Below are 144,179 nucleotides of genomic sequence, written 5' to 3' on the forward strand. Positions count from 1 at the left end.
AGTACTTTCGGATGAGCGGAATATTCAATATCTGGCTCGTACTCGAATGCGAGACGAAGGAACGAAGCGGATGTAAATGTTCGATGTACTTGTTGGCATTGTCGGTCATTTGCTCTGCGTGTGTTAACTACGAACCGGCGCGCTTGGCTCCGTTCCAATTGTCGTTGTTGATTTCGTTCAGCTCGTGCCTCTTGTGATTGGGATGCACGCAATTGCGACATGCTTACACGCACGTTTTTGTTATCCTGTTGGATTTGTTCGTCTGTTTTTTCTGCTCTACTATTTTGCATGTTTGTTGCTTTATTCGTTAGACGGCTCAAATGGCCCCCCTTGCGTCTTGATGGCATTGTGCACTGTAAGACACGCACATAAAAATTGATAAATTAAATTAAATCCTACAAAATTTTGCACGCACTGCGTTGTGATATGCCGAATGAAATGTCAAAATGACGCGACGCTTCTCTTGAATTCTTCTCGGACGTAGCGCCATCTGTCATTCAACAACATAAATAATGTCGTTCTGTTTGAAATACGAACGACGGTTAAATTTGTTCATACAAAAATAATAAAATCGCGATTAAAAAGTGGGAGGGTAAGGGTAGGAGGGTGAAAATTTGAGGTTATACGTATTTTTTAATGTAAAATAATAAAAAAAATACAAAAAGAAATTTTCAAAAAAATAAAAGAAAAAATTTTCTGGATAGAGATACCCTAATCACCTAGCGGTATGAAATATACTTGTTGACCTATTCTCATATCTAAAAAATATACATAAAAAAAATCATAAAAATCGGTCGAGCCATTTCGGAGGAGTTCGACCACAAACATCGTGACACGAGATTTTTATATATATAGAGATATTTTCTCTCGTGCGTTACATATGATTCAAGACAAATATATATAAGGTAATACCCTTTTTCATATTAGCAGGTGATTAGAACTTACGATTTTTGAAATAAATGGCTTGTGTTCTAGTGGGTACATAGAATATTAGATTAGATTATACCACCCAAATATAACAATCTAGAATTCTAGAATATATCGCTTTTATACAAAATTATGTTTTCTAATCATAATCCATTATGTCAGACCATAGGCATACTGTAATGAAGTGCTATCCATAAATTAGCATGAGGATAAACAGTCTAAAAGGGCAGTCTGTAAATATTTACCAGCATGTATGTAAACCTACAGCTTTTTGGAGGAGCGGCGTACTAGGGTTGGGTACTGGGTGGGGTCATACATAGGTTCATTTATTCTTCTCCATTCAAATGTAATTAATAACCTACTCTATATTAAAATTAAAATATGCAAAATACGCAATGGTTTTCTGTTCAGCTGTGCTAATGCGGTGATAACACATTGTGTAAAAATTTGGGGGTGGTCCGTTACAAAAAAATGATTTTTCTATTAATCATTGTACTTGTAGAGGTTTACTCAACCCTACAACAGAATAGTTATTATCTATGCTCATTTATATAGAACAGATAATAATACGAACAGGAAATGACAGTAAATTAAATCAGTTGCATTTTCGGTTTCAACGATGTAGTCACATTATGCGTGCAGCTCCGCAAAACGTTTCAACATCAAATTCAAATCAATATGTAAACCTTTAAGCTTTAACTTAAAAACAAATGCAATACTTAGTAGTGTATCAGTGCCGTGTATATCCAAACTTGTTATATATAATATAAAACCAATAATATCAACACTGTGTATTATTTGACTGTGTCCCGAACAAATCATGTCACACCAATGAGATTAAAAGATTATTAATATGGATTAATTAATATGACGAAGCATCTGGAAAAAAAATGACACTCACTTTTTTGTCGGGTCTGCCGAATGGCATAATCTGTTCTCACGCCATTTACAATACAGGTGATATTGCTATAAATTTCCGGTGCTTTTTGCCGGTCTGCCGAATAGTTCGGTTCGAACGGGTTCACTCAAATGAAAATTGCCACTAGAAACACTGTTCTAACGCCATTACAATAAAGGTGATATTGCTATAAATTCCCGATGCGTGATATCTCATAATTGAAATTGCGTGACGTCTACTTATACATGCGCGAATGTCGCTATGCGCGAATTTACTTGCTAGCTACTGTACTGAGTGCGTTGTCTATTAATAATGTCATTTTATCTCACACACACACAACGCAACCTTCTGGAACATATAACAATAATATCGGGGCTACCTCAGCGTCTTACGTTCACTAATAGATTCTTCACCAATGGTTCATTCCAGTTACAAATGTAAAAAAATATTGGTGTCGTTGATATACTTTCCGAGATAATAGAAGTAAATTTTTCATTAGTCTATATCGTTGTTTTGCAAGTGTAGCAAAGAAAGTTCTGGCTTTAATATCGTAATGACAGAGTTTTTAAAGAGAAAATATTATTTTAATCGAATGGGTGACATATCTTTGGTTAATATTTGAAAATGAGTTGAATGTGTTAAATTAAACATTATCCATCCAATATGACGATTCTTGCTAGAATTAGTATTAGCTCTACATATTATCGACCGGCGTTAAAAAAAATCACGCCTGACAGCTCATATCCCGGGATAACTAACTGTTGAAATACGGCCAGTTATAAATATCACTTTTTTTATTGATTTTGGAATTAAGTGATATGTTAGCGTCGAAATAGATAAGATATGCCGAAAACAAGTATAAAATATCGTATATAAGACACTGGATACGAAGTACAAATATTAATATAAATTTAATATGTTCAGAAGTTTCATTTTCACATGTTGAAAACAGACGTGGACGACAGTGGACGCCAATTTTCAACATTATAATATGGGCACGATAGAAAATGAATGGCCAATATTTTCATTAGCATTGTGCATACATCGTAATGTGACATTATGCAAACAAAATAACCGCGTGTCACGAGGACCTTCACCGCAATGAGGGACATGCAAAAAGAGCACAGTGAAAATTATCTTCTTCGTAATGTCATATTTAGTATACAATAATAATTAAGAGGGAAATTATTAACAAATTTAAATAGTTTACAAATCAAATTATTTAAGACAAATTGGCTTATAAAAAATATAGATACGACTTTGAGAGGCGTATATTATAATATATAAATATTTTAATTTTTTTTACAGGACTTGAATTTGAATTTTGTTCATTTTCAGTATTGTAATGAACAAAAAATTACATATTTTTATCTTTTTATAAGAGATATTTCATGAAAAAAACTTAACAGGCACTAAAATAGAATGATATAAAAGTAATGCCCAACCACGATTCAAACCCGGGTATTTCAGCGTTTTGTCGGAGGTTTTGCCGTCCAGCGCGAATAAAATATTGAATAATATAATACACAAAAATACACCACTGTAAAATGTCAGGCTCTTATACCCATAGCCTCAGGTTTTAACCGTGTGTGAGTTTTCTTTAACAATACTTGTGTAATCGTTTGTATGTATTCTATGTGTGAAATGTATCATATTAGTTGAAGCCTTTGTTAGATTGTGTTATGACTCATTACGTACCAGTGGAATTGCTACGTTCTGTCTGATCGACAAAGTCGACAATCAATTAATTCATAATAAATACCTACACATAGATGTCGTTGGCAAATTATATTTTTTGTGATATATAAAATAATGTAGCTTACGCATTAAGACGATTAAAAATATATTAGGAAGATAAGCTTTAAATATACTCCTAGTACGGAGTCTCGCCACTGATAAATATCTTTTATACATATATTTTATTATAGCTTTAAAACAAGCCAAGGGGCCCAATGACAGTAGTATAGTGAAACAGTATTGTCTTTAGTAATAGAAGTGAAGCAATCACAAACTCCCAGGCTTTGAGAAAATCACATACATATAATATTGTTACCTCACCGGTAATCGAAGCCGGAGCCCACGAGGGCCACTTATATGTATGTATTAGCATTTCAATTTTCATAATATATATACATATACTATATTATATTATATATATATAATTATCCACAACGTTTCATATCCAAATTGAAATCCAATGGAATTATTTTTAAAGAATTTTCTTTGAATGCTCTCTAAATTACCCAGTGGAATAACTTACTTAAAAAATTTCTGTCAGAACTGTTTCTCAATAACAGTTCGTCACAGTATTTTGTTGTTGTTGTTGTTGTTGTTAAAACCTGATGGCGCTAAGCTGTCTAACGGCGTCGTTATCCTTTATTCGCTATTCGTTATTCGCTTCTCTACAGTCAGCTTGCGGTTGTGTCTAAGATAAATAAGCAAGTCGAATTCGGGTAGGAGGGAGTGTTTGTAATAACGTGGGAAAATACAAAAATGCTTTCAAGTGCCTTATAAAATCTACCCACATATTATGAATATACGTCATGAAAAACTGTGGAGTTTTCGTAATGTATAGAAAGGTCACGTATAAGAAAATATACTAGGCGTAAAATAGATATTTTAAAACAAATAAAATAATAATTTAATTAAATATTTAGGTAGTTTCATGTAACGTACATAATCTTTTGAGAGTTTTGCAGTACTTATGTGTTGTCGTGTTTTTTTTTTGGTTTTACTGTCCATTATTTGCTTTTTCCTTTTTGTTATTCGACAATATTAAATTTATAGGTACTAAAAAGTGGAATTGAGTATAGGGGTTGCGTTCTGCTTATGGCAAACCAGACGACCGCCCAACGTACCAAGATTTAGGGATACATATTATTTTAGTTAGAAAAATAATGTATTCATGTATTTAGATTAATTGAACTGGATTTTAACATTTTAACAGAATAAAGAACAACATAATATTATATTTATGATATGTACATTATTCTACAGTTAAAGATTACTTACCGGTAGAATAACATGTAATTAAAAGCTGGACGCAATATTACATAAAAGTGTCACATCTGACACATTTGAGTTGTGAGATTATAATATTTAATGTGGCATTAGATTTTCCAGTTATCGAATTTGTTAAAAATAACGATGTTAGCTTAGGTTAGTTTTAGACGATCGGTGACTGTTGGGTCGACAATAACCATACGTTCCCGGTAATTATTGTCGTCTTAAATGTCGGCAAAATATTGAGAGCGTCGACAGCTTCAAATACCTGGGAGTACACATCACGGGAGATGGCATTTTGCAGAGAGAGCTCGCTATCCGAATGGGAATAGCTGGAGCAACATTCAACTCAATACGGAGTGTCTGGGACTCACGATTGTACTCGGTCAAAACTAAATGCCGCCTATTCGACGCTTGCATTCTGACGGTGCTGCTTTACGGTAGCGAATCATTGCATCTTTGGAAGGCTCAGACCAACCGTACTTATACTGAGCTTTGAAAATAGCTGATGTTTGAGACGGATACTGTATGATTTTAGGAGCAACGAGGAGATAAGAGAGCGCACCAAGCAGCTTCTCACCACGCCGAGGGTGAAGAGGCGACATTGGACCTGGCTCGGCTACGTGCTGCGGATGCGAGAAGAAAATTTCAACTTGGCTTGCCTGATCTTCAAGCTAACCGAATTCTGGCGTCCTGGAAGGCCGCTAAATACTATATATATCAGGGATTGCGAACCTTTTTATGTACGCGTGCCAAATATTATTTTTTGATTGTCTGACGTGTCGAGCAGTTTTTCGAGTAGTTCGAGCGGGAAAAAAAATGAAAAAGTGGTTATAAGAATTCTATTAAAAAAGTTCAAAAATTATAAGCAATCGAGTTCTTGAGTATTACTATAATACTTACTTAGTTTGGTTCTTTACGTAAAAATTGACATTAAAATTTCTCGAACCAGATGAGGCATCATCTCGCTACAGTGTTCTCAAGCATTGTATAATGATTGTAAATCGATCAAAATCCGAGGTTCGCGATACAACTTACCCTGCCGCCTGATGAGGTCAGTGCCATAATATTATCATGTGTGACGCATAAAACCTAAGGACCTATATATGCAATTGAATTTAATTATATTGCTTATTCTTGAAGAGTATCAGCTGCCTGTTATTTTTTATACAATGCGATATGTCATTTATGCATGAATTTCGTCGTTTCAGTTTGTGCATCGATTGATAAATATTACATTTTGGTAAAAATATTATTAAAAACCGAAGAAAATACGCATTTTTAATATTATTTAATAATATTTAGGTATTTGTAAAACTTTTTGTAAAAAAAATATCTTTTAAATTTTATATATATATCTATTTTTTTTCTTTTCAACACAAAACATTCGCGAGCCATAGGTTCGCTATCCCTGAACTATATAGTGTATACGGCGGAGCCACGGGATGCTGGTTTGAGCTGGAACGATGCAAGAAGACTGGCGAGCGACAGGGATTCTTGGAGGTGTCTCGTGGTTTCCATATGCTCCATCTAAGGGGCGGATATGGCCGAAGAAGAAGAAATGTCACCGATCATCGACTGAATCGTGCGTGAATATGCTGTCGTTTTTGTAGACTGGTTTTACATACAGCGTATTTAAAAAAATGATTATTGCTCTTTAAGCACAATCGCTTCTTTGATTGAATGATTCTTATATAACAGTGTTTTAGATATTCTTTCATATTTCTGCTGGTACCGCAATACACGTACCTACGGTACTCGATATGGCGACCATTTTAGTTTTAAAATTATTTTCAAAATCTTTATAAGGAAACGCCCTTAGCCTTTTTTCTATGTTCCATTGTAATCGAATACATCTATGCGTCTAGAACGCGAAAGAGTCACGGGCCAGCCCTATGAAACAAAGGGTAGTTTTCGCAAACTTTTGTTGAACGAAACCATTGAATATACTAGAATCCCGACACTATTAATATAAGCGATGTACCGTTTTAAGAACGCCATGAGTTGCGGCTATTTAAAATAATGTGTTGATTATTTAAATAATCTCTATTAGGTACCTACCCCAGCTAGAGAGACTGAAACCGTATATATAATTAGAGAGACGCACTTTCTTTTGTGATTCACTATGAATTCAACGTATTATGTTCTCAATAACAAAACGCAAAAATACAAAGTTTCATTTGCCATTCATCTACACCAGAGGTAGTCAACCTTTTTATACCTACCACCCACTTTTGTATCTCTGTTAGTAGTAAAATTTTCTAACTACCCACCGGCTCCACAGTAATGGTGATTTATAAAGTAAGGAAGTAACTTTACTTTGTATAATTTATAAAGCATATAATAATAATTACTTACCAAATACTTTATGTCAGACTTTCGCTAAGTTTGTCAGAATAAATCTTTATAAAACAACTTACTGTAGTTAAATCTATCTTTGTATTTATACTTTGCATACTTACATATTATATGCATGAAGTCTGATAAAATCACATTTAATCAATTAAATTATTAAGAAGATCCCTGAGGCTGATGCTGCGAAACTAAATACTGAATATCTGGCTCAATTTTTGAACATTTTGAAAACATATTTCTATATTTCATACTTCTTATTTCCGCATCACATCCGCCCTTTCCACTGATGGTTGATCCCAGAAATACAAACTCATCCACTGTTTCTAAGTTTTTTAGTGTACTTGCTGTTGGTAGAAGGTTAGACCGATCGACAGCCATTAACTTGGTATTTTTCCTATTAATAAGGAAGCCGTATTTGCGACTCTCTTTCTCTACCCGGTGTAGCAGCCATGTAAGTTCTCTTTCATCAGCAGGGAGTAGTGTGGTATCATCTGGGAATCTTAAGTTGTTTATTTTCTGGCCAACAATTGTTATTCCGCCCTGCCAATGATCTAGGGCTCTCCGCATTATTATTCTCTCCATTTATACTCTATCCGTCGCAATGTCAACCATCGATCCCGGAGACAGTCAAATGGAGACAATCGAAGTGTGTATTCAATATTTTGATAGATTAATAATTTTTGATGTTTTACCCATAAACTTTACAGCACTGGTTAACCAGATCAATGTCCAAAAACCAGTACTGCACTGGCAAAATCACTACGTATGCTCACAGTACATAAGAGTATCACTTTCCCTACAATTTATTCTATAAAATGTTATTTATTACAGTTAGTAGGTATCTAGTGAAAGTGGAATACAAATTTTATTGATTTACCAATTCAAAACTATCATTGTTTATTCAACACGTCTTAGTTTCTTGGCCATTTAAAATTTAATATTACGGTTGGTTAGTCTCACCGAATGCCACAGTTAGACAATATAATTACCATATTATTATATTGTATACCTAGATAGTAATCGTAGAGATTTAACGCACTCTATCCCTCCAAGGCTGACCTAGAATTTAACTCGAGTTACGAATATATTATGAGTTCCTTGTTAATAATTATTTACTTGAATGCTTCACGCATATCAATTTCGTGGATGAATGCACACTATTTGAATATACTGCTTCATGTATTAGCTATTAATGGTTCAAATGAGAAATTAATTTAAAATTAAATTACTATTTAACTAATTATAATATTATACATAATATACAATTTAAGTACGTGGTTTTTTTCTGAAGAAGTGGGTATAATAATAATAGTGCAGTTTTCCTAGCCATCTTATATAGGGATTGCAATACCGAATAAAAATGTCAATATCGGTTTTTCGGTATTTTTTTATTGAATACCGGTATTAATACCGGTATTTCTTAAATATTAAAAAAACAGAAGTAGGTGCTTATCAATAAAAATATAGCTATTAAAATCTTTAAAGAATATTATTTTATAGCAAAAACCTACATACCTACCTACATTTAAAATATGTATTGATCAAAATTATTGTAGAACTATTGATTTTTTACAAATATATTGATAATTTTTACAAAACTCCTCAAAAGTTCATCAAGTGCAAATAAGTCCGGCTGCAGTAAAAGCTTCTTAAATTCAAAGCTTGTGCAGTCATCAATAATTATTATAGAATAATTTAACATTTTTGTCACGGATGTTTTCTATTTCGAAATAATATTATGATAATTCATCGCGACAATTACTTATATAAATATATTTGATGAAATTTGTTTTATTATTTTTTCACCTCTGTTGAATTCACTCAATATATTTGAATTTTAGCAGCACATAACTTGTAATTCATTTTCAAAAATGTAAATGAGTGTGCTTTCTTAATACCGAAAATTCCGGTATTTTGGATTTTTAAAAGCGGTATTACGGTATTGATAAATACTGAAATACCAGTTTTGAAATACCGGTATTGCAATCCCTAATCTTATATAATCTGAATCATCAGAAAACTGGAGGCTTTCATTAAATGGACGTAATCGGTGTATGATGAGGATTTCCTGAGCTGATCATATTATCTACACATAGCTACCATGGAATGCGGAGAAGCTGCCAATGCGTCAATTTTTTTCCGCAATAGTGACTATGGTTTACTTCAGGTTATAATGTAGGGAAAGCTAGAGAACAGCAAAGACGTTGGCTTAATGAGATTCTTTTGACTAGGTACGCAAGGCATTAGTGGCCAGATACGATTGATATAAAATAGGAAGATGTACTTTAATAATTTGATCACCAACCTTGGATAAAAGATGACACTAAGAGAAGAAGAAGATTGCTATTAAGATACTATTAAAGTTAGATGTTTGCGATAATAATTTTCTTCGAATAGTCTTAATAATAATATGTGAGACGTGATTTCAAATACGAGTATAAGCCGAAAATATATAACTCTATCAGAAACTTATCGTCCGAGATTCAAAGCCATTTATTGTAATATTATGTCACAATGAAATACACAACTTCAATAAATAATAACGGACATCTTTCGGTAGAATGACGTAAGGGTGAAAGACTTGAAACAAGAAGTAATGATGTAAGTATAGATATTAAAATTTTCATAAAGCAGTTATTTTATTCACATTCGTCACGAATGTTGATGTAAAAATACTTTGAGTACAACAATTTAACGTGAATGGAAATGTCTACTTGAGACAAGTTTGCAATTTGAGAGAATTGATTGATTGAGATTTTATAGTGTTTTAATTACATAATACATAATTTATCTAAAACAATAAAAAGATAATTATTTTTTTAAATGAAAAATATACTTACTTATAATTTTAAAAGTTATAGTGTAAATTCATTTTTTTTGTAAAGGACCCCATCTTCTTATTGCATATTATATTAGTATGCATGTATGTATATTTATTATTAAAATTTAGTTTCACGGAAAATATTTTTGAATAATTCTCAGTTTAAATATTGTGTTTTATATTAGTTTAATTATAATTTTCTAAAAAAATTAAATGGGTATAATTTGAATTCATTTTTATTTATATCTAATCTAATTTCGGTGTGGTCACATTATTGAAGTTTGATTTGAAGCTTCACTTAGGGGTTGGGAATGGTACATATAATTATGCCCACGATGGCCGAGCAGCTTAAGTGTCGGCTTATAACGTCGTGGGTACCATGTTATAATATTGAGTCTAGCAAATGCAGGTATTGTTTTTCAATTTATGTTTTTGTCAGAGTATGGACCTAATAAGTTGAGCAAGTGGCCAACATCCATTTCTCGTAAAAAACAAAAATCTGTTAATACAAACCTACACTCTGTGGAGGCCCATATAATCTTACTAGGATCGGACATAGTAAAAATATATATACCTATATTATAACAATAATATAGTGATTAAACATATTCTATGAATGAACCACTAAGTAAACGGTCTAAAAGTATTCTGACCAAGGCCTGAACAAAAACGATGCATAAGTGCGAGTGAGAAAGTATTCGGCACCATTATAATACCTGCGACACGCTAGAGTAAGATAAAAGGTTTACAGATGTGTAGAAGATTTTGTTGTTGGCGTAGCCTTAAGCGTCGATAATATGCGAGAGCGTATTGCTAAAATTGATATTTTTTGTATTAAACATAAAGTCAGTGGTAAATATTTTTAGTTAATTAAGTAGAAAAGATAGTTCTGTGTGTTATATTAAAATGTGATAGCCGTACTGATAAGCAAGAAGATGGTATTACGTTTCATAGGTAAGTTGATACATGCTCGTGATAATTTATTTGTACTTATATGTATTATTATATATTTTAATATCAAGTGACCATGTTTTTTTTTAAATAACTTGGATATTTTTACCTAATGGGTGCATTTTGACCGCTTAAAAATACTATATACCGTAAACAAATAGAAAATTATATTTTAATTCAGAGCGTCTAGTGCGAGCACTATAGGAATGCAATGAATTAGCAATGCAATGGGTGGCGTCTAGTTGTATCTATAGTCTAAGATTCTGGCTATAATTCGAGGGAGACATAGAAATTTGAGGGAGTTGCGTGAACATTACGTTAGTTGAATTTGTAGACATAGAAATAATATACGTTTGTTCTTATAAAATTGAATTCCAATTGATATTAGAGGATTATTATGGGAAAACGAAACAATTGTTACTATGCTGAAATGTTTTATTAATTATTACAACATAATTTGTTTTTTTTACACACACACTAACACGAATTAAACTTAAATAAATACTTTTTTTATAATTTAGGTAGGTAACTACAATAATAAAGTAGAATTTGTTGGTAACAGAATAATATAATAATATTATAAATAACTGTATTATTATTTTTATAGTTAGGTCACACGAATAACTGTGCGAAGACAAAATGAATTTCTGAAAGAAATAATTAAGGCATTATTAACATAAACAATAATGTCAGTAGCCCAAAGAAAATATAGATAAGTCAAAAATATTAAGTTGAGATATATGTAAACCTACGTTATAGAAATGTCTATCTATTGAGTTGAAACACACCTTTAGAACGTTAATTAAACTCCTATATTCGTACATATTTCCGTTAAATATATTATGAATAAATGAATGCGGTAAATTATCTGGTGACCCTTCCCTTCAATGTCTAGTGTGTAATACTGTGGGGTCTCCGGGTTTGTACCCGGTGAGGTCACAACACATTTAAAGTAGGTATGTGATTTTCTCCAAACCTGGATATTTAAATGTCATCGTTTCACTTTCTATATCGTTTAATATATTCGTTTTATTACCTATTTATGATCCATCTGACAAATTGAAGCTAAACCAGACTACTAGGTCTAAAAATAAAGAAATTAATGCGGCCGTTGAGTGGCGAGCGCATCAGTTTGATTTTTCCAGTAATTTTCTGGTTTATTTCACAGAATCTATTGTTCCCCACGTATATTAATAATAGTTTGAATTATTATTAAGAATGTAATATTAAAATAGGTACTACAAAATACTATTAAATATAATATTATAAAATAATTAGGATACATATTTTCCATTGTTTTGACTTATCTCCTTTATCCTTGGTACTAAAGATATTGTTCTGCACAATTTAACGTACCTACTATTTGAGGTAATATGTTTTATTGCTTATTATATTCATAATATTTATTTAGTTAAGTAGGAAGGTAAATGATATATATACAAAATATTTGTATAAATAAATTGCTTAATTTAAACAAATTATCTATGTAGGTTATAATAACAAAACTAAATATAAAATAAATAATTAATTAATTATTGCACGTGGCTTTTAATTTTTTTATAGTACTGGCTTTTATAAAAAGTCAATTATTATTTAAAAAAAAAAAAAAAAAACATTAAAAATACTGAAATGAATTAACCGTTTTCAATTATTTTATTGGTACTGTGTATTTTACAATTTTGGAAAATAAAGTATCAGTCGATCATGTAGAAGACCGACGGATAATCTCGAGTCAGATTAAATTGTTCTATCTAATACAGTAACTACAGAGTGCAATACATTATAATACTACATGCACGTATATCATTAATATGAGAATCGATAAATTATTAACATGGAATACTGCAAGATTTGTTTTTGAATATTCGAGGAAGGAAGACTTTAATAGAATGATTCATTTGTAAAAGACTGACTGAATTCGTAGCGAATAATTTAATGATTTTAGGTAGATACTGGGTATTTTTAAACTCATAATATCGTAGTTATATCCTGTAAACCTCATAAATTCCAAAATAACTTTTTTCGGTAGACAATAAAATCGTTTAAGATTCGTTTTCGAGCCTAATTTATTATGTTCGAAATTTAAAAGAAAAAACTCTACACAAAACGAAAAACACGATTTACTAAATATTTGTGGATTGATTTTTAAATTGATCACACGTACCTACCTATTGGATATGTAAGAATTTTATACAGATAATACGTGTTCAAAAAAAAATCTATTTTTGTCCAAATAGGATTTATGATTTTTACAAGAAAGACTGACGATATTCTTTTCTTCGTTCTCCCCTTTTTTATCATTTAGTAGAAATAAAATAATAGCTAATAAATAAGGTTCACGATTAACCTACAATGTAATGTCCCATTGTGGGGTTCACTGGAGGGGCAACAAAATGAATTTAAGTTTTAACAACGAAATGCTCACTCACTTAAATCTATTACAAATTATGACACAACTATCGCAGAATAGGTTCTTCACATTAGTAGCATGGTTTGGTTCCAATCATTGATGATTCAGGTCTTGGTGGTTTTGAGCTTGACCATAAATGTCATCGTCGCAGGCTTTAAGGCCAGGTCCTATACACGCGGCAAAGGCCATTAAATGAGGGATGACGTTCTGTTCGTAGATCCCAGTAAAGAGGTGAGACCAGGGTCCTGTTGCGAAGACTTCCACATCTTCACCGCCGTGGGTTTCTGAATCCATTGGAACTGGTGCTGGGAAAGTATAGTTTACGTTGTCTAAAAGAAAAAGAAAATAATATATTATTATAAGCATTTTTTCTCATCGTCATATTAATATATGTAAGTATATATGTGTTTAAATTGTGGTTATAAGTATACATTTCAAAATCAGCCAAGTCCACCTTTACGTATTTTTGAGTTTTTTTGTAAATTTCTGAAGAACTACTGCTTTCTAACATTTCTGCATTATCAAAATGTGGAATTTATTAATTTTAAATATTCTATACTCGGAATAATAATAACTTTCACCCTTGTGACTGTGTATTTGAGAAAACAAAAAGTTGTTTTCCTCCTATTCATCTATTATGGACTTGGCTGATTTTGAAATCTAGCGACACATATATATATAATATTACGGTGATAACAAGTAACAAAATAAATGCCTAAACGTTCCAATCCTTTAATCGACTGACTTAGGAAGAAAAATATGATATATAATTCGTGTGTAGTTAGTAACCTTTAAATACGAGTAAATTAAACGAAACGATCGTTGTATGTCAGACCGGGATGCACAACGAAACAAAGTGAGAAAGTAAAATGAAACGGTGAGAAAAAGTATCGCTGTTTTAATTCGGCTAGGCTGAAGGATAGAGAGTGGATAGTCGGTAAGCATCCTTTGAAACCGCCTAACCTAACTCACCGCCTTTTTTTCGCGCCAAAATTTTGTTAAGTATTTAAATCTGTATCCATGTCTTATGTTTCATGTGAAAGGGCAAATATACGTAATAATTAATTTGCTCGAATCCGCGGTATTAATTAAAGTGTAACAAGCATCATACTACGTACTGTAGTCTGCTTCCTTTATTGGCTTTTAATATTTAATAAGATAAAGGGCCATCAATACCAATAACAGTAGGTAGTATTGTAGTAGCAGTGTAAAACAATAACATATTATTATATAACAAGAAAATCATATTGATATACTGTGATCTACGGAGAATTGAACATGGAGTCCTGGACTACACTACTCGTGCGGGATGCATTATATTATGAGGGTTGCCTTATTTATATTAGAATTAGTTAATGGCAGTGACTTACGAAGATCATCCATCGTCAAATTATGCCTAGTTCCATTGATTTGAGGGGCATAGCTCGGTCCATTGGCATATGCCAGCGTGGTATAAGGAAGTCCGTCCGATCCCTGACCTCCCATCCCCATGATATCTGATCCTCTGCGTGCGTACCCTGCGTAGGATATGGTGTGAGCGTGGTCAGCTGTTATCACCAGGAGTGAGTCGTCGTCCAGCATGGAAACTGCTTTGCTGACTGCTTTGGAGAGTTCCACTGTTTCGTCTAAGGCTTTCTGGGCCAGATTGTTATGATGGCCGTGATCAATGCGTCCCCCTTAAAGAAAAATTAAATCAAATTTATACACTTTATATTTAAATTAAATAAAATTGAATTTTAATATTATGGTCCACACATGAAGATACAAATGTGTGAACAAATTAAAGTTACGTAAAAACTGTAATCAAACATTTGTACAAAACGATTATCTTATGCAAATGTAATTACAAACATTATAATACAATTATTGTAATACTTTGGTAGGTTTATATTATAGTAGCGTTAGAATGTTTACAGGTGTGTGTATGCGTTGATTTCAAACAAACGTTTGCGAAACACGATAAACATTCCAAAAAAATAAGTGTATTTTTTACAAACACTTGTTTCGGGACAGTTATTTACGGACATATTGTGGATAATTTGTTTATGCACGAATATATTATTATATAGTTCTGAACCCAAAAAAAGAGTGTATGTTTGGTAAAATAATGAACAAAAATAAATAAATATATGCACCCATTTATACAAAGTAATGGATGAGAAATTCATCGGGCGGCGTCCGAATCAATATTATACTCATTCAGTAATACCCAAGTGGCTACGAAAATGGAATTACAGTAAGTCCTCGACTTACACGAATTCGACTTGCGTGAATTCGTACTTACGCGATTTTTTAAAGCATGCTTTTTTGCTGCAGTTTGGTTCTCTGCGCTTAGAGTATTATGTTATATATGGTTCATGTAAAAAAAAGTAGTAATGCAATCTACGATAATTACCAAGAAAAGAGGAATGTTAGATGAAATGGAAATACTGATTATATGGATGGAGGATATACAGCAACACCAAATTCCAATAAGCCTTATACAAGATAAAGCCTTGAATCGTTTTGAAGACATAAAGTATAAACATGATGATAGTGTTGATACTAATTTATTCAATGCAAGCCATGGACGGTTTCAAAAATTAAGTAAATTAATTTTTTAAAAAAGTCGTAATAAACTACACAACATCAAAGCAATAGGTGAGGCTGCCGAGTTATGCAGATACAGAGGAAGTTATGAATTTTATCAAGAGTCTGATAGAAATCATGAAAATGAGGATTAACTGTCACAAATTTTTTTTAATGTGGACGAAACTGGGATTATTGGAAAAAAATGCTAGATCAGTATTATTAGTAATATTGTAATATTCCAACTAGAAAAATCTATGCCAAGTTTTAAGGTGTCTAAAGATAGGTTAACCCTTTTACCTGGTAGAAATGCTGCTGGGATTGCGAAATCAAACCACTTCATCAATCAATAATGTTTTCTTAAATGTATCTAAGTAGGTGACACAAACAAAAACGCCGACCTTCAGTTAGTGTTTATGGCAGAGTATGGTTTAACGACATAACTATACAAATCTAGCCTTGTAGTCAATTCTACTTCTCAAATAGCCGTGCGACAACCTCACGACGAGGTACAAACAGAATATATAAGTCCCATGGTCCTAAACTATGGAAGAAGCAGAGAAGAAATGGTCGAAAAAGACCATGAACAGGTAACCAGTAGCGTAATCGTTTAGTATTAGGAAGTAAAATGTATGTTGTTAACCTTTTCTTTGTAAAATGTAATAAAATTTTACGTAAAAAATTTCGCCTCGAAGAATCGAGACTGTTCAAGTGTAATTGGAACGCTGTGACCGCAGACCTCGAAATGACACGCCATGAAATTTCAAATCGATCTATTTCGGAAATAATTTCCGGGAAATCTCCATTAAACTTAGAAAATAAGTTATGGGAGAGATTGTTTACGTAAAATTAAGCAAGTACATGCTTCAATAACTTTTATAGCTATAATGGAAGTGTATGAAAATTGGAAAAGAAAATTGAATATTTATAAATTTATATACTGTATAATTGTAAATAAAGAATTTTAATACTAATTTGATCAATACAAGATAGGAGTTAACTACCGTTATAAAAATATTGTAAACGCGTATCTATATCTATAGACGCGTAATTATAATTATAGATTTTGTTAATGCTATAACTTGCTGACTATAATGAATATTGTAAAAGTAACAATTGGAAAAACTTGAGATTCTGGTATAGATGGGTTTCTACCCATAAACAATAATAAATCTTAATTGCCTCCTAAGTAATAAAAGAATCAAATACTGCGACTAAAAACACAAACTGGCGCGTGACCTTGAACCTTAACTGAATTCTGTTCGACTAGAATTTACGGCCCGGCTGTGTTGAGTTGCCGGATAAAAATAGATTCAAGGTTACGTTTAGATTACTATGGAAAAGCCACTATTAAGGACGAAATAAATTTGTAGTCGCTTGTAAATAACATCTTGTTAGGATTAAGCATTTATATATTTAAGTTGAAATGTTAAGTATAATATTATAGTGTTTTCACGTAATAATGTTCGTCCGAAAGGTAAATATCGAATGAAACGTTTTCTGCGGCTCCAAATAGTTTTATTAAAACTTAGTAAAATTCTATTGGCCTAAAAAGGCCAAGAGTGGTGGAAAGGACTAGTACGTGGGTGTCAACCTTTCGTTTTGACATTTTAAGTTTAAAAACTGCCATTCCCTTATTTAGTACCCGAATACTTATTCCGATACCTCGATGGAAAGCTAGAAACTTTCCCCTTCGTTCGAACACGAAAAATCATATAAAATCAACTATTTTGCTTACGTCACCGCTACGGCGTATTTAAGGGACATGTTCTAGAGGGTGCTTAAAACACCCCTATTAAGTCTTAATTTTGCGGAAATAAAGTAGAGTAAATTTAACCCGATTTAATTAGAAGATATCTCTATTAGAAAGTTACCAGGAACGGGAGATATACGTAAATTTATCCCGTGAGAGAAAGATATACATCTGCTATCCCTTACGGACTGTTTCCTGTTAAACCTCCATCCCGAGGGTATAAAAGGTGACATCCTTTTTCCGTAAAATCATTAGTTTCTACACTTCTCACCAGCGATCTCCTACTAAGCAGCAGTCCTTCCGCGGATACGAGATACGGTTCTCAGTAACATTCGTGAAATTTACCTACAATAAGTCCCCATCGACGGGCAAAAAGTAACGCGAATATCTCGTATCTGCCGGTCGCGACGTGTGCCGCAAAACGTAGCGCGAATAACACGTATCTGTCGGTAGTGACGTCGACCGCTAAAACGTAGCTCGAATACCACGTATCTGTCGATAGTAACGCGCTCGCGGAGTAATTTCATTTTTCATTACTCATCATACGAGGTGACGTAATCGGGATAAATTACGTGATCGGATTTGTTTTATAAAAACAAATTAATAAACTCAGTTTGTAATAATAAATTTTACAAATCTTTTTTTCGGAATTATAAAATAAATTTTTGAAACTTTATTAAGTAAACATAATTATAAAATAAACTTTTGTAAACAAATTCATAAACATAAAAACAAATTTTAGTAAATAAATTTGTAAACATTAAGCAAACCTTTTGTAAACAAGTCTGTAAACACAAATAAATATTTGTAAATACACTGTGAACATAAATAAACTTTATAAACAACAATAAAATAATTCTATTCTTTTATAAACCTAATACTGTGTGACCAAAGAATAATTTATATTTTCTTTCTTATGGGAAAATATTTCATGAATTAAAAATATCCAAAGAATATCTGCGTATACATTCTCTGAATTAGGTGTGACTTTTCGGGAATTTGTGAAAGATTTCACAGAGATCCTATAGTGAACAAATAAATAGTTTGCTGATACTTTAATGAGATTTAATTACGGGAACAATGACAGTTAATCTTATTGTGTGACCGTGAACTCTAGTACCTGAATAAATTCGGCACCACACCAGCTGAGAGTTTTATTCGGGAATTCAAAAGTTGTGATACTACAAAGGAGATCCACCTCTCCTAATTCATCACTAGTCTCCTCAGTGACGGCCCGGTAGCATTATTGAGCTAGCCGTGAGCCGGGTCATGTCATTATGGCGCCCAAATGCGTGCGGCATCTTCAGGTTGCGAAAACCTGAACGATCCTACAACTAAGATCTACTAAAAGATTTTAAAAACAATATATTGTGAAGTGTATCAATGAATTGTGGTTACCTGAGAGGTTTTAAGAACCTTATACCGGAGCTACAAGAGCGATCTACCTCAACTTTATAAATGTGAGTACAATGAAATAAAGTGTAACTCGCATTAACGAGGAACCAGTGATGAATACTTTTGAAAAATATAATTTGGAGAAGAATATATACGTAAAGGCAACTATATATAGAATACTTTTCTTGATTTACTTGGAAAAGGAAAGAATAAATAAAATAAATACTTTTGGTAATTTATTAGAGTCAGATACCGACATTAAGCAAAAGTATGTCGATGAGACTATCCAAAGGATCTCTCTGACCCTTTTAAGCCATAAAGAAAGTATAAAAATAAATTGTGTTACTCACCGTAACAGAAATAATAGAATTAAGAATAAAATGCACAATAAAAATTTCGTGTGAATTTTTAAGCTTTTTTCTAATATAAAGTTGAGTACCATACAAGTATAGGTACAAGAACCCAGACAAAGAAAAAAAATTTTGAAAAAAATAAATTTATACTACTTTGTATATTAAAATCTCGATAATTATCATAATTACCGTGACGTCATGGGTATAGGTACATGAAGGCCTGTACCTATTACAATATAAGATTTTAAACGGAGAAGATTGGACGCTTGTAACAGGAGTTGCAAGCCTTCAGGGTTATCAGCGACAAGCAGCGCATGCCCTCAACATACTTTAAACGTCGATTGCGGACGAACGGGTGGTCGTAGGAAGCTGAAAACCGGCGCAATCGATAGCTGAATTTTTATATGAATTTACGGTCGAAGGTCCGCTTCTTCCAACTCCAGGGGACGGAGGAATTCGAAGAAATTATGCCGAACCCTGTTCCGGGTCCGAGTGTAGAAGAAGACTTCATATTGGAAGAAGGCTTGCAAAACGCGCAAGTATTCCCCGAAGAGGATTCATTTTTGCAAGTAAGCACGTCGGATCCCAAACAAAAAATGGCACCACCAGAACCAGCCGTATGTACCCCGTGCCATGTTAAGCCGGAACTCCATTCCACCTATGAGGGTAGCCCAAAGCAGAGCGTTGAACTTTTTCTCCGACGCTGCAGAGAATATTGCGAAGCTGTGAAGTACCCAGCTGAGAATTGGACAGAGTTGGCTATGCGTCAGCTCAGAGGAGAGGCCAAGACTTGGGCCAAGAATATTGACACATCGGACAGTTGGCGGTCGTTTAGTAACGACCTGAAAGAGCACTTCGAATCGCCTTCAAGACGTCGTGCTCAACGAACGGAGCTCGAACATAAAGAGCAAGGACCTCAAGAGGGAGCTTATGGTTTCCTCCTGAAGAAGATGGAGTTAGCCGAGGTACTCCTTCCAGAGATGAAGTCGGAAACCCTGGCTTCGACCTTTTATGACCTACTCACTGTGAGCGATCAGATAAGGGTTAATCAAGAGAAATGGAAGACGATGGACGAGCTGCTTGAAGTAGCTCATACACTTCGACCATTGAAATCGGCATTGGCTTCCGTGCCATCTCCAGCAAATGCCGTCAAGGCGAATAATGAAAAGAGGCCCGCTCAGCAAAATACTTGGCGCGAGAAGCCGCGTTCGGTACAAGAGACTAACGCGAAATCTGATAAGACCACGGAGGCTGTTGATAAAAGGCCTCCACGGCAATCAGACCAGCAAAACGATTCAGAAAGACCTGCGTACCGCCCACGTCCTCGCGTTGAAGAGCGAGGCAGTGCCAGACAAAGGCGTTGTCAACATTGTCCTGGCTTCCATGAAAACAAGGATTGCCCAGACAGGCAAGCAGCTCAGCAGACCAGAAAGGAGCCATGAAGACGGCTCGCGGACCGGGTTGATCGTCGATGGCTCCAAGACGACGAACACTGGCGGACCGCCGAAGAGAAGACTCAAGAAGGTGACACGAACGTTCCTCGAACGCCGTTCAGCCGAGTTCTAGCTAGTGACATAGACGCTCTTCTGGCGAATAGGGTTAACTGTGAAAGTGAACTGAAGGACACCCTTCCGGTGAAATCATTTAACCCTAAGGTTCACTGTGAGGTCGAAGCTGGCCCCAGTAACCAAGTTAATCTTTGTACAGGTCCTCTTGTAAAGGATAGCAGCGTAAGACCGGAGAATTATCGCAAACGCGATATTAATAATTCTGCTAGTAAAATAGTAGAAAATCTTAATAAAAAGAATAGCGGTAAGACGTTGTCCAATGTTGAGACTTCGCGAGCTAATAATTCTTTTACCGGCGGCGAAATAGAATTTAAAAAGTTTTTAGATAAATTAGAATTAGGAAGTTATGAAATAAATGTTGGCAACAAGGAAGAAGGTTATCAAGATAAGCAGTTAAAGACAGCTAGCAGTGGATGCGGCGAAGGCGTAAGCAGTGGCGCTCTTGGTGTGCTGAGAACATCGGCAAACGTAAGTAACTGTAGTCTCGTCGATACTGACGACAGGTCTCTTGTAACAAATAATTTAACGAATTATTGTGCTTCCGCTAACCATTTGTGTAAAAATATTAATAGTACTAATTATACTAAAGCCGAAGCTGGCAGTTTACTTGAAATTAATAGCGATGTATGTAGTTTAGATAGTCGATCGTCGTCGCAATCGAGCAGCGAAACTTTAGGAAGGGACTCACCTTTTAAATTAGCGAACAGACCCCACGAGGCTGACGTTAAGAATATTATTAGGAAGAGTCGAACTAATCGTCGACTACAAAACATTAATACCTTCGGTAAATTAAGGCGAAATAAACTTAATGAAGAAGAGCTCATAGCATTAGATGACTATAATCGTTATCTTAAGCAAAAATCAAGTAAATGTAAGTCCTTTAGTATTAAGATTATTAAAAATAAGTTACGTAAGCTTAATAAAATTAATTTTGATAGCGTTAAGTTTGAACTAAGAAACATGAACTTAATGTATATAGATAAAGCTAGATATAGTGACGAAAGAGTTGTTGTGTATGATCATCGTCTCAAAGGCGGTGATATACTCAATAACGGAGAACAAGAGTTATGGGACTCAGCTACGGCGGCCCATGACCAACAAAGCAAAATATCTACGGATTTTCTCGGTTCTGTAAATATTTTAGATCCTAGGGACAGGTGTAGTCGGGGACAGAATTTTGCGGCGTGTCAAAAGACACTACCATCTGTAACGACTGCAGACCGTCCAAATAGCGTAGTCAGAAGTACGTGGACAATTGTAGGTAGTACGTTGGATGCGCCGGGTGAAGAGAAATTGCCAACTACTGCAATTGCACGTAATAAAAATAGTTTACCTCATAAAGATTTAAATATTATACTTGATAAAAATGTTAGTGTTAAAAGTGTTTTAAATACTAGTGTTAAATTGATATATATGAGTATGATAAGCGTGATATACATATCAGTGCTAAGTGTAATATATTTTAAATTAATAGCGGAAAGAGTGTTGCTAGTTAAGGCATGGGGAAGCGCATGGCTTCCACGCTAAGTCCTTTACTAGTATTCGGAGCTGCGGTGCGAAATAGTTTGAGAAGAATCTGGCTAATGAAAGAGCAGACGACCCGGTGGTATCACCTACGCCGCTTTCCAAAGCTACCAGCGACAGAGACGAGGGAGTGCACGCCCTGTCAGAACGTCGTATGGATGCGCAGGAATGTGCGCGGGAAGAACTACTGGCGAGTTCAGGAACAGATTCCGAACTTAGCGGTGGAGGAGCTGAAGTAGAAAGAATTGTTGACTCGACAATATCTAATGAAGAGATGACCCTTGGCGAGAGGCTGGATGCGTTGGACGCAGTCCTACGGGACGCCCCCATCAAGATAGCGCCCCCCAAGAGAGAATCTAGGAGGATGGGACGATTGGGAGGGCGGCGCCCTGCGAGGACCGACTTCCCAACGCCCTGGAGCAGAGATCAAGGTACTACCTTTGGCGAGTGGCGGGATGCGTTGGACGCTGTCTTACGAGACGCCCCCATCCGGAATGCGCCCCCCAAACGTCAGTATCAGCGTATAGGCCGATCAGGTAAGCGTCGCTCAAAGCGATCGCTACCGCCATCGCCTGTAAGCTAAGTCTCTAACTAAACCGAGCTATAAGTCTTCGAGAGGAGCGATAAAGAAATAAGTCTATTATCGAAGCGAGCGATAAGACTTCGAGAGGAGCGATAAAGAAATAAGTCTCTGATCGAAGCGAAAAACAAGTCTTTTCTCGAAGCGAAAGAGAAATAAGTCTTCGGGGAGAGCGAAACGAAGAACGTGTTGCTAATTAAGGCGTGGGGAAGTCCGTGACTTTCACGCTAAGTCCTTATTAGTATTCGGAGCTGCGAAACAAACAAGTCTTCGAGAGGAGCGATAAAGAAATAAGTCTATTATCGGAGCAAACCACAAGTCTTCGAGAGGAGCGATAAAGAAATAAGTCTATTATCGAAGCAAACCACAAGTCTTCGAGAGGAGCGATAAAGAAATAAGTCTATTATCGAAGCAAACAACAAGTCTTCGAGAGGAGCGATAAAGAAATAAGTCTATTATCGGAGCAAACCACAAGTCTTCGAGAGGAGCGATAAAGAAATAAGTCTATTATCGGAGCAAACAACAAGTCTTCGAGAGGAGCGATAAAGAAATAAGTCTATTATCGAAGCAAACGAGTCTTTTCTCGAAGCGAGAAAGAAATAAGTCTTCGGGGAGAGCAAAACGAAGAAAGTGTTGCTAATTAGGGCATGGGGAAGTCCTTGACTTCCACGCTAAGCCCCTAATAGTATTCGGAGCTGCGAAATGAAGACGTGTTGCTAATCTAGGCGTGGGGAAGTTCGTAACTTTCACGCTAAGTCCTTATTAGTATTCGGAGCTGCGAAATGAAGAGAGCGTTGCTAATTTAGGCGTGGGGAAGTTCGTAACTTTCACGCTAAGTCCTTATTAGTATTCGGAGCTGCGAAAAATAGTTCTCTTGATTGGGATTGATTTCAAATTCTTGTAGAATGTAATATATAGCTAGGAGTATTGAGCGTTAGATTGAATAGGTTTAAATGACCCTATGTAATTTAATGTTAAAGGTATTGTCAGGGGAGTCTCCCTGGCATATCATGGTACTATGCCGTATTTTCTAGTAAGCGGGAACGTGATTCGCGACGGGAAGTCGAACTCTACTTCTGTCCATGGGTCGTAAAGGGAGCGTCTCCGTGAGTCCTCTTCCTTGCGGTTGTCCCTCGGCAGGAAAAGCAGTAGTCGTCCCATACAGCACTCACCGTCCTCAAAATAAAATTTTTAACTTCAGAATTATTGAATTATATAATTTTCTTTTATTAATTAGAATTTTAAGACCTGAATCTGGGCGAATATTAATTATAAAAAGTAAAAGAAAAACTTTGTGTGCATGCGCAGATTTTGTATATTTTATTTTGAATATGCTTTACTGTTGCTTTATCGCTTTGCATATTACTGAGTCCTGAGGTGTGGCAATGGTGAATTGAGACTAGACATATACAGTTATGTCTTTATTAAGGGTGGGCATTTGACACAAACAAAAACGCCGACCTTCAGTTAGTGTTTATGGCAGAGTATGGTTTAACGACATAACTATACAAATCTAGCCTTGTAGTCAATTCTACTTCTCAAATAGCCGTGCGACAACCTCACGACGAGGTACAAACAGAATATATAAGTCCCATGGTCCTAAACTATGGAAGAAGCAGAGAAGAAATGGTCGAAAAAGACCATGAACAGGTAACCAGTAGCGTAATCGTTTAGTATTAGGAAGTAAAATGTATGTTGTTAACCTTTTCTTTGTAAAATGTAATAAAATTTTACGTAAAAAATTTCGCCTCGAAGAATCGAGACTGTTCAAGTGTAATTGGAACGCTGTGACCGCAGACCTCGAAATGACACGCCATGAAATTTCAAATCGATCTATTTCGGAAATAATTTCCGGGAAATCTCCATTAAACTTAGAAAATAAGTTATGGGAGAGATTGTTTACGTAAAATTAAGCAAGTACATGCTTCAATAACTTTTATAGCTATAATGGAAGTGTATGAAAATTGGAAAAGAAAATTGAATATTTATAAATTTATATACTGTATAATTGTAAATAAAGAATTTTAATACTAATTTGATCAATACAAGATAGGAGTTAACTACCGTTATAAAAATATTGTAAACGCGTATCTATATCTATAGACGCGTAATTATAATTATAGATTTTGTTAATGCTATAACTTGCTGACTATAATGAATATTGTAAAAGTAACAATTGGAAAAACTTGAGATTCTGGTATAGATGGGTTTCTACCCATAAACAATAATAAATCTTAATTGCCTCCTAAGTAATAAAAGAATCAAATACTGCGACTAAAAACACAAACTGGCGCGTGACCTTGAACCTTAACTGAATTCTGTTCGACTAGAATTTACGGCCCGGCTGTGTTGAGTTGCCGGATAAAAATAGATTCAAGGTTACGTTTAGATTACTATGGAAAAGCCACTATTAAGGACGAAATAAATTTGTAGTCGCTTGTAAATAACATCTTGTTAGGATTAAGCATTTATATATTTAAGTTGAAATGTTAAGTATAATATTATAGTGTTTTCACGTAATAATGTTCGTCCGAAAGGTAAATATCGAATGAAACGTTTTCTGCGGCTCCAAATAGTTTTATTAAAACTTAGTAAAATTCTATTGGCCTAAAAAGGCCAAGAGTGGTGGAAAGGACTAGTACGTGGGTGTCAACCTTTCGTTTTGACATTTTAAGTTTAAAAACTGCCATTCCCTTATTTAGTACCCGAATACTTATTCCGATACCTCGATGGAAAGCTAGAAACTTTCCCCTTCGTTCGAACACGAAAAATCATATAAAATCAACTATTTTGCTTACGTCACCGCTACGGCGTATTTAAGGGACATGTTCTAGAGGGTGCTTAAAACACCCCTATTAAGTCTTAATTTTGCGGAAATAAAGTAGAGTAAATTTAACCCGATTTAATTAGAAGATATCTCTATTAGAAAGTTACCAGGAACGGGAGATATACGTAAATTTATCCCGTGAGAGAAAGATATACATCTGCTATCCCTTACGGACTGTTTCCTGTTAAACCTCCATCCCGAGGGTATAAAAGGTGACATCCTTTTTCCGTAAAATCATTAGTTTCTACACTTCTCACCAGCGATCTCCTACTAAGCAGCAGTCCTTCCGCGGATACGAGATACGGTTCTCAGTAACATTCGTGAAATTTACCTACAATAAGTCCCCATCGACGGGCAAAAAGTAACGCGAATATCTCGTATCTGCCGGTCGCGACGTGTGCCGCAAAACGTAGCGCGAATAACACGTATCTGTCGGTAGTGACGTCGACCGCTAAAACGTAGCTCGAATACCACGTATCTGTCGATAGTAACGCGCTCGCGGAGTAATTTCATTTTTCATTACTCATCATACGAGGTGACGTAATCGGGATAAATTACGTGATCGGATTTGTTTTATAAAAACAAATTAATAAACTCAGTTTGTAATAATAAATTTTACAAATCTTTTTTTCGGAATTATAAAATAAATTTTTGAAACTTTATTAAGTAAACATAATTATAAAATAAACTTTTGTAAACAAATTCATAAACATAAAAACAAATTTTAGTAAATAAATTTGTAAACATTAAGCAAACCTTTTGTAAACAAGTCTGTAAACACAAATAAATATTTGTAAATACACTGTGAACATAAATAAACTTTATAAACAACAATAAAATAATTCTATTCTTTTATAAACCTAATACTGTGTGACCAAAGAATAATTTATATTTTCTTTCTTATGGGAAAATATTTCATGAATTAAAAATATCCAAAGAATATCTGCGTATACATTCTCTGAATTAGGTGTGACTTTTCGGGAATTTGTGAAAGATTTCACAGAGATCCTATAGTGAACAAATAAATAGTTTGCTGATACTTTAATGAGATTTAATTACGGGAACAATGACAGTTAATCTTATTGTGTGACCGTGAACTCTAGTACCTGAATAAATTCGGCACCACACCAGCTGAGAGTTTTATTCGGGAATTCAAAAGTTGTGATACTACAAAGGAGATCCACCTCTCCTAATTCATCACTAGTCTCCTCAGTGACGGCCCGGTAGCATTATTGAGCTAGCCGTGAGCCGGGTCATGTCATAGGTCCATTTTATTTTCACTTATCCTTTGAAACGTAAAGCTATTATTTTAAAAAATTGCATGATTTAATCGACTTACGCGATTTTTCTACTTACACGAAAACTTTCAAAGTCGAGGACTTACTGTAACAACATTGATAAATCTCCCGGTTTTAGCAAGGTTAATAATAATGTTTGTGTACCATGGCGCAATATAAGTGAATAAATGAATGAAATTATAATAAATGTTTTACCTTCAACAAAAAGAAAGAATCCATTATTTTCTTTTGACAATATCTTGATTGCAGACGCTGTCATTTCAGCCAGGGTAGGCTCAGTTTTCGGATCGGCATCCAGATGGTATTGCATATGATCAGCGTCAAAAAGTCCCAGTAAGAAGTCAGTCTTCGAAGAAGTAGCTGCAAGAAGGGCATCTCGGTCAGTCACGTATGCCGCGTTGTATCCGTTGATCAGTTTGCTTTGTTTCCATGCTGCCACCAGATCGACTCCATCCGCGCGAACACCTGGAGAGCCTTCTTCGTCAATTGTCGAATTAGGGAAGAAGTTCTTGCGACCACCTCCGAGGATAACCTGAATAAAAAGAATTACTTGTGTATTAAATAACCACTTCACATATTTCGGCTCAGTTGTCACAGATAGCAAAGATGTGGCAACAGAAACTAGAAACAGAAATAATACAGACATTTAATACATACTTTAGAACTCACCAACCTCTAAAATTCTGATATATAAAATACCCCTGAGGTCAGTCCTCATAAGTATTTATATGGATCAACCCTAGGGGATTTTAAAAGTTCGTAGTGAGCTTTTCATGGCAATACGGTTGTGAGTTAACCTCAGGAAGTTTAATCTCTCAAATCAGCTTTTAGAAGGAGATATAACCACGATTTTGTTTATAACATGTACGGATTATATTATTATTGTTGAAATGAAATAGCTATAAACCTTTTCATACCTACTAGGAAGATACATTAGGAATTATTTATTGAACGTTTATCGTTTGACGAATGTTTTATTATTTGAATTGTGAGGTAAACATTTACCCTTATTTTTTTTATACTTGAAATCCAAGACCCATGTATCATAATAAATATATTTGAGGTAAAATAGGTTTTCGTGTAATGCCATTTGGAAAATTTACATATCAAAACTTTGAGGTTGTGACGCTATAGCGATATAAATTATTATAATATATATTATAAATATAATATATATTATAGTATTATACATGTTTAAATGTTATCAAACCATCACGAATTGTCAAGTAAACTCTGAATCTTTTGAATATAAAACCACACGTTGCGTAATGTCAATGCTACGATATCATATAATTATTTGACGGATTTAACCATCTAAAAATAGCGCGTTCTAGCGAAAGATTTTTTCTAACCATCATTCATTATTTTTTTGATTCATGCATGCGCACAAAAAATATCAAAGTGCAAATATCTATGTAGGTTTGTGATTTGCAGAGGGAACAAACCTTGTATTGGGCGGAAATAATTATGGATTTGCAAAACGCCAGTTTCTCGGGTGCTTTTTTGTGCAACCCGTTTCAGAAAGGTCACGTTATAATTGCATTATCTTGCTTATTTTTTGTGATATAATAAAATCAAATACATTCAATTCAAAGCTGTCTTTAAGTTGCCAAAAGATCCATTATTCTCCACTAACAAAATTTTACAATAATTATTCATCCATGATACGAGGGTGGGTCAATAATTCCTTAGAAAAAAGCATTAAAACAGTTTTTATTTTTGTATTTTTTTTATTTCTCAACATAATCTCCTTGGAGCTCAATACACTTGGTTAGACGTTTCTCAATTTTTTTTAAACCGTCAGAAAAATAAGTTTTCGGAAGGTCCTCAAAATAAGCATTTGTCCGATCGATGACTTCTTCATTTGAAAAAAAACGTTGTCCACTTAGCCATTTTTTTAAGTTTGGGAAAAGGAAAAAGTCACTGGGGGCTAAATCTGGCGAATACGGTGGGTGGTCGACCAATTCGAACTTCAATTCTTCAATTTTAGCCATTGATCGTAAACATGTGTGAACACGGGCATTGCCCTGATGAAAGAGGATTTTTTTCCTGTTTAAATGAGGCCGTTTTTCTTCAATTTTGTTTTTTAGCTGGTCCAATAAAGATGCATAATAATCCCCTGTTATTGTTTTTCCTTTTTCCAAATAGTCAACGAAAATAATTTCACGTGCATCCCAAAATACAGTAGCCATAACCTTACCAGCTGATTTTACGGTTTTCGCCTTCTTTGGACATGGTTTGCCTTCGCAATCCACTGCTTTGACTGTTCTTTCGTCTCGGGAGTATAGTGGTGTATCCATGTTTCATCTACAGTCACAAAGCGACGAAAAAATTCATCCGGATTGCGTTGCATGAGCGACAACAGGGCTTTAGAGGCCACCACCCTATTGCGTTTATTGTCGACTGTGAGCAAACGCGGCACCCATCTTGCAGAAATATTTTTCATGCCCAATTTGTCATGTAAAATAGAAATGACGCTACCTTTTGAGATCCCTGTAACCTCAATTATCTCACTCAACTTTAATCTTCGGTCACTTAACACCATATCGTGGATTTTATTGATCATTTCTGGTGTAGTTACCTCTACAGGACGTCCTGAGCGTGGTTCATCCTTTGTTGATGTACGACCACGTTTAAATTCATTTAACCAGTTATAAATAGTTGCAAGTGAAGGAGCAGATATGCCGTGAACTAAATCCAACTCATTTTTTATTTCCTTTGCTGTTAGCCCTTTTATATTAAAATGTTTAATAACAGCTCTAAACTCAATTTTCTCCATTTTCCATTTTTCCATTTTCCACAAGCAATTTTTTTTTTAAATGTACGAGAAACACACAACAACCCGACCAATCTGATTGAAACTTCGCAGCATACTGAATCGGTAGTGCCGCTGCATGAAAACAAACCGCTTACAGTACTAGTCGCGCCACCTGTCGGCTTTTCTAAGGACTTATTGACCCACCCTCGTATATAATAATATTAGGTATATTAAATTCTTTTTAACATAACAACAGGCCACGAGGCCCAATGATAATAGTGTAGTAAAAGAGTATTGTATTTAGTAATATAAAACAAACAATCAATAACACCGAGGATTCAATAAAATTGCATAAATATATTGTGACCTCACCAAGATCAAACTCAGTCCACCTGGGTGAAAAGCCAGCACCTTACGCACTAGGTTACAATAAATGATGTCAGCAAGGTTATATTCACATGGCGTGTCAAATAATGAATTTTGGTATAAACACTAAATCTAAACAAATCAATCGTCCTTATCGATATGTTTATGCTAGAAATTGATTGGAATATTTAATATTTCGAGTGCACACATACTGTCTTTTAGTCATGCTTTTAAAGAGAGTATCTATAAGAAGTATTATTTAAATCTATGTTTTATCCCTTTCAAATTCTTAGATTACTCATATTATGTATAAATTTCAATAATAATTCTTAATACACATATAATAAATAATATATTTTTTAAAATAATTACTTTTTTGTCTATATTATTATTCAATATTCTTTCTCATTTTTCTTATATTGTGATTTTTTTTATATTTTATGTTCTTCTTACTTTCTTATTTTCTACCTTGTCAGACATAACTATGTTATAATTTATATATGGAAACTTTGCTGGTTGCAATATTTTTCTTTAATCTATCTTTATACTTATATTTGTAATCAATGTAACTATTTGTTTTCGTCAATAAATAAAAAAAAAATATTCTTTATTGCGCCGCGAGAATGTTATAATAATTGAAATAATGTGCCGTGTCGCGAGAAATGTTGGGAAGCACTGTATTAACGTACATTGTAGAGTGTATTTAATACAATCATCTCTAGAATCAGAATAAATTAGCGAAGCGATTACTTAACACATCGCCAACAACAATGTTAGATTAAAATCGAAATAATACACACTTAATTCAATTATTTTTGTCATTAGAATAGATAAATAAAAACATAATTGGAAAACACTTCCGCCGTTTAAGCCTTAATGTGTTGAATGTTAAGGTCGGTGTACTCGAAGGTCGAATACCGAATATATACAGCTGTTTGATTGCTACGGTGTCTTGAGAAATGTTTCGAATGCCAATTAAACTACTATTGGTTTGGGTTTACGGCGAACACTGAAGTGCGGCCAAAATAATTTAACATTGTGACGCTATCGTCCGAAACTATTAGATCTTGGTTGCTATCTACATAATACGTCAGTTTATATATAGCAGGGGTGTCAATAAGATCGATAATGAAATGAATTTTGGTCGATCGCCAATGGGATTTTATTTATTACTTATACATATTTCTATTATCTAATTTTTTAATTTTCTAATTCTATCAATAGTCATTCCGATGAAAATGAAAAACACGAGGTTAAGGTGTAAAACAGTTTTAAAAACTTCAATAAGACTGCTCAAAAGTTGGAGACACCTTACAATGTAGGATAAGTAATTCAAACTCTGTAGCATCAGGAAGTTCAACATAAAATAACTACGGTTATGTAAATAAAAATTTTCTATGTAGGTAGGTACCTACCACCCTTTATTTAATTATCTTAGTAACATTCTATTTTGGTTTAAAAATATATATATATTATATACTATACTTATATAATATTTTATATTATAATATTATATAAGTATAAGTGGAATAACGCCATTAAAAATATGCTTTTGGATTATATAGGGAATCTACTTTGGGAAATGTTTTGAATATTCGAATATACATAGTATAAAATATGAATGTATCAACGGTTCCGTTTATTTGTCCTATTTCCAGTGTATATCAACTGGGCTCTTCTAAATAGTTAGCAACGTAACACGTTTTCGTTATTTTTATTGCTCCAAAATAACACGGATATCACACGGAGCAATTCCATAAATAAGGCGGGTATCTACAATAATCGTTACACAGTTACACGTCTTCCTTGATTCTAAATGTATCTCAAAAGTGTAATTGGTGATTCTAATGCAATGTATTTGGAATCAAGTAAGACGTGGTAACTGTGTTACATAATGGTTGTGTTAAAAATATCTCGCCTGACAGTTTACTTCTTAGTAGTTATAGCCAAAAGGTCGGCCGCTTGCTTAATTTGATAAAATCGCGTTACTTATGAGTACGACTGCTCTGTAATATATGTTTCTAATAATGTACTTATCAGATTCTACATAATATATTTAGCGTTTTGAATTGAAAACTATAACTAGAAAATAAGATCATTAGCACCATGATTACGTACTTTGTAACTTCAATGTTTATAAAAATCAATAAGTAGTTTTTTTGATCTCTAAATAAATTAAGTAATTAGTGTTATACACAGAAATGTTACAGTCGTGAAATTTAAGCTAATTGAAAAAGTTGTAAACACTGAAAATGTCAAAAAACGTCACGGTGATATCTTTTTATTATGGATGATTAATCATACTACTCTGCATTTATTATTATGTACTGCCAGTGCCATTCATATCCTCTGTCTCTCTGCGTAGTTTTCGACATTATCTGCTCAAGAAGCCGGCTCAAGGACTGATTTTATACTGAGGTTCCTTTATAAACCATATTATGAAAATCGGTAAATCTAGCTCTCAAGACGAAAAAACTCGAACTTCTATCCTGATATCTCTGTAGGAGAGTAGCGAGGGGAGCAAGCGAAAAAACCGAAACGGCCGCATATTATTTCCTGTCACAATACATGAACATACTATATCTATTTTATTAAATAATAATCTATACTCTATAGCCTTGGCATTGAATATGAATAACTATAGAAATGAAAATGTAAAAAGATTTACGGAATGCAAGCTTCAATATATAGGTATGCTATCCATTTTCTACTTTGCTAATCTTGGCCAGTATCCCCAAGCCGTTACGCTTATATACAATATAGATATGCCTCTTGAAAAAAGCCATGCTACTATATTTGTCTCTATTGTTTCAAAAGTTTGTCAAACTCCGACTTAAGGTACCTACCTATATTTAAAAAGCTTTACTATATAAGTTGGCGTTGCCATGAAAACGTGACGCAATATGGCTAAAATATTGTCCAGTTTTATGACTACAAAATCAATAATAGGAGTAGATACCAAATCTGTGAAATTCTTTCCATATAAATACGAAATATGGCCTTCATATTTTATAATGCATGAAGATATCGTAGATATAAAAAGCACACGGTAAGCTTTCTTCTTAGAAGGAAAGCTCCGGAACACATAAAAATATTAACTATTTCTTTTATTCAAACGAATAATTCACAAGATTTAAGAATATATCATTCTGATTATTGAACATTATATAATTTAGAAAAACACTTTCTGAGAGAGTATATTAAGAACAAAGATCGATTGCCAAAGTAGCTTGATTTCGAAGAGCGCTGATGAGTAGGTATTAAAATGACCAAAAATTTGTCGCTATTAGTATGACACACCGTAGCATATTGGATAAATGCGACGATTGGGGCGTTTACCCGTAGAGATGCAGGTGTCGATTCCCGGCCGGGTGGCTTACTTTTTTCAAAAAAGATTTTTTCTATTGTTGGTAATATACTCTCTCAGAAAGTGTTTTTCTAAATTATATAATGTACATAAAAATATATTTGTTATTTTATTTGAAAAGCTTGTTGAAAACACTATTTTACTGTTAACTCAAAAGGTGTCTTAACAGATTTTTACGATAAATTTATTTTGGCTAGGTACTTGCTCAACCTATCGGGTTCAAACACACATTAAAAAACAAAATATTAATTTAACAGATCAGAGATTCGAACTCAAAACTAACTAGGTACTTTATTAACAGGATCTTTTTTATTATGCAGTACCAATCGAATGTTCTATTCTTATTCAATTCAATCAGATACAATAATTAACAATTATTATGCTTTAGAAAATAAATAATTACTTTAATTAAACATGGTTTGAATACGACACAGTATCACATATAATCTACTCCTAGTAATATAGCTCTCATGCTCATACTAGGTATGGTTTATGTTTATAGAATATGGGTCCAAAGTGTGCGTTTAACTAATTTTTAATGACTCACTAAACCAAGAGTTTCCAAACTTTATGATCCCAGGGCCATATTGCTCAGATTGTCAATTTTTGGTAGGCGGTCAGACCAAAACTTTACTTTCAGTATGTTTAATAAAAAAGTTTTCCTAAGTTTATATACGTAGGACTATTTAATTTCACATTCCTTTGAACCAAACATAATATAATTTCAAAAATTGTTCGAATTTAAGTTATAGTAAAGGGTTACGTATCAAAAAAAAAAGAAGCTCATTTTTGGTTAAGACGTTACTTCAGTGAAACGGCAAATAATTTTCAACTATAGGTGCGACGAAATTTTGGACTAGCTGGCAATCGGAGAGCGAACTTCGAGCTGTGGACACGTCAATTTGTTTCGTGATGGCGACGGGGGTATTAATTCTTAAATCGTGTAAAGATGACTAAAAAACGTTACCCATTTACTTGAAAAAGAAAAAATCTCAATGAATATATTATTATTATTATTACTAATAGAACAATAGACAGAACATTAAATGGACGCGTGTTGGATTTATATGACAAATTATATTTCGTTCGGCACGCGCTATTTGCACAATCCGCGCATCGCCTAGCCACAATCTTTTTAGACCATGCCTCAACTGAGGTATAGCCTTAAATGGCTTCGCAAATGCGCACAATTACAGTTGTAAATATAAATTAAATTAATTCCGCTTACTTTGAAATTCTTTCCCGGTTCACTGTTGATTAGTTGCGTTGCGATGTCAGGGCAGATCTTGGGATCCACATTTGACGCAATGACGTCAGAGTCTGCCTCCCAATCTCTCTCTGCAGTGTGAGCATAGGTGCCTGACGGTGATGCATGCGTCACTCTAGTCGTCGTCACAATTCCTGTAAGACACACCAAGAAACGAATGGTAACTTTCACTATGTATATAATATGTATGGAGTTTTAATGGTAAAGCCCACTAAGTAACATTTAACACTTTCGAATATAATTGATGTTAAAGGGGAGTGTAGAGCTATGATTAAGGGGGAGAGGCATGCCAGTAGAGAACCTAGCGGAAAAATACGAAGCTTGCAATTTGAGATTTTTATTGATAATTTACAATTTCAACTGTATTAATTAATAAATATGTATCTGAGAACATTAAATAGATTTTTTTTTTTTTTTTAATTTAAAGATAAACTTACAATTGTAAAAAATGTGAATTCGTTGCAGGGGTCACATCTTATTATTACATTTTATTTTATGCTCATATTTATTATTATAATTTAGATTATTAAGTTTTCAATTTTCTGTCGTTTAGATTTTTGACTAATTCATCGTTTTAATATTTTTTATAATTAATTTAAAAAACATCGATTTTTATAAAAATATTAATGAGTATAACTTGAAATCCTTTATATTATAACAATATGTGTACTTGCCAGACCTAGGATTCGAACCTGGGAACCACGGCATGATAGTCTAACGCTTAAGCAGCGCGGCCACCGTGGGCGTACTTACATTAAAAATAAATCATAATTATTAATTCCCCAATTGTTATTTTGCTTGTAGATATACGAAAAACCATTTTTCTTGGGAAACAATGGATTTAGTATATATTTAGATAAATGTCATGTGTCCTATTTTTAAATTAGTTGATAAGACGGAATAATTACGTACTAATGGTTAAAAGTTTTTATTTTAATTCTAAGGTAAACTTTTAAGTATATAAGATTTACTTGTTTTATTTAGCTATTTCTACCAAGTCTTAGTCTTGATAACTGTATTACAACCGAAATAGCTATCGACTAATAAAAAAGCGGTTAGAATTTAATATAATTAATATGTAGTTAAAAATTATATGTAAGTATAATCAGATTTTGGAATAATTTATAGTTTTTATGTTTTCATTTCTTGTTTTTACTGAAAAATAAAAAAAAATGTAATTACCGTGAAATATTTTTTATTTACTCATTTAGTGCTAACACCGCGACTGGCGCGCTTGGAGTACTTGGCCATTAGGTATAATTAATGTGTTATTTAAATGTGGTAATTAAAAGTTCAGCAGTGATTGTGAAAATCAAGTTTCAGTATTCTATTCGTATTTGTATGGTAACCTGAGTCTTGCTCTCGAGACATTGCCAAGCCTACGAACTTTAACCGATACACCCAGTTAAACTGGGTATAGTACAGAGTTGGTACCTATTATCAATTTAATAAAAGGTATTAATCAACAATTTTATAATATTATTATTAACATAATTATGATCTACTTTCTTGTATTCGTTCAGTGTTTGATTCGTGGCTTGTAATTAGATGACCCTAAATGTATTATGCATGGTCTTGTACCTGTAGCCATGCCAGCCTGCTGAGCCCACACCGCTATCGACGACACGTGATTAGCAGAATCAGCAGACGCTGCGCACTCCTTACGTGGAACTGCTGCTGTAACTCCTAATGTACCGTAGTTCGCCTTCACACCTGTCAGATAAGCTGTCGCAGAACATGCTGAGTCAGCCACTTGCTTATCTACGCAGTATGTCTGAAATTAATAAATACATATTATATTGAAAATAGGGTATGATTACTAAGGGTGGCATAAAACATTGTTAAATATATCTAGCAGAAAAGGCTAATAAGTATTTGTCTTCATCCATGTCACCAATTTAGTTAGAACATATGGACACCACGCTTCGGTCGTCTTGCGTCTCTCGAGTTATATCAGCATCATATTTTCACTAAAAGAAATTCAACTGAGTCACCTATCAAATCTACCAAGTATACCTCGAGGTATGCGTATCACAGTTTGGAAGACACTACTCTAATGCAGTCCTCGTAGTATAGTACATAAGACGTAGGGCTTTCATCCGGGGATTCCGGGTACGTTTCCCGGTGTGGTCACTATATATGTACGTGATTTTCTCAAAGCCTGGCTGTTTGTTATTGTTTCACCTATATTAACTACACTGCTGTAATTTGGCCTCATCGTGTGTTGTAGCTTTAATATATTATTATATATTATTACTATAACAAAAATTATATATACCTTTGATAGTCCGGTGTATGGGAACTCTTCAAAACTCAGCTTATATTCTTCTCCGGACTGACCGAGCCGTTGTCCATGCAACACCCTCGCTGCACTAACTGTAGCCACACTCATTCCATCTCCAAGAAACAGGATGACATTCTTGGCCTTTCTGGTATCAGGGATCTTTGCCAGGTGCTCTCTTAATGAGGCCTGTGCGCTAGCGTGCCATGGGGATGCGCCCAGTTCTGCGTCTGCCCCTGGTAAGGCACGACTGGATCTTACTCCAGCTGTAAATAAAAAAAAATAACAAACGCACTATTATATTCGGTCGATTAAATAAAATTGTATTATGTACCCATAATTGCCTAATCATTTTTTTCAAAGTGAAACCCAAAAATGTAAGTCCAATTTTATAACTATTATTATCTAATGAATTACTTTGAAATCATGATACATGAGTTGTTGCTATCTTTACCAAAAAATAAACATGGTGAATGTGGTGAAATATCCCAGTCATGCTAAGGCATAAAGCCCACCAAGAAAGCGCTCGATGCGCTCACTACTGAGTAGGCCCCCTCCCACCCGCGCATTACCCTTAACCTATGTAATAAGGGGCTCAAGCAGCACAAAATAATTATTATTATCAGCGTCTCTCATAACAAAGCAATAAAAATATTATTAAATTTCTCGGGGCTTGTAATTAAAATCGGACACGCAATAACTAAACAAAGAGTTCACTGTTCTTAAATAATGGCTTCTCGCCCGTCGCATCGACGACGCTTCGAGGAGCGTGATTTTGCTCGCCGTTTTCAATGAATGGACTACGTTGTATTTTCGTTAATTCGTATCGCTGAGAAGCCAAAAAACGATGAATCATAGGGCAGGCGGGCACAATGCGTCGTCAAATCCAGTGTGCGCTGGCGTATTTGATAACGTTGTATTTTTGATGATTTACGTGCCACTTGTGAAATTTTGCGCGAGAGCCCCACTCCCTGCGTTAAGTGGGTTTTACGGTTTACGCCTTAGAGTCATCAATTGTCCCAGTATACCCAGGATCGTTTCGTAATAAAATTAAAGACCTTGTCTATTGTCTTGTATTGTATTTGTCTTGTTACTATTATTTTTATGTTTAGGTTTAGACTTTAGAACAATAATGCCATAATCTTGTTTACAGTATCTGAAGTTAAAATAATTCATAAAAATTGCAAAATATTAAGAGCGTACTTCAATAAAACGGCAAATAATTTTCAACAGTAGGTGCGACGAAATTTCTCACTAGTCGCTAATCGGAGACCGACCGTCGAGGTGTCTGCACATCGATTTGTTTTGTCATGGCGTCAGATGAAAATATTCTTAAATCGTGTAAAGATGACTAAAAAACTTTACGTATGTACTTAAAAAAGAAAACATGTCAATGAATGTACTATTATTATTAGTAATATAATAATAAACTTCACATTAAATGGACGCATGTTGAATTTTTATGACAAATTACATTTCGTTCGGCACGCGTCATTTTCACAATCCGCGCATCGCCTACCCACGATCTTTTTAGACCATGCCTCAACTGAAGTATAGCCTTAATGAAATCTCAATTTAATTTAGCTATAAAAAAACTGTTGATGAGTGATGTGATGACTTATATAGGTACCCCTATGTTATAATTGATATAACGAATTGACAATAGTAAAATCATATGCCGTAAAGAAGTATTTTACCATAAGTATACTCACGATAATAAAATTACCATTGATAAATGGTTTTAATGTTGATTTAGATGAAATCACGATAAGTTTGAAAACTGACACTTGACTTCCTATCTTTGTTACCCATTAAATCAATTAAGTGTATTTTTAGATAAGAATAACATAATATTATGCTAAAGGTTGTGCAAAATGATGAATAGGTACTACATTATGGAGCTTACTTCGCATAATATGTAGTTAATATATTTTCAAATGAACAAATCAAAAGTAGTTATAATCTTAGTACCTAGTGCTTTTCCTTGACCTGTAGGAGGCGCTGGTTTTGCGTTTCGGTCTAGGGCAGTGGTCTCCAACCTTTATGTTACTACGCCTCCCTTTAAAAAAAATCTAATCTTGGCGCCTCCCCCCCTTTATTTCATTAAATAATACAGACACTTTTTTAACACACAAGTTTTTACTACTTACTTATATCAAATTCATTTTTTAATTAATTTTTTTTTCATGCGACGAATGAGCTTGTTTATTACCACAATCAATTTTAAAAGAAGTCAACCAAATTCATCATCGTTCATTGACAAAAATTAATGGATTCTATCATGAGCTCCACATAGTGAATAGGGCCCACAGGCCAGGATCTTTCACCCATATATTAAGAATATTTAATAGCCCTGAAACAAAGCAGCGCCGCAGGCGACTTTTTTTACTATTAATAAAATTATATGAAAAATGCATTAGCAAACTAACCAAGAACTCAGGAAATAGATTTTTGTTTGCTTCAATATATCTGGCGTAGAAATCATTTAAAAGTGGAGACATGTATTATTGTTATATTATATTAAAGAAATCACGTCAAAAACAATTAAAAAAAAAAATATCACACCCTGCCTACACGCTTCAGTTGACACTTTAGCTACGAGTGACATTTAAATTTGAGGTTATTGTTTTCATGCAACCAGCGGTCGTTTTGTGCATTACCGAAACAGAGCGTTTGCAAAAGCGCCATTTTTAAATTTCTCCGCTCCAAATATTTTTTTAATAGTATGTATTATATATTAAAATAAACATTCATGCACTGAATTTTCACTGTTACGTTAAGATATGAACTTTTATTTATTTGTAGATATTATGGTATAAAAAATAATTTATTCAAAAATTTTGGCGCCTCCCCTGGCAATAGATCGCGCCTCCCAGGTTGGAAACCGCTGGTCTAGGGCATTGTTTTACAATCAGAGATTTATAAGTTTAAAAAAAATCATTGCAGTACTTTTATTGCTTGATGATTACCTCAACCCAAAAAAAACTGAATGGTTTCTATATATGACTGGAGCAAGCACATTCAGGTCGGTACATTCAGTTACAATATAATATGATTCTATTGAAATTTTGAAAGGAAAGCATTAACCATTTATATAAATATATTTTTCAAATCAACTATGATGAAACAGCGGGTTGCATCACTAACGGCCTGCCGCAGGAGTGAGAGAAAGAGAATATATGAATCCCCGCGCTTTAAACTGTAGCGTAGTTTTCCCTTTCCCATCGCGCAGTACGATCTTAGAAGTATAAGAATAGTTTGACGATGAGTGTGATGTGTGACGAAAAGAATAACAAAACTTTTCACTTTCTGAACGAATAGAAAATTGAGAATTTTTTTAGTGATGATGAAGACAAGTATTTTTGTTTAAATTGTAACGCCATTTATTATTGTATTCTTCCAGATACAATACGTTTGTTCAAGTTACATCATGACAATCGTAGTGTGTGATAATTCACTGCCAGTTGTGATACTAGATAATTATCTTCCTTAAAGTTGAATCGAACCTCCGCAACTAAACTGCCGCAATCCAAAAATCACCGGACAAAGAAAATCAGCTTTAAAATTTTTACCTGTATTTTCAAAGTTTATTTTTAGATACGTCTTATTAAACGATTTTTTTTACTTGCATTTGATGACTTAAAGATATGAAATGTTCGCTACGTGACGTAGGTACTATGAAAGCACGTAATTTTGGACTTGTGGCGGTTTATTTGCGGGGGTGCGAAATATGCCTGTACTATGGTATTATTATCATATTGAACACATTTCTATAATTTCGGTTCAGTCAATTGATTTTCCGATTCAGCCTTTCTGTCATTCAGTCATAATTTAATTTTTCATTGAGAAGAAATCTAAAAAAATTATAAAAAAATCTTTTACACGATATTATGAAAAAAAAAGTTAGATTTAATGCCACATGCACTTTTTTTTTCTTCAGATGACTAGTGAAAATGCTAGATCTGGCAACTAGAACGATTGGTTTGCAACGCCGTTAGTGGTCGTGGTTAGAGTTGGGTATTTCCCGAGAAAATCTCAATCTCGAGATTCGGGATTTCCAGAAAAGAATTCTCGGGAATTCTCGAGATATCAGGAAATTTAAAAAAAAACTGTAAAAATCTTTTGTGAAAACAGATAAATTCCAAAAAAATATATTATTTTTTATTTATGTAAGAAGAAAAACAAAATAGAAGTAGGAAAACAAAAATAATTAAAAACATTACTTATTAAAATGGAATTTCAAAAAACACAGACTGTCAATCGCTGCGTTTGCAAAAGTTGCGCTCATTTTGAGTTAACGTTGGCTTAATTGTGTTAAATGCCCCGATCACTATTTCAACGTTTTGTATTTTTTGTCCACTTTTTTCATATAGAAAATCGTTTTTTCAATTAATATTTGATAATAAAGAAATCCCAAATCCCGAGAAAAAATTCTCGAGATCCAGGATTTCTTGAAATGTTAAAAATTTCAATTCTCGAGATTCGGGATGAAAAATCTCGAAAATTTCTCGAGAATTCCCGTCGGAAAATTCCCGAAACCTAACTCTAGTCGTGGTATAATAAAACAAAACATTTATATAACTGTCAGTTATAGTCGCAGTAGATATACATTAATTCCACGAATATGTCAGATAAATAAATGGTGCATTATTAAGTTGACATCCATTGTCATACTTGATGAAATGCGAACGAAATCGCAATTAGGATTATATTAAATACAGTGTTCAAGGTGTCGAGCGCTTAAAATGTATCTTTTTCTGTTACCGATTCGCTCAAAGAATTTGTCACGTTTCGTATGAATAATTACGTCAACTTTGTACAATAATTTTACACTGACAGATTTTTTAATGAATTTAATACATCAGAAAGTTGTATTGACAGCACTTGTAAGAAACAAAGTATTCGGAATGACCACATAATCATAATAAATCAGCATGTCGCTAATTTAAAACTGTCTTTTTCAATGTATATTAATTATTTCCACAAAAAACATTTGGTTACGTAATTAATAAGAAAGACAGCGATCGTATCTAAACTGGTATTCTTCTACGCGGACCTCACCTCACCACTCCACCGCTTCTATTCGATCGTACTTAGTGCGTTATTTTTAAGAAGTTTTTATCTTACACGTCGAAAACTTCTACTTAATCTACTTAATTGGTATGAATAATGTAATTTGTAGTTTTCTGCAACCAAAAATCTTTCGATAGTTTTGGATTTGTTTATGGTAGCTTCAAATTTTCATAGATCAATTAATTTAGTCAAGCATGCAAATATAATACTTTTATTCTTTATGAATTAATTTAAGTGTCTGTTTTCAGGTGAAAATGTACTAATCAATAAAAACAGCATAATATATTACTATTAAAAAAATAAAATGTACTGACAGTAGGTAAAATATAAAGTAGGTATTTAGTTATACACAATTCAATATTTTACTTTGACACTGAGCCAAGTTCAATATAAGTTTCGTCCATGTATAGAATAATGATTATTTTGTGTTTGAATTTCCTTGGAACAAAAATGCACGTAAAACAATCGTTACGGTCAATCGACGATGTTCTACACTGGACATTGTTTACAACGACCGCGTTCCTGCGTTGCAGGCGGCCTTAACCGTTAAAATAATGGTGACCTTTGATTATTTTATGCTATCTGATTTACAGTTATATTATATTATTGATAATGTAACGATGCGGGAATTTATCTAATATATTTAAATGCTCATTGAAAAATATGATACTATGTTCATATTATGACATTGACTTATTAATGATTAATGGATACATAATGTGAAGAATACATCAACTCCCTTGAAATATTTTGGCCACTTTAATAACACAATCACTGCGTAAATTTTAATTACCACATTTAAATAACATGCTAATTGCATCTAATGGCCATTTAACGGGGACACGGCTTCCGCGTCGAACGAGTTTTAAATATCGAAGTATCGTAACTAACCCTATCACCAGTCGTCAGTTATCAGTATCACTCTAGTGTATAATAGCAGGCCTGGGAAAACTTTTTGGATGAAGGTTCACAGTTATGAATATAAAATGAACAGTGGGCCGCAAGTAAAATACCATTTTTAGGCATACATTATTTTATTACTTATCATGAAAACGAAATTTCAATATAAAATAATAAATGATTCTCTAAACGCCAACAATTTAATGAAAAGAATATACTTAAGTACATTTTTCAATATTTTTTTTAAATTTCAGGTGTTAATTTTGGAAATTCTTAAGACAGTACTTTAGTGAAACGGAAAATAATTTTCAACTATAGATGCGACGAAATTCCGGACTGGCTGGCAATCGGAGAGCGTGTGAACACGTCAATTGGTTTCGTGATGGCAACGGGGGAATTAATTCTTAAATCATGTAAAGATGACTAAAAAACGTTACCCATTTACTTGAAAAAGAAAACATGTCAATGAATATTATTATTATTATTAGTAATAGAACAATAAACATAGCATTAAATGGACGCATGTTGACTTTTTATGACAAATTATGTTTTGTTCTGCATGCGACATTTACATAATCTGCGTGTCGCGTAGTCACGATCGTTTTAGACCGTGCCCCAGATGAAGTATAGCCCAAAAACTGCATGTAAATGTTCATCGGTGATGCTTGATCGTAAAGAATTTTTATTGATATTCATAATTGAAAATGTTTGTTCACATAATAATATTATGTAGATTGATAACCAACATTTTTTGAACAGAATCTGTAAGTAGTTTGAATTTGTCCGAATTAAGAGTGTTGTAAAATTTGCAGATTTCTTCTCGACGGTGCAATTCATATACATATACATATCTATATTCAAATTTTATTTTTAAAAAGGCGTTAAAATGTAGTAAAAAGGTAAACTTTTTTAGAAATACGATTAAAACTCGCGGGTCCTACAGAAATACTTAGCAGGCCGTAGTTATCCCAGGCCTGGTGTATAGTGTAATGGTTGATAAAGAGATAGGTTACATACGTAATTTGAAACACCTCAGATATAAGTACCTTGATTATTTTTTTTAAACAGACTGACGAGATTTTAACCTGTAACTACATGATTTTCGCTAATATGCTTTACCAATAATTAATCTACGGCTTGGGAATCGGTTTTTGTGTATTAGATCAAGATATCAATTAACTGCTCTAATTTAGGTATAAATTTTAAAATTATGTATGTCCAGTCAAGTATATAGAATTTTTCTCAAATTTTGTTAAATTGTTGTTGTGTCTTAAATTTATAATTTCTAAATTTCAATATTTATATAAAAAAGTATTTTTTTTAATTTGAAGGAGATATGGGAGGCCTTCATTCAGTACTGAATATACCCCGGCTGATGATGTAATATATATTATTTAATCAATCCATGTTTCTGTACTAAACTTCATCTGTATTCAACCTAGTAAAATGATTTTCTTTTAATTTTTTTTTTTTTTTTTGAATTTACACAAATATTTTGATAATCTTCCATATAATATAATATGAGTATTATTATCTTTATCTAAACTAGATACACATTGAATTAATTACTTGAAATCTGTCTACAATGTAACTCGCGACAGATAATACTAACAAAAAAAATATATGAATATTGTTAAAAGATTAAAAGACATCATCGTACTGTTTATTTATTATCTTTATCATAGATTACTGACAAGACAATAGATAAATAAAGTTATTGTCTTGAGACATAATTATTATGACCTGAGACTACTATTAAAACAAATTGCCACCCGTCAATACGACATACGATAACGTGAATATTAAATGCAATGTAGTGATAACAGCATGAGTTGATGTTTCAGTAAGGTTACATGACCGATTTGTGCTGAAAATATTAAAAGTATTTTTTGAGATTTTATTTTATACCTTACTATACAATTCAGTGGACCTTTTCGTGTCTGTATGCAGTTCGCTGTATCACTCTTTACCGTAAAATGCTGTATTCGAAATATATGGCTGTATATTAAAGACCGACCAATCTCTTTGGATCGTATTGTATTGACATAAAATTCATTCTAAATAAAACACGGTTTTTGTCGGTTTGCAATGCAAGCCCGTTGCTTTATTCTTGAATAAGGCAAAATATCTGCCGAGTGCGTGAATTCGGCAGTAATTTTTCTGCCTAGTTCATGCATTGGGCAAATTAGATAGTAGCACTAGCTAGTAGCAGTAGTGGTGTTTTTTGCAACTAACTAAAACAAATGTGTCAAATGCTCATGCATTGGTCAAAATATAGGGTCGCGCTACGGTGGTGTTTTTTGCTACTAATCAATCTAACCAAATGTGTCAAACGTCATTGATGATATAAAAATATACCAATCAATAACTACAATGTCGCTCATATCCATTTACTATGCCCAAAAAAGATCTAGAACTATAATATTATGATAACGGAAGTATTTTATTAAAAGGTATTTTCGCGATTTGATTCGTGCTTGGGTCTCAGGCAATGGCCGATTGTTTGTTTGTGATAGTATGATTTGATAGTTTGTTGACACTTGTTAGCTAACCTCAAAATGAATATTCAGTTGAATTCAGAATTAAAAAACCTAACCTAACATAACAATAACAATATTATATTATGTCCAATTATAACTAATAAAACCATCCGTATTAAATTTACTTTTTCTACTGTCATGTTGACAGTTTAAGAATTCCATACCCTGCCAAATTCACGCACTCGGCAGATAAATTGCCTAATTCATGAATAATGCAATCCCGTTGTCATATTCATGAATTAGTCAAAATATTGCCGATTTCGTGTAATACGCAATTTCACACATTCGGTGTATCATATACATAGAAGTTTCACATAACGCCCAGACACTCATCATCGTGATAATACCAACTAACACCTGGCTTATGGTTGAAAGTACTTATTAGTCTGATCAAATAATAACAATTCGCTATTTCTGCATGGTTTAAAAATAATTAAAAAATGTATACCATGCACCCTTTCTGTGACAGTGATCTTGTTATTGTGTTTATATACACGCAGTTAGTTCACTGGGGTGTAACAATGCCGTGCCATTAGAATGCTTCTTTATAGGAAGTAAAACAGTCATTTAGGTTACCGAAGATCGTCATAACTGTCATTAGATCATCCTTCATTGCATTTTATGGTTTTATGTGTCGGATTTATTGAAAGTCATATTATAATGAAATGTATCACTTTGTGTGATGTCACGTGATGTGTTTTAGTATTATTATACTTGTGTTATTATTGTCAATAGCTTATATATAGAAATTCATTTACTAAAATATCAGAGTAGATACGAAGCAGTGGCGTGCGGTATATAGATATTGTAGGTCAGTGGCGAAGGGTGGATGTATATCCTTCGTAAATAATGCACACTAAACTATGGCAGTCATACACGTTTGTTTTCATTGAACTAAGACTACTTTTTTCACCCTGTTACGACCCAGCATTGAGGCATAGGGCAAGCACAAGTTCGCGCTACTTCCCTCGATCCAAAGCCAACTTTTGCGCCTATCGCCATTCCATACCTGCAGCGGGTAGATCGCTTTTGAAGCACCGCTGCAAGGTGAGGGAGGGCAGGGCACGACGATGGAGCCCTTGAGGCTGTGCCACAAGGGTACAAAGTGTCGCACTCTTTGGCGGCTAAAAATATACTAAATACTATACTAAAACCGCTAGCCAACATTATAATGCAATTCGATAACCATTTCATTTAACAACTACTAGTTTAAATAGTCGTAATTTAGTAAGATGCTCGTAGCTTAGTTGGAATAGAATACTGGCGCGAATCCAGCAGATAGAGGTTCAATTCCCGTCAGGTTTCATACTTTTATTCTACAAAGTGATTTTTTATAGTTTGTGTATGCATGAGATGTTTTCAAATTTTGTATATTCAATATATAGAATGTTACATTCTAAAATCTTTGAATAAAAAAAAAAAGTTTATTTAAAAAAATATTCGTTTATCAATAAAATATCTAAAAATTTGCTACTAAACAATACATAATTTTAGATATTATATTATAATACATTTTTTAAAGAGATTATGGTTTGGAGTAGACAGGGTTTATTGAATTTAAAAAAAGTATGTGCAGTTATGTGGTTACCAGTCAATCTTTGGCAGTCAATATAAATATCTAGGTTTACGAAAATTTCCAAGTGGCAAAGGTGCCACGTGAATCCGTTACTCAGATAAAGTAGTATTTTATTGACAAAATAACCTAAATCATTATGATTAAGGTGTACCACGCAAACGCATGTTCAATTATATAATTAATACGATATTTTATACACATTTTTACTGAAGGTAATACATCGATGTCTAACATTGACACCTCGTATTTGACATTCAATATTTTTCACAGGGCGTGTTAAAATAATAAATAAAATCAAGTAATCAAATTAAATAAATACAGTTATAAAATTGAACTACCTATATTATTTTTGCACTAACCGATTTTTTTCAAATTTATATCATTTAATAGTGTTTGTATAATATTTTAACTACCCCCTGTCAAAAATATTGAATGTCAGATACGAGGTATCAATGCTAGAACATCGACATAACTAAATAATATTTATACGGAAATAATAATAAAACAAAAAAGCACAACTCTAAACAGATACGATAACATTTAAATTTACAGTACAGAACTGTTTGTGATTTAATTCTAGCATTTAAGAGCATTCGAATACGGAAATATAATTGATTTTATAAAATGCGTAAGTACACCAAATAATTTATTGTGAACACAAATATTATCTTCCCTACTATTAATTACTCTCAATGGAAAATGAATGATTAATTTATGTATTTTAAAGTCAGTGAAGCTTGAACTATCTATCGTAAATAATAACTATGCTGGAGATCATTGATATCAATATAAATATTACTATCACTCATAATTGGAGCAATCCTGTAGAATTGTTTTGGAAACATTATAGTATAATAAATAATATTATAGTATCTACTTATTTATTTTCTGAATTATCAAACTACATGACACGTGCTATAGAATAAACTATAATAATAATACTTCATATGAGAGTATAGGTAAATCGTTTAACAGTGGCACCATTGGTACGGCAAATACGGCTTGCTGTTGTAGTGGTATTGTTTGCTAGCATTGAAACAGGCATTGTCGCAAGCAATTCAATACACCCGCGAATCGCCTATGGTGCCACTGTAGAACGATTTACCTATAACGCCCGCGATGGCCGAGTGGTAACGTACCCGCTTGGTAAGCCGAGGGTTTCGGGGTCAAATTCTGGGTCTGGCAAAATTCACATATTGTTTTTCAATGTATGTTTGATTCCAGAGCATGGACATAATAGGTTGAGCAAGTGGTTAGCATCCATTTCTCGTAAAAAAATGTTACGAAACCTCTTCGTGAAATGGCCAAGATCCACATCGAATTATAGAACCATTAATAATAATAATAATAATGTGAGTAAATGTGGCATGGTGTGGGAATTGCCATTTGATAGTAAAAAAAATGGTATAGTGGACATATTTAATATTTGTTTTGGTAATACATGGAATATATGACTGTTATTTGTCAAATTATAAATAAATCAATAACGTTTACCTTGCCCACTCCACAGGCAAGCTTGTATATAATTGAATAATCATTTTTAGATCTATACTGGGGAAAAACAATGATCAGAGAAAATATGTTTTAAAAAATCTATGGGCGCTTAAATTGTTCCTATAGGTTTTAAGATTCGTAGTAATAAATAAACAAAAATACTTATTAAAAATGACACTTTCTGAAATTAGAGAATAAATTGTCAGATAAACGTAATTCGTATGGAAGTGACAGAAAATGGGATAGGTAGGTAATCTTCTATAAAAATAATTACAAGATAAATAGAATTTTTTATATACTTACTACGTTTTTAAATTTTCTGTTGAATCATATAACTTGACAATTCAATGTATTATTAAATACTTTTTTTGTACTTGATAGAAATACTGAATAAATATAGAATAGTGAAATGTCATTTTGACATTTCATATTGATTTCCATAGTAACGCACGTATATATTAATAATTTAGTTGCTAGGAGTGGACACACAAGAAAAAGTGTGTACTGGAAAAACAAGAATGCAAGCTAATAAAAACGTGGTAATATTATGTAAGTGAAAAGTATACAAGTGACAGTATTTGCGACCTTCGTTTGTTTTTATTAAATCTCTATATATATATAAAAATCTCGTGTCACGATGTTTGTGGTCGAACTCCTCCGAAATGGCTCGATCGATTTTTATGATTTTTTTTATTTATATTTGCTAGGTATGAGAATAGGTCAACAAGTATATTTCATACCGCTAGGTGATTAGGGTATCTCTATCCAGAAATTTTTTTCTTTTAATTTTTTGAAAATTTCTTTTTGTATTTTTTTTATTATTTTGCATCAAAAAATACTTATAACCCCAAATTTTCACCCTCCTACCCTCACCCTCCCATTTTTTAATCGCGATTTTATTATTTTTGTATGAACAAATTTAACCGTCGTTCGTATTTCAAACAGAACGAAATTATTTATGTTGTTGAATGACAGATGGCGCTACGTCCGAGAAGAATTCAAGAGAAGCGTCGCGTCATTTTGACATTTCATTCGGCATATCAAAACGCAGTGCGTGCAAAATTTTGTACGATTTATTTTAATTTATCTATTTTTATGTGCGTATATTACAGTGCACAATGCCATCAAGACGCAAGGGGGGCCATTTGGGCCGTCGAACGAATAAAGCAACAAACATGCAAAATAGTAGAGCAGAAAGAACAGACGAACAAATCCAACAAGATAACAAAAACGTGCGTGTAAGCATGTCGCAATTGCGTGCATCCCAATCACAAGAGGCACGAGCTGAACGAAATCAACAACGACAATTGGAACGGAGCCAAGCGCGCCGGTTCGTAGTTAACACACGCAGAGCAAATGACCGACAACGCCAACAAGTACATCGAACATTTACATCCGCTTCGTTCCTTCGTCTCGCATTCGAGTACGAGCCAGATATTGAATATTCCGCTCATCCGGAAGTACTGATTGGTGCTATGGACAAAGAATGTCCCCATTGTCATGCGCTCAAATTCCAACATGAGTCAGCCGGGATGTGTTGCGCATCAGGAAAAGTGCAACTACCAGAAATTGAGATACCACCAGAACCATTGAACGGCTTGCTCATCGGCACGGTTCAAATTCAGATTCAAACCTGTTCCTGAAGTCCATTGGCACATTCAATTCATGCTTCCAAAAGACTTTGTTCGGAGCAACAGAAATAGTTCACAATACTGCGGCAAATGGTCAACAATTCCATTCTACGTTCAAAATCAAAGGCCAAGTATACCACAAAGTAGGCTCATTGCTGCCAATGCCAAACGAACCACATAAATTTTTACAAATCTACTTCATGGGCGGTGAGGACATCAATCATGTGGATGCACGTTGCGGCTACAATAGCCTCAATTCGCCTAATGCCAGGCGCATCGTTGGCGAACTGGACGCCCTGTTGAATGAGCACAATGAATTATTGAAATTCTTCAAAGCACACATGCACGAATTGCAAAGTGACAATCACACTATTGTCATCAATCCTGATAAAACACCAGCTGGAGAGCACGTGCTTCGATTCAATGCGCCTGTTGTTGACGACATTGCTGGAATCATGGTTGACGACCGCACATCGTCGCGAGAAATCGTGATTCGAAGAAGAAACAATAATCTGGAGTTCATCGCTGACACACACCGTTCATACGACGCTCTCCAATAGCCGCTAATTTTCTGGAAGGGACAAGACGGATATTGCATAAACATTAAACAACGAGATCCTGTCACAGGTAATTCATTCATTATGAACATCATTACTCATTTTGAATTGAAATAATGAATGGTTAATGTTTTTTGTTTTTATCGGCGGTCATCGTCTACAGCGCTCTATTCCTGTTTCTGTCATATATCCCATCCCCACACACTTACGATACATTCGTTATTTTTTATTTAACAACCAAAATATTCACTAGAAATAATTTATATGGCAGAACAACGTTTGCCGGGTCAGCTAGTCTTGTATAAAAAATGAGTGGATATCAAAATATGCGTTTTGAATTTGGAATAGTTGGTTTGCACACATCGACACTTTCAGGTTTATTACCACGTTTTTATTAGCTAATATACTTGTGTGTCCAGTACATTTTTTTTCTTGTTTGTCCAAGATTTGTATTGGACGATTGAAGATTTTTAACTAACTTCCAGACTAGCTAGACATTTGAAACTTTTAGAATATATCAGAACACGACAACAATGCATTATTTTAATAGCTTTAGCCATTATTAAGCAGAATTGAATTCATTTTCAGTTAATTCTGTTTTGTATGGAAAGTTATTATTGTCGGTTGCTAAGGGGGTCCTAGCAACTAAATTACCAATAATATATACGTGCGTTACTATGGAAATCAATATGAAATGTCAAAATGACATTTCGATATTTTATAATATTTATTCAGTATTTCTATCAAGTATAATAAAAAGTTTTTATTAAGACATAGAATTGTCAAGTTTATATGATTCAACAGGAAATTTAAAAACGTGGTATATAAAAAGTTCTTTTTATCTTGTAATTATTTTAGCAGTACCTACAGTATTATGACCCAAAAATAAAATTGTATTAAATACAGTAAGAAATATTATGTAGCTGGTCTAAATACAAATTTCCAATAAACTGACCAATATACTTACATATTATATATATTTTTTTAATCAATCCTTAAGCCTTAAAGTAAACAGTAACTGAGTAACTAACTACACACGACAATTCGGTTACGAATTTGCTAGAGCGCTGTTAGAAGTTAGAACCATCAGTTTGGTTCCGGATTCGGGTTCTTTGAAAAAGTTGAATAGTGTTCGGTTCCATCAAATAAAAACCCGAATCCCGTTGGTTAAGGGATTCAGTTCTAAATCTTTAAAAATTGACATAATTCCTACGCAATATAAAAACTCAAAATATAATTGTGTTTATTTTATTTTTACAAAACATATTGCATACGTAGAGTATTATAATTATTTATTATAAAGACGTAGGCATTTTCAGTGACGTGCTATGTATTTTGTATTCGAAATTTTATTTTTCTGAATCAAAATGTACTTATGTTTTATTGTTATTATTATTAATATTATAATTATTATTATTATACAAACTCTCTTCTTCTGTCTTATGGGGGTAATATTTGTTATAATGTACATCTAATGTTGTGAACGTCTTGAATTTAGATTTGTTAGGTCCACAATGTGTTTTTTTTCTTAAATAAATAAATAATATTGACACCACATTTTGTAGTTACTCAAACAAAATTTTGTAAAACATAATGCCAGAATGTATTTGGAATAACTGACTCCAGGATGATAATTTGATGACTATTATCAATGACATTATTAATGGACGACGCACTCAGCACAGTAGCTAGCAAGTAAATTCAAACGTAACATTCGCACGTGCATAGGTAGACGTCACGCAATATCCATTATGCGATGTCACGCATCGGGAATTTATAGCAATATCACCTTTATTGTAATGGCGTTAGAACAGTGTTTCTAGTATCAATGTTCGTTTGAGCGAACCATTCGGCAGACCCGACATGAGGCATCGAGAATTTATAGCAATATCACCTTTATTGTAATGGCGTTAGAACAATGTTTCTAGTGGCAATGTTAATTTGAGCGAAATCCGTTTGAACCGAACTATTTGGCAGACCCGACAAAAAGCATCGGGAATTTATAGCAATATCACCTTTATTGTAATGGCGTTAGAACAGATTATGCCATTCGGCAGACCCGACAAAAAAGTGAGTGTCATTTTTTTTCCAGATGCTTCGTCCATATTAATGTCATTGACTATTATAGATAGTTGAACAATAGAACCCGTTAAATTTTAAAAGGTATCAATTCGTGATTCTTAAAGTTTTGAATCGTGGGTTTTGATTCTAAATTAATTAAGGGAATCTCAGTGTTCCATGGTTTGGTACTGTTTCCATTTACGACTTTTTTAAAAAGTTTTTACGTGCATGCGTACGTGAAAAATGTTTTTCCGGATTTCTGAACGATTACGTGTGTACAAAATGTTATTAATAAAACTATTAAGGTATGTAATATTAATATAAATATATATATTATACTAGTGGATACTGATTAAATACATTCAAGTCAGAGGTTAAAAAGTATGAGATTACATTCCAACAAATATTATGTTTAGGTTTGCGTAGGTACACATTTACTGCATATGTTATCATATTATTATTTTAGTAGTCCGGGGCCGAAGACGTCACGCTTGATAAATTTAGATAAAATAATGTTATTTTTAGGCCCAGTTATTATTGATAATATTAATTATTATTGAAAAGTGGTTCGAGGAACGCTGTATCATTGTTGATATAACATTGTAACCACGTGATCAACACGCCCATGTAAAGGATCGACGAACTGTGTGATAGCCAAGTGATCGTTGTAATTAACGCACGTTCAAAGTTCACCGTTCGTCCAACAATAATTATTTCACATGTTTTATTGATCATTAATAATTATTATCTGCGTTTTGTCCGGCGTCGAAGAAATTTTCTCCTTTGTTGACCGAATTTTTGACATATTCAATATAACGCAGTGATTCCTAAGCTTAATTTTTTTTGGCAGAACCCCTGACGCATTTTGTAAAATTCCAGGGAATCCCTACATCCTGTCTCACACATAACATATTAAGATCCTGAAGTGTTAATGACAAAATGTATCCTTAATAAAGTAGGAATGGCATCTCAGAGTGGCATTTATTACACAATGCATTATATTATATCTCGTCGCTATTCAATAGACCACCATTATCCTTTTCAATCTTTTCAATTTCAGTTCAATATTTGAGAATGTAGCATTCCAAATATTGAACATACATAACTTGAAAACACCTCAGATATATACCTACTAGAAGAAATCACATTTGAATAAAAAACGTCATTAATATCGCAATTTGATAAGCATTTCATGTAGGACCTACTAGTTTAAATTATCGTAATTAGGTAGGAGGCCCGTAGCTTAATCGGTTAAAGCATATATGCACGAAACCAGTGTATATATGGGTTCAAATCCCGTCGGGCGTCGTATTTTTTTCAAATGTGATTTTTTCTAATAGGATCCGAGTGTTTTCAAGTGTACCTATAATAAAAAATATCAATTTTTATTAAAAATAAAAATGTGTATTACTCGAAAATAGCACGATATTTTTCATGAAAGATCCTTAATGGTGCAAGCAAATACTGAAATAATGTAAAAGATAAACAATAGGGAGCATCATAATAGAATAATACAATACAATTTTGGGTGAAAGCTGTTTCCTCATTTCAGGCTCGCCAGGCACCAGTAGCTGTGCGGCTGGTCAATGCACTCCCCAGAGATGTAGACAACTTAAGCGAGGCATTATGTATTCTGTTTTTTAAATTCTATTTTATTGTTTAATTTCTAATTTTTAAATAATTATTTATTGTTGTTTTTTTTATTTTTTTTTCTATAAAATTATTTTTTGCTGTTTTTTTTCTCTACCTTGTTTTTTCTCGAGTTGATTTACTTGTGCTTTTTATTCTAAATGTCATGTTTTACACGTCTTGAATTTATTTGTTATGTGCTCATTGTGTATTTTTTAAATTTGCTCTTGAAAGTGGCGCGAGAATAAAACAGCAAACTCTAATCAATCGCCAGTATTATTAATAATTTTAAAAGTCGAGTCACCGGAGTACGGTGTCTTATATTTGTTTTGTAAGCGAAATTGAGTAGCTGTATATACTACGTTATTATCGGTAAGTGAGTTTATGCATGTTTATTAAGTTTTTTTTTATGATAAGAAACTGATAAAAAGTATTAATTGAGCGGGAACTTGTGGATAATAAATCTACATAATTATCGTAGACAATAATTATTAATAGTGCTCACGTACCAAAGCAATAATTATTTATATGTGATTACTGATTATTATTCAGTAATCAGTTACCTTTTGCGACATTTCTCAGTCGGTATTCATCTATATTTAGATTGTCATTATGTTTAATGAAGAAAATTCAACGTAGCACATACATACACAGTCGTTGGTAATATTGCCAACTCTCTCCGACAAAAATATGCTAGAAGAACTATGAAAAAAAACTATTCTACAGGAAAAAAATAATGTTAGATTTTCTAAAACAGAAAAAAATTGCAGCCATCATTTTTATCGTAGGTACTTGTTGGAAAAATCTGAGGATGATGGATGACACCTTTTTAAGCTCGGACGATGAAAATTGTCAAAAAGATTACATACACACGTTTTTTTCTTAAAAGAAAATTCTGCCAGTTTTTTTTCATGCAGTAAACCTTCTAGACTTGTTTCTTCCTGAAACTTATTTTTAGTCTATCGACAAACACGTTACTAATCGTTCATTTTATAATTAATAATATATACTTTTAAGATTAAGTTTTTGATTTTTTTACGTCACAATATGTTATTTACGTCACAATTTGTAGAATGTAGATAACTAGTGAAAAATACTGCGAAGAAAAACAATTAAGTTGGCAACGCTCGCGTGGGATTTTGAAAAAAAATTGAGAGTTAACTCCTTTATCTTTTTTTTTAAGTCGATGTTATATTTTGTTAATAAAATATAACTGTTCAAAAAATCCACTGTAAAATATTTACATAATATTTTGTAGTTTTGTACATAATATATTGTTATAATATTGTCTGTTATATTAAATATTATGACGTAGACATGCTTTAGTTACGTAGTGTATTTTTTATTGCAGCGACCGCATGTGCAACTTGAATGATTGTATATTATAAAGTGCATATTATTATATTGAAATGTATGTTTAAAGATAATATTTAAAAAAATCTATACTTATCATAATCATATTATTATTGTAGTCAGGTAAGAATACACTCTAAATGCATTATTATTACCTTATATATAGTTTATCTTGGATTATCTATGACGTATGAGAGAAAATATTTGAAAATAGAATAAACTGTTTTCTTATTCAACGAATATTTCACAAGATTTAATAATGTAGGTAACATTTTTTACTGAACATACATAATTTGAAAACACATGTGAGAAATATATAATCACTAGAAAAAATCTTAAGATAGATCACATAGCCCGGGCGCCGGTTCAAATTTCGCTGGGTGTCGCATTTTTATCAATTTTTTTTCTAGTGGTTATACATTAAAATTAAACTGCTGTTTTTAAATTATGTGTAAGAGAAACAGCGAGACAGGAGACAACGTAGTAAACATACACGTTTAAACGAAAATTCTAAATCTTCATTTTAATCGAGCGGTAAAATCAAAAACTCCCATAATAGTTTGATAGATGATTGCAGCGCGGATTAGCGTCTTATCCAAGTGATTTATTCCGACCATATCCGATCCTAATAGGATCATATGGGCCTCCACAGATTAGAGGTTTGTCGAGAAATGGATGTTTGCCACTTGCTCAACCTATTAGGTCCCATACCCTGACTCACACACAAATTGAAAATCAATATGTGTACTTGCCAGACCCAGGATTCGAACCTGAGACCCACGGTGTGATAGTCTAACGCTTGAGCCGCCCGGCCACCATGGGTGTAGATTTTTTAATTATCATTTTTTTTAGAGTATTTAATGATTGTGACTGCATTTGAACAAATGCTATTGAATGAAATTGATCCATCGAAAATGTTGCGAGTCGCATACCAATATAGTAAATAAAACAAAGGAGTTTTTCTTTAATTTAATTAAAGGGTAATTATAATAAGGATATGGTGCTGTAATCTTTTGTAACCTTAGGCAACATACACAATCAATCATAAAAAATAAACATTATAGATGAGGAATAATCATCAGATAAGCATCGCCATTTGACAAATGAGCGGGATCAGCGATGCCGTACTCGGAAACGTCAGGAGACTACATTGCTGAACAAAGACAGTAAGACAGAACATACACCTAAAGTATAAAGTAGAGGGAGACAGGGAGAAGACGAATAATAATATTGACAGGTGGTTCTGCCAGCGGGTAATATTTGCTAGTTATATAATATTGTGAAGCAATATATTTACTGACAAAAAACAATGATAGTATACAGAAAGAAGGTAAAACAATATGGACATTCAAAACTACGAGTACCTCCGTGAAGAAATCTTCACGTCTGCACAGGAACACGGAACAGGTTAATAAAATGCGAATGCCAGTTGCCATTGCCCAAGACTTTATAGCTAATTGCAGTGTATTACTTAACCCAATGCTTACGGGCCCTTTTAATTAACGTGTTAATTTGCATTTGAAAAGCAATTAGCAAAAACACAATTTTGTGCGGCCCATAAATCAATTGAGTAATGACAGTTTATTAGTTAAAACACATCCCGCCAATGGATATTGAATATAATATCATATTTTCCACACTAAAAAAATATTTATGTATTTTAAAACCGGTATCCTAATATTTTTCGAAATACCTACCGGTTTTAAAAATCAGACGGTACTGTTCGGTTATACCGGAGGCAGCGGAAAACGCATTTTGAAAATAGCCGATAAACTGGATTATTTGTTAGGTTAACCTAACCAAACCTAACCTAACCTAACCCAACCTAACCGAACCTAAACTAACCCAAACTAACAAATAATCCAGTTTATCGACTATTTTCAAAATGGGTTTTCCGCTGCCTCCGGTATAACCGAACAGTACCAATCAGACAATACCGATATATTCAGTATTGGAAATGGAAACAAAATGTATTAATTAGCCGAAAATTTTTAATAGGGCTACATTTTTTGTCAGATTACACGATGTCTGGTTTGCTTCCTTTTAATTTCTTTTATTTTGTTAACTGTCAATTCATGGTGGAATTGCATTGTATTGTTGTTTTAATTTAATAAAACGCATTTTTTTTGTAGTACTTATTCCATTTTTAATCAATAGATTAGGACCGGCTACGTCCGCCACAGAGGGACATTTTCAACTAAAAGTTGAAAGTAAAAGGACGAAACCGGTCCTAATCTATTGATTAAAAGTGGAATAAGTACTGCAAAAAAAATGCGTTTTATTAATTTAAAACAACAATACAATGGTTGACTTCCGTTGCCCTTCGACGTTCTTGGTGACCAGCAATGACACGTGAAATTTTTCAAAATACATTATTGTAGGTACTTCCCTAAATTTAAATATATATAGTTGTTTTCGCCAGTCGCTTGCGTGTTTTAGAAGTTGTCAGGCGTATTTTTAGATGTATTAGAAATTTATGTATGTATGTATGTATATATATATATATATATATATATATATATATATATATATATATAATATTTATTGGTAGATGCTTTTGTTTGTTTACCGGAATACCGTTATCGGTATTTTAATTCGGTATTGCAATCCCTAGCCATTATTTTATCTGAATTTTTCATAACGAAATAGCAGCGTTTAGAAAAATATTTTATGGAAATCTATTAACATGTTTAACTTATCTATAATAATGAAAAAAAATAAAATAAATAGTGCTTTACAACACGACTTGTTTTATTTTCTACATATTTATAACTATTATAATTTTTGTCCATCATCATTTTGAGTTCACTTGTCTTGAATACGAGGATGGTCCCCTTAAATATATATTTCATGTTGGAATGGCGCATATCTTCGTTGTTAAAGTTATCGCTAAAAAGCGGTGTCAAATCCACGTAGAAAAATATATGGATCATTTTGACATTCTCTTACACAAAACACACATCGCTTGAATTAATTTATTTAATATTCATAATTAACTTAAAGACCTCCGCTATTTTCATTTGACATTCTTCTCAAAATTATTAAATGAAGGTTCCGGTTCTGGCATATTAACTTTCTAGTTTAACAGCCCCGGTTAGGATGCAATAATAATGATGTTTATAATATTTTAATTTACGTGTTTTTCGCTTAAATAAATCTTTAAAAGTCAGTGCTTTCCCATCCTTGGACGTTTGCACATTCTCACAAAAACGTGACATGATATGCTGAAACTATTGTAAAATGTTATTATTAATTTACCATAGTAATAAACTCTGAAACTGTTTTCATGTGAATATATAAAAATATGGTGTCGTTTTTTTTATAATAATATGATAATATCGTGAATGCCAAAATATCTAAAAACAGCATGCATTCAGATTTCTTGTTTTTTATTAAAATAATGTCCCAAATCTACATTGGTGTTAAATAAATATGAATAATGATATTTAAAGAATAATCAAAAAAATACTTCGCTCTATATAGTTTATCACGAGTTGGCAACCTTTTTCCTTTTGTAAATTCAAGGTAACTACGATCCCTTCCCCTGCCTCATTAAATTGTAAAAAAACCTATTTTAATTGGGCGAAGGGTAAACCTTTTCAAAATTGTATGTTTTGAATATTTTAGTGTGGATTATTAATAATTGATATTTATATTACAACATTTTATTCACGTCACAGTCAAACATTAAACGCCAGGACAACTGGGCGCGACGCAAACGAACGAAATTTGAAAATAAATAGACGTTCGTGAATATGTACGAGTATATACTTTTAAAATATATAATTATTATTTATATTTAAATTATTATATTTAATTAAATACTTGGTGAAAATTTAAATATGCGCACGTAATGAGTTCCAAAGAGAAGAGAGTTCTTTTATTTTTATATTAAGCCTCAGGCATGATAATTCTCAATCCGCAATAAAAAAAACAATATGTTAAGAGGAAAATGAATTAAAATCACCAAGTAGTAGATAGAAACTGAAAAAAATTCATCGTCTACTCTCTGTGTAAAATCGTAACGAACGTATATTTATTTCATTCGACAGTGCGGCGCCCAAATATCCTGGAACCCAGTTGTCTCATTCCCCATTAAACTATCTTTTGTCTTTTACACCAATGAATGCTGACGGCAGCCCTCGGTGATTAAAGTAATCACGAAGAGAAGCTTCACGTGAGTGGGCACCCTTGTCACATAACCTAAGGGGTTCCCTCGCGTGGCCGGCCTTCCTTCACCCTGCAGTGGTGCTACAAAAATGTTCTACGCGTTGTAGGTATGACTTGCGAAAATTTATGCTTGCCATATGTCCCAAAAACACATTCACTGCGTCCAACGCAACTGGCGCGTTGTCCATCAGGTGGCCATTAGATATAATTAGTATGTTATTTAAATGTGGTAATTAAATATTAATTAAAATGACCGCAATGAATGGGTTAACCCATTGAACTCTTAAGAAACACATTGCAACACCCCCCGGGGGATCGCGACCCATGGGTTGGGAGGCCATTGCCTATATAATTAGAATAATATCTCAATCTATAACATATATCAAAATACATTTTATTAATTACGTTATGTAAGTACATTATTTCGTTGATCGGGAAATCGGGAGCACAATCTGCTGATTGCTATGCTAATGTGCAAAACTACATATTGGTAATGCTAATTTGAACGGCAAACGTTTTGTTTAACTAAATCTCTTGGAATATAATATATCCTTTACGCATATGAAAGTATATTTAATTTTTATTTCTTAAAATAGTTATAATATAATATATGTTTCACTCAGTATTTTTCTGAGAACTGTACCACGTTTCCCTTGTTTACTTTTATAATTTAATTGCAATATAAAAAATATATAGGTACCTCTTTTAACGTCATGAATCAATAAAATCTTGATGTATACAAAAATGAATACATTGTATTTGAATGAATTTAATAATTGCCCAAGATAGCAAATACTTGACTAAAATTAGGCCTTCAAAATGCATTGCTAAAAAAGTTAGTTACACTGCTTCTATTCTATGCAGGATAGTATTATACTATAGATACAGTGAAACAAATGTAGAAAAAATAGCCTTGCTATAAAATTATAAGCATTAACCACTATAATTATAATAAATTAAGATGGTTAGGCAAAAATATCGAAATAAAGAGTTGTAGCATTGAATATTAGATTACAAAATACGGAATCGTTAAAAGAATATTATATAATATTAACATTTTTTAACGTAGGTACTCGTGGTATGCAATATGGATAACATTGATATAATTATGTTTTTTTGTTAGGTAGGTAGAATTGATATATAATACAAGCTATACAATATGTATTTATACTATTTATAATGATATTGATTTGCGATAAGGCGATCTTTGGTTTATCGTATGTGACCATTATGGTTCTCTATCTACACTACTGAGAATTTCGATTGTAGTACTTTAGTTATTGTCTATAATTCGAATGCAATATAGTAAATTGTCTATAAAAAATGATTAATTATTGTAATGCACAAAATATGCCAATGAAAATTTTTATTTTTTACGAAAAAGATACCGTATTACAGTCTAAGTTAAAAAACCATTATCACTATCATCAAAACTTGTAATTTAGTGCTGCGGCCTAACTATAAAATTAATTGCATTGTTTAATTATCTGTAACACTTCTATGGAGCTGCACTCTGTAGCAATCACATAGATTGTTAAGTCTTGAAATGGAACGTCTTCCTTTGCTACGTTTACCGTTGATCATTCCTTGGACAATGAATTATACTTTTTTTTATACGATGTTGCCAAGGCACTGCAGTTTTCTAGAACTTTTCATAATTTTCCTATTTCTTTGAGGATGTCAACATTAACATTTTCACCCAGTCAGTCCATGGTATTATAAGGATCCCTTTATACAACCACATCTAGAATACACTAACTATTGATTATGTTTCCTGGATAAGCGTCAATGCATCATGTATAATGCTGATTATTAGGTGTGCGTTTACGATTATATTTACGTAAAAGATTTTTCCAATTATTGTCTATTTTAAATTTCAATTCTTACTTTGCGAAATTGTTTAATGTTCAAAATACGGCAGCGTGTTTTTTTAATAGTGGATAACGGCTACCAATTTGGTCGTCTCTCTGCTATGGCAATGGTAAAAATACAATAATTTTACAATTTGACGTACATGATCACGTAAAATGTTACTGATCTGTATTTGTAGCTTACATTATTGATAAACTGCCGCCATATAAATACATGCATGTATTTATTATTAAAATAAAATGATTAGGTACTATTTAAAAAATACCAATATAAATGAACCTCACAATGTATTAAAATCTAGAATGAAATTCAAGTTAATAATATATCTAAAAGTTAACACAGTCAAGAGAACGGCTGTTAAAACATAGCACTTTTGGATAGTATAGTTTAGACGGTTAACTTATTGTAACAATTAACCGTCTCAATACATAAATATGATAAACTACCGTGGATAGCCGCTTTGTGTAAGTATAGATCCACTGATGTAGTTTTTTCGTCGATGTCCAAATAGTAACTGCAACAATAATATCTGTAACATTGTAGGTATAATATAATTTCAATTAGTGAATATTCTCTCAATAAAAAATGAACTATGCTAAGCGCATTTTGCTACTTAATAAGTAGACACTAATAATCGTAATGCAACACAATTGTTTAATATTATTGCCGACTATAAATTAATAATACTCTGTTATCGATATAAAAGCGTGTATTAGCTTCATTTACAGATAATATCAGTAAGTTTTTATTACTACCTATTACAAAATATGAATCTTATGTTTATGAATCATCAATAAAAACTACGGAAACTGATTATGAGACTTTGTAGTTAGAGATTTGTTGTATTTTATCGCGTGTTTGTAAGAAAATCATGTTTTTTCCTAATTGAAAAATTGCTGTAAGCATGCTCATGCAATCAAAGTAATCATTACTTATGTGAAGTAGGTACATATAGATAAATACAAAAAGTAATAATAATTTACACAAATGAATGCCGTTTATTTATCATACAGAATTTGATTGATATAATAGGCATAAGTAATAGACATTTCCCATGGATTATTTTTAGGATATTGACCGTCTTTATAATTTAATCAGGAGCCCTCGGGAGAATTATTAATTGGTGTTATATCATAATATACGGACGACTTCTAAGATGACATTTTGTTAGTCTGATTATTGGTTCTTTTTTTAACGGAAATCACCCAATAATCTGAATAATCAATTTTACAAGCTGTCAAGCATAAACGAAGCCAATTTTGTCTCACAAATATTTTAAGCGGACTTAAAATGAGTCGATATGTTACCCATCACTTGTGTTGTAATTCAAATTTCATGCTGATATAAGCAGGGCTTGCAATAATTATTGTAATGAAATAGAAATATTGAAAAAATCGGTACGGTTCGGTTATGAGGAATACAGCGGCAAACACATTTTGAAAATAGCCGAAATACTAGATTATTTGTTAGTTTAACCTAACCAAACCTAACCTAACCTAGCCCAACCTAACCTAAACTAACCCAAACTAACAAATAATCCAGTATATCGGGTATTTTAAAAACGTGTTTTCCGCTGTATTCCTCATAACCGAACTGTACCAAAAAATCTTATTGTTTATTATCCATATTCACGAAATTAAATTAAATACGTACACATTATTTGTTACAACACATTAAGGGGGATCATATGCCAACAGACAACCTAGCGGAAAAATACGAAACTTGCAATTTGAGATTTTTTTTTGATAATTTACAATTTAAACTGTATTAATTAATAAATATGTAATCTCAAAACATTAAAAAGATTTTTTTTAAGTCAAAGATAAACTTACAATTGTAAAAAAAATGTGAATTTGTCCCATATTTGGTACATAGGTTACGTTATTTTAACATTATTTTTATGGTTTTATTTAATATTAAAATTTAGTTTAATAAGTTTAAATTTTTGCCTAATTCAGAGTTTTAATATTTTTTTATATCTATTTTAAAAAACATCGATTTGCATAAAAAATATAAATGTGTATAACTTGAAATCCTTACAATTGTAAGTTTATCTTTGCCTTAAAAAAATCTTTTTAATGTTTTCAGATACGTTCATATTTATTAATTAATACAGTTGAAACTGTACATTATCAAAAAAAAATCTCAAATTACAAGCTTCGTATTTTCCGCTAGGTTTTCTGTTGGCATATATGCTCCCCCTTAACAGTTCACGTAGCAATATTATTTAACAAATATGCGAATAACACATTTAAACTGTAAAAAAAATCATTTATAGACGCGACTAAAAAGCTGCATTTGTTACCCACGACAGATTTATATATTATTATGTACCTACTCGGGTTCAGATATTATATTCATATTATACTATAATAAATATTTTAATTACCCTTTCAGAGAGTACTAACGTTTAATAGTTTATAATAAAGTTTGATTTTATATGAATTTTCGTTTTATTGATACCTTTAACCGTTTTTTAATTAGCGTATCTACAGGTACAATCAATGTCCAAAGGTACATTTACCCATGTCCAATGGTACATGCATAGATTGTAACTATGGACAAAAATCTACATTTCAGAAAAAAGTAATGTAGGGTGATGTTTTACATAATTAAAAATATGAATTTTATAAGCAATTGATTGATAAGCAAAAATACAAACACATTTTTCTTCTATCATGAATCGTTATTGAGAAAAAAAAAATCATGAATGAAGAAAAAAAATGTCCAAAGGTACATGACTTGCCCCTACTCTTTATATCCTGATAACATAATATTAATTGAATATTTAATTTTCATAAATTTCTTTCAAATTGTCGATAATTTTTGACATACGACTTATTGCGATTTTACAATGGCTACTAATCTGTTGACATACGACCTATTGATTTATAGTTGCTTTCATACTATTTATATAATTGGTTGTCTTGAAATTAAATAATTATTATCTACCAACCATTCGCTGCAGACCTTATAATTAATATTTAATTACCACATTTAAATGAAATGCTAATTATATCTAATGGCCGCCTGATGGGCAACGCACCGGTTGCATTGGACGCAGCGAATGGGTTTAAACTACGATTATGCTACAAGATGGTGTATTAATGGCATATTTCTCAGTCATCAGTTTACTTGGTAAAGTAATATAATATTATGATATTTATTGTTCTGAAAAGTAAACGTGGTTACTTTGTTCAATTTCAATAGTCTACTTTATTTGCACTACTCCACCACTTTATATTATTATTATATTTTACCAGTAGTAAACTTTGTAAAATATTACAGACAGAAATTTATCTAAGTTTTTTTAACGGCGATAGAATTTAAGCCATTCTCAAAACCCCGCAGCTCAATGGTGCAATGTCTGCACACATTGGTTGAAAAATATGTTAATCTTTATTGAACCAACAGTATTGTAAATCGGGACCCACTTATCCTTGGCATGACGCTGTAACCTTTGCTACTCGATATGCGGAAATTAAAAACGTAATTATAAAAGAAAATATCATTTGAATTAATGAAACAAATGTATTTTTTTTAAATTTAAATACTTATTTATTGTGTGTGCATCATTTTCTATATACACATTTACGAGATTACGAGATATCTACATTGTTATTTTTTGTAAATATTTATGAAACGTGAAAATGACGCACGTTTAAGATGCGGAAAATGTTTGTTTTTAATGTGTTTTAAAGATTTTCTACGGTCACATATCGTTAACATGTCGTGGTGTTGCCGTAATAGGCAGACAATATTATTCACATTCGCTACAAACCATTATTACAAATATTTAATAATAATAATTGTTTACAAAGACAGCAAATAAATAGAAATTTATTGCTTTTCAACAATTTTACTGAGCACAATAACTTTAAAATACGATTATTATGACGTATAGTTTGTAATTTTTATGTACTCGTAATATGAGTACAAAGAATCCTGAGTAATCCTGTACCTACAAAATTTAAAATTTCTGGAATAGTGTTTTCATTAAGTAGGTACCTTTATCATGGTTTCGAGATTATTAAAAACTAAATTTAATATTGTCACGAAAATAATATTATGGGCACTGTTGCCGCTGATTTTTTAATACAGCCTTTACTCTATCAAGGCGCACGTGATCTTCTAGGATCAGGCATGGAAGGTAATAAACTACCATGCATCGGCGAGGGGTAAAGGTAGGCTGTTAAGATTCGACATAAATAGTGCAAAATAAACTTTATCAGTCATACTTATTTGTTTTCATTGAACTAAGAATAAAATGTACACAATATGGTACTGGTTAGTTTTTAAAATGCAATTGAGCCCTGCCTAAACAAAACCGTAATAGTTAAGGGCGATCCGACAAAAATAGTGCACGCTTTTTCTGTCATACTTATTTGTTTGCGTTAAATTAAAAATATACATTACAGATGGTGTTGGTTTGTTAAGCCCTGCCAAAACCAAACCATAATCGAAAAAAAATATTCGTCTATTTATAAAATATCTAAAATTATCTCTGATTTAATGGCACAATTTTCGATATTTTATAGATAGATGAATATTTGTTCACTATTATCTGCTATGGCTTGAATTAGGCAGGGTTTAATTGAATTTTAAAAACGAACAATCATTGTCTACATAATCTACACATTGTAGTTTTAAGCCTAAATTACATTGAGCTTCTTTACGAGCTGTTTATTGGCGAATTTAAAAGCGGGCGATTCAGCTACTGCTACACACAAAACTTTCCATTCGCTGAGGAGCCACAAGCCAGCGACTATTTTGACGGAACGTAGTTCGTTTTTTTACCGGGAGGTTGGTACTGCGCTCTACTGCGCAGACGCAGTAGGCCCACACGCCGGCGTGTAGCGTGTAAAGTTGACCGGCTTTCAATTTTTCTCGGTAGAGTGTTTACAGCCTGCTTATTAGTTTATTCGATGATTACACTGGGCGACTTTACAGGCAGATTGTAAATTTGCCAATAAAAAGCTCGTAAAAAGCTCAATGTAATTGAGGCATTAGTTCAATGGAAACAAATACGTATGACTAACAAATCTTAATGTGCACTATTTATTTTGGATCTTAAAAGCCAACCTCCACCCTTCGCCACTATTATGATGTATTTTTTAATATCTGCTAGGTATCAAAAAAACTGAAAAGGCAACCATTTAATTAGGCATCCAATTTTTTAAATCAATAATTAAGTATTGAAAGTGTAGTTTTCATACTTTTACAATTGCATGTCAATTCAAAAATATTTTAATAATTATAGGGAAATCAAAATTTAAGTATTATTGAGACTATACATCACAACCTTGCTTTACTAATTAAGATTTTTGCAGCTTTCATTATATTATTTTGCATAGACCTTTAACGTAACTTGATATTCTTTGCATCTCGGTATTAGGTAAAAAATGGCTTATATAATACATCAATACTGGTCATTACTATCAGGAATGCGCCAAAGATGCCTACTGCCTGGGTGCCAGCTAAAAATTACCACTGTCCCTCCCAAATAAAATGAATATTTGAAGTTAAAGAAATTGTGAAGTAATGGTTTTATTTGTCTTCATATTTTACTTATAATGTACTAATAAACTGATGTGCAAATAATGTACTAATAATAAATAGTGTAGTAATGTACTGTTATTTGAATTATAATGTACCTACAGTTTTTATAAATAAAATAAAAAAGGCTTATTATAAAATAATATTTAATGATGTGGTAGAAAATTGCTGTGCAGGCGATTTTTTTTATCATGAAGTTCACTTTATATAATTAAATAACATATATATATTTTTAATAATAATAATAATAAATAAAATGGTTTTTCTGACGCTCACCGTACGAGTGTTTCACACCCACTAACACCCCCGCTTGACGCGCCCCTTCATATTAAACAGAAAGGCTCTCAGAGTATCAACATAATCAAGATGATAATATCACTTTTTTAATATTGTCAACTGTAACTTAGGAATCTAATATTTAAAATAAGAATATAAGTTTATCTCACATGGTATCCAAAGCCCTACGAGGAGTCGAAAAAGAAGAATAAGGAAAAATACTCACCATCATTCAGCGGTTTCTCCACTGCTTTACCAGCCACATTGCAGCACGCATATAGTATCAGAAAACAGCCAACTAGCGTCGACTTCTTCGTCATATTAATTCCTATTATTTGGTTCATCTTATCACTTTATTAATATTATGTTAATATCACAGATTATATTTAAAAAAAAAATAATTTAAATAAATAATAATATACTATAGAGGTATCTATGTATTTTTTTTTTAATTATAATGTTTCAAGTTTCAAGATGCCATTGACTCGTGTAGGATAATCTGAAACAGAAAGATAATGAAAATGTTAATTGAGTAGGTATATAAAAATTATTTAAAAAAAAAATATGATTATAGAAAGTACATTTTATTATGTCTCTGCAGTGACGGGGTTATGGACGTGGATGCCTGAGGTACTGAATGATTATTAGACCACCCCACGATAAAAAAAATAAAAACCATAACTTCCAGTCACCAATGTACCTAGTACAAAAAATATCAATGCTTCTCTTTTTTAGAATAACATCACCTAACTAAAAATAATTATCGAAGATGACATTCGTGACACAAATTATAAGTATATTATTGTATGTAAGTAAGTAAGTATCTGTTTGAGTGGATATTTAATTGAAGTTATTTTATTATTAACTACCTATTTCTTTTATTCAACGAATAATTCACAAGATTTAAGAATGTACCATTCTAATTAATGAACATACATAATTCTGAAAACACTCATGAGAAAATATAGCCAATAGAAAAAGAGGGCGTTTGGGAAAATTTGGAGAGCGCTTATGATAGTTAAAATTTGTCTCAATTAAGCATGGCAGTCCTAGCATAGTGGTAATGCACAGGGCGCGATACCCAAAAGACGCAGGTTTGATTCCTGCCGGGTGTCTTAGTTTAAAAAAAAAAATCTATTGGCTTTATTTTCTCATTGGTGTTTTCAGAATTATGCATGATTTTATTATGTTTGACTCATATTGTATAGTTCTTTAACACGCGTTTAAATTGATCCTATATTCCTAAATACTCGAGATACGAAGCCTGTTACACGAAACTAGAAGGACAACATTTTTCCTATTAATTTTGTGTTCTCCATTTGCCACACTGTAAGAAAGCGCTCTAATGTATTTGTATTTAATTATTATCTGCATGTTTTATTTTGTTAAAGTTTTCTTGGGTTACAGCCAAAACAATTATTATCTACGCTCCTACATATGGATCGTGGCTTAAAAAGGTTGAGAAATCGTACCTAAAGAGATACCACATTATTTTACAAAGAAAAAAACTACCACGGATTCCCCGTTCTTTCAAAAGGTGTTACCGTTTATAATATAAAAAACGTGTAAAATTTATAATAACGTTATTATATAATATAACCAATAATAATTATTGTCTGCAACTAATGCTGTTATTATAGATATGTGGATAATTAATGTAATATACAGCTTATATTATCATTATAATAGTGCGTTATTTTTTTAATTGCTTATGGTGTTGGCCGTTGAATATAATATTAAAAGATAAGAATAATTATTTTTAGTAAAATCAATTTGCCAAGCCGTCAATTATATTTTTTAAACAATTCTGTAATTACTAAAAATGATACTTTATCAGATAAAGACATCATTTAAAATGTTTTTCAAGTAATTGCCTATAAAATATAATACGTGAAAGCCTGGCCACATACGTAATATGTGACGATTATAAGATACTATATTATTATGTATCAATATGCTGGGTCTATAATCGAATAATATGGTATTGTTATTAATTTATTATAAACACTACTATAGAATAAAATCAAAAGTTTGACTATATTCTAAAACATTAGAGCGAGAGGTTTAAAAGAATACTATTTTATGTAATAAAAATACTTTATGCAGTCATCAAATGTTTAAAATAAGTATAAAGGATAATAAGGCTTCAAAATTATATATATAGATTATCTACAACGTTTAAGAAATGTCCATGACCATGCTTTGAAAATAGAACAAAAACTCCATTTTGACGTACGCTGAGCATGTCCCCCCTCAAGTGCATTCATAAATTTAAATGAATACAGCTTTTATTTATTTTTATTACGATATCTATATACCTATAGTTAATTTGACATGATCATTTATATTATATATTGTATATTGTATAATAATGTATAATAAATGTTCATCATTCCATACATAATAAATATATCGTAAGTATATAAAATAATGTTATTATTGTCGCTGGTAATTCCCTCAGTATGAAAATAATATATCAAATCATGAATGAGAGCTGATATCAATGAACAAATTGGATGCTCTCTATAAATAGAATACTACACGTTTACGATAAAAATAGAGGATAGCGGATTCAAAGCATAACGGGTTTTTTTTGTTTTTTCAAGAAAGTATACCACGCTATTATTTGTAGACTTGTAAATCTCGATCTGTTTTTGAAGGAATTTTTGGAAATATTTTAATTATTTTCGGGGAACTCCTATTAAGCTGAGATATAATTGCGTTGGCCAGGTGTAAACAACAGTTTACTTTAAAAGCCTTGCCTAAAATGGTTACAAAAAATATTACGGACGTATATTATTTTGCTGTGATGTTTTCGTATGCATTAATAGGGAAAATTCATTATAAATTTGAATAGGTAATAGATATCACGTAAGCAGCGGATATTTTCTTTGACACAGATGATGCAAAGTTGACATTCATAAAATTCTCATGCGTCCAGTATTAACATATACATCGGAATGCTGAGCAGAAACAATATGAGAAAAAAGATGAATAGATTAAAGGTTGGAATGGCCACGCGGCATATTATTCAAATGCAAAGGTTGCGCTAGGTCAGTCACATAATAATATACAGATTTCCACTAAAGCTACGAGCATATTATACTTATCCTGTACATAAAAGAAGATTTGATTAGCCGATACTAAAATGGCTGGACTACGCATGAGAGATTAAGATTTAACGTTGATTGGGCAAAATAATTAAAACAGACTGTTACTGGATCATTCATCCACGTAACATTATAACCGGCGATGATTTTCTTTGACGCAAATGACACAATGGATTCGTTGGAAGATTTTAAAAGGTTAAAACTAAATGTTACAATGATGCGTATTTTTCACAAATTGTGTATAATCTCTTACAATAAAACATAAAAAAATCACATAACAAGACAAACAATGAGAAAGAAATAATTTTGTTGCATTTATTAAAACTCTGATATTATTAGCACCTACATATTGTTATAAAAAATGTAGAATTGTATGTTTTTTTCGTATATGTACGTCGTTTACAGAATAATATTTATAACACGACATTCTCAATTGAACCAACGCGAACTCTCAATATAAGTATTTGTTATTTCTAAAATATATTCCATTAACAAGTAATAGTGAATAAAAAAAATAATACTATCACACGTGAACTTATTTATATTGCGCTTCAAATCTCTCAAATGTTTATCACATATCAATATAAAGAAAATATTACAATATGTTTCTTACAAAATACAAGAAAATTCAATACATACTATAAATGCTTTTCAAATAATATGTACATTATCACTATCTTTATCGACTTTACACTGCAATAGACGATACATTACTAACAAGTGCGCACTATTACCTAAGCCAGGGTTTCTTAACCTTTTTGTGGCGCGACCCAAATTAGACTAATAGTTTAGGTTTGGCAATCCAAGAAAAGATTAATGATATAACACATACGTAGTATACGTAGGTATATGTTATATTATATTACAATGACATTACTTGCCATTACAAATAATATTGACCTAAACCCGATAGATACAGTGTTCAAGTAAAATCGCATGTTTATGGGGCAATGGTGGTTATTTTAAACTGTCATGACAATAACTGTTTACAAGTAAAAGTGCTGACTGTCTCTCCAATTCATTCTTTAAGAGTGAACGAGTCGCGATGTTATCATTTTATGGTACTATTTCATACTATTTTCCAGTTAGTAAAAATCAGTGAATCTGAAAATTCCGTTTTTTTTTCGCAGGTTCGCCATTATCATTCTACTGCGCAGGCGCAGATCGAAAAAATCTTACTGTAACATAAAAATTCAGAAGCTTCCAAATTTGTTTGATTCGTGCATGCAATCTTGCCAACTGCAGGATAATACATATTGTTTACCCATACATTTTCTTACTGTCAACAGTAAAATACATGAGCGTGTAAATGAGATATTAATCTAAGTACATTTTCTGCTAAAAATGTCAATATTTTAGTAATTACTTTCCCCCATCTCTATATCTGAAATGAGTGTATGGTGTATATTTTTTTATTTGTGTTAGAGTCAATGAGATTTTATTGAAATATTTTTTTTATTTTTGTACGGGGAAGTAATGTCCGAAGGAGGGGTCCGAAACAGGGGATTATTGTCCTGAGGGTTGTTAACAGGAGATTAATATCCGGAGAGAGGGTTTATATGGGAAGTAATTGTCGTAAAACTAATGCATTGTTAGATATTTTTATAGCAAATTGTGTATAGTGCGAAAACATCTTCTTGACTACGCGTTAAAACTGTAATCTAACATGCTCCGCCCATTGTTAACCCCACCTTCATTATAAACTAACAAGCTCCTCCCATTTAGTTGACAACAGCGCCCAGAAGCGTAGCCAAGAAGATGTTTTCACACAGTAATAATTTTATTGAAACTATATCTATTACAAATTTATTAAACTATTGATTACTCAATAATTTGATTTGAACTTGATTTATATAGTATTAATAATAATATGTCGCTATTGTCCGACAACAACAAGAAATCGGCGATAACATGAAGTTGCTGTAGTCGCTGTTGTCGCATGTAGAAAATTTCTAGTGATGTACCTGTCATGGCGGCAACGCATGCTAGAGGCGTATTTAAGTAATATATCGGCTCTTCTTTTAGATGCGACTCCTTTTCTTCTTCAAAATTCACCAAAAGTTTACTAATAATAATTCTAACATCACTCCTGATTGTTTTAGACATATTTTTATTATAAAAACTTAAAATTACGTAAATTGACAGATCCGTACACCACGGGAGCGTAAAATGAAATGATAAATTTGGGGACATTCCTCAGAGTGCGATTAGCTACACTGGAGGGGATTAGTAGTTCACAGTTTTAACACGTGGACAAGAAGTTCTTCTTCGATAGTATTTTGCAACACTATCAAATATATCAGCATCTCTATTGTTATACGACGTGGCTATACTGTGATGTAAAAAATGGAAGAAAAGGAAATTGCTTTTTTCCGAAACCAAACTCAACTAATTAAAAATGAACACATTGATTAATCTAATCTTAATTACCTATATCATGTCATAAACCAAAATGCGCCAATAAAAATCACTACCATGTCAAGTCAATAAGTTTTTGCGAAAATCACGAAGCTTGTTTCTGTAAACGCACATTGACTCTAAATTTCATAGTGACTTTACTAAAGGATTCTAAAATTATGTTTACATTGTGACCTAATATTATCATATCTCTATTTTTTTGCGGCCCATTTATTCACTTTGCTAATTGACCCAATTGTAGGTCGCGACTCATAGGCTGAGAACCCTTGATCCCACGGTCAGAGATATAAAATAACTGTCTTGATTTTTAAATCTAAACTTTAAACCCCCAAGGGTCGATAGACCAGAAGTATTGGAGATAGGTGGTGATAAGCAAAGGGAAGTAGAGACGTTTTCAAAATGCAGCCAAGACTCTTCTCGTAGTTTTCTCAATCATAGGACTGAAATAATCAAAATAAGAATTACAAACACATTTGTTGCCGAAAATTGAATTCTTATGCGATTCTCTGAAGGTTGCATAACGTTCGATATACTTATGCTTACTTGATAATGACACAATTAGAGATGTGGAAAGTGATGGAGGGAAAAAAACGTATTTTAAGTTGTAAGTAAGTGTTATTAAAAATATCAGATTATCGCGAAGGTGTACTAGGAATGTCATAAATTAAATAAAAGAATATCGATCTACTCAGTTAGTGCTAACACCGCGACTGGCGCGTTTGGAGTACTTGGCCATTAGATATAATTAACGTGTTATTTAAATATGGTAATTAAAAGGTCCACCCACGATGGTCGCATGGCTTAAGCGCCAGTCTATAGTGTCGAGGGTCACGGGTTCGAATCCTGGGTCTGGCAAGTACACAAATTATTTTTCAATTTGTGTATGAGTCAGAGTATGGACCTAGTAGGTTGAGCAAGTGGCTGACATCCATTTTTTGTAAAAATAAAATCTGTTAATACAAACCTCCACTCTGTAGAGGCCCATATGATCATATTAGGATCGGACATGGTCGAAAGAAAATAAATAAGAAATTAAAAGGTAATTAAAAGGTCAGCAGTGATTGTGTTTTAAGAGTAGCATCGTAAATAAAAACGCTAAAACCGATAAATAACCAATAGTAATTGATATTAGTATCCCAAGGCTGTATTAAAAAGTAATATGCATAAATAAAAACAGGTAATTTTTATTGTTAAATTGAAATCTCAAATAATTCCCTAAATAAAATCCAAAATTCTACCTCGCATTTAAATTAATAATTATAAATAAAGATATTATGTAATACTGTCTGTTTCATTACGAAGTGTATATTCCCAGTATTTTGTAAACAATAATAAAATTATGACACATGTCTAGAGATACTGCGAACGAGAATCCACGTGCAAATCAGATGTTTTTTCTACACTGTTTATTAAATATTATCAGTTATAATATACTATACAAAATTTAAACAAATGTGTTGTAACTTATATAAATACATAATACAGTTTTAATACCAATTTAAAATAATCTAAAGTATGTTTGATTGTTTCTTCCAATTTTGAATTTTCGATTTTAATTTGGTGTTCTTTTGTTTGACTTTTACGGCTGTCAGAATTATTATTTTGATTTTGAAAAATTTAATTGTTTTCATGTATATAGTGACAAAGAAGCCTGGTATTTAAGCTAGTTAACAATGTACAATTGAAGTGGACGAAACCGATCCTGATTAATATTAAACTATCTGGAATAAGTACTGCATATTATTGTGTTTTATTTTAATTGTCAAATACAATGTCTTTCCACTTAGAATAATTAACGGTTCATACAAATAAAGAAAATATTAATAAAATATTAAATGATAAAGTGACACTTAATGTTTCTCCGGATTTTAAGATTAAAAATGTCTGTCCTACTGCAAATACAATAAATGTAAATTGACAAGAAGAATAATATTATAATATGTGGGTACTTGGAGAATGATCACATTATTATGTTAATTAAAATACAACATCATAATATAATTTATTTCCAGGTTGTTTACATAATAATAATCAAGACTGACTTGGATTGCTTAGATGGTCATTGTCAATACTAATATATTCAAATAGGTTTTTAGAAAGTATAGGAACGTGCCTAATAATATGAATGTCGGAAAACTACGGTATTTAAAAAAAAATCGCAATAAAATGTAAAAATTTTCTACTTTATCTACTTGGTATAAACACGCTTTAAAACAATAAAAAAATACAGTCTAGCGGTAATAATTACAATGTTTAATTACATGTGAACATAATATTGTATAAATACTTGGTTAGTCGGATGACATTTGCCCGTGCATTGAAATGCAAAACATAGAATAACATCTATAACAGTGCAAATGTTACAAACTGAAGGAATTTTATTAGTGTGGCCTTTGTTACCTTTTGAAATGACACAATGCATCCACTAATGTTTCGTAACGACGAAGAACAACATGATACTAGTATTTAATTACGAATAACTAGGGACCGATAAGAGTGGAAGACTCTAGTGGAGGCCTACTATCCAGCAGGATCGATCCCGGCTGATGATGATGATTAATTAATTATTAGTAGGTATGCAAGTTTTTAATTCACCGATTTTTTCGGCTTATCATAGATGTCAAAATTGGTAAACAAAAAGAGCGTTAGTGGCAATTTACAATTAATACAGAAAAGTAATTTGAAATAAGAATATTATTACTTTTGACCACCGAACATTTATTAATAAATAGAAATGTAAAAACCATCGCCGTGGACCAAGGTTTTAAAGTATAAATTACTAAGCGTGCCGACTGCCTTCAAATATTGAATAATGGCTACATTTATGTGACAAACTTTTAAGCATATTATTAGCATACATACGAAACTATTGAAAAAGAACATATTCTTTAACACGTGTTAAGGTTTATCCCATATTTTTCTACCCTCAAGATCCGTAGCCTGTTATCCCATATGCAGTGAGATAAGCCACTTACTATTAACTTAATGTTTTCTGGTTTTGTCGTATATTTTTCAATAACCACCGTACCACAAAATAGGTGTACCTAACTTCATCACGAAATAACTGTTGCTGACAATGTTTTCATACGATAAAGATGACATTCTAAACAACTGTATATAGTACTTGTTAGTAATTAAACTTCAATAAAACCCTGCGCAAACAAAGCCATAATAGATAAAGCTAAAAAATATTCATCTCTATTTTTTATCGATTATGGTTTGGTTAGGCTTGCTGAATTTAAAAAAAAACTAACCTAACACAATCTTCAATAAATTTGTAGTCTTAGTTCAAGGAAAAAAAATAATTTTGACTGAAAAAAAAGTGCATTATTTTTGTTGAATCGCCCATATCATACCTAAACTATTATGGTTTGGTTTAGGCAGGACTTAATTGATTTACAAAAACTAACCAGCATCATCTACAATTTGTATTATAAGTTCAAAGTATGACTGACTAAGTTTAGTGTGTATTATTTATATCCTCTTTAAACTGCAATTTATATTAATTACCTTTAAAAGATATAGTTCGATAATAATTAATATTTTTTTAAGTGCGTCAGTGTACATACCACAGATTTTGGACCAATACTGCGACAGTTGCATGCACTAAGATGCCGTTCACCGTAAATGTTTTTTTTTTATCACAATTAAATTAAATTATTTATTAATTAATATATAACTATTTATAACAGAGTTAAGTAACGGTCTCAGACGCCGCTAAGCGGGTCGAAGCGGGAGGTTGAACTGACTTCGTGAGACGACAAATACTCTCTTATATATGGTGTCGCATATCCTTGGTGCAGTGAATTGATATTATTTGAGATATCGTAGCAAAAAAAAGTAATATTGTAAAGTATCAAACAGTTATTTTTTAACTGTAAAGTACAGTAGTAAGAAGACGGTTAAAATTAAAATAAATACAAGATAAAAAGAACTTTTTATATACAACGTTTTTAAATTTTCTGTTGAATCATATAAACTTGACTTGACTAGCTTAAACGATCAAAAACATTTGTACTTGATAGAAATAATACTGAAATGACATTTGTGATTTTCATAGTAACGCACGTATATATTAATAATTTAGTTGCCAATAATGGTGTCAAAATAACTTTTCATACACAACAGAATTAACTGAAAATTAATTCTATTCTACTCAAAGATGGCTAAAAGTATTAAAAAAATGCATTGGCATCGTGTTCTGATATATTCTAAAAGTTTCAAATGTCTAGCTAGTCGGGAAGTCAGTTAAAATTGATTGCAATATTTGTAGTGGATAAACAACCACCGGACAAATAAGAATACGACCCAATAAAAACGTTGTTAAAAAAGGAACGATAGATGAGTACGTACAGACAATTAATTAAACTATGTTTTTTTTAATTAGCTCTACAATCCTATGCGGATCTGGGTTTGTTTTGTTTTACGAGAAATTGATGTCAGTCATTTGATCAACCTATTGGATCCATACACACATTTGAAAAACAACATGTGAATTTTTCCCAGACCTATATGATACTATGATACATAAGATTTAAGACCGTAACATTATTAATTTCAAGGGATCGTTCATATATGCCGTCTTGTCCTGGAGAAGGGGAGGTTTTCTGATATAATTAATGCGACGATTTGTGAGGCAGGGGGTTTCCAAAAAATATGACGTCACAGAATCAACAATATATACACAGATTTTTTTTCTGAGAATTACGTTATATTATATTTGTCTTGATTTATCTGTCTGTAACGTAGCGCAACACAGCACGCACACACATATTTAATATCTGACTCTTCATTGAATACATTGAACGCATTAAGCGTATCGACAGAAATTTTGACAGGTGGCACTGCCACACTGTATTTTTTTCTAGTAATATATAAATATATATTTCATTATCAAATTATACTGATATCGATAATTTTCAAATTATTTGACAAAGTATGACGTATGACGATGGGGAGAGCGGGGTGAAAAAGTACCAATAATCATGTAACGTTATTTTCTCAGTGACAACCTCTTTAAACGAAATTACTCAGAAATATAATATAGGTATGTATATTCTCACATTAATCTCACACAATCGTTTTTCGAACAATTGCTATATAATTGCGTACATTCTTGGTGTCTTAAACTTAATAAATTGATATATCATAGTAATAAAAAAATATAAACCATTAAATAATTATATCAATAAATATATAAAAAATACATTGATAGTTTTTTAATTGAGATATAAAAATATAAAATTCAATTCGTGGGTACAAATAAATATAAACAGTTTTATTATATATTATAAAAAAGAGCAAATTAACATTTTCACCCATAAGCCTTCACATATATTTTATAGATTAATACTTGTTAACGGTTTACCCAATAATTACAGCCCTGCTCTGGATAAAAATAAATACAACTACGTACAGCTATTAATTATGAAATATTATAACATATTATGTTTGTATACACTTTGGTGACACTGGCTCGAACCTGCATCCATGAATTTAAAAAAATCAAATCGCTAGCATTTTTTTTTTACAACCAATTCTTATAAAAAAAAAAACTGTGATTCCGTTGAGAAAGGTTGGTCATCACTGTTATAAATATTCTTAGAGTAGCTAACTACTCAGGCGCTACCAACTTAATATATTCGGCTGTAAAGTGGACTGGGTGCAGGTTCGAATCCGTTGTTTGTCTAAATCTTATTTTGGGCGATAGAATCCGGGAGGATTTTGACCGCTTGGCCATAATACTTTATTTTACTTTGTATTCCCTTTTTATTAATCACAACTTTACTGACAAAAATATATGTATGCTATTTTAACTATGTGTTTTTGCTGTGGATATGCATTTTATACATCCACCGATCATCTTTTTTTTTTTAAATAATAAATGTATTTAATTTGATATTATGGTTGGTTTATATTATGTAAATAGTAACTTTGGTAATAATAATTTATTACAAAGTTGGTAGACATATTATTAACGAAATTCAGAAATATTGGTTACATTACGTACGTATGTACTAGAAATTATTCACAATGACACTTAGATCCGCAGCTTAATTATTATTAGTGATGAAAAGTGTTACTCAATGTATTCCTCTTCTAATAAATCTTGGTAATGATTAAGGTGACGCATCAGTGAAACGGCAAATAATTTTCAACAGTAGGCGCGACGAAATTTTGGACTCGCTCGCATTCAGTGAGAGAACGTCGAGCTAGAAACACGTCACTTTGCTTCGTGATCGTGACGGGCCGATTAATTCTAAAATCGTGTAAAGATGACTAAAAACGTTACCCATTTACTTTAAAAAGAAAACACGTCAATGAATATATTATTATTGTTACTAATAGAATAATAAACAGAACATAAAATTGACGCATGTTGGATTTATATGACAAATAATATTTCGTTTGACAGGCGTCATTTGCACCCGCGACCCGCAATCCGCGCATCGCCTAGCAACGATCTTTTTAGACCGTGCCCCAACTGATGTACGGTCTTAAACTAATGCCTAGCCTATCCTAACCTAGACAATTCGTACAGATACTCACAATATAAAACTGAAGAATTTATCTTGAAAAAATTTGGTGAAAATACATCGGTTAAGGTAGTGTGTTTGAATCCCATTCAACCAGATGTTTTCTGTGTTAAGTTTTTTCTAATATTGACAATCGCTTCTATAATATATTAACGTATAAATTAAAATAATTTTTATTAAAATTAATAATTGGCATCTGTTATAAAATATGTATGTAGTTTTGGTATGTCTGCAGGAGGCATTGCCCTATGTTATTAATCGGCCTCAGCCTTTCTACATGGAATTCAACTCTGCCAAATATACGGAGATCGCAAATAACTGGATATTAATCTCTACACTCTATTAATTCAAAACTAATAAATCGCACGTACAACAGGTTTCAACTGGGTCTCGAAATGCATGTTTCGGAAGCTGCTCATTTATGGTCTTACTATTTTGAGAGTTTCTCCACTTAAGTGTTTTGGTGTTTTATAATATCATAACATTAAATTTTAAATCTATAATTTATTAGTGTTGTGGAGAATGTTAAGCTATTTTCGAACCAGTATAGTTAATTAGAATATGACTGTTAATTACGGAGATAAAAATAATTTATTTGAAAAGTTTGAAGTTTTACAAAGTGACTGCCGTTAGTCATATTATTACATAGATCAAAATAACTTAAAAATAATTCCCCTTAAATGAAGACTTTGCGAATGCATAGTGCTAGTGACAACATATTTACTAAAAATCAACATTCTTATAGTATGTCAGTATTGGGTTTAAGGACTTGGAGACCAGAAGTACTGAGTAATTTTGAAGTTCTTTACGATGAAAAAAAAATTAAAAAAGCATAAATTTTAACAACCAATATACTAGTACCTAGTAAAAATCAACGTACATCGTTCCTAAACTCACAACCTTTAATATAACATAATTTTTAACGAAGATGGCAGCGATGACACATAATAATAATAATGTATTGTTGTTTTTATTTAATAAAACGCAATTTTTTTGTAGTATTTATTCCACTTTTAATTAATATATTAGGACCGGTTTCGTCCGCCTCAGTGGGACATTTTCAACTGAAGCGGACGAAACCGGTCCTAATATATTAATTAAAAGTGGAATAAGTACTACAAAAAAAATGCGTTTTATTAAATAAAAACAACAATACAATGCAGTTCCACCATGAATTGACAGTTAACAAAATAAAAGAAAATAATATTAATGATTTATTTTTTGAGTAAGTACAAGTAAATAATATTATCTGCTTGAGAGGATATTATATTATGGGCTTCTTTATGTCAGTCCCAGGGATTAATATGTTTTACATTTTGTGAGAAATACGCATGCTTTTTGGTAAAATTTAATGATTGTATGAGTGGCTTAAACTATTTCGAGCCCACTTTTAAAATCTTTTGACGAATCGACTGCGTGATATGGGTCAAAGAAAATCGCCTTTATTTACGGCTGTCACTTGAAAAGTAAAATTTGAATTGTACAGCTAGGTATTTAAAAAATATAGATCGTTATAGAAAATTGTCTGAGAAGACCCATATGTATGTACATATTTCTTTGGGGAAGGTCGTTTTTGAGGTCTTTTTAAATTTTCAGTAGATGTATGATTCTCTTTGTGAGTGTTTATTTCTTGTTATCAACCGTTCCAGTCAATGGTTCGGATTCAAAAAGCAAACCATAAACCCCTCTGGGTCTGAATTCGGAGAAATATTTTGATTTTCAACAACATTCGCCCTTTAGCTGGAGAGTGATAATTTATTTTCTTAAGTTCTGGAATACGGAAAACTCAAATAGCATTTAAATTCATCATAGTTTATTCCAGTTATTAAATCCATTTTTTATGAAGAGAGCAGACGTTAGATACTAAGAAATTGATGTATTATTGTAATAGATTTTTTTGGGTTTCCACCGTGTGCACTTTTTCCTTTTTTCCTCGATGTTTTGGGCTCGTTGCAAAGGCTATAATTAAGAGATATGAAGTACACACGGTAGAAACCCAAAAATCTAATACAACAGAAAATAACTGTGAAACATTATATTGATGAATCATATTTTTTTTGTCGTGTCCGGTCCTAATATGATCATATTGGCCCCTATAGAGTGGAGGTTTGTATTACATATTTTTTTACGAGAAATTGCTCAACATATTAGTTTCATACTTTGACTCAAACACAAATTGAAAAACAATAGGTACGTGTATTTGCCTGACTCAGGATTCGAATCTAGAACCCACGACGTTATAAGCCGACGCTTAAACCATTAATTAATAAAATACTAAATGATCAAATTTAATGACAGATAAATAAATGCATGAAAAAATAATATAATATTATAATAGACAAAACATTGAAAAATGTTCTCTTCAAGTTTTAGAGAAATGGTAATCGTTTTAATTTCTTCTTCTTCTTCCTGAGGTTACAACCCTATATGGGTTTCGGCCTCTTCCAGCATCTGCTTTTATCCGGGTATATCTGTTTTTCTAGTATAGGATGAAGAGGTCTTTAACGACAAGTCGTCACCATCCCGCCATAGTTTACAAGGTCAACCAGGTCTTCATTTTCTCTCATCTTAACTCGTCCATCCTGTACACATGGCCCAGCCATCTAAGGCAGCCCAAATTAGTGGAGTACTTTACGGGACCATGTACAAAGCGCATAGCTCATAATAATTGTTTCTTCGTCTCCACCCCAACCGTGTCTCATTGATGAGTCCGAAGATACCACGTAGCACACTTCGCTCAAATGAACCCAACACACTTTCCATGCTTTTAGGAATGCACCAGTTCTCCAAGCCATACATGACGCATGATCCATTTCAAGCGCACCACCTTCATCAGACCGAAGTGACATTTGTTACCAGCACATAATATCTTCGATTTATAGGCTACTTCCTCTCTTGATAGAGCACCCCATGTACGCGAAATTGTACACCATCTCAAAAGTGGTATTGTACGTCCTGAAAGTATCACAATGTTTTGTATTTACGTTTCTGTTTAAGCCTTCATTACTCGAAAAAATAACGTTTTGCAATTTTCCACTTTTAAACATTGATCGCACATTCCAGGTCGCAATCTTCATAGCCGGCCCGGGGATTCTTAGCACCCTCTGACCATTTAAGGCCTGCCGGGGACTGAGGCCCATGCAATTTGATTTTCCAGCCATGATGATTACTAGGGATATAGTTAATGTGATAGTTTCCCGTTGCTTCCCACATCGCAGTGTCCAAGCCATTAAAGGCGTTGCGACCATGCCTTCAGTTATCTAAATGTAAGCTGTACCGAAGTCCATCGTCTCCACCTTACATCAGTACCTACTGGTAATTGCTGCTGCCTAATACCAGGGATATTTATTGACTTCCCAGTCTACATCCGCTGTGTTCTGCGATACCAGGGTCGCCTCTAAGAGGATGTGGTGCTGGCACCACGCACAGACGGTCTCGGTAAAGGAGAAGCTAATGATCTGTTTTAGATCTATATTACGCATCCACTTACCTGGTAGGACAGCGAGGACCAGTGTCTGGTTTACTCAGAACAAAGGTACTACCTCTGCAGTCCAACTTAACCCTAATAGTTCTAGTTCTACGTAGTATCAAAACCAGGAAACCACAGTACCTCGGCCATATTATGAGAGGAAAAAAATACAGCATTCCCCAATTTGTCATTCAAGGAAAGATTAATAGGAAACGTAGCAGAGGACGGCGCCGCATTTTGTGGCTTAACAATCTCCGTGATTGGTACGAGTGCAGCTCCACTGAACTGTTCCGGGTAGCAGATGACAAAGATAAGATCGCCTTGATGGTGGCCGACCTCCGCTAGGGGATGGCACAATAAGAAATAGTTCAAACTCGATATTTCTTATACATTGACAATTTTTAATACTTTCACCGTTATTCACATGAATAATAATTTATTGACTTTGCAGCGTTATCAAATGAAAATTGACGAATGTTTGCTAATTTTTATCTATTTAATGGACCTTGTATGCACCTAGTTGAATTTAAACCGTTTCGTATTTACATGGATAATCGCATTTCCAAAGAAAGATACAAATAGCCAACATAATTAGATATGTAAGTAGTCAAAAATGTACGTGAATTGGGTTTAAATGAGTTCTTTAAAACAATGCGTATACCATCAAACAGTAGCATAGTAAGGTATTTTAGCGCCTGGGGTAGTAACAAAAAAATGCGTCCCTTACTTAATAATACAAAATGTATACCTACATTATTATCCACCTCTAAAGACTACGTTATTACCTGTGTTCGGTTACCAATGGCAATTTTAAATAATACTGATATATCATCATCAGTTGAGGTCGATCCACTGCTAGATAAAGGCCTTACCTCAAATGGGCATTACTTCTTTGCTGCCATATACACCCTTTGGGCTTTATAAGTTCGTCGACCCAACAAGTTTAATGGCGTCCCTATGATCGTTTTGTAGCCACTGCATAACGGTACTTGTCCATCTCATTGCGTACTCTTATCTGTCTCCTTATCTAATGGTTTGTGTTGTGGTCTTTCCACGTTTTTCCTAACATGCACCATTCCATGTCACGTTGTGCTACGTATAATTTTTGGATTTCTTTTACAATAAGGGTCTTTTACATGCATACGTGAGCACTGGTAATATACATTGGTTGAACAATTTATGCTTAAGACATAATAAGAGGTCACTTTTCATGATACTATTTATTTACTACTAATACAGATAAAATAATTAATATTTTACCACCCCTAAAACGATTTTTTTTGTTAGAAACAAAATTATAGAATATTTTATACCTAAAATTTCAGACAAATTACTGAAATACCTTTAGATATAATAAAATATTAAGGATATTTGCACCGTATGGGATTTTTTTGAACAATAAAAAAGTATCGTATCTATTAGTATATTTTTTGAGGGCAAAAAAAAACCTTCAAACCACAGTGCTCTACAGGTTGAAAAATATCTGCCTAATGCTAATGTACTCAATGACACTTTTGTTGTTATCGTCGCAGTTTTTTTCTAAAATGCACACTATTATTTACTATAAACCGACTAAAAAAAGTTTCGTTGACGAGTGATACATACCTACGAAAATTGTTTTTGCACGTTCAACGAAAGTCTACTTCTCAGTCCCCACCTGGGTCATGTCCAGGACTGCAGCTCCGCTCCCCCACCGATTGCTATGCCACTGCCATTATATAATCAATAATCATATTTGATATAGCATATTATAATATGATCAGTGCGCTCCTGTATAATATCATCATTTATTACACTAGAGTACATGGCGGGCCTTGGTATCCTTCAAAAACATCCTGAAAGATTCAGTGCTGACACTCTTCAGTTGCTGTGACCAAGCATTTTTACATCTTTTGTAGTGAAGTTCAGCTACCTATCTTAGTTTAAAAAGTTCAAATTTTCACTTGCCCTTATTCATTATTTTACTACTTTTATTTATTTAAAAAATAAACAAGACATTGGCAAATCAAAATTCAGGACGTTCACAATACGAGACTTACTTAAAAAACTGGTTCTAATCAAAAAAGTTAAATAAAAATACATACCTGTCTAATATATTATAAAAAAATATTAACCTCACAAGAGAGAAGAAGAAAAAATATAAACAATTTTAAACAGTAATATAAAAATTTCAAAAACATACACAACACAGCACTGAAAATGTCTGCACCCCTCGCTAATAGTACCTGATAGGCTTGATATGAGGACACGCTTGTATGTATCATGTTGTGAACATCTTAATTTATTAGTTGTGCTAACAATAATGCATATCAATAAACTCGAAAAAAATACCAGGCGACAGGGCTCCTGTTAAAATTTTGACGATGCGCTATATCATAAGCAAAAACAAATATTCATAGCTAAAGAACGCGTCGATTTTAATGCCGATATATCGGTAGGTATCTATTTCTACAAAGCCGGTGTATTTTACGCGAGTATGCGTATGAGCAAAATATATATACGTAACTAAGGATGCAACGTGGGTCTTCTATTTATACGAATCTGCAAATTTAAATGCATGAGAGAGATAGCTTATCCGTTACAGATTGAGTGACCGACAGACAGTGAGTCAAATTAAGATAAATATAAATAATGTAATAAATGATTGTATTAAATGAATTCAATTGAATTCTATGATGTTTTGCAAGATATATTAAAACACGGCAATAATTATAGACAAAAAGTGTATGTCCGTTGACATTGTTATCGTAAAACTTTGCACGTTCTGTCAGCACACTTTTTATTTGTATTTCATTTCAAAGTCATTTTTTTATTATCCGATAAGATATTTCTGTCAAAACAAATTAAATACATTTTTTACAGGAATCATTCACCTTTATTCGATTGATCTAATTCAAATTAGTAAGTATACAATTTATTTATTTTTTACCATGTCCGATCCTAAAAAGATCATAATAATTACGGGCTTCCATAGAGTGGAGATTTTTGTTTTTACGAGAATAAATGTTAACCACTTGCCAAACTTATTAGGCCCATACTCTGACTCCAAACATAGACTGAAAAACAATATAAATATTTGACAGACTCAGGATTCGAACTTGGTACCCACGACATTATAAATCGATGCATAGCTGCTCGGCTATCATGGGCGTATAATTTAATAAAGTGTAATTATCATACATAATTTTTATTGAATTCAATTTAATTGTTAGCTATTGCAAACTATCTGAGCTATTTTGCTAGAAACACATTACTATCACATCGCGTGAGCTCATATGCCATGACCATCTTACAAATAGTGAAAATAAGAATACCACGTGACTCAAAAATGTGTAAATTTTAATTTTAAAAAGTTCTATCACGTGTAAGGTGAGTGGTCTGGCGTGATACGCGTGAGGTAACCTTAGTGTAGTTCTGATACATTTTGGCAAATTTTGATAAGTGGTAGGTGCTATTAATTTTTGGCTTAATGTGTGCCACGGGATAGGAGTATCTGTGTGGGAAACTATTTTAGATACCAAGTAAAACAAAATTGCACACTTTATACCCGTGATGCGAGCTTACCGCGTACATGACAAAAAAAATCGGTGCGTGTACTTATGTACGCGCGTTAGAAGTTATACTTCTTTGGCGTAACAAAACAAAAATTTGTATCCCGCGTGCCAATAATTTACGCATGTAGAAAATACGATAAAATAAATTGAAGAAAGATATTCAATACAATTAATAAAGTTTTGATTAAAAAGCATAATCAAATAAAAATGATATTTATTTATACACTGCTAAATTATTTTTACACAATTAAACAAAATAATACGAAAATATCATAAATTCCGTGATAACATTAAATTTATGCCGGCGTAAAGCTTGTTTAATGTACCTAGAATGAATCTGTCTAAACATAACCTCTAATTAGTATGTGTTTAAAATTTCACTGCCGCGACAATATAACTGGAATAGTGCAAAATGGATTAAAATATGTTAATATTATCACGATTAATAAACTGATATAGTATTTAAAATACGTTTAAAAGCGACTATTATCAGGAATATCATATCTTTCTCAGTTTCCAATGTCTTAATGTTTAAGGTTAGAATACAATTTTCTGCAGAATGCCACACGTAAAGGATGTCATCTTTTATCACAAATATATTTTAAGTAGGTATGTGTAATGGTTTCCGGTAAACCTTCTTTAATTTTTTTTAATAATTTCGTGCTCGTTTAAGATAAAAACACTAGCGCGGGAAGACATTTTCTAATGGCGTTGATTTAACATTTTGACTGGTGTGAAGTTGGCGGAGCATACCCCAATCATGCGGCTAACTTCATCGTGTCGCACTTCCGTAACGGTGTGCGCGCGCATATCTCAATTTTACCCTCTACTAAACACGCCAAAAGAAGTATAACTTCAAAAACTATAAACAGATATAATATTATTTATTGCACTAGAATACTACATTAGGAAAATGTCAAGTCGTCGAGAAACATATTTTTATGTACAACCTCAAAATAATTTATTCAAGTTTTGACATAATTTTCTGCATGGCTTTGACATTGGCAATGCATTTTTTTACCAATTTAGTCAATGTCACACATAATAATGTAACTAATTAGAAAATTGTTATGATTTATACATAATATTTTGTGATATTATATTAGGTGCATGTAATATAATACATCATTATACATCATTACTTACAATATAATATATATTATACATCATTACTTATTATGTAAGTATATTCTACAGCTCTAAGGATATGAAAGAAATCTCAACGATTTCTGACCAAATATATCCAATTACATTAAGCTATGGTTTCATGTAATTGAAAAAAAGATAAGATGTTGCTGAAGACTTTTATGATTATTTTATTAAATAATACTTTGCCGCAGGTACCTGAAAAAATAAGAGTGTAACATTCTTGAATCTTGTGTATAGTATTACTTAAATAAATAAAAAGATGAAAAATAAGTCAATACAATTTGTTAAATTATAAACAAGGTTAATTAATATTTAATCATTAGAAATATTGACACCTACCCATACTATTGAACATACATAATTTTAAGCCACCTTGTACACCTACCTACTAGAAAAAGTAATTTTTTTAAGAAAAAATAAACGATGTCCGACAGAACTTGTAACTACTGGATTTGCGCTAATGTGCATTACCGATTAAGCTACGGGTATTCTATCTAATTACGACGAAATTAACTAGCATTTTTACATGCAATATGCATACATGTAATATAATTCAGTGAATTTTGGCAATTGAAAAGCTTTAAATAAAAAGTTTTATTACGAAAGAGTACTAATTTAGAATTATAGTGGTACAATAATTTAACCTTGAAATTGCGCAGATTTCGATTTCATCTTAGTGATTGCGTACGACTTACACAGGGAAATTAAATTTTTATAACCTGACTGCTCTTACAAGAAACGTATTGCATCGTTTTCTCTCGCTCGGTCTCGCTCTAACTACGTCTTATTTTCTGTCGAAACTATCTAATTTCATGCCTATGTGGTATATTTTTATAACCGACGTTTGGGTCGCTTCATATTTTAGTCATAATGTACTTTCACCTGACAATAATAATGCAAGTAAGTTATACTCAAGTAAAATTTATCGGTATATATTATTTGAGGTATGTTCAAATAAAGAATGCTACCTTCTCAAAGAACGCGAATTGTTCGTTGCATAAAAGAAATAGTTTACCTACATACATTATTATTTTCAGTTCATTGTTTGTTATAAATGCAATTAGTCTGATATATTTTTATTACCTATCTGACCGAGAAATCTCATTTTTTGTCCATTGAATCAATTTGTATCATTCATTTGACATTATAATTCGCCATAATAAATGCTGCAGTATCAGGTCAAGATGAAACATAATCGTTGTGTATAAAAATTGAGTTTATTTTGAACGAATTGGTATTTAACCAACTACGGTTCGGTGAAGGCGCACGATGACACTCTTGCCATTGGGCCGTGTGGTCTATAAGCCTAGGTCAGATCAATATTCGAGTACGTCCATAATATTATTATCCTCGCAAAAAATAATGTTTGTGAACTTTTGTCGCTACTGAATAAAAGAAATAGTCAATTAAAATTATTAACAAGTTCAAGTAAGTTACAACAGAAAATATTGGAGTGATCCGTGGTGTCAGTTAGTAATTAAAGTAATGAACACTTTAATTTAGAAAACAAAAATCGATCGCCTACCTTAACCCAATTTAGAGAGCTCTAAGCCAAGAGTTAAAATTTGTCGCAATTAAGCATGACAGTCATAGCATAGTGGTAATGCACATGGCGCGATACCCAAGAGACACAGGTTAGATTCCTGCCGGGTGTATTACTTTTTTCGAAAAAGATTTTTTCTATTGGCTATATTTAGTTTTTTCAGAATTATGTATGTTCAATAATTAGAATGGTACATTCTTAAATTTTGTGAAATATTTGCTATAAATAAAAAAAAATTGTTAGATAAAATACTTGTGAAGTATTACGAGCCTTAAAAGATTTATTTATATAATGATCCGTTATTATGTCGACGAAAAATAACATAATAACAAAAATAACAGTACTTGAGTAGGTAACCAAAAAATGACAGTAATAGTAGAACCACCATTTTATTTTTTATGTTCATAAACGATGCATTCAATGTTCAATGCTTCCAATGCAGAAAGTGCTATGTCAACCGAAAAACAATATAAAAAAAAACACCAAAGGGCCACCCACATTGAAGTGCATGTCCCGGACTATCACGTGAACTCACGGCGATAAAAATGTCTATGGTTTTGTCATTTTGCAGAATATTTTGAATGTGCACCATTTCGTAAATTTTTGGTATTTTCTGGATTTCGGTTAATAAAGAATATCCTCGTATTTCTTACAAGGCTACCAAACTAACAAAGTAAGGCTAAAAACTTGTACGATCATTGAAACAAGATATTTATTGATAATACCAAAATATGGGAATAATAATGTGCATTTGGTTCTTCGTCGTGTGTTATGTTTATTTAATTATTTATCAAATAAGTAGGTATGTAATGTAATTTTGGTGCCCTGGGGGTCCAAGTTCAGGGGGGGTGGCGTGGCAGGTCAAGCAGATAAGTGAGATAAACAAAAATTACAAATTTGGTCTAATTGAAAAAAAAGTCGCCTGCCATTGTTTTACTTCGCTGGCATTAATATTTTAACACATACGATTGTGGGATACAATTTATTATTATTGTGTCATACTCGACAAATAATTATTGTTCACCGACAACTAACCGTAGTTCAAGTGGGTGAATTAATAAATACAAAAAATCGCTAAACATAGAATCAATACGATTTATTTTACTTCGAACATCATTTGAAAACGATATTTTAAAGTCTCACACTGTCTTTAACCTTAGCGATAGGTAGGGGGGCGCCGAAGATTTTGGCCTGGGGTCCATGTTTTGGTGTATAAATTGTTTTACGTGTAGTGTGCGAGCAATCAGGGAACAATGGCCGGGATACATAATTTCAGGTGGCTCACTTTCTTGGACGTTGACAATGGGTGTGGACACAGAAAAGATAAATAAATAAATTTTGTCACTAGAGATTGACCACGATGGCGCGCAGCTTAAGCGTCGGGCTATAATGTCGTGGGTACCAGGTTCGAATCCTGGGTCTGGCAAGTACACATATTGTTTTTAAATTAAGTATGTATAAGTGGCTTATATCCATTTCTCGTGAAAACAAAATCTTTTAATACAAAACCTCCACTCAGTGGAGGCTCATATTATTATGATCTTATTAGAATCGGACATGGTAAAAAAAAAGATCGAGATTTTGTCAGGCCATAAAAACCAAAGAAATAAAAAGTCGTACTATCAGAGAATTCAACATTTTTTCAGCCTTATCCAGAAAGCAGCCGAATTCCCATTATTTTTGTGTTCCTGTCGGTCTATTCTACTTGTCGACCGCTAAAGTGGCTAATCTTGGCTGTGATGAAATTTAGAGCGAGATAGACAGTTTTGACTGTTTAGACGGCTAACTTATTGTAACAATTATAATACCTTAATACAAATAAATGTAATAAATACTATCACTTTATCACTTTAGCGGTCGATAGTCGCCTTGTGTGTAGAAGGGCGTGTTTCCTCTCCTCAAAAAATAGGAACAGTTTTCCGATAAAAAAATGTCACTTGCATGTTCAATTATTGGTGAGATCACAAAGAAAAGCTTCACGTGTCGTAAATGCAGCCAGAGTGTGGCAAGTATGTCTTGCCTCACCCTGCAGCGATACTAGAAGCGCAAGCTATGCAATGGAACAACTTTTTACCTGTCATGTGCTCAGGCTATCAACTATAACAGATAGAACAACGTGATTAAGTATGATATTTATATTATAATTAATTAAATCCACGTGTATCTTTAAGTGTCGATAGAATACATTTAATAAATAAGTCTTTATATAAACATAGAATATTGAGTGGCAATAAAATGTTTTGAAACACTTCATAGTATCGATAATATAAAAATCAATATTTGTTTGTTTATTTGTTTGATCGTATTTTATGCGCTGCCATACCTTTCATCCGATTGCGATAAAACTTTGTCAACTTATTGCTTGCACTTGCATAAAGAGTATATGCTATCTATAATATAAACATCAATGTTTGTTTGTTTGTTCGTATTTTATGCGCTGCCATACCTTTCATCCGATTGCGATAAAACTTTGTCAACTTATTGCTTGCACTTTCGCGAAGAGTATAAGCTATATCTTATATAAAAAAATGTCTGTCTGTCTGTCTGTCTGTCCCGTATGCGTTCCTATATTATTCCTCCGATTGCGATTAAATTTTGGTAATCGGTTGTATGCACACCTGCAAAGGTTTCTGAATTATAAAATCATCATCTTCTTCGTCTTCATCATTCTATTTTTTTTATTCGTATGGTTCCTATACAATTCATCCGATTGCGATGAAACATTTGTCAGTTGTTGTGCCAACACCCGCAAAGGTTTCTAAATTAGTACAACCATCTTCTTCTTCTTCTTCTATTTTATCTTCTTCTATTCGCAATGAAACTTTGGTGAGTTCTCGTGCGCATGCCCACGAAGATTTCTGAATTAGAAAATCATCTTCTTCTTCTATTCGTATGCGTTCCTATACCATTCATCCGATTGCGATGAAACTTTTTTAGTTGTTGTGCGCACACCTGCGAAGGTTTCTAAATTGGTTTGTTGTTTGTTTGTTTCATCCAATTTTGATTTTTTTTTACTACATATTAATTTCATTAATAACGTTTGCATATTTTGGATTCGATTTTAATTTAGTGGTCTTTTGTTTGACCTTTACTCCTATTGGAATTATTTTCATATTGCCATATTGTATTACACAGATATTTTAATATTAAAAAAAAATACCTCTTATTAATTTTTAAATAATAATATCTAAGATAAATATAACCACGAAGCGACCCTGTGCAAAGCCGGGTACTTCAGCTAGTTTCCTATAAATTATTGCAGGTTGACAATATTCGTGTTGTGATTTTTATTAAATATTATGAGATAATAATTATCTTTAATAAATATTGCACCAATAATTTATTGTTTACATTCAATAGAGTCATAAACAATGTAGGTACTGAAGGAAATATGATGCTATAAATTAACAATATGACATTATTAAATAGTGTTTAATTGCGGCTGTCTTTTTTGTTTCGATAGAAATTGTGAAAGGGTTCAAACCGAGCCGTGTATTCTGCGCTCACTTTTTGAAATTTATGATCAGTATAATTTAGCAACATTTTACTCCCACGATGGCCGCGCAACTTAAACGTCGGCCTATAGCATTGTGGGCCCCAGGTTCGAATCCTGGGTCTGGAAAGCATACATATTGTTTTTCAATTTGAGTATAAGTCAGAGTATGGACCTTATAGGTTGAGCATGTGGCTGACATCCATTTCTCGTAAAAAAAAACATATCTGTTAATCACGGATCGAAAGGCTTCGGCTCACTCACTCTCTTCTCCTTTTTTCGACCCCTCGTATCCTTAGATGGATTAGGCGCGAGTCTCGCACCTCCCTGATTGGCAAATCAGATCAGGCGAAGAAACCTTGTTCATCAATTTTAGACTAGTTGTAGGTATGCCCCCGAAATGGTACTTAGACCATTCGATTTAAAAAAAAATAATATGCTGGATACGTTGCTTTAATAATTCGTTTAGAATTAATAGATCGAAAGTCGGAACTATTTATCTACAATAATTAGATTACATGCGTCCGACGCACGGTCACCAACGCATTTCCCAGATGTGCTTTTTGCAGGTTAACACTTTACGGTCCGGGAACGCCACATTGGCGTCCTTAGCGAGCCGAACGTTACGGTCCGGTGACGCCGACGTGGCGTTTTAACTTACGCATATCTTTATTGTGAAAAATAAATATGAAATTTAATATTTGGTTGCAAGATCTATCGACAGATGGTTGAATGACATGTGCAAGAAGTAAAATCACGATGGAAAAAAAATATTTCGGGGTTTTTACAGAGATGGCGGACGTAATACCATTCAGTATTTTTTGTACCTATACCATATTTTTAATTAGTTACAAGCCCGTTTCTAGGCGGGTGAATCACGAGACATAAACAAAAAAAGGTAATAAACACTCAGTTATATTCCAGTGTCGTCACTTCAACTTCGAAATTTAATTGTCGACCCTTTTCAGTGGCAGTCAACCATTTATGAACCTGCATTCTTTTTTAAAAAAATTAACGCGATTTTTAGCTATGAAATTGCGTGCTATTTGATATTTTGTCTTTAATGGTTTACTACCCATGAAACGTCCACCATGCTTCATCATCCATGATAGAAATTTTATCTTGAAAATGAGAACAGTTATAAATGTGAACTTTATCGCGTTGTTATTTTCGTTCGCTTTTTTCGGGAGATTATTGCTTGTGTAACTGCATAAATAATAGCTATTATTATTTATATTTGTTGCACTAATTTCATTGAAAAAATAATTAATCTAAGTATATTTGAGCTAGGATATATATTTTTTATTAGTTTTATCTCCAAAAACACTTTTTAAAATGGAGGACCAATCGTTTTTAGAAGAAAACTATGCGGATTGTATGTCAGATATTCCCAGTGACTGTGAATATATCGGAGATTTTAGTGATATTGAAACAGACTCATCTGCTCCTTTGAGAACACGCCCACGTACAAAATATTTCGCGAGTGATTCTGAGGATCTCCGCCGAGAGAGAACAAGCTATTTGAAGGATTATCAGGAGTAACATTTGACACTGATAATTTAAGTCCTGAAGCTAAATCTAAAAAATGAGTGGACATAACCATGTCGGAGTTAAAAAAGGGGTTCGGGTTGGTGATAATAATGGGAATTGTCAGAAAAGCGACTCCATCTTATTGGTCGACAAATCTACTTATAGAGACTCCCATATTTTCGAAAACTATGCCACGTAAGCGGTTTTTCAAATATTACGATATTTACAATTCACTAATAATGAAAAATGAAATTTCACGATTTTTTGTTGAACATAAAGTTTGGATCGAGGATATACAGACATCTGAATCAATTGATGTTGCGGAAACGCATGCATCTTCTATATCTTCTGATACAGATTCAACCCATAAAACCAGTTCACCTACTTCATTACAAAGTATAGGCAGTATAAAATTACATCAAATATCTCCGCAATTTTCAGTCACAATCAAATATTTCCGCAACTAATAAACGTTTAAGAAGAAAGTGTGAAGTGTGTTCCTCACATAAACTTCGAAAAGAACCTATTTACATGTCCAAAGAGTGTAAAGTACCTCTACATCTACATATTGGTAATTGCTTTTCTTATCATTTAAAAAAGTGTATTAGTTGTTAGTTAATTTTACATTCATAGTTTTATAAACTATTTCAAATAATTTCAGCTTTAGTGTTTGATTTGTTTTAAATCTACTCGTACACTATATTATTATGTGCCAATAATTATTTCGTGCCTAGCCAGTTTATCTAAAGGTATTATCCATAAGATTGAGTGTTCATTCAAATATTTTTGTGGAATATAAGTAGATGTTTGTTTTACAATTTATTGCTCATAGATTTTGTTATATGATTTTTTTACGCACGCCTCTGCACTGTTATTGGATTGTCTCGATTCTTACAAAAATACCAAATTGTAATAAGCGTTGGGAATGTATATGCGTGCATTTTATTTAATTGAATTTACTCGAAAATATGCACGCCACTGCACTGCCTCAGCCATAAAACCCATAAAACCAATAAATCAGATTAGTGTTCGTTCGGGAATGAATGTGCATTTATTTTTAAACACTTCACAGTTTGTGTGAAGTCTTTGTTATTTTATTATATTTGATAATCAGAGATATGAGTAGTAGCGCTAAAAATGAATTGATACGTATTCTATAGCGGTGTAAAACATTTTGTATTTGAATATTTTATTACATTTTTTAATTAAAAAATAATATATTGTGATTGCTTTATATCAATAGGCTGTTTCCTTTACATTATATTTAACAAATTGAACTAATCTAATAACATATAATAAACAATTTACGAAAATTTACAAATTATATACTTTACCTTTATGGAACGCGGGCCAGAGGTTGACAAGTGTTAAATAAATGACACAATTTAATGCATTGATATATTTTAAGTATTTTCTGAAAATTTTATTGAAATATATCAATAGGTTCAAAAGTTATGGCATTTTTAACTTCGTGATCGAAATTTGTTGATTTTCATTTAAAAATACCGGATATTGGTGTAGGTACGTCGCAAAAATTCGCGGACCGTATAGTGTTTTAACTCAACTCGCCTATGCGCCTACGGCTATCGACTTTGCATACTTTGGACCTAATTGCTACCCTAGGTAAATTGTTTTAAAAATAACCTGCTTTCTCTTACCTTAATAACGACGGGACGATTCAAAATTGTGTAAAAAATTAAATTTAAATTTCCGCGCCGTCGAAATGTTATACCTACCTAACTTACCCTTTTGCGTTACGGTATCGTTTTAAAAACAAAAATTATTTCTTTAGGTGTCCTTTAAATACGTACTCAGTATATTTTGTTTCGAATTACGACTATACATATCAATCGTGCGTGATCAGCCTCTATCTCGCTTATCTGGTAATTAGTATATTTATAGTTAATTAATATAAGTACAGAGCACTTTATTCATCGAGCGGCGATAGACGGATATTTGGCTTGGCGGACTATAAAAAACATGAATGTGGCATCCATATCTTCGCTCGTACTTTACCCTAAAGTGGTCCTCCATACACGTAGAAACGTGGAGGTACGAGTATCATGATTATATTAGGATCGGACACGGTCCGAAAAATAAATTGGCAAATCATCATGAAGAGAGTCGTGCTTGAACAATGCTTTAAAAATACTTTGAAAATCAGTCCGATTCGTATAAGTTATAGACGTGCTTTACCACAAAGTTGCGTTCAATAATAAAGCTCATTTTTAGAGAGAAAAAAAAATGACGCATGGAGTAAGACCAATCCATGCACGGCTGTTTAACTATAATAATTTCATTATGCCTCAAGGCTTAATAATTATAGTGCTAAAAACATGAATAATATTAAAAATGTATCTTAGAATTAATAAATACTCTAAATAAATCTCTTAATAAATCTCACTGATTTATAAATACCTTCTTAATTCGAAAAAAAAGTACTACAGTGTTTTTTTACGAATATGAAAGTAGATCTCTGGAGAATATTATGAGTTTTGATTCTAGGCTAAACATGAAATTAAAACTAAAATAAAAGTAGTTTCATTATCGGTATGAGAAATATTTTGTTTATTTTAATATCAAAATTATTAGTACGTGTGTGATAATTCTTTTCGATATTAATTTAAATAACTTTCTTCGTTCAACAGTTTATAAACAGGGCAACTGCGTTTTTGATTAAATATTTTTTTATTATTATTGTTACATACGTACTGATTTTATATCTTACTTAGACCGTAATGCAGAACCAAAGATAGATGTCTAACTTACGATGTCTAAATTGGCGACTTATTTTGTTGTTACAAATTCTTTTCATTTTCTACTCACACTTCTAAGTATGGGTCTGAATTATGCTGCTACAAAAGATTCAATATCTAGGCTGCTAATTCTTAGAAATAATTATTTTATATTGATAATTAGTTTTTTCCCCCTGGCCATATTCAACCCCCTAAACTCCCCTTAGAGGGCTCCGCCAATGGCGCAAGCAGTTAAGAAAGAATTTATATAAAATTTAATAAAACAGTAAAACACACTACAAAGTAAAATAATATAATATATAACAAAATAAAAATTATCATTCAGTTATAAATTAAAAAAAAAAAACAATGAAAAATCTATCGACTGTAGAAAGGAAGGTAGATGATGGAGGCTGCAAAAAATGTCGAATTATGTTATCTAAGTTTAGCTTGTACCTATTTTTTTTAAATAGACAGCGTAAAGTGGGAAACTTACTTAACTAGACTTAACATTTAACCATCATTTTTTGTTTAATTAACTCGATACCTAATATCAGATTGGGAAAATAAATCACCAGCTTATTAATCATCATGCAATTCATGTCTACTTTGATCGAAAACCATAACAAAATCGTTTTTGTGCCTCTTGTAAAATTTGATTTGTGTGTGTGAAGTCTTTTTGATTTTAAGACGAACAAGTTAATGCAAGATTTCTAATGGATACATGAATGAATCACGCATAATAGTTCTGAACAGTTAAAGATTGGTTTTATAGTAGGTATTTTAAACTGAGCCAAATAGTTTGATTATCGTTTATCTTGTAGTCCAAACTCTTATCGATTTTATAATATTTTGTACGTTCATGGCAGTGGCGATGACTTTTTATGATGATATTTTTAAATTTCTTATTGGCATATTTATATAATCACTCATTTATGTTATATTTTATAAAAACAATTTAATTTACCAACGACAGATTTTTTTTTTAATCAATTTAATTTTTTAATTTAATTTAATTTTATTTATTAAGGAAAACAAACAGTTACAAATTGATTACAGAAATTTAAAATATAATAATAAAAAGTTATTGCAACCAGCAAAGTTTCCATAAAACACTGACCAGATGTCGTATAATATGTTGGAATGTATTAATTATACAGATTACAAAATAATCTGCAAAGGTTTAAAAAACATACGAGTATATACCACAGTGCGCCATCTGTCTTCACGTAAATGGGTGTCGGATTATTTCTCAAGGAATTGTGATATTTTTTTGTATCGACTTTACGTCACTTAACCTCAGTCAGTCAATCGAATTGTATGTAATATGGAACACTCCTATCGCAGAACCTAAATTCTTCGCCCATAATATTGTTGCCATGACTGCATTTTGTCCAAAATAATGAATAATTAGATAATTTAAAAAAAATCTATGCCGTTTAATTGCATATTAATAAATATATATAGTTTTTAAAAATAAATGAGTATAAATTGTATTTTTAATGATTTATGATCTGCATAAATGTTTTGAAAAATACATAATTTATCAGTGAGTTTTTGAAGTTTTGATGTGTACATATTAATTAATAGTTATATTGTATTATCTTGTTATTTCCCATAAGTAAGTATACCTGACAAAGTGTTCTTTTTTTCTCCACAGCCTACCTCTGTCCAAAAATCACCCTTCACCACTGGTACATGGAAGATGTTTAATTATTTCATTAGACCTACGTATACTATTTTAATTAATTTAGTATGTTCTCATACTTACACACTTATTATCATGACCATTAAAATTCACAAATGTAAGAAATTAAATGACATTTTACCGAATACGAAAAATAAAAATTGTATATAATAATATGCAATACAAAGAAACCAGTTCTCGAAATCGCTAAGTAGCCTAACGGAATTAAGTGCTCTGAGATAAGAGAGATATTTTATTATTGTTTTTATCCGGTGACTTTGAATTTTAAAAGTCGTCTAGTTTATTTTACAATCGTGAAATACACGTGCTTTTTTGTGGAGTAATTCATTCAAATGTTGTGATAAAAATATTATGTGCTTACTCTAATGTCTGGTTGATAAAGTGATGATAGCAGTTTGTAAGTAAACAGATTACTTTTTAGAGCTTTGATTTTTTAAATCTGATCTAAATTATTTTACGATCATAAAATTACAGTGTCGTCATTTTATCTTATACTTATTAATATTATATTTTGGGTATGACATTATAAAGCATTTAAGCCAAATTGCTTTTTATTCTCGTCATGTGTAGAGGTCACGATTGTTACGAAGAGCTCAAGTTCCTTGGTCGTGGGTCTGAAGGGAAGAAAAGAAAATTAAAAAAAGAAAATAGTCTACGGTGTTTCGCCTTAGAATAGACGAAGTGACAAAATTAGTATAAGAGATGGAGCTAAATGCTCTCTCTTTTGTATCGAACTGTAAGAGCAATACTGCCCTTCCAAGGAAGAAGGCAGTAACTCGCAATATTAGTGAAATTGTGTTATAAAATGTCATCCGTTAGATAATAATTTTGAAAGCTTAATCCTGTTCATATTAAAATCAGTATTATCACTAAAATACCGTTGAAATTCATAGTGAAAAAATGAACATCTGCTAAAATGATAGGTATACATTCATTAGCAAAAAGGCAGTATTGTTTATTAATAACTGCTTGTTAAGCATGATTATGGTATACATTGCTATGAAGGTATCTCATTTTAATAAAGGCACTCCTAGCTATCTAAATTATCGTTTTTATTTCCTGAGGCTGGCCATATTATGCGCCAATAGCATATAGCTCAATTCAAAATAGGTAGGAACTTATTATATTGTATATTTTTAATAATTAATTCTCTTCTTAATTTTTTGTTCGAAAAATCTTTTAATATTTCAACAACACATATTTTGAACACTTCAGAAATTTATGACACAGTAAGTGAAGTCAATTGATTTTACTAATGGTGTTGCGTAAATAATTTCTGATTCGTTACAATAATTTGGAAAATGCTTTGGTAATTAGTTACAAGTACGGATACTGGCGACCAATGTCAAGCTATTCAAACGTTTGGAAAAGTATTTAAAATACTGGGCTCCTCTATTTCATTTGACCCGACATTGTCTTAAATTAATATATTATACAAATGTATAAACTTACCCACTGACTCAATCTATAGACCGTCAATATATAAATACATACAGAGACGGCTCTACCTTAAAGGTTCGTAGGGACCATCCCCACATCGTTATCATAATATCAAAAATACACGTCCGATATTTTTATCATTGTCATTACTCATAATATATCTACTTAATTACAATATTAAATGAACTACATATTTCATTTATTTTATCCGTCTAAACCCGTCGCAATTTTATAGAGATAGTTATTATAATTATAAAAATAAATAAAGCAATGATTGCACATTATGTAATAATAAATGATAACGCGGAATTAAAATAATTAATTAAATTAAATACGTATTTTTTCACGGTGACACCTATGTACAAATTAATATAGCTATGGCGTCTATTTTTCGCTTACCGGGGTCACTCAGACCCAACCCGTCACCGCGGTATAATTAATCTGGTTCTGCAAAGGATGTGAATGCATTAGTGTTTAAAATTACTAATTTCCTCATTAATATATTCGTATTACTATAAGTAGCTTGGTACATAATGTATAGTATAGGTAGATATGTAGGTATATTAAATAATTAATGACTAAACCCCACCATCTAGAAGGTCGTCGAGCCGCCACTGCATATATTATATATATCATGGGATTGTTGCCAAAAGTTTGTAAGTAGATAATTTAGGTATTTAAAGATAACAACGTATTATGTGTCTATATTAAATACGTATCCAATGGTTTTTTTTATTTATTTGTTGAAAACTCAATTAATTGCTATAATATATTATATACACATATATTCTTTTTAACACCATAACAGACCATAAAGTCCAATTATAGTGGTGTAGTGAAAGTAATAGAACCAAAATAATCACAAATACCCAGGCTTTGAGAAAATCATATAAATAATATATTAATTGTGACCATACCGAGAATCAAATTTGGAGCCAGATGAGAAGCCAGCACCTTACGCACCTACGAGGGTATATTGCCCGTTGGTCATACAAAATAAAGGGCTATATTTTCTCGCAGGAATTTTACAAAGTTTTAATTGAGTACATCATTCACTTGATGAAATTCTATTTTACAAAATGATATTTTAATTTATACTACGTTCTAAAAGGATATTTGAAGTCGATAGCTATTTCGGTCGTTACACCATTATCATAACTAGAAAATTAATAACGATTAAATTGTTTCAAATTAACACGGCTTCCATGTAAATACTATGTTCTTAATATTCTTGAATAGTCTCAGGGTGGGGAAAAGAGATATTCCGTTTCATTCCGTGAGTTTTATAATTAAACAATTGCGTCGCTGAGTTTCAAAACCAGCTATAACACTTTTTCATTATGTTGAGAAAATCAATAAAAACTTTTTGAACTAAAAAGGTTTTTGAATATTTCAGTAGTGTTATAGCGGGTTTTGATAGACGCATTGATTTTGTTTCATAAATGACAGTTAACCGTAGCGGATTTTGAAAGAAGCGATAAAATTTTCATGTAGAGATTTTAATAACGAATCCATCGATATATATATCTTAATTATTTCAAAAAAGTGTTATAGCGGGTTTTGAAACTCAGCGAAACAATTAAACTTAGACGAGTTGGTTATTATTGTAGTCTTGACAGTGGTGTTACAACCCAAATAGCCATTGACCTGAAAAATATCCTGTAGAATTTAATATAATTTATATTATCATGTTCTACAAATTAACTCAAATAAACGCAGGTAGTCACCGGAAAAAAAACATCCCGATCCGACTCGATGGCGCGAGCAGGCGAAGGACGCCACGGGATTATCTCTAGCAATGGACCTTAAAGATGCAAAGTGCACTAATTAATGGCAAGGGATCATCCAGGAAACAGTCCCGGCTCTCAACAGTGAGGAATCTCGCTCCAGGGAACATTGACCGCAGACGATTTAATATGTTACTGTTAATCAAAAAAATTCAAAATCACCATTAGGTATCAGTAACGGGACAAAGGATATGTTGAAATTGTTCGACGATAATCATTTTTAGATTTTGATCCAATTTGGCATTATATTAATTGAACGAATTTTACTTATTAAAGTATAATATTATTTATTATGAAAAAAAATATTTTTGGGATTTTGCCTTTCGAGGTTTCAAAGCAAATCCAATAAACATATACAATGATTTGGAATGCCTCAGAAACATTCATACATAATATAAAAAAATGATAAGTGTACTTAATATGTATGCGCGAAGTTATACTTCTTTGGCGTAACAAAACGAAAACAAAACTTATGATAACCTAGATTCTTCGACTAGCTCTGGTGTATTTATTTAGAATCAGGTTCACAAAATAAATAAAAGTATTTTTTTTGATTCATCGAACTATCCAAATTATTTGTTTTTCTTATTGGTAGGAAGTTGAAATGGAGTGCCGCTCGTTTAAAATTATCTTGTTGCTTCATTCCGTATTTATTAATATTATTTACTATTACCATTTTAATTATCTTGTTATATTACACCTCAGAATAAGGGCCGCTTATTGGAGCTCCGCTGGTGTAAAATTATTTTATTGCTTCATTCCGTAATTATTAATATTACTATTTTAATTATCTTGTCAAATTACACACTCAGAAAAATGGCCGCTTATTGGAGCGCCGATGGTTTAAAATTATTTTATTGCTTCATTTCATAATTATTAATATTATTTAATATTAGTATTTTAATTATCTTGCTAAATTACACAGTAAGAAAAAGGCCTCTTATTTGAGCGCCGCTGGTTTAAAAAAAATATTGCTTCATTTCGTAATATATAATATTATTTAATATTATTTAATATTACTATTTTAATTATCTTGTTATACACTCAGAAAAGGCGCCGCTTATTGGAGTGCCGCTGGTTTAAAATTATTTTATTGCTTCTTTCCGTAATTATTAATTAGGAAAGTTAACAGAAACAAATTTGAATCCGCCTAACACACAGATGCGCTTCTATAATAATTGTTCAATAGTATTATGTTATCAGAAACATTTACATACATATTTTATTATTATTTTTGATGTAAATGAGTAAAAATATTGTTAACTTAACTCCACTAGAAACATTCATTGATGTTTAATAACTCAAACATGTGTGAGTAAATTCTCTTATCAATATCATTATCTATTCAGATAGAACGAGGCAAGTTTTTTTTATTAACAGTGAGAACGTTATGATGTTCGGCTGGCTGAGATGGATTGAATCGGATAATATGAATACTGTCACACTTGGTTAAGATGACTGGCAGAACACTCATCATGATTTCAATTCAAGGAGGTAAAGTGGTAGATAATCGATAATAAGTACTTAATTTAATATCGTATCCAACCAAACACATTTATTTCGGTACTAGTTTATACATTTGACAAAGAAAGATGCACGCTCTCTTGTCCCATAAAAAATAACTTAGGAAAGCTACATTTTGAATTGGATGCTCGTTGGCTAAATAAAAAGGCAAGAAATTTAATGAAAATTGAATTTTGTTAATTAAACAATTAATCACGATTGCAATAATACATCAGTTCACACGTCTTACCTGTGTATTTTTAAGATAACAACACTACTAAAATGTCGTCTCAGCTGTAAATAAGTTTGATTTTATGATGATGTGTGTATGTATCCACAGTTGATTCTCAATCTATCGTTTTTTATATAAATTTTGTATAATTTTGATTTTGAAATTTGATATAAATAAAAAGGATTTCAGGTTATACACATTTATATTTTTCTAAAAATCAATGTTTTTTTTTAAAATAAATATATAAAATTGTTAAAACGATGAATAAGTCAAAAATCTACACGATGAAAAATTGAAAATATAACAAACTAAATTTTAATAATAGATATAACGTAACTGGGGAATCAAATATGTAACAAATTCACATTTTTTTACAATTATAAGTTTATCTTTGACTTAAAAAAATCTTTTTAATGTTTTCAGATACATGTATATTAATTAATACAATTGAAATCGTAAATTATCAAAAATATCGCAAATTGCATGCTTCGTATTTTTCCGCTAGGTGCCTCTGTAGGTACAACCCCCCCCCCTTAAACGATATAGTTTTCCGGTGCGGTACATTCATATCGAAGCAAATGTTGATAAATAATACATTTGAGAGAAATATACCAATTCCGATCAGAATAGGAATATATTATAAGACCCAAAGGTGTGGAATCAGCTTAGAGAGGCCTTCATCCAGCAGTGGATCGATAGTAGTTGATGACGATAATGATGACATAAATGGTTAAATGAGTAAAATTTAAAAAATATAGCAATTTATATGACCATGAAGAGAGTAGTATCAAGTTGGGATAACCTTCATCTGACAGTGGATTGATCCAGGTGATAATGGCGATATAATACCACCAATTTTAATAAATATAACAATGCATAGGACCGGAAAGAGCAAATTGATCCAGGCTGATTATGATAATGAATTAAATATGTACGAGACCACCAATTTAATGTTGATTGGCTTTTTAATATTTTTGGGGTTATATTAGCTAATTAAATTTAAATAAATTTCATTGGTTCAAAAAAAATAGTAAGTATAATAGTCATACAAAAATAAATGGAGCACTATAATAATAGGTACTTATGTATAAATTTTATAATGACGTTACATTTAGTTTTAGGTTATGGGGATATAACATAACAATATAACAATGGTGGCGAACCTGCCGGAAGAAATACGAACAACACCGCGCAACACATTTTCACGTTTACCGATCATCTACGAATTTGTCCAAACCTGTCAAATAGCACCATATAATGACAACGTCACATCTCACTTAAGCTTGAAGATTGTAGAGACAGCCAGCACTTTTAATTGTAAACTGTTAGTATCGAGATAGTTTAAAATACCCACTATTGGTGCCAGTAAACCTACGTACGTGTACAGGCGCTATAATATTGTAAGCAACATTTTTCAAACTGCAAGATTAATAATATTTTACTGTTATGAGAAGTTTACGATGTTTCCACGGAAACTTAAAATGAAAAATCTACATAAAAACGGATATATGAAAAAAAGATATTTGAAATCGATGTAACATTAAAAACAAATCATTTTTAGTCTTTTAATTTTGTCAGTTGCTTACTAATACGACTATAATCGTAAGAGATTTTGGAAAAAACGTCAACTTTTTATTTAAATACCACTTTGTTGATTATTAAAGGAATTCACTTCAATTTTTGGAGTCCCGAATCTATTTCCATTTGAATTGGGCACAATCTGATAAAACTCGACACAATCACAGATAAAATCATTTTTAAATCGCGTTTTACATCCGTCACCATACATTTTCGCATCTTGCCTTTCGTCTACCGCAAATCGATTATAATGTCGCTTAATTCTTTCTATATAATCAATATTGCAAAATATCTAAATTAATATTCCACAAAATTATTCAAATCTGTAAGTAGCACATTGGCGTACGAACAAGAAATAAATACATATTTCCTCACTAATTACTACGAAAATATAATCTAAAACCACGTCACTGCTATTTATCTGTCAAACTGAAATAATAGATGATTGATTTTCAATTGTTTTCTTTTGTGATATAAACAAGTTCATTTGACGTGTCAAAATTCAAATTTAGAATTTGCAGAAATAATCGAAAAATGTGACATTTCTATTAGCATATTAAATAATCAATTTCAATCAAGACATTTATTGTTAATGTTTACGTTAATTGCATAATAAATATAATATTTTTAATGTCTCTATAAACGAGCATAAAAAACAATTAATAGTCAATCACTTTCAGAAATACGTTTCCTATAGATACATTTTTGTCCATATTTAATCCGAAAATCCTGGCTGTTACAAATCACACAACAATGTATTAATAGGTACGTCATTGCCTTGCCTCTTCACAATATTCGATGAGTTTATTTAAATCCAATAATAAGGCCACATTTCAACGATTATCATCATGATCAAAGATTAAAACTACATATAAAACTACGTTGATTAATCAAATTATCCTAAAAAAATATTGACCGAGCATCATTTACGCATGCATTTTTATTTATTTTGAACCATAGACAAAGTACTTTTATTTAAGCTGTCATATTCATAGACAACGTAGGTAGGTAAATTAAAAATGACGTTTACTATACGTAATAAATACACAAGGTTTTTACAATTTTATTAATAGATAGTATTTATATAATGTTGAATTAAACGTTTTATTACACAATATAAGAAAAATTCATGCTTTATAGACAACTAAAAAAGTCAATTATGATCATTTCATCCCATAATCGCACTATGAAGTACCTACGTCATATTATTATCCACTATTTGCATCCATGTGGTTACTATATAGAAGAATCAATGTGTGTCACTATGCTTATTAGGATTCCATGCTGGGTGAAGGTTATTCCAATAATCCTCTTGGTCATATGAATTGCTATATCTATCAAAATTGATGTACCTACCCATTTATATCCTCATTATCACCATGAACCAGGATCAATCCACTACTCGATATAGCCGTCTCAGAACTAATTCTATTCCTCTTATATACATTGCTGCATTTATCAAACATTTTTAAATAATAATAATATATTCATTTCGTCGTTATCATAATTACACCGGATCAATACACTGCTCGATGAAGGCCTCTCTAAGCTGAGTCCACTATTTTTTGTTCTATGAATTGAACTGAACCGAATTTGTGAAATTGCGTATTACATGAAATCGGCAAAATTCATGAAAAATGCAAGCCCGTTGCCTTATTCATGAATTAGGCAAATTATCTGCCAAGTACGTGAATTCGGCAGGGTATAGAATTCTTAAACTGTCAACATGACAGTAGAAAAAGTAAATTTAATACGGATGGTTTTATTAGTTATAATTGGACATAATATTATAATATTATTATTAGGTTCGGTTAGGTTTTGTAATTCTGAATTCAACTGAATATCCATTTTAAGGTTACCTAACACCTGTCAACAAACTATCAAATTTAATCATACTATCACAAACAAACAATCGACTATTGCCTGATACCAAAGCTCAAATCAAATCGCGAAAATACCTTTTAATAAAATTCTCCCGTTATCATATTATAGTTCTAGATTTTTTTGGGCATATTAATTGGAAATGAACGTCATTGTAGTTATTAATAGGCATATTTTTATATAATCAATAACATTTGACATCTGGTTAGTTTGATTATTTGCAAAAAACTCCACCGGAGCGCCACTATCTATATTGACCAATGCATGAGCATTTGACAAATTTGATTTACTTGGAAAAAACACCACCGGAGCGGAGCGCCAATATCTAATTTGCCCTATGCATGAACTAGGCAGAAAAATTACTGCCAAATTCACGCACTCGACAGATGTTTTGCCTATTTCATGAATAAGGCAATGGGTTTGCATTTTTATGAAATAGGCAAAATTTAGCCGATTTCATGTAGGTAATACGCAATTTCACAAGTAGGCGTAACATATACATACATATATCTACCTAAATATTTATAATGCCATTATCATAATCATTTTGAATCAATACATATATAGACGAAGTCCTTTCTAACCCAATCACTTCCGCTCAGATCTACGAGTTCCTTCTTTTATCAACATTTGTTTCGATATGAACGTCCCGCACCGGGAAACATTATATAAAATGTTAATTCAAAATTTGTTTTTTTAAATATTATTCTATAGCTGCAAGCATTTTTTTAGACAATTAAACAAAATAATTTAATAGTTATATGGCTAATCTTCATCTATTACCTCATGGGGATACGCGTGAGATTAATATAAACGTTATATTATTGAATCGCAATCAAATTACCTGCTATTCTGCTAGGTCTAGCAGCCTGGGATGGTGAATCCAGAATAGACTCTGCATATGACGCCAAATTTATATTGAAAGTAACGACTTGCAAATTGTAAAAGTGAAAAATCAGCGAAATGTCAAACGGCGCCGTCTCTGCATACCTCACAATTTTATTAAAATTCAATACCATACATTAGGACGCTAAGCTGTCTGCAAGACCTAGCGAGACAGACTGGCGAGAGCCAGCTGGCTCAGCTAGTCTCCTATATATTATTATCCTAAGAGATTTTGGAAAATACGTCAACTTTTTTATTTAAACACCGTTTTGTTGATTATTAAAGGAATTCACTTAAATTTTTAGAGTCCCGAATCTACTTCCATTTGAATCGGGCACAATCTGATAAAACTCGACACAATCACAGATAATATCGTTTTTAAATCGCGTTTTATATCCGTCACCATACATTTTCGCATCTTGCAGTCCGTGTACCTCAAATTGATTATAATGTCGTTTAATACTTTTTATATAATCAATATTGCAAAATATCTAAATTAATATTCCACAAAATTATTCAAATCTGTAAGTAGCACATTGGCGTACGAAGAAATTTAACAAAAAATAAATGGATATTTCCTCACTAATTATTACGAAAATATAATCCAAAACCACTTCACTGCCACTTTATCTGTCAAACTGAAATAATAGATGATTGATTTTCAATTGTTTTCTTTTATGATATTAACAAGTTAATTTGACGTGTATGAATTCAAATTTAGAATTTGCAGAAATAATCGAAAAAATGTGACATTTCTATTAGCATTCATTGTTTACGTTAATTGCATAATAAATATAATATTTTTAATGTCTCTATAAACGAGCATAAAAAACAATTAATAGTCAATCACTTTCAGAAATACGTTTCCTATAGATACATTTTTGTCCATATTTAATCCGAAAATCCTGGCTGTTACAAATCACACAACAATTTATTAAAAGGTACGTCATTGCCTTGGCTCTTCACAATATTCGATGAGTTTATTTAAATCCAATAATAAGGCCACATTTAAACGATTATCATCATGATCAAAGATTAAAACAACATATAAAACTACGTTGATTAATCAAATTATCCTAAAAAAATATTGACGGAGCATCATTTTCGGTATGTAATTGCATGCATTTTCATTTATTTTGAAACATAGACAAAATACTTTTATTTTAGCTGTCATATTCAAAGACAACGTAGGTAGGTAAATAAAAAATGACGTTTACTATAGGTAATTAATACACAACGTTTTTATTATTTTATTAATAGATAGTAATTATATAATGTTGAATTAAATATTTTATTACAGAGTATAAGACAAATGCACGCTTTATAGACAACTAAAAAAGTCAATTATGATCATTTCATCCCATAATCGCACTATGAAGTACCTACGTCATATTATTATCCACTATTTGCATCCACGTGGTTACTATATAGAAGAATTAATATGTGTCACTATGCTTATTAGGATTCCACTGCTGGATGAAGGTTATTCCAAAGAAAAATCCATATTTTATAGCCAAATAAAAAAGTCAATTATGATCATTTCATCCCATAATCACACTATGAAGTACCTACATCATAATATGATGTAGGTACTGCAAATAGTGGATAATATTATTATCCATTATTTGCATTCATGTGATTACTATATAGAAGAATTAATATGTGTCACTATGCTTATTAGGATTCCACTGCTGGATGAAGGTTATTCCAAAGAAAAATCCATATTTTATAGCCAAATAAAAAAGTCAATTATGATCATTTCATCCCATAATCACACTATGAAGTACCTACATCATAATATGATGTAGGTACTGCAAATAGTGGATAATATTATTATCCATTATTTGCATTCATGTGATTACTATATAGAAGAATTAATATGTGTCACTATGCTTATTAGGATTCCATGCTGGGTGAAGGTTATTCCAATAATCCTCTTGGTCATATGAATTGCTATATCTATCAAAATTGATGTACCTACCCATTTATATCCTCATTATCATCATGAACCAGGATCAATCCACGACTCGATGAAGCCGTCTCCAAACAAATTCCATTACTCCATTACTCTTACTCTCAATTATACATTGCTGCATTTATCAAATATTTTTATAAAATAATAATATACCTCTTCATTTCATCGATATCATAATTAGACCGGATCAATACACTGCTGGGTGGAGGCCTCTCTAAGCTGATTCCACTATTTTTTGTTCTATGAATTGAACTGAACCGAATTTGTGAAATTGCGTATAACATGAAATCGGAAAAAAATTTGTCAAATTCATGAAAAATGCAAGCCCGTTGCTTTATTCATGGATTAGGCAAATTATCTGCCGAGTGCGTGAATTCGGCAGGGTATAGGATTCTTAAACTATCAACATGACAGTAGAAAAAGTAAATTTAATACGGATGGTTTTATTAGTTATAATTGGACATAATATTTATTATAATATTATTATTATTAGGTTAGGTTATGTTTGGTTTTATAATTCTGAATTCAACTAAATGTCCATTTTAAGGCTAGCTTACAACTGTCAACAAACTATCAAATTTAATCATACTATCACAAAAAACATTCGACCATTGCCTGATACCCAAGCACGAATCAAATCGCGCACACATTAGGCGTAATACATATATCTACCTACATATTTATAATGCCATTATCATAATCAGTTTGGATCAATACACTGATAGACGAAGACCTTTGCAACCTAATTACTTCCTCTCAGATCTATGAGTTTCATCTTTAATCAACATTTGTTTCGATGTGAACGCCCCGCACCGGTAAACATTATATAAAATGTTAATTCAAGATTTGATTTTTTAAATATTATTCTATACCTGCAAGCATTTTTTTAGACAATGAAACAAAATAATTTAATAGTTAACTCTGCATACGACGCCAAATTTATATCGAAAGTAAGGACTTGCAAATTTTAAAAGTGAAAAATCAGCGAAATGTCAAACGGCGCCGTCTCTGCATACTTCACAATTTTATTAAAATCCAATACCATACATTAGGACGCCAAGCTGTCTGCAAGACCTAGCGAGACAGACTGGCGAGAGCCAGCTGGCTCAGCTAGTAATTATTAATAGGCAGTCCATTCAGCCAATCAATGCAGCGTCATACACGTTGATAAAGAAGTCTACAGATTACGTATGCTGTTTTTTTTATGAGTAAGCAATATGATGATGTTTGATAAAAAAAAATGTACCTAATTTTATATTATAATAATCACATAAGTTCTAATTTTACGCAAATATTATTTTCTATTTATAATATAATATTTTTTGTTCATTTTTTTGTGTATGGAAGGATCGGGGAATTTCAATTCCGGGAGTCATGGACCCTAAAAGCAAGGAAACGGAAGGTTGCTTTCAACGGAATTGATGCTTTCAAAATGTGGTATTGGCGCCGAATACTTACGAGCACATGACGTACCAGTCAATCATCCAAAGACTCCAGATAAGGGAATGGCTCTTGATAATATGTATGACACGCATTTCGTAGCTTTTGCACATATTTTTCGGCGCAGACCGGATGGCCTAGAGAGACTGATAGCTTTGGGTAGCCTCCAGGGAAGGCGTAGCAGAGGATGATCGTAAACACGCTCCAGCCAAGTGAAGGAGTTGACTGAGGGCAACATTCACTCTGCCTTGAGAGAAGCAGAGGATCGAGATGGGTGGATCTTCGTCACTCATACGATGAAAAAATTCCAAGGTTGTCACGATCATCAGTCATGAGATATTTTTTTTAAATTATCCTGCGACTGTTTAAGTTATTTAAAATGTACGTTATATGTAAGATACGTAGTTACATGTTTCAGAAAAATACATACATCGAAATTAAGGTAATGCGGAATAAGTAGGCAATTTTGTTTATGTCATTACGCATGTCATGCATAAAGATAGTACATTTTCACTATGATAATACTATTAAGGGCTCTAGAAATAAAAAAGTCAATAAAAATATTTTAATTCTCTTTTATCAGTATAAAAATAACATTTAAAAATACATTTTTCGGAAATTATATGGGTAAGAAAGATATAATACTAACACATTTTTAATGACTTTATTTTAAAATATTTTACAAAAATGCCATCTGTCGTTTTTCTTTCTAAGCCCCTAAATTAAAATTTTATGTTTTAATAATATATTCTATCTTTGAATCATGGTATATGTAATATATTATTATTATATCTGTATGCGAAAGAAAAAGGACGATAAATTAAAAAAGGTAAATATTATTATGTTATAATTTTAAATGCACTATGAGAAAAGGCACGAGCAAAACCAACACCTTTATTACTAAATTCGAGACAGAAAATATATAGGAGTTTCTACGCAAAGTTGTCCAAAAATTAATCATCTTTTGGCTCTCCTGAAAAGTAGTGATTGTGGACTTATCTCCCATTTAATTTTTTACATAGGTAATATTTTCCGTATACCAAAGAGTAAACTTTAGGGGTAGAGGTAGGCTGTTAAAATCCAACATAAGCAGTGCACACTAAACTTTTTCAGTCAAACGTATATGTTTTCATTGAACTAAGACTAAAGTGTGTAGATAGTGGCTGTTAGTTTTAAAAAATCAATTAAACCCTTTCTAATCCAAGCCAATGTAGATAATAGTCAACTTATTATATTCGTTTGTCTATAAAATATCTTTATTATATAGACAAACTCGATGAAACATCAGCATTATGCCATTAAGCATACATCATTTTTTTAGATAGAAGAATAATTTTATCGATTCTAATTTCGTTAGGTAGGGTTAGTGAATTTAAAAAAAAATATCCAACATCATCTGTGATCATAATATACCTATATTCTTAATTCAAGGAAAACAAATAAGCATGACAGAAAAGTTGTACACAATTTTTGTCGGATCACCCATAGCGTAATAAATTATTATGGTTAACTTTTGGCAGGGTTCAGTGAAAACAAATAATTATCACTGACAAAGTTTAATGTTTACTATTCATAACAAAATTTATTAAGATTTAATCTTAACAGCTTACCTCTACCTTTTGCCACTGGTAAGTAGGTACTTAAAAAGAAAACTCTTAACAAATTTCAAAAACAATTAAAGGTGAAGGTAAATGACTCTGTAACTAATACCCTCAATTCTTACAGTATCGCCCCAGTGTAAATACTATATGATTAACATAGTAAGTGAATGCTTCTTATCTGGTTGTACTCAGTGAATTATAGGAAGTCGAATTATAAAAATTATCTTTAGTGTTTTATCGTTTTGCGAATTCCCAAAGAATTCCATTATCTTCTTTTTTAAGTCACGGTCAACTGATTTTACCAAATAATAATTATTATTATTGTAACAAAATACTGAATCTGAGTTAAATTGGTAGAACTCCATTGCGATCGATAATATTATGTTTATTTAATCTATATTATTTGAGTTTTTTTGTTGACAGCTGTTTTGGACTATAAACCCATTTTCATTAGATAACTAAATTACTTTAGATAATTTTTTTAAAACCCGTCAAACAGTCCTTTATTTAAGAGTATAGTCCGTTAAATTAAAACTATTACCTACATTTCAAATAAAAAATCAAGTCTCATATTATTATTATAAATTACATGAAATTTCGTTCCGAATTGAAGTATTTTTCATACTTCATCGTTTTATGTCAGAAAATTAATATTATGAGAAAATAAAATTTTATTTATTGACATAATACGTATAAAAGTAAAACCATTTTTTGTGATTTTTATTAGGTAGAAAAAAATCTCCAGAGCGAATTTTGTCACTCGACGACTCAATTTTTAGGTCATTTGTTTCAAAGTCTGCTAACTCCACATTGAAGTTTTTTTATTCTGGTTTTCTTAGCACGTCTTTTCAATCGTATTTTAAGCATAAATTATAAAATCAAGCTATGTACATATTTTGTTAGTAAAATGGTGTTAAACCAGAGATTTATTGCAAAATTGGTTATATTCAACAGCCGTCTATTTCTCAACCAACTTTAAACATGGTTTTTATGCAGTTATTTGCTCTTTCTATATACCTAATAATGTCTATGCAAAAATATATATATTATATTTATGTTAACGATGTGCTTCACGATTAAATTTTAATTAATTCAAATTAAATTAAATTTGGCTCGGACCGAGGTTTAGGGATAAAAAATAGCCAGGTACTCGTAGCTTGTAATCGTCTTTGCAAAGTATTTTTTTGTAGTGCAGGGCTGATCAATTTACGGGATGGGGTTGTTATTCTTTGTTAGATTTTTGGTATGGAATTGGAGACATCTCATATACGAAAAAAGACTGGTGATCGAAAGGGATTCTCGGAGCAGCCTCTTGGTGTCTATATGCATGGAAATGAGCAAAAAAATTAAGAAAAACTATGAAATGATAATAAATTATATTATAGTTAATATTAAGATTTAATTTTAATTTAATTATAAGAGCAACAGAAAAAGGTAAAAAACATAGACTATAGATACATCTAGACGCCACCCGTTGCATTGCTAAATGAAGCCGCGTGCCTTGCGTTTGGTTTGTGGGCGAGCGAACGCATTCGTCTACAAATGTTCGAGACCATAGACCATTTCGCTAGTGTTATATAGTTATATAGTATTTTTAAGCGGTCAAAATGCAACCATTAGATAAAGATATCCATAATTTAAGTTATTTTAAAGAAACACTAGGTCACTGATATTAAAATATATAATAATATACAAATAAATTATCACGAACATGTATCAACTTACCTATGAAACGTAATACCATCTTCTTGCTTATCAGTGCGGCTACCACATTTTAAGACAACACACAGAACCATCTTTTCTACTTAATTAACTAAAAATATTTACCACTGACTTTATGTTTAACACAAAAAATAGCAATTTTAGCAACACGAGCTCACAGGTTATCGACGCTATGTGAAACGTTTCGCCACGATTTTCTGGCGATACTTTTGGAAATTAGCTCACACATATGTAGACATTTTATCTTACTCTAGCGCGTGTCGCAGAGATTGTAAGGGTGCAGAATACTTTCTCACTCGCACTCATGCATTGTTTTTGTTCAGGCCTTGGTAAAAAACAACATTTAAGTGTAGTGAATGGTAATAAATCAGTTACTTATACACGGAGAACCGACCTGGATTTTTTGACCATTTCCGATCCTAATAAGATCATACAGACCTCCACAGGGTACAGGTTTGTATTAGCATATTTTTATTTTTATGAGAAATTGATATTAGCTACCAGCCCAGTCTATTAGGACTATACTCTGACTCTAAATACAAATTGGAAAACAATAATATGTGTATTTGGCAGACCCTGGATTCGTACCTGTGCCATTAAAACACGACACGTAAGCCCGTCGGTCACCGGGTTGATCTGAATAGCGGTCATTAATAATAGCCCTTCAATTCTCTTATTAATAATTCTCAGGGAACATAAAATTAATGTAAACTGGCTTACCTTACTAGGTGTGGTATAACAGGTTACGGATCTCGACTATGTAAAAACATGGGATAAACCTAAACCCATGTTTCAGAATATGTTATTTTAAATAATAATATGCATTAAAATTTATCGCGTAAATGTAACGAGCATTCGGTATTTGAGGGCAGTCGACGCGCTTTACTCGGGTTTTATGGATTGGCCGTCATAGAATGCCCTACTCAAAACCCTGGTCCATGTCGATGGCTTTTATATGTCTACGTTATTAATCTGTTATGACGTGTGTATAACACTCTTGCATGGTAAAAAAAAGATCGTATCCTGAAAAAAAGAATTTCAATAACTTAATTACTTACTTAAAAAATACATAATTAATAATATATTTACTAAAATTTTATGTGTGTTTGTTGAATATCCCCTTCTTATAAGATTTTTTTTTTGTATTTTTATCATTAAAATTAAAATAATAAAAATATTTTATAGATTTTTTATTAATTCGTATTTTTAATATATTTTTCCGGTGTGTACAACTTGAATTATTAATTTGATTTGTGTTTATAATACTCTCGCAGATAGTAATGCATGGTAAAGAAAAAATAACTCAACCTGAAAGGGGGAATTTCAATAATTTTGTAAATGAGCAAGAAAGCAGGAAATACAACTGAAATCTCTAGATTTTGCTCTAAAACTATGTCAACATGCACCATGTGTTTTATATTAGTTAGTAGGTATATATGATAATTATAGGATTTATGTTATCATGTTAAAACATTACATACTTACTATTCCTTAATATATGTAGTTTATTTATACATATACTTATCTTGAAAAACTTTATGGCGTTATATTGTTATGCTGAACAAATAGCGAGGTGTTTGAACCAATTTTATTTAGTCAGGTTAAATTTGAACATGTGTACGGTACGGTTTTTAATGTTAACAAGTTTCATTGGTTACGCCAGTGTGAATTCTAAATATCATCCAGAAAGTAAGTGATTAACAATAAAATTATTGATAGCGGATTGATCATGTTAGTTTTTAAATTTGTCACCTGCGTGCACACTGGTGAACTGTAGGTACTTCCATTTTTTATTATATTACTAGCTGAAGTACCCGGCTTCGTACAGGGTCGCTTCGTGGTTATATTTATCTTAGATACTTAAAAAATATTAAGAGGTAATTATTTTTTTAATATTAAAATATCTGTGTTATACAATATGGCAATATGAAAATAATTCTAATAGGAGTAAAGGTCAAACAATAGACCACTAAATTAAAATCGAATCCAAAATACGCAAACGCTATTAATGTTATTAATATGTAGTAAAAAAAAAAACAAAATTGCATGGAACAAACACACAATGAACGTTGTATTTTATATAATACTAATTTAGAAACCTTCGCAGGTGTACGCACAACAACTGACAAAAGTTTCATCGCAATCGGATGAATGTTATAGGAACGCATACGAATAGAAGAAGAAGATAATTTTCTAATTCAGAAATCTTCGTGGGCATGCGCACGACAACTCACCAAAGTTTCATTGCGAATAGAAGAAGATAAAATAGAAGGAGAAGGAGATGGTTAATCTAATTCAGAAACCTTTTCGGGTATTGGCACAATTATTGACGAAAGTTTTATTGCAATCGGATGAATGGAATAGAAACGCATACGAATAGTAGAATATAAAATAAAAGAAGAAGATGGTTGTACTAATTCAGAAACCTTTGCGGGTGTTACCACAACAACTGACGAAGGTTTCATCGCAATCGGATGAATAGTGTAGGAACCATACGAATAAAAGAAGATATAATAAAGAAGAAGAAGAAGAAGATGGTTGTACTAATTCAGAAACCTTGGCAGGTGTTGGCACAACCACTAACGAAAGTTTCATTGCAATCGTATGAATGGTATAGGGACCATACAAATAAAAGAAAATAGAATGATGAAGAGAAGAAGGTGATGATTTTTCTAATTCAGAAACCTTTGCGGGTGTGCATACAACCACTTACCAAAATTTCATCGCAATCGGATGAATGGTATAGGAACGCATACGGGACAGACAGAAAGACAGACAGACAAACAGGCATACAGACAGACGGACATTCATTTTTATAAATAAGATATAGCCTATACTCTTCACGGAAGTGCAAGCAAAAAGTTAACAAAGTTTTATCGCAATCGGATGAACTGTATGGCAGTGCATACAATACGAACAAACAAATAAACAAACAAATATTAATTTTTATATATTAGATTAACAATGTTAGATGCTCGTTGGTGTGTCAATTATATGCGCAGTTTAGGGTATTTTCCTAATTGCAATAATTTGCTATTTAAGTAAAATTTAGTATAAAGTATATTCGGCCTGGAATGTCGTGGGTTGCCAGTACACATATTGTATTTCAATTTGTCTATGAGTCAGAGTATGGATCTAATAAGCTGAGCAAGTGGCTACCATCCATTTCTCGTAAAAACAAAAATCTGTTAATACAAACCTCCACTCTGTGGAGGCCCATAATATATGATGTTATTAGGATCGGTCATGGTCGAAAGACTATTTAATACTAGCTCAAGAACCCGTCACGATGTCGCTTTGTTGATCGATACGCAATTGTTTTATTTAATAAAACATTAATAATTATTAGAGTTTTCAATATTAAAATAACTGTATCTAGGTATTCAATATATCAAAATGAAAATAAATTTGACAGGAAGTCAAACAAAAGATCTAGTGTCTAAACCTAACCATAATAGTTTTGGTGATATGGGCGATCCGACAAAAATAGTGCACACTTTTCCGTCATACTTATTTGTTTAGGTACGTTGAATATTATTATGATGTTGATTACTTTGAGCCATGTCTAAACCAAACCATACTAGATAAAACATATTTTTCTATCTATAAAATATCCAAAATTACGTATAATTTAATGGCATAATTTTAGATGTTTTATAGATAGGCGCATATTTTTTAACTATTATCTATTATGGCTTGGTTTACGCCGGGTTTAATTGAATTTTTAAAACTAACCATCACTTACTGCAAATTATAATAATTATTGAAATCGTAATTCAATGAAAATATAATATACATATGACTGACAAAGTTAAATGTGCACTATTCATATCGGATCTTAACAGCCTACCTATACCATTTGCCAGTAAATTACCTTCTTCAGCTATGCAAGCACATTTTTTTATATTTAATTATTACAAAAAAAAATATTGAGTACCTACATCACAGATTATTATTTCAAGATGTTCACAACATGACATTTAGAATGAAAATAACAGATAAATCAAGTCTGTTATATGCATGTTTTTTATTAATGATTATTAATACAATCAATAATTTCCCAATCATTACGACCCTCTATAATAAGGGATGCAATTTTGTAGACAATGAATTATTAGCTGCCCGCGATTAGTGTAAATCTATAAATTTTTGAAAACACTCTTTATAGCTCAATATGTTACATTCCAGACGTTTGCCATGGATCAAATAGCTCTTGAATCATATTGTTTTTTTTTTTTTTTTAATATTATTAAATTTCAACTATCAAAGATTTAAGGAGTGTTCATTTGTCTCTTTTCTTGCTTTCCCCTGTCGCCCTGCATACTCAAATGCATACTACCCAATTCATAATGTTATGCTGAGAATCACCTAAGTAAAAGTTAATAAGCTACCTACAAGCAGGTTTCACATCGCCATATAATACACAAATTCATGAAACAGGACTTATTTAACCGCTTTGCATGAAAAATGATAAGCATTTTAATTTTAAACCTTCTTACGCATAAAATTACATTATTGGAAACGTATTAACTTTGAATTCTTAAGCCTTATTTTTTATCCTCCTTTAAACACTTAAGATTTAAATTTCAATATATTTTTCTTAAATAGTAATAAAAAACTATTATTTAAAAATATTATATCGTAATACATAGTATGCTGAAAACAGTTATAAATAATCTACATTATATCATTAACCTTGACGTAAATTTATAAAAATAATAGGGTATCGGTATACTTGTATTTATTCAATCTTCAACCTCTAATTTTATTATGAATATAAAAATTCCACCTGATTTTAGATTATAGTGTTTCTATAATACGTCTGAAAATATATAATATTATATATATAACCCATTTGTTTTATTTAACGTAAAATTCACAATATTTGAGAAATTAACCTTCTCAAATATTGTTTATAATTCGTGTAATAAAACAAATGGTTAAATTATTATAAGTGCAAGTACCTTATAAATACAAATTGGAGTGATCTGTGCGTCGGTTAGTAATAATTATTAGGGTACTTAATTTATGCATTGATTTTAAACACAAAAAAACGATAGCCAACATTAACGCAATTTGAAAACCATTATAAGTGCAAACTACTAGTTAAATTATTCGTAATTAGGAAGTGTGCCCGTAGCTTAATTGGTAAAGCACATTGGCGCGAATGCCCGTGAGGCATTTTTTTCTTTTTTTTTATAATTATAGTAGGTGGGTATATATTATATGAGGTGTTTTCACATATGCATAATATTAAACATATATTATTAAATTTTTTATTTAAGGCAATGAAGCTTCAATACGTCCATCGTTTGATAATCTGCCAATAACGGATATAAATAATGAGGAGCTGACTTCTGAATACTGGATCAATATGGCCAAGAAAAAAATCCTTCTCCAGCGCGAACGGATTATAAATAAAAATACTGCAAAAAATGTAATTTTCTTCATGGGAGATGGAATGTCCATTACGACGCAAACTGCTGCCAGAGCTTATATTGGGCAGATGGCTGGGAGATCTGGCGAAGAAGTTGAACTTAGTTTTGAAAAGTTTCCTGTATCTGGTCTGATTAAGGTACACCACTGCATTTTTATTTTATATGAATACATAATATACTAATATTAATTTACAAACATATAAGTTGTCGGCGAATTTCAAGTCACATTTTTATATGTATCTTACTTACAATGCTTACAGTTAGTAGCTCTTCATACGCTTACCATTCAATGCAATAAGATTTGACATGCATAAATAATTGCAGTGGCCAAGACTCACTATGTAACTTTACTTAGGCTCTTAAAAATAAACTAAATACGTTTTATATACAAACCATTTACTTACAAGACAATTATCACGAACGGGTAGGAATTGATTTATTATTCAATACTTAAGTAATAAATGTATGCACATACGTTAGGCTATTCGATAAAGTGTTCGTTTTGGAAACCATGAGTTGCAGATTTAATTCTGTGACGTGCATTTTTTTCATTATTTAGGTCAACCAACAGGATCAATCACAAAGGATAAGTATAATTAAGTATTATAATATAGGAAAAAATAATATGTGATGGTCCCAATATTACATACAATAACAGGCGGACACAAAAAGTATAATAAAGCATACTAAATTAGATCAAAAAATACCTATTAAGTACAGCTGTAATGAATATAATTCGAGAATTATCGAAAATCGTTAAAAAGGATCATAGTAAAAAAAGAGAAAAAAACATAAAAAAGTATATTTATATAGATAAGACATGCAATATAAGAAAAGAAAAATACAATAAAAATAAGCACTCATCCAAATACAATTAGTCGTAGATTTTGGAGAAACTTAGTTTGAAAGAGGCAAGAGAACAAAACAGATCCACTCGATCACTGTGAATATTTAAGGTTATGCAGAGTCGAGTCACTGGACAATTAGTGTAACCTAGATTGGTTTTATATGTATGAATGAATAAAAAGACGTGAAGACGAATATTGACTATTCGTACATTAAATTTAATATAAGCCAGTAGTAGTGGGGAATATGTATAATTACCTATTAATTAATTTGAAAATGTTAAACTTGAACCAGTAAAATGTAGTCAGGATGAAAACTAATTATTGTGTATGAGTTCTCATATACTCAAAATGGTACTGTGTTTTTTTAAACCTTTCTTTTACGACGCAACAAAAAACCCGTCCGTTCCGGTGATGCCACTTTGGGTTACCTTACTAAATTTACAATGTTACAGTAGGTAAAAGGTACATGCTAATTTTGGCAACATAGCATTTAAGTTATCTTTTCATCATGATTAGTAATCGATGAGAATTTATATTTGTGACTGTGATTTTGTTTGAATATCTCAATGTTGTCACTTATAGATTAAAAAAGACCTCACAAAGTATCATTCTAAGATCAGGAAATAATGGCCAAAGCTTCAATTGAAAAAAAATGCCAAACGTACAAAAAATTATATTTTTACACGATTTAAAAATGTAAGCAAAATAAGCAATTAACTACAATTCGTACGATGTGAGATAGGATGTATTTATATTTTTTTATGTAGATCGACTGCCACGCATATTTACATAAAATGTAAATAAAAGATTAGTATGATGGTAAATAATGAAACTCATGACAGTGAATTGGTGTAAGGCCCCATCCACCCATTATTTTTGAATGCGATTTTACACCAGATGGCGTGCGAAACGTATGATTGCATTCATCGAGTTTTTCTACATAAGCATTTCGCCGAATCCGAACACCTAATGCCCCTCTACCATAAGTTTAGCGAACCGATTGCTAAATTTGGCAGTCGATGTTTGACAGATTGCAACCGACAGCCCGCGTTTGTCGATAATTTTCATAGGTACTTGTTTTCTTCCGTATTTCATTATGATTCAGTGAAATATTTTAATTATTGTTTAGTGATATTATCTACTTTACAATTGATCCTATAACTGGTGCTTCATTATATTCAATTATGACTGCTTTAATTTCTACAATGCCGCAAATTTCGTAAAAGCGGCGACGCTTTCGAATTCAAGAGTCTCGTTAGTAAATATACATCAGACGCAGATTCATAAAAATCGAATAAATACAATATAATATTTTTAACAACTCAATTCACATGATTGTGCTGGAATCGATTTATGCATAATAATTATATGGTAGGTAGGTATACTATCACGATAACCATTTACTTTTATTTGTTTACCTTCCACGTTCCAGAGATTTCCTATAAATAAATATTGTAATGATTATATTTATTCAATAACGTTTATTCGGCATTCGGATTATCCAGCCATAATGTAATATAAAATCTAAAAATAAAAGAAATATGTAAGTATGTAATAGCGAGTTCAACATACGGACTACTAGGGATATCTAGCGGCAAAATGCGAAAACTTATCGTTTATTTGACAGTTAAGCGCCCATAGACATCAAAAAGTGACCATACAGAAAAATATTTTTCTGTTTTTATATAAAGAATACTTGTTTCAAATAGACGTACAAAATTATATGTACAAACACCGTTATTTGAATGGAGCATTATGGAACACAAAGCGATTTCTGTATACAGTTTCGCACGCAGCTCCATGAACGCTCGACTAGTTAATAAATGGTTGTGAACGGAAACAGCGTAAAGTAGAGGGTAATAAACGATTCGGTTTGGTCTATTTCGATGGACGGGGTATTAGATGCATAATATAGAGTAGGGTGGAGTCAATATATTATAATCTTGTATTGGTAGTCATTCGATAGTCATCACTTCAAAAAGCAGTGACATTAAAGTATCACTTCATCCCGACTTTATCTTTAGGTGGTGAATTTTACTTTTAAATGTGCATACTTACTCAAATGTATAGAAACCTTATATGGTCACAATGTTAAAGATTAATCTGAAATAATTCTAAAAGATTTCAAGTCAAACATTTTTATTTACCTAATGGAAAGGTAAATAAAATAAACATTAAACTTATTCAATAACCTTCGATAAAGCGTATCAAAATGCATACATAATTTAAAAATACCTCAGGTAGGTATATAAGTAATATATAAGTAGGTATGTATTAAAAAAAATATTTTTGAAAAAATACGTCGCCGAACATACGCTAGATCTGCACCAATGTGTTTTTGGGCCATGTGCATCCTATTTAATTACAATAAAAATAACTAGTAATTTTTTAATAATCTAAGCACTTCACAATTGCGTTTATTTTTGGTAATTGCTTTTTGTGCTTTTGAATGAAAGTATCAATCATCTTAATTAACTCATTCGCTGCTGAGTAGATAATGATTTTTTAATTAGCACCTTTAAAATGCACGTTAATTACATCGATCGGCCGCCTGGTCATTACGCGCATGTGCGTCTTCAGCGTCCAAAGTATTAATAACCGGTGTCAAGGTATTTAATTATATTAATTTATAATAATTTAAGGGCGGACATGCTCAGCGTAGGTCAAAATGGAACTTCTATTGTATTTTCAAAGCATGATCCTGGACATTCTTTAAACGTTGTAGATAATCTATTTTTATAATTTTGAAGCCTTATTATCCTTTATATTTATTTTAAACATTTGATGACTGCATAAAGTATTTTTATTACATAAAATATTATTCTTTTAAACCTCTCGCTCTAATGTTTTAGAATATAGTCATATTTCAGTACATGCATGTGCAGTGGTGTTAAGACTTTTTACATTTATTAATTTTTAAACGCATTTATAAAACCATTAGTATAATTTATGTAGACATTATTATAGTGAAATATTTACAATTAAAAATTATATTGATAATCTCTGTAATCCCAAATTTGACAAGAATTAGGCATTTTATTATTCAAAATATAGGCAAGATTAACAAATTTGAAGATAATTCTAAAGATACTAATTATAAGCTATGTCTTTGACCATTGAAGTGTGATAAACATTCTATGAATAATTATTGCTTTATAATAATTATTGACCTAAGAATAAGGTAGTGTTTTTTTTTGAAATACGCCATTTCTTTTGGCTTTCCCCAGTGGTTAAGCTACAACATACGGCCGTAGCCATAAATTAACAAACTAAAGCTGAAGTAGGGAGTAAGATCATGTTAACGCGCGTGTTTGAACATGTACCGTTTAAAAAAATCGGTTAGGTACATGTTCAAACACGCGCGTTAACATCATTTAATACAAACTGTAATATATTGTCATTTATTTTATATGAAAAATATTCCTAAAGTATACATGTCGGGAACTATTTATGCTAATAATAATTAATGAGAGATTAAAATACTTTTTCTTACTTACACATTATTTGAATGGGTTTTCACAGTATCACATATATTTTTTTTTTAATTTCAGACATATTGTCTTGACAGGCAAGTTTCCGACTCGGCTTGTACGGCTACCGCATACTTGGGAGGGATTAAGGCAAATTACGGAACAATTGGAGTCAATGGGAAGGTTCCGAGAAGTAGTTGTGAGAAAATGCAAGACGAAAGTACCCACGTGGAATCTTTGGCAAAAGTTTTTTTGGACGCTGGGAAGAGTGTGGGTAAGATAAAAAAAAATATTGTCAATAATAATCTAACATTCCATTAATACTGGTGACTAGAGGTGAGTTGGAAATACTGTCACCATTTCGTGTACTCAAGTCTCGGATGTAACTACCCATACTCAATACGTGTAGCAAAATAAACTTGTACTTGTTGTAATACACGTATGTCGAGCCGTGATACGCTCAACTGTCATTGGCGTCATTGCTTTCTCTTTCTCCTCAGTTATAAAATTGGTATAGTGAAGGACAAAAATGGTGATAAGTTCGTTTTATAGTAATAATATGAAGTTAGATTTAGTTCCAGTTGAGTATGAGACTTACGTCGGTGGAAGTCAAGTCTCAAGTCCCGGAGTAAGTACTAGTGCTCGAGTTCTGATAAGTATTTACGCGTTTATCTGGTTTCATCATGTCGAGTTTCTCGATTTTTTAGTGTTATATATAATTGGAACTTATAAACTGAATTCAAATTTTATGCGTGATTGTGTAAATGGATAATAATTATAGAAACAATTTGTTTAAAATGGCTTTTAAAAAGTCAAGTACCCCAAACACTCTATAGTCTATATAATATCCCAAATACTAGTAAGTTTTTTGGAATAAGTTTCGATACTAAGTATTTTTTTTATACTGGTAGTAAATATACTTAGTCTTCAAAATCGACCAGTTTTCCCACCTCTTTTTTTTTTAGAATTATTAAAAACCATATCCTTGTTTTTTCGTAGAAGGTGGCTGTTAGTAATTTTGAACAATCACAAACACCCAGGCTTTGAGAAAAATACATAAATATTGTGTGTCCTGACCGGGATCGCTCTGTCTATCGGACTATCGCTCCTGGTAAATGTGCGGTAATGCCGGTAACACATCTGACAAAGGCGCGCACACAGGTAAAATGGTATGAGGGGAATTTATGTCGAGAAAATATTCATTATAATTTATTATTGATTTTTAAGGTGACGGGGGAATCTAGAGGGTTTCATTGACTTTCATATATACCCCGCCTATTAATTATAACTTTTCCTCACTTCAATCATAGATACCCATTCCTCATACCTTGACACTACGCACTTTGAGTTTAGCGCTAACACTTAGCCTGGAACTATAAGTATGATCCTTCAACTACAAGTGGATAACCACGCCAACTAACTGCGCGTGACCATTGCCTACTGCAGATACTAGCCGATACTTGTGGAAACTTTCCGACAACGATTGGTCCTACCTCTTCTGTCCCGCCCTTTCCCAATTTCATATTTTATTTTTTAAATATTGTGGACATTACAAATTATAAGTGTACGACGTTCACAACGTGACATGAAACATTATTATAAAGAAGAAAGAAAAACAAAAGTAATAAAAGGGATAAAAATGAAAATATCAAAAGAGAACATTATAATATAAACATACAAAAACAGTGAAAATACAATTATTATACATATATATTATATACGTTCAAAGAAGTACACTGAGTGTGCCAAGGAGACCCTATAATATGAATCTATAAAATAGCGTCCAACTAAACTCACTCTATGGATGTCCTATAATTGTTATATACTATAGAGTGGCTTTAGTAACGTGTTCATTTTTTGTAGGAGCTTTTTTAATGTTTTCGTTAAGTGATTTTTCAAATCAATATGTCAAACAATCTGCGATCTGATTTTGACAGTTGGACCACTCATTTGAAGAAATATGCTTGTGCAAAAAGATAAGTTTAGACTTTGTATCAAGAAGGTAGCGACTTGGCCGAATTATCATAATTATTGAGATTATTAGTATCTGTTTATGTCAACTACGCGTGTCTTGTTTTTAATACATCCCTCGTCAGAATCTTCAAATAAAGTTGTTCAATAAAAATGTTCCATTCACAAATCTTGTAAATTATTCTATTCGTTATAACTATTGATACTATAAATGTTGTTCCTAATGTTTCTTGGGATAAGGATACATTATTTATTAATTTAACAGAATGTTGCTTTTGGCGCGTGTATGTGATATGATTTATTCGGGATACAGTTAAATAATACACAGTGTTGATATTATTGGTTTAGTATTGTAGATAATAATTTGGATTAACATAATATACTGTACTATTAAATTAGTTTTTACGTTGAGTTTGAAGTTATACATTATGATTTAGATTTGAGGTTAAATGTTATGCGGAGTTGCACGCATGAAGAATTGAGTAAATCTCTACAGTAGATTGATTATTGAAATTGAAAAAAATTGAAAAAATGTCTTAAAAAAGTTCTTAACTGTAGGAATAGTGACCACAACTAGTCTCGTCGATGCGTCTCCCGCCGGTATGTATGGCCACACATCTGATAGATGGTGGACGAATGATGGAAATATTATCAGCGATGGATATGACCCTAAGGTTTGCAGAGATCTCGCGTACCAGCTGGTTCATGGCGAAACTGGAAGACGCATCAAGGTAAACTCAGCGCCAATTCAATTAAATGTTACATAATTATTTTAGATATTCTATTTTTAGGGTGCCGGACGACACCCCGAAGGCCAAAATCCCGAAGGCCGAAATCCCGAATGCCAGGATCCCGAATGTTGAAATCCCGAAAAATAAAAAAATACAAACAGTAATAATTCTCAACAACTACCAACTCGAAAGCAAAAAATTTTACTTTTTATAAAAGAAAATGCAATAATATATAATATATATATTGACAATTATTAATATCTTGGTTTCCATTTATCCACAAAAAAATGGTTTTTGTCTCTCCTCTAAAAATTGCGCAATCTTAACACTTATGTTGAATTGCGCAAATTACAGGAGAGACAAAAATCCATTATTTTGTGGAACAATGGAAACTAAGATATTCATAATTATTGTCAAAATATATATATATTTTTTTTTTTAATACTATCGAGTTGGTAGTTGTTGAGAATTATTAGTTTTTATTTTTCGGGATTTCAGCCTTCGGGATTCCGGCCCTTCGGCATTTCGGCCATTCGGGATTTTAGCATTTGGGATTTCGGCATTCGGGATTTCAGCCATTCGAGATTTCGGCCATTCGGGATTTCAGCATTCGGGATTTCGGCCTTCGGGATTCCGGCCTTCGAGATTTAGACCCAAACCCCTGACAAACTTGTGCAAACTTTTTCGTTAATACTTATTTGTTTTCTTTGAATTAAGAATACATGACGTATTAAACATATTGATGGTCAGTTTTTTTTAAATTCTTGAAGCCTTGTTAAACCATGCCATAATTTATAAAAATATTATTCTATATATAAAATATCCAAAATTATGTATCATTTAATGTCATAATTGTAGATATTTTATTGATAGATTACTATTTTTTGACTATTATTTATTATGGCTTAATTTTAGCATGATTTAATTGAATTTTAAAAACTAACCAACACCATCTATAAATAATTGTAGTTTTAGTTCAATGAAAACAAATACGTACAACCGATAAAGCTTAGTATGCACAATTTATATCGGATCTTAACAGCCTATCTCCACCACTCTTCGCCACTGATAAATACAGAGTATTATAAAGTAATATGTGCTTTCAGTGCTGTGCGGTCAGAAGACCTTCATAGCGAAATGTAAGAACCACCTAGAATAACTCACTAATAATAATTAATAATTAACCCAGTGTGAACATTCCGAGATAACATAAATTATTTATTGTATGCTAAATATGGGCCAACATCAAAATAAAGATCAGATAACTTAGAGGAGCACATCGTGGTGTGAAAAGCCGCATGCTGGGCATAATACGTGATCGTTTTGTTTGCATTTGTTTTCTTGCTAAGGTTGATAAATTAATAAAAGTTTTTTTATAGATAATAAATTATCGTGTTCATGAAATATTTTTGATATCGACAGTAAATGATTTTTGTATGTATTTACCAGAAATGATTGTTACTTTAGAAAATATAAAATTTTCAGGTGATATTGGGTGGAGGTAGGAGTCAATTCATATCCAATAAAACAACTGACGAAGAAGGCTATATAGGAAATCGCTGGGATGGTAGAAACCTAATTGAGGAATGGAAAAGTCAAAAACTTGATGCTGAGAAAGTTGGAACATACGTTTGGAACAAAGATCAACTTTTGACTGTCAACAAATCCAGTGATTTTTTGTTAGGAATATTCGAACCGATTGACTGCCAATATAATTTGGTAGCAAATAAAACTACCGAACCAAGCTTTACTGAAATGATGGAAGTCGCCATTGAACTTTTATCCCAGAATGAAAAGGGATACTTTTTATTTGCTGAGGGTATGTAGTATGTAGTGATATTATATTATTTGATTTTACCAAAATATTTTACTGGTTCAATAACCCATAAAAGTAACACTCATCTATAACGATGGATTTATCTCTATTATTTTCCATTTAAAGTGATTTGTTTTATTCAATAATAATTAATACGTGGCTAGTGCCCAGACGTAAGTTACATTTAAGTTTGTAATATAATTATATTAATTGATTAAATAGCAGATTGCCATCTAATTGGTGTAATTTTAAGTAGGTACCTCAGTTAAAACGTAGTTTTAAGAAATAATTCGCATAGATGGAAAGTGATTTCGAGTCCCACTCTGTCAAATTTTTCTTCTAGATTTTTTTTTATACTTATACTAGCGAGTAACCAGCATGCGTTGCAATGCCAGTCAAATAAATAAAGTGTTATATAAACGTATACGAATAGAAGAAGATGGTTGTACTAATTCAAAAACCTTCGCGGATGTGCACACAACAACTGACCAAAGTTTCATCGCAATAGGACGAATGGTATAGGAACGCACACGAATAGAATAAGATGGAATGAAGAAAAAGAAGGTGATTTTTCTAATTTAGAAACCTTTGCAAGTGTGCACACAACAACTCACAAAAGTTTCATCGCAATCGGATGAATGGTATAGGAACGCACACGAATATAAGAAGATGGAATGAAGAATAAGTAGGTGGTTTTTCTAATTCATAAACCTTTGAAGGTGTGCACACAACAACTCACCAAAGTTTCATCGCAATCGGATGAATTGTATAGGAACGCATATGGGACAAACAAACAAACATTCATTTTTATATAGAGATATAATATACTGCCCTTCTAAGGAAGAAGGCAGTAACTGACTCTCACACACTTTCGAGATAAATGACATAATATTGTGTTTTTTCTCAAACTTTAGTACTGTGAATTAATAAAAAACGGTGATAATTTTTATTAGTAGGATGGTAAAATACAAACAAATTAATAATACACAAGCAGTAACTGCAATGAATAGGTGCAATTACTGCCTTTTTGCTAAAAAAATGTATTATTTTAAAAGATGTCTATTTTTTACTAAGGATTTTAACGGTATTTTAGTGATAATACTGATTTTGAAGTGAACAGAATATATAGCTTTCAAAATTACCTAACGGGTGGCATTCATAACTCAATTTCACAAATTTTGCGAGTTACTGCCTTCTTCTTGGAAGGCAGTATAGCTGATAATATGTTTCTGAAGTTTTTCAAAATTATGTTATTTTGAAAATTTATTTTGTTATATTTCATTCAAGCTAGATATACGATGTTAATTCTACCTTACTGTTAATCACATAAGGAAAAATTGTATTAGCCCTTTTTCCTTACATACACATCTGATCTTTTATCCATAATTTACGTTTTTTTATATTCATGAGGTATATTGATATTATCGATTTGGGTCTAAATATAACAGCCACAAAATGACGTATAAATCAAACCTTGCATACCCCAATAATAATCTTGACCGCTGTCGAAAAATTCTGGTCAATACAATCCTTTTTTGGGAAAGTATGGTCGCACATTTTTCTTTGCTATATTATATCGTATTTTGCAGCCGGTATACTCATATCTTGACCATACATGCTTTATAAATGGTGTCTGTTTTATATAGATATTATTATTTTTTAACTTAAACCAGGTAGCAGTGCCACCTGTCAACTTTTTTGCCGATAATATTACCCACTTTTAATATACTATTTTTTTATCCCTTCTTCACACACATTTACATAATTTTAAGTTGTCTCTCATCTTATGCCTCTTAATACGTTTTCTTTTAATAATATTTAAATCTGAAATCGAGCAAGAAAGACTAGCGAAGATTTCAGAGCAATAATACAAAAATAAAAAAAAATAATGATGCACCATTGCTTTGCTGCTTTCTTTGTATCGCTTAAGGCGATGTCTTCGGCCTAAATAACACATATAATGTGACTTTTACGCCATCTATTTATATTTAAAGGCATCTACCATGAATTTCTAAAAATCTGTTACTAAAAACTTTGGTCAGTTTCAATCAGATGGCAGTGAGTTACCATAACTAATTTTAAAAGTAAATTAAAGTTGCCAATGGAATGGAATTCTAGATGAATAAAATTGCTAGACAAAAATTCATTTACATATTATTATTTAAGAATATAATAATATATTCTAATATAACCACTTGAGACCCGAGGGAGAACCAGCCATCAAAAAAAATATTTCTTTGATTTTATGGAAGAGAAGTATTAGTCTATTGACAAAAAAAAATTTTTTACGTTTTTTTTATTTTGTAAAGTAAAATATACTATATGCACATACCAGGTAACACTGCAGATGAATATTACCTACTCTATAAACTTAGGGAAGGTAAAGAAAACAACTTGTCATAGGAATGGTCAATTTTAATAGAACATTACACAATAAAAACAATACAAAAACATTATAAATAGGATAATTAAATATATTTACACTTAAAATTAGTTAAAATTATGAAATAAAACCCTAAATAATGTACTTTAAAATTGCTTTGAGCTGCATCCTATACTGTGTGATACAGCTCAAAGCAAAATTTTGTGCACACGTATATATTGCATTTTATGCAAATATACCTGGTGCGGGACTTGCATCCAGGGTATCTGCACACGGATGCTGAATGGTGGCCAACGCTGTCCAAACGTACCTCAGCGATCGGTTGGGGGAAAACCGTTCTCCTGCGAGCTGGTGGCTCTGTGTCTACCTGCGATGTCGACATGTTTCTTGGCCGACCTCGTGCTGGCAGTGTTAAAATGTTGGCTACCCGATCTTCATACCGAATCATAGCTTTCGCTAATCTGATTCAGTACGACAACAGTCTCATAATATCCTTTCGGGGTACATTTTCTAGTTTACAATTCCGCATATACATTAGCCAACAGTTTACTACCGCCAAGTCCACAAAGTGGTTAAAAACCCTCACAGGCCATTTGCATGTCTTCATCGCAGTCCTGTAATAAGCAATTATCCGATCGCCGACATGCCCTCTCGCCAACAAATCTTCCTCCAATTCCGGACCAGCATTCGGCATACTGAAACAATAGGAAAAAAATATTATTACATAATCCATATTTCCTCATTAATTCAAGTATTTAGCAGTAAAAATACAAATAATGATGGATAATAATATGTTTTGATTGAAGTTTACTATTCAAACCATCAACTCCTCATTCGAGACAATCGCTACATCATGTGTACAAGATGTAATGAATTCTTGTTTTTATGCCAAAGCATGTAATGAAAATGAATCTAGTGTATGACCGGATGGTATATAAAACCAATAAATATATTATTAAGAAAATTGTAAACCTACCATTTTGTGAGCCAGGGAAGCACCCTGGATTGTGATGTCGAAGGTTGTAAATGTCGAATGTAAATGTCGTCGCTGTTGTCGGATTCGTAACCGTCGCCGACTTCGCAGTCTGTCGTCCAATATTTCGTCGAGTTCATCAGTATTAAAAGATTTATCTATATGTAAACAAAAAAACATAACCTAATTACATTCATATACTCGTGTCAAACTTATCACTGTAGCATTGTGAATAATTATAATGATGATTATGAGATACATTTTCGAGACAAGTTTCAGTAATTTTGAATGAAATTAAAATTTTATTTTATTAAATTCGGTTCTACAATCATAATATGCGAATGAAAGAAATTCACTATCTATTAGATAATTTACAAAACGTACAAGATGGGCTCGATGACATTTGTCATAAACATAACCTCAAACTAACGTAAAGTATTTATAATTTTACGAAAACGATGAGTCTACGCCTAAAATAATATATATTGATGATAAATGCATGATGGTGATTGAAAATACAGTATATGTAACTCTTTTCAATAATTTTTGAATGTTTGTTTGACAATCAAAACTGCGTGACATAGTTTGTCATTTTGATGTACGATAATAATATTATTTATTATACACTGAAAAGTTTACTTACTTGACAAAAATGTTACTGATGAGTCGATTCCTTCCTGTTTTCAAACAATATACCTAATAATGGCCAAATAAAGAAAAATTGTCATAAATCCGATATTAGATCGAGAGCACGAATGCTACCATAGACTAATGCTACCATATGTTAAAATGCGAGATTTGTTTATTTTGTTGATTATTTTTATCATAAATAATGATAAAAAAACAGTTGTAATTTAAGCAAATACTAATTGCAAATAATTCGCAGTTTCAAATTTTGAATATAGGCAGGTTTATACGTAAATTAAGTTAATATTGTAATTTCAATTATTAAGTTATTTTTATTCATATGGCAATTTCGCCTCAAACTGATAAACTGATTTTTGTCAAAATGCAGAGAAATGTTATTTTGTCTTGTCTATGTGTGAGTTTCATTTTCAACGTCATGTTATGGTATGTGTGTTTTGTATGGAGATATTTTGTTTCCAAATAATTCCACAACGGCAGCACCATACAGATAAACATGTGCCAATTTGAGCAATTATTATGGTTTCGATTTCTATCGATTCGTTAATATACAAAAATACAAGATTAAATTTAAATAACTGCCGTAAAAATTAATAAATAATATTTTTAATAGAAACGCTAAGCGTTATTCGCGATAAATTGCGTGTAAGCCGAGATTTTTCGATTTTAATTGCGTGCTTTCTAACCTCTAAATCGATGTTTTTTAAATTTAAAAAAAGAGATATAAGGATATAATAAATTCCAATTTTTGCTTAGCGTTTCCCTGGGTAATAGATTTACGTACATTTTTATCGTAATTTTGATAATAAATCTTATGTCATTCATTCTTACCACCCGATAGAAATGTACCGAATTTGACACTTATTTTTGGTATATAGAACTCCATGATACTTCTTAATTTTTTATTTTATTTTTCTCATTACTTTTGAATATATATTTACCGATTAATAAACTTTTCTAGCTATTTTTCGATAACAACTTTACCTAGAGACATCACCTTAATACATTGAGAGAGTAAGATAATATTTTACTATAAATAGTGGAACAACACACTTTACGTAACCTTGAAATTGCGCAGTTTGCGATCTCTTCTACTGCGCACGAATTATACAGGTTAAATTTATTAATTGTTATTATTTTCGACTGTTCTTAAATGAAGCTAATTGCATCGTATTCTCTCACTCGGCATCACTCAAACTATATCATATTTTCTGTCAAAACTGTCGAACTTCACGCTTATGTTTATAATGCACCTTATTTTAGGGGGTCGAATTGATCAAGCCCATCACGCTACCATGGCTCGTCTGGCCCTAGACGAGACAGCTGAATTCTCCAAAGGTATAGCTCGTGCAGTTGAGCTTACTTCCGATAAAGACACTCTCCTGGTAGTAACTGCCGATCACTCCCATACAATGACTATGAGCGGATATTCAAACAGAGGAAATAATATTTTGGGTCCAGCGGATAGACTGACCGGTACCGATGGCTTGCCTTACTTGACGCTCAGCTATGCAAATGGACAAGGTTACAGGAGCGAAGTTGATGGACATCGAGTTGATGTAACTAATGAAAACATGGGTAACTTAATTTTAATTTTAATAATCAGTTCATTTTTTTGGCAGATGATATGAGAGTGCCAATGTAATAAATAATTGTATTTAAATGTTGGCTAGTGGCTAAAAATTCATTTTTGACAACTGAAAATAACATGATGCATAATAAATATGCTTATGACTAGGGATTCCAATCCCGGGATCCCGAGCTGTTTTCGATACCTATGAATCCCGGGATTGATAAACATAATCCCTAACTTTCGGGATTGATTTTTTTATCAATTTTTATGGAAAATAAAATAAAAACGAAAATATAACAGAAAAAATACTTTTAATAACAAATAACTACATAAGAAATAAACTGAGTTTGAATGAAGTTTGATTTATACCCATGTGTAAGTTGCCGATTCATTTTATTTTTTCACATAATTTAATAAAAATGAGAAATATTGAAAAAAATAATGCTTCGCACTTTTAATAAAGTAATTCCACCATGATCTCATACGTTTTACGGCAGTTTCATATTTGGCTGACTAATTAGATTTATGAAGCGGAAAGGCCATAAGTACACCATGAATGGGTTAGCGAGATTTAAAATAGTAAAGCAAATTACTATTTTAAATCTCGCTAACCTATTCATTAAGTCTTTACTATCAGAAACAACAGTCTCATATTAAATTCACATTATTATTTATATTACAATATTATTTACTCCAATAAACTTATGTTTTTCCCAGATTGAACGTATACAATATTCATAATAAATGTCTTAATAAATTATACTAGATTTATTTTTGACCGATTTTATCAATATTATTTGTAAATATAAAATGCCAATCCCGGGATTGTCAAATTGTAATCCCTAAATCCCGGCATCAGAATTTTGGCTCGGGATTGGATTTCCTACTTCTTACCTAATCAAAATACATCCATAATGTTGGAAACCATTAAATATGATGAGTATGTATATTACTTTTCTAATAGATCACATTTAATATTTAATATTATTATTATATATTAGCAGTGTCATCTGTGAATAAAAACTAAAACTTTGACCACTAAATTTTGTTAGCACGCTTTTTTCAATGCATATAACTGTAAGTTTTTAAGTAAAATATCATACATATAAAAATATAAAGAATAATACAATTTGTTGCTGAAAGGCAACACGATGCAATCAAGGGTTAAAATAGAATGATAAAATAATATGCAAAAATTTTAATTAGCATGCCAACGTCACGTTTCGTAGCCAAATTACTAAGATTTCCTGATATATAAATATTTTTAATTGGCAGACAACGGTAAAAGTATAAAGTAGTGGTCGCGGATACAGTATGCCTACAACGTTTTCTCATTCTATATTATGGAATACGTATATGTTCAAAATGGAGTCTATAGACAATATACATACTGTACTTCAACACTGTTACTTCAATACGCTAAGTATAATATGCTAGTCTTTCGTGTTTACATATATAATGGGATTACCAACATAATTTGTCTCTTTCTTTTTGAAACACTTTCGACAGCAAAAAGAAAGAAATTGCAGATATGTTCTCATTTTACCATCAGAATGTTCCATTATGTCCCCATACAGAGAGAAAAAAACTATAACCCTTTTACTGGTGAATATATCAATCTGATTCATTCACATATCGATTCCTCGTAGTTATTATTATACATGAATTGACTACAACATATCGTTACCACAATTTTATGTTATCATAAATATTTAGTGGACACTGATATAATAATTACTAGAGAAATGTAGCAGCAGTCTTCATAATATATTATTATGACATTCAAAATGTAGCCTAATTTGATGTAACTTATTCAGAGGTCTATTGAGTCTATAAATTTATTGAAAAATGATTGCAATTAAGTTTGATACTTTCCTTACTGTATTTCCACAATTCACATTACATTTGTGAGGTTAGGTTTGGTTACAACTTCATACCTAATAATAAAATTATGAATTGAAACTTAATATTGAATTTATTTTCTGAAGTGTCATTATACTTATCGACATTTTAATTAATATTTTCCCAGACGACGTCCACTTTCAATACCCATCTTTGGTACCCTTGAATTCGGAAAGCCACGGCGGCGAAGACGTCGGGATCTACACCTATGGACCCTGGCAGCATCTCTTCACTGGGGTATACGATCAGACTTCTATTCCTTACATCATCAAGTACGCGGCCGGTGTGCATAAGGAATTTTCCACGTACAATTCAGCTAATAGCATAAACCCCATGTTAAAATCTTTAGAATTCTTTGTGATATTTGGAGTTATTTTTACAAGACTTTTTATGTCATGTTAATGACTGAATCAATATATTTTTTGTATAATATAATATGAAATATGAATTTAATAGTATTAATTGACTTTTTATTTCATTGTAAATTATAACTGATGAAGTATAAGATATTTTATAAAGGTTTCTGTTATAATATGTACAAATAAGACATTGTCATAGTATCGAAATGTTATATATTTATTCAAAACCCTTTATTTATCAACCTTCACTGTTTTTTTGGCCGTTAGGTCGTTATTCCAAGAAAATATTACACTCAACCAAATCTAATCGCGTTGGGTATCGTATTTTTTCTAAAAGATTTTTCTATTGGTTATGTTTTTATCAGAAGTGTTTTCAAATTATGTATGTCCAATAAAATAATGTTATATTCTTAAATCTTGTAATTTTTTCATTGAATAACAAAATAGTTATTTATACTTATTATTTATTTATTTATTGTATCATCTAAAATAAGATATAATACAATGGACTTGGGTACTCTTTCCTTCTGTCAATTACTTCATAATTTTCTATTATTTATTTATCAAAAAAAGTAATAACATTTAATGACAAATAATAACATAATACACACCAAATAATAAAAGCACAAAGCATGCAATAGTAATAAAAAGTATACACAAACATGTGTCAATGAAATACTATGTGCGGCCTTCTATGACATACTAGATAATACAATAGTTATATAGGTACCAACATAATAATGCATCGGTGAGTCTCATTAATGAATGTATTATTGTGATGGGATTAAAATAATCTGACCAAAGAATACCCACTTTATTTTTTAAAGATATTTTTCTGCATCAAAATCTGTGAAGTCTCCCTTGAAATCGGTAGATGATGATGGTCCTGTATTGGCTAAAAACCAAGCTAAGACGATCCGTATTTTTTAACTTATCAATCATACACTAGAAATCTATTAGTGATGGTTTCAAATCGATAGTATTAATAACAAAAAAATGTACAGTACGACCCCCAAATTTTAATAAGATATATTTCAATTGAATTAATACCAATGCACAGAATATTTCCATGAATCAGATTCCATGTTCCATTCCAAATTCAGAATATTTAGATGCTTATAGCATTGTAGTCGATGTACGAGGGCGCGAACCTGAGAGAAGCAGGTTCGATTCCTGCTGTGTGTATTTTTTTCACAATAAGATTTTTTCTAACAGTTATTTTCTCAGAAGTGTTTTTAAATTAATATGTATATTCAATAGAAAAGGGTTAATGTTTATATTTACTCAGTTTACGTCTAGAGTTAATATTTTTTTGGATTTTGTTGACGCTGATAGATATCGCTACAAATAATTATAAGGGTACATATTATTATAATATTCGTAATAATCTTTAACCTAAGACAGCAATATCCAAACTGGAGGCGTAGACAGACTAGTGTAAAATGAGGCGCGAAGAGCAGTAATTAAAGCTTCATCAAAACAAAAATACCAGAGTGAAACGCTAGTTCAATTTTGGTTGAATCGAAATGAAGAATATAATAATATGCCAAGCAAAGCAATGCAAGTACTGCTGTCATTCGTAACATCATATTTAAATACAAATATCGAGCCTGTTTAGTATGTGGTAGAAAAAGAGCTACGAGTAGCACTCTCCGTAACTCCCCTCAACGATACCTAGATTTGATAAACTTTAAAATCCATCGCATTAAAAACAAATTAATTTAAAAATGAAAATACATAGTGAAACCTTCTTATTATTCTGTTAATTTCTTCTGTTAATGTATTAATACATTTTTTACCGTTTAAAAACGTGTCTGTATTATTTTATGAAACAAAGGGAGGGAAGCGCCAAGATTAGATTTTTTAAAAGGGGGACATGACATAAAGTTGTTGTGAAGATGTTATGTTTCAGGGTTGTTCAAAGTTATGTGTTTCAATGAAAATGTTTTGTAATCTAAAAGTATTTTGTATATTCAATGAATAAACGAATTAATTTATACATAGCAACAAAAAAAAAACGTACTAACATAATGCTACAAACATTATTTATGATATCTTATTCATCGGAAATACTATATTATAATATTATTATTCCATCAATCATTACTCAGAGATAAGCTAAAATTGAGTAATCTACTTTCTACGCTTTCTATGCATTCCAAAATAATGTCACCTTGATAAACATAATATTATATATAATATATGAATGCTTTAGAAATACAATACATAATAATATATTAATTAATACTATAAAAATGTCGTGGTAATTTCTGAGTGTAAAAGAAAAGCAGATACTATACAAAATTGTGTTGATCAACTTTGTATTGTAATTTCTGTTTATATATGGAATTTGTAACTACTCGTTTTTTTTCGTTCTGCTTAATTAGGCATATTAATTTCACTCATTTAAAAATATTTTTCACTCACTTTTTTTTTCACACATATTTTATTACTGTATCATACTATAGCATGATCATCTCCAACACGTCGATTGCGAGATGGTTTTTAGTCAATACATCATAGGTATATAAGAATCGAACTGTAAACTGTGTGTAGATTCATCATTTAATTATAATATGATATCGACTGTTTATTCTGCAAACCAGTCAACTGCACTTTTAACAAAAATGAGATTATGATGGCATTTTGTTGTAAAGCATGTTTTATATGCTCACACAAAATTTCAAAGTCCTGAACCTGTACAAAAATGAGTTATCATTAAACACCCAACTGCAGGTGCTAAATTTCCAATTTCGTAAATGGAACAACTCCGCTCTTTATATAAATTTTATTTATTATAAAAAGGAAGCTAAAATAGTGTATTAATTAATTCATAGTGCAGGTTATTTGTAAAAAAAATCCTATTGTATTTTTGGAATTGTTAAATTCGACTCGATAATTAAATTGTTAAGTTTGTTCTCCTTCCTGAACAATTTTCCCTAATGGAGTTTGCAAACTAAGCAGTTGACATGGTTTTATTGCGATTTTCTTTAACCAGCTAACGTGAAAGCCATTTTCAAATTAACCATAAGGAAACCCGCGTGATCTCGTAGTATCAGTTATTTTGTATTGCATCACTCATGGCTTTCTGCAGATGTGAGTGAAGGAAAACATGTGAATCTACCCGTACTTTAAACTGAGGCGTAGTCCCTTTATAGTACGATATTAGTCTGAAAATGAGTGCAATAAATGCCCAAAATAAGACTTAAAACTTTACCTACTCAAGAAGATGAATAAAAATATAAGTCACCTTTTGTGGCGTTGTTAATAATTAAACCACAGTGTGATATGACATGCAGCTTATTTATTCATTAGTCTTTTTCTGTTTTCAGTTTTACTTCCATTATATTGAAATTTCGTATAATATATAGAAAATGATTAATTTAACGTCTCAAGACTTTACTATCTACATATTTTATCTCTCCAAAAATGCTGCCGATAAAGAGATTTGGATCAAATCAAGAGATAACTACAATCTGGAACTACTGATTTACAAACATTGCAGTTATTAAGGAATGTAAAATATATAACACAATCGTTTATTATAATCTTTTTAAAATTAATGATTAATGTTTATATAAAATAATTTTATTTAGACCCACGTTAGAGTGGTTGACACATCACTTGTCTCTGATACATTTCGTTGCGGTTTCGAGGTCCGAGACATTACAAATTTTATAATGACGTGTGTTTTATCAAAACAACTTCAAAAGATTACTAAGATTGTAAAACTTATTAAGAACCATTTCTCAGAAAATGTTTGTTAATTAAATCTCAGTTTTGAGTGTTGACATCCGTTAAAATACTTATAAATATTTAATAAAGATGTCACAGCCACTTGCATAATAATAATATTATGAATTTGGACAGCCAAATCATATTGTCAACCACTACTGCACACTTAAAATATATAGCGACAGTAATATCACACATTAATTATTTTCCATTCAGAAGTCCATCAGTCAAGATGTAAATCATACAGATTTAAATTTCAAGTAATATAATATTAATCCTGTCTGTATCCTTAACTACTTTCTGAACGGATACATCACAAACATGGACCTTCTAAAACCAACCCGCCCCGTACCACACTCGGTCTGAATCGAGTGTATCACGAGGCCCTATGTTTGGATGTAAAGCATTAGCAGTTGTTTACGCCTAAGAATGTCTCAGGAGCAGATACCAAAGACTGAGGTTGCCACGCTCTCAAGTGAACTTTGAATGGGTTTACTGAAAAACGTAATTTAATAAAAATTGCCATGAGAGAGAAAAGCACGGAGACTTGATTTAAAATAATTTATATTTAAAATGATTTTAATGATTTATATGATACAAAAAACAAAGCTAAAACAATATGGACAAACAAAACTATGTGATCTTCACGTCCACAATAAGACGCCGCATTTTTTTTAATGTAATGTAATTGGTCTTTGTGGCGACCAGGTCGGATGGCCAGATGGACCCAACAGCTGGTTGGACCGACTTAAGCATCTCTTCCCTCATTCTCTAACGCTAATGCGTTCGCATCCTTTGTAGAAAGAGATTTGTACGGCGGCGATGGGATGAGACCGAGTCACCACAGTAAGCAAAAAAATAGATGCCATAGCTTTCTTAATTTGTAAATAGGTGTCACCGTGAAATAGAGCGTATTTAATTTAATTAATTATTTTAATACCGTGCAATCATCATTATTTTATTACATAATTTTACAATCATTGCTTTATTTATTTGTATTTTAATAATTAATATCTTTATAAAATAGCGACTAGTTTAGACGGTTAAAATAAATAATTATATACATAAATAGTTTTTTTAATTTAATCATGTAATGAAGTAGGTATATTATGTAGAATAATAAAAATATCTGACGTTTATTTTTGATAGGATATGGATGTGGGGATGATCCCTATGAACCCCACAATCTACACTCATACACATGCAGTAACTGCACCATAATGTGAGATTCTAGGCTCAGGAGTTTATCGACCAAAACAAAAAAAAAACTTTGAAAATCTATGCCCTGATCTTCATTGAACTATCTGGATTCGAACAACAATATCATATTTTTCACTCTTTTGTTTACTGTAAGTAGAGATGTTGAATGTCTTTCCAAATTCTGTGATTCCTTCACTGATAAAAAAGTCACTGAAGGTCTTAATTTTAGTTTGACGTATATGCCAACAGATAATAATTATACTTATAAGTGTCTGTATACAAATATTTTGTTGTGTGCTAGTAGCGGTCCAATTAATAATGGCATCTTTCATACCTTTTTTAACATATTATTGCCATAGTTTAATAGTGTATTTTTATTTAATTTAACTGCGTTTTATACGTGAGATTTTAATGCCTATCTATAACGTTGATTGATTATTTTGCCTATCAATCAATCTGACACGAAAGTAGATAATTAGTTATGTTTACTTTTTGATAATTTGAAAGTAATATTACAAAAACATCAACATGATTTATTGTTCTGCGTAAAAAGATAGATTATTAAATAATTATGTTAGTGTCCTGTTTAAAGATTTAATAAATGCGGGGACTTTGTAAGGTCATATTCTATTTTTATTACTCATAAAAAATTGGTTTTTTTTTAAAACTTATAACTTATGATCCAGAGTGGCGACAATCAAAACAAAATTAAATTGCATTGATTTTCTGTTAACTAACTATAATAGAATGTGTTTGTTTATTGTTTTTAGTCCCCCCTACTCAATTCCCCTTATGTATTATTATCACAAGACCAGACTATTAGCAATTACGGGTCAGGAATCAACCATACTTGCGAAAGACATTTAGTTAGCTCAAGTAATAGGCAGCAAGCGGACGTAAGCAAGTTGTTAACTTCGCCGTCGCTTCCTACCGACAGCGAGACTCAAAAAGATTGATTTCAAGACAGCCGTTGCGCGTAGTCAGCTCAAGCAAACAAACGAGTGCGTGCTACCGCATTGTGCTATACAGACTGATTCAGAAGTAGTTCGTGGACCCCGGCCGGGTCAACTTGATATAGTATGACCGTCGTACAAGCGATACTTCTGAATACCTAGCAAGCCGTGTTACCGGCTCTCATCATTCATATAACCAATCATCATAATTCATCAACCCCGTATTATATCATCCATAAACAGTGTACCGTCAAGTGCCGTACACCTGGTAACCCAAACAAACAATACCGCGCAAGTGACAGTACAACCAGACCACAGAGCCATCATCAACATCATAAAAGGTCAGTGTCTGGCATTCTGATAAATCGCTCCTACCCCTAGATGCGGAATTCACATCAACCTTCAAAATAATACAGTCCACTTGCTAAAAGCGCCATCCGGCTCGAAGGACCATTTTTATGGTTGTGCTTTTCGCAAGTGGACTGTAATTTTAAGAATGATGAGGGAGGTGGTAAGTAAGGATTACGGCCACCGCAATTTGGCGCATCCATTTATTTTTGGTAACAATTTAATAATCTTGTACGTTAAAGTTTAAATTATAATAAAATGCATAATAGGTGTTTAGCACATACGTAATAATATATATTTAATATGAGAAATTATTCCAGATAATAATTATTAATTTACTTGCATTGCATAAACGTTGCACACGTTTGTATCACGAATTAGATTTAGGAACATTCTATATAGTGTCATTGACTACACTTAGAGGATTGAAAGGATTACCAGCTACTTTAGCTGATAACACAGTGTTAATTTGCATTCCGTTGTTGAATCGTAATACTATGTAGACGATCATAATATTATCGTAATAATTGATTATATTCTAGCTGCCAAAAGCCAAATAGTCTTATCCGCCTTATCTGCCGCGATTT

At 32.0% G+C, this 144,179-nt stretch overlaps 2 protein-coding genes across 2 annotated transcripts; one reads left to right on the plus strand and one right to left on the minus strand.

Annotated features, from left to right (window-relative positions):
* Nucleotides 1-13,086: 13,086 nt before the first annotated feature.
* LOC147073961 (membrane-bound alkaline phosphatase-like) lies at nt 13,087-77,219 on the minus strand. Its single transcript, XM_085944804.1, has 8 exons — nt 77,056-77,219; nt 68,185-68,457; nt 37,268-37,536; nt 36,571-36,763; nt 34,951-35,123; nt 27,427-27,763; nt 14,736-15,041; nt 13,087-13,694 (listed from the first exon to the last, which is right to left on the minus strand). The coding sequence occupies exons 2-8, from the start codon at nt 68,300-68,302 to the stop codon at nt 13,459-13,461; spliced, it is 1,632 nt and encodes a 543-aa protein (XP_085800930.1). The 5' UTR covers nt 68,303-68,457; nt 77,056-77,219; the 3' UTR covers nt 13,087-13,458.
* A 43,402-nt stretch (nt 77,220-120,621) lies between these two features.
* On the plus strand, nt 120,622-141,329 carry LOC147073962 (membrane-bound alkaline phosphatase-like). Its single transcript, XM_085944712.1, has 7 exons — nt 120,622-120,822; nt 125,085-125,277; nt 127,533-127,705; nt 129,191-129,524; nt 134,786-135,100; nt 137,125-137,302; nt 141,308-141,329. The coding sequence occupies exons 1-7, from the start codon at nt 120,622-120,624 to the stop codon at nt 141,327-141,329; spliced, it is 1,416 nt and encodes a 471-aa protein (XP_085800838.1).
* Nucleotides 141,330-144,179: the final 2,850 nt, after the last annotated feature.

Source organism: Rhyacophila brunnea, unplaced genomic scaffold (assembly GCF_057557595.1).
Source record: "Rhyacophila brunnea isolate RB1 unplaced genomic scaffold, BYU_Rbru_1.0 scaffold_17, whole genome shotgun sequence".
In the NCBI taxonomy this organism is placed as follows: Eukaryota; Metazoa; Arthropoda; class Insecta; order Trichoptera; family Rhyacophilidae; genus Rhyacophila; species Rhyacophila brunnea.

What these genes read in the sequence shown, in the direction of transcription:
- LOC147073961 (XM_085944804.1), bottom strand. Translation starts at nt 68,302, where the DNA reads ATGAACCAAATAATAGGAATTAATATGACGAAGAAGTCGACGCTAGTT. An exon ending in CATACACCGGACTATCAAAG is followed by an intron (nt 36,764 to 37,267) that starts GTATATATAATT and finishes TATTAATTTCAG; the next exon opens with ACATACTGCGTAGATAAGCA. An exon ending in GCAGGCTGGCATGGCTACAG is followed by an intron (nt 35,124 to 36,570) that starts GTACAAGACCAT and finishes TGTGTCTTACAG; the next exon opens with GAATTGTGACGACGACTAGA.
- LOC147073962 (XM_085944712.1), top strand. Translation starts at nt 120,622, where the DNA reads ATGGCCAAGAAAAAAATCCTTCTCCAGCGCGAACGGATTATAAATAAA. An exon ending in GGACGCTGGGAAGAGTGTGG is followed by an intron (nt 125,278 to 127,532) that starts GTAAGATAAAAA and finishes TCTTAACTGTAG; the next exon opens with GAATAGTGACCACAACTAGT. An exon ending in AAACTGGAAGACGCATCAAG is followed by an intron (nt 127,706 to 129,190) that starts GTAAACTCAGCG and finishes TAAAATTTTCAG; the next exon opens with GTGATATTGGGTGGAGGTAG.